Raw genomic sequence first — 144179 nt, 5'->3', positions numbered from 1 at the left:
ATACTGGTATTTTCTCTTTTTCATTCCATAGGAAGCTATGCCATCCTTGGAGAATGTTGTGTCCTTCCAAAGCCAAAAGTCTCTGGTCTTGGAGGGTTATCCATTCTTTTGCCCATAGAAGAACCGATGCTTCGTAGTAGACTTGAAAGTTTGGTAGTCCAAATCCGCCTTGTGTTACTCTGTCTTGTAAAGCTTTAAATCTCACCCTTGGTTTTTTCCCCGCCCAGATGAATTTTAAGATAGTTGTGTTTATTTTGGTGAAAAAGTTTTTGTTCAATTTTATTGGGATAGTCTGGAATAAATATAAAAATTTAGGTAAGATAGACATTTTGATTGTAGCTATCCTCCCTGATAACGAGATGTGAATTTTATTCCACCTAATTAACTGTTGTTCTGTTTTTTTGATAAGTAGATCATAGTTATCAGGCATTTTTAGAGCTCCTTAACTTCTACTCTGTTTTTTTGAAGCAGAAGGCTACCGCAGCTGAGCCATTGCACAGACTACTACACAAGGGAGCAGCCTGGAGGTGGGGAAGCCGTGAACATGCAGCTTTCTGGAAAATAAAAGAACTATTGACATCTCACAGTGTGGTCGTACAATACAACAATACCTTACCAGTACGGCTCACGTGTGACGCCTTCCCTTATGGGGTAGGAGCGGTATTGGCTGACATATTGCCCAATGGGGCTGAGGCTCCTATAGCCTATTTTTCAAGAACCCTCTCTGAAGCTGAGAGGAATTATAGCCAGCTTGATAGAGAAGCCCTGGCCTTAGTATCAGGAGTGAGGAAGTTTCATAACTACCTTTTTGGAAGGAAATTTGAGCTGGTAACTGATCATAAGCCACTACTAGGCTTATTAGCAAATAACAAACCTACTCCACCGTTCATGTCACCAAGGATGACCAGGTGGACTATTTTTTAAGCTGCTTATAATTACACGTTGCAACACAAGGCAGGGGCACAAATAAACCATGCTGATGCTTTAAGTCATTGCCCCATATCACAGCCGGTTGAGGACCCTGCACCAGCCAGTCAGGTACTACTGTTGGAATTATTATTATTTATTAGATTTGTATGCCGCCCCTCTCTGTAGACTCGAGGGGGACCATTAGTAGACCAGCCCATTGTCATGGCTAAAGTTCACGGAGAGGGACGGCATACAAATCTAAATAATAAAAATAATAAAAATAAAAAATAAAGACATAGCAATAGAAACCAGAAGAGACCCAATGTTACATACTGTCTCACAATATATACTGAGGGGCTGGCCTGGAAAGGCCTAGGAGCCTCACATCAGAGATTATGCAGATAAGCAAACAGAATTAACAGTCATGAGTGATTGTATCCTGTGGGAAGACATGGTAATAGTGCCCAAGAGCTTAAGGGGAAAAGTAATTGAAATGCTCCATAGAGGACACCCTGGAATCGTAAGAATGAAGGCCTTAGTTAGGGGGCATCTATGGTGGTCAGGATTAGATAGGGACATCGAGCAGTGGGTGGCAACTTGCTCTCCCTGTCAGGAGTCTAGGCCTAGTCCCCCTCGAACCAAGCCCATGGAGTGGGAACCACCCAGGGGACCCTGGTAACATATTCATGTGGACTTTGTTGGGCCAGTAGAATCCCAATCCTTCTTAGTAATAGTGGATGCATATTCCAAATGGGTGGACATCATCCTCATGATGAGGAAGCTAGCCTGAGATATACATTCATATTTAGTGCTAGCCCAAATTCTGCAGTCCTTAAGCCTTGACCTATGCCCCACATATATAGTTATGCTTGACATTTAGAGTACAAAAGTACATTTTGTGTTTATAATCTATGCCTTGCATCCGGTAGAACATAGCTGTGCTACAGGAAAAGGACACGGCTTTGATGGTGCAGAGATAAATTTGACACCTGCTCTCAAGGCACATAGCTTCATGTATGAACCCACATACTAACCGCAAGTTCCTTTTTGGGGGCGTTTCTCAGTGCCAATTTTGGGAGTTGTTGTGAAGGACTGGATCCTACTGCCCCATCCAGTTTCACGGACGACTGTGCCCGGGCCTGGCCACAGGACAAAAGGACGTATGGCGGAGGCTGGGGCACTTCCTCCGGGCAACTGGACAATATGGGGGGGTTACATTTTCCTATCTCCCTTGAGGGATCGACTGAATCTTTCAACCCCTTTGGCGAGGGAGACGGAACAATGTGCACTTCTTGGGGCCGCCAGGGAGGGGACAAGTCTTCTCTCCCCCCTCCTAGGGGTCCTTCTCCTGAGCGTGGCCCCTGAAGGAATGGGGACCACGGCCAGGACTTTACATTGTTGGGTCCTACATTTGGTGACCCATGGAGGTGGGTTTTGAGCCAATTTCAACCAGACATCAATGTATGGCTCCTGATCAGGGTGGCCCAAGGTAGGATCAAATACAAGTCTATGAACTGACAATATAGTGGGAATATCAAAGGTTCCTATATCGGGCCATCCCAAGTTGAAGGAGGGCCATTCTGATGTACAAAGGTTGGTCAGAATGTGACGGCTCCACTTTAAACCATATTCTCGAGTTCGGTTATTATAAACCTGGTTGAAATGTTTCATTACACACTCAAAGGGGGGGGGGTTGTGCACACTCGGTTTCCCTCCCATCTTCCACCCGGGGCACCAGACAGAAAAGGGGAGGGAGTATACAAGGGAGGTAAGGGGTCCTTCCCTTGAGACACAAAAGGATTTTTTATTCACTTCGCACAATCTCTACTGGCCCAAGGTCCTGGAATTCACAGTTACCTGTGGGAACCGCGGTAGGCAATCACATACACACACACAACTTTTTCTCTCAAAAACACGGGCCTCCCACCTTACGAGCCCTTTAACGAAGAACGAGCCAAAACGAGGGTGATCAGTCCTCGCCTGTCCCTTGACATAGGGAGAGATAGACTCGCACCAGTCTCTAAAAAGTGCCTATAGTTGAAGACTTGCCTTTTATCTTGGAGACATGGTTACTCTTACAGCTGGCGAACAGATGTCCTGGTCTTTGATCTCCCACTCAATGGTTCTTGGAATACAAACCAGTGGTGTCGCCGCCCCGTGTCAGCGGGAAGGTCCTCGGATAAAATGTCCAATGGCGCCTGGACGATTCCTCTCTCACATCACAGGGCAACTGACACCACGGTGGGCATCCAGAGGGCCTCAGGGCCCCTCGATTCCCTGTACTGGCCACCAGAAATGTTGCGGCAAAACTCAGTTGCCAGTCAAGGGAATGGAGACCACAAGGAGATTGCGTAACTAGGTTTATTTGATGCATGCATCAGGTTCAGAACATATAAAAGCAATGTCTGAACGTGGATTGTTTTTCAGGGCTCTTTATACATTTCCAAAGGAGTACAAAAAACACACAATATCAGCCAATCAGATACTAGTTGTCAACATTTCCTTATACAGAAACCAAAAAGGGGTTATACTATATAGAAGGTGCAGAATGTATAACATAAAAGGAACTTGCGGTTAGTATGTGGGTTCATACATGAAGCTATGTGCCTTGAGAGCAGGTGTCAAATCTATCTCTGCACCATCAAAGCCAGAGCGTGAAATACGCAGACCCAGCAGATTGGAAGACTTCGTCACATGGCTATCTGACTGACCTTCTCCTGAACTAAGAGGGGAGGGGTGTTAAATATGCAGAGAGAGTTGCTAAGGTTCAATATTTGAATGTTGTCTCCTGATTGGCTGTTCGTTCTGTGGGAGACTTGTTACCATGTCAAATAAAGGTTGTTACTTTGTGAACCCTATAAATAGCTAAAGACGCGCCACTTTCCCTCAGAGAGAATTTTGTCCATAGTACAGTGATCCCCCGGTTATTGCGTCCCCGACCATTGCGAACAGGGTAATTCGCGATTTTTCAACCCGGAAGTCAAAATACCATCTACGCATGCGTGCCCTTTTTTTTTTTCTATGGGCACGCATGCATAGATGGCAACCGGGAGATCAGCTGCTGGGCGGCTTCCCTGGGTCTTCCCCCTCTTGCTGGCAGGCGGAGGGCGGGCGAGCGGCAGCGAGGAGTTTCCCCACCGCCCACGCAAACTCCTCGCTGCCGCTCGCCCGCCCTCCGCCTGCCCACGCCGTTCGCTCCCCCTCTTGCTGGCGGGAGGGCGAGAAGCCCTCCCCAGCACCCGCTCGCCCGCCCTTCGCCGCTCGCCCGCCCTTCGCCCTGGCCGCTTCTTCCCAGCGGAGAAATTCCAGCCCCCACCTGGTCCCGCCCGATCCTCCTCCCTGAGGCAGCTCGCCCTCCCATGGCCGCTTCCTCCACCCTCCATCGCAAGCCCTCGCCACCGCAGCCAACGTGCGCTGCGATCTTCAAGCCCGGCTCCTTTCGGCCCACCATCCCGGGCCAAGCGGCTGCCTTCCGTGACTGAGCCTGGCTGGCCCGGAAGATCGTAGCGCGCGTTGGCTGCAGCGGCGAGCGAAGCCAAGCCGGCAGCAATGTCGCCGCCGCTGCAGCCAACGCGCGCTACGATCTTCCGGGCCAGCCAGGCTCAGTCACGGAAGGCAGCCGCTTGGCCCGGGATGCTGGGCCGAGAGGAGCCGGGCTTGATCCGCTGAGCCTGGCTGGCCCGGAAGATCGTAGCGCGCGTTGGCTGCAGCGGCGGCGACATTGCTGCCGGCTTGGCTTCGCTCGCCGCTGCAGCCAACGCTGAGTCCCGGAGCGAATTCGCTCCGGGACTCAGCTCAAAAGCGGCGACAGCCAGCGCGGAGAAGCCGTTCGCCGGCGCTGGCTGTCGCCGCTTTGGAGCTGAGTCCCGGAGCGAATTCGCTCCGGGACTCAGCTCGAAAGCGGCGACAGCCAGCGCGGAGAAGCCGTTCGCCGGCGCTGGCTGTCGCCGCTTTGGAGCTGAGTCCCGGAGCGAATTCGCTCCGGGACTCAGCTCGAAAGCGGCGACAGCCAGCGCGGAGAAGCCGTTCGCCGGCGCTGGCTGTCGGCGCTTTTGAGCTGAGTCCCGGAGCGAATTCGCTCCGGGACTCAGCTCGAAAGCGGCGACAGCCAGCGCGGAGAAGCCGTTCGCCGGCGCTGGCTGTCGGCGCTTTTGAGCTGAGTCCCGGAGCGAATTCGCTCCGGGACTCAGCTCGAAAGCGGCGACAGCCAGCGCGGAGAAGCCGTTCGCCGGCGCTGGCTGTCGGCGCTTTTGAGCTGAGTCCCGGAGCGAATTCGCTCCGGGACTCAGCTCGAAAGCGCCGACAGCCAGCGCGGCGCGGCTGTTTTAAAATGTCGCCGCCGGCATGGGGGGCTTGCCAGCACCCCCCGGATCCCCAACCCGGGTTTGGGGGGCTGCTAGGAAGCCCCCCATGCCGGCGGCGACATTTTAAAACAGCCGCGCCGCTCCCAATCTTCGGCTCCTCGCTAGCGCTGCGGGAGTAAAAACACCATCTGCACATGCGCAGATGGTGTTTTTACTTCCGCAGCGCTACTTCGCGAAAACCCGCTCGTTGCGGGGGGTCCTGGAACGGAACCCTCGCAACGAGCGGGGGATCACTGTATAACCAATCTGTTTAACCTGACTGTTCTGACTAAAGGAAAAATAAAGACTGCTAATTCACCAGTTGACTTTCTCTGAGTATTTTTCAAACATCACATGGGAATGAACCATCCACTCAATTTTTCCAGAACTGAACTGAAGAACAGGATCTAAGAAATATCTTGACTATGATTAATACAGCTATTTGGCAAATATTACTTATCATTATTCATCAATTACATCTAATGTAATTGTACATATATTTTTATGTACGTTGAGCGCTTCTATACCGAAGACAAATTTCTTGGCCAATAAAGAATTCTAATCAGCAGAAAGTTAAGCGCCTCAGAATGAAAAGCAATTCCAAAACAGACTCTTTATAGTGCAGGAGGGGTTTTAATCTTTGCTTTACATTATTCATGTTTGAGCCATTTGGGAGGTAATTCTCCTGTATTATTTATTTCATAATTGATTTGGGACATTGTGAACTTTAAAAATTACTCTTACATTTGGAAATTATGTACAGTACTACTTGAAGTCATTAAAAATGGCTCGCACCAATGGCTCATAAATTGATGAGTGCTTTTCCCAAATGCCCCCAGACTGGGAGTGACGCTTGTCCGCTTCATAACTTGTAATTCACTACAGTAAAATTGCTATCTATAAAGGCAGCAAACAGGACAATGGCTTGCTCCTAATGAGAGGATGGGAGGGAAAAGAGAGAACTCATGCATAGTTCACTAATCCATGGTTTAATCAATTAACAAAACTTTCTGGCTTGGTACAACACAACACCGAACCATGATCTAGTTACCATGGCTACATTAGCACCAGACGCTCAAGTCAAATGGGGTTGGCTATGCAATTGTGGGGCCTGAATTCACAAAAATTGTTATATATATGAGGTTAATTTAATGCAATTTCACAATCTGCAAATTTTGCCCATTTCTGCATGGAGAAGGCCTTTTTTGCAAATTCTTGCCTTGGTAGATTCTCTTGCAGATCTTAATATGTATAAGATGTATAGCTAGATACGTATGCTCCCCCAATACTTGACTCCTAAATCATTAATGACCAAAAACAATTTTGAAATTAATTTGGTAAAATGTAAGCAGACAGAGGTGATTGGTTTTTTGTTTTTTTTTTAATATTTATTAAGTTTATACATTAAAAAAGACAGAAGAGAAAAACACACATAGAAAAAAAAGGTACATAATATTTATCTTATCATAATTATATATATCATATTGAGAATAACAGGGAAATAAGAAAATAGGAAATAAAGAAAAAAGAGGGGGGAAGGAGGGGAAAGAAAGGGGGAAGAAAAGGAGGAGGGAGGGGGAATCCAGCTACTTGACTAGTGGCTCAGTATATTACGAACTCAAGTTTAAGTACTTATCGGTGTTTTGAGGTTTGATCTCAGGATATTTCGAGTAATTTCATGTAACGATCAATGTCTTATGTAAGTTGTTTATTGATATTTACAGTATGAATTGGTTCATAGAATATTGTAAGTTAGAATTATTTTGCTGGACAGTCATCTTTTTTTAGAATTTGAAGATATTTTTTTTCCTTTAGCCAGTGATACCACTTGTCCCAGGCTCTGTAAAATTCTGAATCATCACGATTTTGTAATTCCATAGTTAATTTTGACATTTCAGCGGCTTCCATGACTTTAGTTAGGAGATTTAAGGTAGTTGGACTTGTTTTTTGTTTTCAGGATTGTGCATATAAGATTCTGGCAACAGTTAAGACGTGGATTATGATATAGAAGTTTTCTTTTTTGATAGCTTGTTAAGGGATTCCTAATAGGAAAAGCTCTGGTTTTATTTGGATATTTAGGTCTGTAATCTGGTCTAACATATTTTTAACATTTTGCCAGTATTTCTTAGTAATTTCACAGGTCCACCAGACATGGTAGTACATTCTAGGTTTTTTGTCACATTTCCAATAAAGTGGGGAGATGTTCGGATACCTTTTGGCAAGCTTGGCTGGTGGCAAATGCCATCTGTAAAACATTTTATATTGATTCTCCTTATATGGAGTTTCCATTGTTACCATGGAGCTTTTAACTACCTCATCTATTGTTTCGTGTTGCAGAAGAGCATTATATATTTCAGATATTGTTTTTTCAGACGGGCCAAAGAGGATACTGTCAAGTATTTTATTTTTTTAAAAGCAAAATTTATTTTGGTGATCCTTATATTTTTATTGGATTTGTAGGCATTGATACCAATCAAGTTTAATTCCATTTTCTGCTAAGACCTGCTTTGAAATTAAGTCATTGTTTCTGTCGAGCAGTTGGTCATACATTATTATTTTGTTAAGGGGTAGGATAGATGACTGCTTCTACTGCTGATATCAATCTTGGAATGCATGTATAATGGTTTCTTTTTATATGTTGCCAGGTATCAATTAGGGCTTTTCGTATGTAATGTTGCTTGAAGTATGTTGCTATTTTATGTCTATCCGCTGTTAGAAAAGCATGCCAGCCTGTAAAGAGATTATGGCCTGAGTTAATAATCTTTGGTTTTTTAAAGTTATCCATTCCTTCAAAAGATTGAGTATTGCAGCCTGATAATACAGTTCCATATTTGGAAGAGCGAACCCACCTCTCGTTCTGTGGTCTTGTAAGCATTTAATTTTTATCCTCACCTTTTTCTTGGCCCAGATGAATTTACGGAATTTTTTGTGGGAGATTGTTGAAAAAACACTTGTTTAATTTAATCGGGGCAGTTTGGAATAGATACATAAAGCGTGGGAGTATATTTGTTTTGATTGCCACAATTTTCCACATTAGGGAGAGTGGAAGATTTGACCACCTAATAAAGTCTTTATCCATATAATTAATTAGTTTTTCATAATTATCTTTTTTAATCATACTACAATTAGGTGTGATCCAGAAGCCTAGATATTTGATCATTTTTGTAGTTTTAAATTTAGATAGTTCTTCAAGTTTATTAATCTGATTTTGCGTCATATTTTTAGTTATCTTGGTTTTTTTCTCTATTAATTTTTAATCCAGCAACGTTACCAAATCTATCAATTTCTTTGATCAAGTTTGCAGTAGATTTTAAAGGATTTTGTAATATAAAAACCATGTCATCTGCAAATGCTTGAACTTTGTATTGTTCTTTTTTTTTACCTTCAATTCTTGGATTTTGTTGTTAGTTCTTACACTGTTTAATGAGACTTCTAAAGCAAGGATAAAGATCAAAGGGGCTAATGGACAGCCCTGTCTTACACCTTTCCATTTATCTTGTCAGTCGTATCATTATTTACTAACATTCTTGCTGTTTGGGAGGAGTATATTGATCCAATACGTTTAACGATGTTGTTACCAAATTCCATATTAGCCAACTGAGTTATAAAAAACTGCCAATTTAAGCTGTCAAATGCTTTTTGGAGGTCTACAAATATAAAAGCTGCACGTTTATCAAAAAAAAATTATTTTATTTATTTATTTGATTTTTATGCCACCCTTCTCCTTAGACTCAGGGAGGCTTACAACATGTTAGCAATAGCACTTTTTAACAGAGCTAGGCTATTGCCTCCACAATTCGGGTCCTCATTTTACCCACCTCGGAAGGATGGAAGGCTGAGTCAACCTTGAGCTGGTGATGAGATTTGAACCACTGACCTTCAGATCTACAGTCAACTTCAGTGGCCTGCAGTACAGCACTCTACCTGCTGTGCCACCCCGGTGTAGTATTCTAGGGAATTTAAAACAATTCTAGTATTAATTCCAATATTTCTCATTGGCAGAAACCCGTTTTGATCTGCAATGATTGAGGCAAATATTTAATAATCAGAATTTAAGAGGGAAATCGGGCGGTAGTTTTGTATGTAGGCTCTATCCTTGTCTTCTTTGGGGATGCCTCACTCGAGGTAATAGGAAGTTTGGCTTTTTTGAGTGTTTCATTAAAAAGGGTTAAGAATATTGGTTCCAAGATTTCTGAAAATTGTTTATAAAATTCTGCGAGTATGCCATCTGGGCCCAGGGTTTTATTATTTTTTTGTTTTGCAATTGCTTTACTTATTTCTGTTATCATTATTTTATTATTTAGCATGTCCTGATCTTTATTTTTATTAATTCTAAGTCTTGGAATAATTCCAACATTGATTGTTCATTTATCTCTTCTTTATTGTACAATTCCTCAAAAACTGACTTAATTATTTGTTTTGTCTTTATTTTGTCTTTGTATCATAATAATAATGTGTCAATATTTTTATCCGTTTTTTGTTGGGCTAGTTTAAATGCTAGCCATTGTCCATGTTTATTGGCAAATTCGAATTGTTTTTGTTTAGTGTTCCTTAACTTCCGTGTAATTTCCTCTTGTGTTCTTAAGTTTATTTTATGTTTTATTACATTTATTTCTCCTAAAATTTCATAGTTGTTTGGTTTATTTTGTAGAGCTTTCTCTAAGTCATGTAATTTTGCATTTAATATTAATAGCTTATTTTGTAATTGGTTTTTTTTTTGCTTGTATAGGCTATATAAATTCCCCTTGCATAGGCTTTCGTGGTATCCCATAAGTTTGAAATAGATGTATTCCCATCATTATTCACTTGGAGTAAACAACGTAGTTTATGGTTAAATGTCTTTTGAAACTCTTTCTCTTTGAGTACTGTCTGGTTCATACACCATCTTTTGAAGTAATTGTTGGTTTTTAACAATAAGGGGTTATGGTCTGCCCACATATTAGGAAGAATTTGTACATCAGTTATGTCTTGGATCAATTTGGGTGAGGCCCAGGCCATATCAATACGGGACCAAGATTTATGTGGAAAGGAGAAAAAGATATATTGCCTAAGATCAGAAGTAAGATATCACCATAAGTCTTTTAAAGCAAATCCAGTCGATAATTGTTTGAATGTAGCTAGGAGTTGTTTCCTTGTTTTGGTTTTGTTGGAACTTTTATGATCTTTTTTTATCTAAAATTGTGTTGAAATTGCTAATTGTTATTATATTTTCCAAGTTTAAATCAGAAATTTTCTTATGTAAATTTGCGAAAAATGTGGTTTGATTTATCGATGGGGCGTAAATTGCTATTATTTTTATTTTTATTTTTCCCACTAAGATTTGTATAATTAATATTTGGCTGTTACTGTCTGTGTAAACTAAGTGAGGGACAAATTTGGATTTAACAAAAATGGCAATTCCCCTTTTTTGGACTGTAGCAAGAGACAGAAAGATTTCCCCAAGCCTGGGACAAGAAAGTATACCAGCATCCTGTTTTTTAATGTGGGTTTCTTGGAGGCATATTATGTCGAAATCTTGTTTTAGTAATTTATGAAATATTTTCTTCCTTTTAGTAGGTGCGTTGAGGCCATTAATGTTGACAGAGAATAATACTATTTCTTTGCATGGTAATTTAGTTTGATGGGCCTCCTCTCTTCTTGTCTCTGCTTGTGCTCTTGTCATTAGGACGTCTTTTCCATATTCTTGTCTTATACCGATTCTTTATCGGATAGGATGTCTTCCGAACTGAGCTCATTTAGGCTGGGTTTTTCCTTGGAATCTTGATCAATACAGCATTGTTCTTCTATGTTTTTAATGACCTGATCATAAAAATCCTTCACATCTTCTATATTGGTAATTTTGTATTTTTTATCGAACAATAAAATGAACATACCCTCTGGTGTTAACCATCTAAATCAGCGGTCCCCAAACTACAGTCCACGGGCCGCATGCGGCCCACTGAGGCCATTTATCCAGCCCGTGGGTGAGTGATTCTGTGCTGCTGGCCACTGTTCCCTCTAGCCTGTGTGGTTGCGCGCCCGCACAGGCAAAAAACAAATTCTGTGCAGGTTTTTAAAAGCCTGTGCAGTAGAGCCAGCCGTTTCTCCCACCCGACAGCTGATCTGCTGGCAGGCAGCCTTGGGGACATCCTGCCCCCTCCCGTTTCATTCTGCACTACAAAAATGCTTTTCTCTCCATTTAGAACCAGGGCTCTTCTCTCGGGGTGGGGAGAACAGAGGCACTTCCAGCATTCTTTGCCCAGGCAAAAGACACGGCGGCAGCAGAGGACGCCTGAGAACCTCCACCGCCGTGTCTTTTGCCTGGCCGAAGATTGTGGCCAGCAGTGGCGGTAGCGGCTTTCCCATAGTCCGGTGGTGGCAAGCTGCCTCTCTGCAACCCCTTGTTAAAGACCCCTGGACCCCTGGCTCCTCTCCCCAGGGATACAAATAAAAAAGATCTGCGCTGAATTCAGCAAGGAATTCAGCAGCGATTCCTCCCAGCGAGCTGTGGGCTAGTTAGAGCTGCAGATCAGTCTTTCACCACAACCCCCACCATCCCAAAAGATTCACAAACTGGCACTCACCGAGCTGACTTAGGTGCCAACTTGTTCCCATGGTAACGTTTGGTGCACGAGGCTCCCAATCTTACAGCCACCGCTTCCTCGGATCCTGCCTCCTGTGCGAGCGGTGGGGGCCGGCGGCAGTGGCAGCAGCTTTTCTGAGCATGTGAAGCTTCCAATGGGGAGGGCAACTGAGGGCAACTGAGATGGCCACACTGCTCTCTTCGGCAGCCGGGAGGGGGAAGGAAAAGTGGGTGCTCTCAATCTCTACACGTGAGACAAACCTATTAAGGGACAGAGGCGCCCACGCGATGGAGGACAGAAGCTCGGCTTTCCCCCATGCCTGCTTTTACATCTATCCTCCATCGCGTGGGTGCCTCTCTCCCTTGGTAGGGTTGTCTCTCATGTAGAGATCGAGCGCGCCCACCTTTCCTTCCCCCTCCTGGCCGCCAAAGAGAGCAGCGTGGCACTTGCAATGGGAGCCATCTCAGTTGCCCTCCCCACACACTTGCAAGCCATCACCACGGACTTGCAAAGTAGGAAAGCCGCTACCGCCACTGTTGACCACTCAGAAAAGCTGCTGCTGGCCGCCACTGGAAAAAGCCTTTATCTGAGGAGCCGCCATAGCTTCCCCTGCCTGAAGCAAGCTGCCCAACAGGTTTGAAGACCAACTTCCAAGTTAGAACATGCATTTAAGTGCCTTTGTACATGCATTTAAGTGTCTTTTGCCTCAGAACTTGCTTTACTTTTGTCACTATCAGTTTTCGTTAAAAAATATATAATTTGTATTAGGTTATTTACATTTTAAAAGAAGAAAAAAAAATACAAAAAAAGAAAAAAGAAGACATAAACAAAAACAAAAGACAAAAGATTAAACAACACACTAACAACTATACAATATAACCCATAGGATTGTCTCACAGCAATTCATATCGATGATTTATATTAATATGGTTTGTGTAGCTTACAAATTTCTCTACTTTTTTCCACTGGTATTTTTTCTTTACAACTCAGTTGCAATGGTTATAGCCTCATTTTATATGTAAAATGCCACTTCTATTAATAAGTTGAGTATTTACAATTCTGTTTATTTTATTTATTTATATTATTATTTTCATCTTTTCCAACCAATCGTAAAACAAGTTCCAAATTTCATAATATTCCAAGTCCTCCTTATCTTTTAATTTCATTGTTATCATATCCAGTTCTGCACATTCCATAATCTTCTTAATTACTACACTTTCCCTTGGGATATCTTTTTGTTTCCAATATTGCACTATACTTATCCTTCCTGTGGTTAAAATGTGTAGTGCAATATAGTGATGTTTTTCTGCATTATCTGATCAATTATTCCTAGTAAAAATGCTTCAGGTTTTATATTTATGTCCTGATTTGTAATTTCCATCAGGAATTCTGTACCAAATTTTTTTAATAAGTGGACAGGTCCATCACATGTTGTAGTATGATCCAGTTTTATATTAACATCTCCAACAGTTTAGCATAAGATTTGGATACATTTTGGCTGGTCTTGTCAAAGAAAGGTGCCACCTATAGTACATTTTATACAAAATCTCTGTATAAGTTGTTGCTTTAGTCATATTATAATTTCTATTCCAAATTGTATCCCATGTTCTAAGTTGATGGTATAGCCAATATTTTTGGCTAAACTAATCATATTTCCGATTCTAATCAGAATCTAATCTATTCTAATTCCTCATTTTTCCAATTGTTAGATAAGTTTTAATTTTCCTCCTTCCTCTTAAACAGGGGTGTCAAACTCAATTTACCCGGGGGCCGCTGGAGGTAGAGTCTGGGTGAGGCTGGGCCGCATCAGGTTTTCCACAAGAAAAACACTTACAAAAACATTCCAATCTTATCAAGATTGTTGAGAAGGTGGTGGCGCTCCAACTCCAGCGGTCCTTGGAAGAAGCCAATTATCTAGGGCCTCAACAGTCGGGTTTCAGGCCCGGTTACAGCACGGAAACTGCTTTGGTCGCGTTGATGGATGATCTCTGGCGGGCCCGGGACAGGGGCTTGTCCTCTGTCCTGGTGCTTCTTGACCTCTCAGCGGCTTTCGATACCATCGACCATGGTATCCTTCTGGGCCGACTGGAGGGGCTGGGAGTGGGAGGCACTGTTCTCCAGTGGTTCTCATCCTACCTCTCTGGTCGGTCACAGTCGGTGTTAGTGGGGGGTCAGAGGTCGACCTCTAGGTTTTTCCCTTGTGGGGTGCCTCAGGGGTCGGTCCTCTCTCCCCTGCTATTTAATATCTACATGAAACCACTGGGTGAGATCATCCAAGGGCATGCGGTGAGGTATCAATATGCGGATGATACCCAGTTGTACCTCTCCACCCCATGTCCAGTCAACGAAGCAGTGGAAGTGATGTGCCGGTGCCTGGAGGCAGTTGGGGACTGGATGGGTGTCAACAAACTCAAACTCAATCCAGACAAGACGGAGTGGCTGTGGGTATTGCCTCCCAAGGACAATCCCATCTGTCCGTCCATTACCCTGGGCGGGGGAACTATTGACCCCCTCAGAGAGGGTGCACAACTTGGGCGTCCTCCTCGATCCACAGCTGACATTGGAACATCATCTTTCGGCTGTGGCGAGGAGGGCGTTTGCCCAGGTTCACCTGGTGCACCAGTTGCGGCCCTATTTGGACAGGGAGTCATTGCTCACATTCACTCATGCCCTTATCACCTCGAGGTTTGGGGTGGGGAAAAATGGGGGAAACCCATGGAGATCAAGAGGGGAGAATGATGCAGGACAGGGTGGGAAAAAATGGGGGAAACCCATGGAGATCCAGAGGGGAGAATGATGCAGGACAGGGTGGGAAAAAACGGGAGGAACCCATGGAGATCCAGAGGGGAGAATGGTGCAGGACAGGGTGGGGAAAAATGGGGGAAACCCATGGAGATCCAGAGGGGAGAATGGTGCAGGACAGGGTGGGAAAAAACGGGAGGAACCCATGGAGATCCAGAGGGGAGAATGGTGCAGGACAGGGTGGGGAAAAACGGGGGAAACCCATGGAGATCCAGAGGGGAGAATGGTGCAAGACAGGGTGGGGAAAAACGGGGGAAACCCATGGAGATCCAGAGGGGAGAATGGTGCAAGACAGGGTGGGGGAAAATGGGGGAAACCCATGGAGATCCAGAGGGGAGAATGGTGCAGGACAGGGTGGGGAAAAACGGGAGGAACTCAAGTCTGGAGGTGGGGCATCCCAGCGGCCGGCGGCAGGTTCATAAGGTGAAAAAAGTTCGTAAGAAGAGGCTAAAAAATTCCAAACCCTGGGTTCGTATATTGAAAAGTTCGTATCATGAGGGGTTCGTATCATGAGGTACCACTGTATTAGATTTGTGCCAGTACAATATTGTTTTTATTGTTGTTGTGAGCCGCCCCGAGTCTTCGGAGAGGGGCGGCATACAAATCTAATAAATTATTATTATTATTATTATTATTATTATTATTATTATTATTATTATTATTCATCTTATTTTGTGTTTAAAAATAAAAATAAATTAACAAATTAATAATAAAAATAAATAAATTAACCAGTAATAAATAAATATCTCTCTATTTCTCTCTCTCTCCCTCCCCCCTCTTTCTCTGTCCCTTTTTCTTTCTCTCTTTTCCTTCTTTTCTCTTTTTTCTATAAACCAGAGGTCTCCAATCTTGGCCACTTTAAGACTTGTGGACTTCAACTCCCAGAATTCCTCAGCCAGCATAGCTGAGGAATAGCCATAGCATAGCTGACTGGAGAATTCTGGGAGTTGAAGTCCATAAGACTTAAAGTGGCCAAGGTTGAGAGACACACCACCCTCCCCGATCTAAACACCCCACCATGCCTTTCCGTTTACCGGTTGGACCCACCGCCTGTCCCGGAAAAGTTGAAGAAGCGGGCAGGCAGGGAGGAGCGCCTGAGCTGCAGGACTCACCTGCTGCAGCAGCGCTGGCCACAATGAGGCATGTCGGGGTGCCGGTGGTGGCAGCAACCTGCAGGGGGAAAAGAGAAGTGGGCTTCACGACTGAGGAGAAGGAACCACAGTGCGCTTTCCGCCCAAAAAGCCTGCCTTGCGCAAGCGCCCTCGAGTCAGCCACCCTCTAACAGGGAAGAGAGAAGTGGGGTGGGTGGCTTTCCTGAGGCTGCTTGCTTTGCCGATCTGGGGTTGTCCCCACACCCTGGTCACCTTACATTCGGGCCGCACTAACATTACAGTTTGATTTTGAGGTGGGGGCCACAATATTGTCCTGCAGGCTGCAGTTGTCCTGCGGGCCATGAGTTTGAGACCCCAGCTCTAAAATATCCAAATATGTAACACCGTGATGGCAAACCTATGGCATGCATACCACAGGTGGCACACGGAGCCATTTCTCCCGAGTCTTCAGAGAGTCTTCGGAGAGGGGAGGCATACAAATCTAATAAATTGTTATTGTTATTGTTATTGTTATTGTTATTGTTATTGTTATTGTTATTGTTATCGTTATCGTTATCGTTATCGTTACAACCACCACCCCATTGCATGCCTCCACCTCACCCAACCCGTTTCTGAGGACGGGAAAGAAATGAGGGAGAGATCATCTGAAGCTTTAGCTGGGTGACCGGAGCCATGCAGGAGAGGCACGTGGAGCTCCCCTGTACAGCTCCAGTCCATTTTTAAAAAGAAATACTTAAACAGATAAAGAGCAAAGTGGAGAAGGCACTGACTCACTCTCCTGCCTTCTCACAGTGCCCGGCTCTCCTCCTCATCGCCTGTGTCAAAGACCAAGCAAACTTTTCTGCCTCCCTCCATGCGTGTCTTCACACACACACACACAAAGGAATCAGGAGGCTGCCATGCGCGTGGGCCTGTGGGTGTATGTGGAGGCGCAAGTGGAGGGTGGCAGCAGCTGTGGCAAGGGAGACAGAAAAATTTGCTTGGCCTTTGACAGAGGAGGCGAGGAGGAGAACCTGGCGCTATGAGAGGGCAGGCGAGTGAGTCAGTGCCTTTTATACTTTGCTCTTTATCTGTTCAAGTATTTCTTTAAAAAAACAGACCAGAGCCACGCAGGAGAGGCGGCTGGAGGCCAGGACTGGACTGTTTCTAAGGACGAGGAGGGGGAAGTGGGTCAGAGCCCAGCTGAAGCTTTCATTGGCAGACTACAGCTGTTCTCCTGCGCGGCTCCAGTCTGCTTTTTAAAATAATTACAGATAAGGAGCAAAGCAGAGAAGGTGCTTGGTCAATCTCTTGGTCAGTGTTAATGGGAGTCAGAGGTCGACTCTTAGGTCCCTATCTTGTGGGGTTCCTCAGGGGTTGGTCCTCTCCCCTCTGCTGTTTAATATATACATGAAACTGTTGGGTGAGATCATCCAAGGGCATAGGGTGAGTTACCATCAGTACACTGATGACACCCAGCTGTACATCTCCACCCCATGTCCACTCAGTGAAGCAGTGGAAGTAATGTACCGATGTCTGGAGTCTGTCAGGGTCTGGATGGGTGCCAACAGGCTCCGACTCAATCCAGACAAGACTGTGGCTGTGGGTACTGCCTCCCAAGGACACGTCTATCTGTCCGTCCATCACCCAGGAGGGAAATTATTGACTCCCTCAGAGAGGGTTCGCAACTTGGGCATTCTCCTCAATCCACAGCTAACTTTAGAGTACCATCTTTCAGCTGTGGCAAGGGAGGTGTTTGTCCGGGTCCACCTGGTGCACCAGTTGCGGCCCTACTTGGACAGGGAGTCTTTGTTTACGGTCACTCATGCCCTTATCACCTCGAGGTTCGACTTCTACAATATTCTCTACATGGGGCTACCTTTGAAGAGTGTTCGGAAACTTCACTCGTCCAAAATGCAGCTGCGCGAGCAGTTTTGGGCCTTCCAAGACATGCCCATATCTCGTCATCACTCCGGGAACTGCATTGGCAACCGATCTGTTTCTGGACACAGTGTTGGTTATGACTTATAAAGCCCTACATGGCATAGGACCAGACTATCTTCAAGACCGCCTTCTGCCGCACGAATCCCAGCATCTGGTGAGGTCCCACAGAGCTGGTCTCCTTAGGGTCCTGTTGACCAAGCAGTGTCAGCTGGTGGGACCTAGGGGAAGAGCCTTCTCTGAGGGGGGGGTCCCGGCCCTCTGGAATCAGCTCCCCCCGGAGATTTGTACTGCCCCCACCCTCCTTGCCTTCCGAAAGAGTTTAAATCCTCATCTTTGCTGCCAGGCCTGGGGTTCTTTAGATCTTCCCCCCTGACCAATGAATGCTTTAGTTTGGTTGTTTAATGAATGGTATTGATAGTTTTTTAATTAGAGTTTTAAAGATTGTCTTTTTATGTATTATTAATTGGATTGTTATACTGTTTCTTGGTTTTTTTTCTGTACATGCTGTGAGCCGCCCCGAGTCCTCGGAGTGGGATGGCATACAAATCCAATTAAATTTTAAACCTTAAAAATCTCCTGCACTCTCACAGTGCCCAGCTCTCCTTCTCACCTCTTCTGTCAAAGACCAAACAAATGTTTCTGCCTCCCTTACCACAACAGCTGCCTCTCCCCACACACGCCTTCACACACACATACACACATGCAAAGGAATCGGGAGGCTGCCGTGCTCCATGTACGCCTTTACATGCAAAGGAATCGGGAGGCTGCCGTGCTCCATGTACGCCTTTACATGCACAGGAATCGGGAGGCTGCTATACTCCACGCGCACCTTCACACACACAAACATACACACACCAGACGTCACTCTCATGTGGCTCCAGTCTGCCAGCAAAAGCTTCAGATAGGCTCTCCTCTGCTTTCCTCCCGTCCTCATAAATAATCTGGTCCCGTTTTTCTAAAGAAATACTTGAAGAGATAGAGCAATATTTTTCCCAATATTAAAAGTATAAAATTTGAAGCATGGGGTTTCTAATTATAACAGCTTGTGGGGGTTTGCGCATGCGTCAGTGAAGTGAAGACGCTCTGCTGAACGCTCTTCAAATGAGAAAGTAAACATTGGATTTTAAACCCTGTCGGACCACCCTAAGTCTCAAATAAATTGAACTAAGCAATAAAGCCATAAATTTGGAACCCGGAGATACCTTGGGCTGATTGAAGGAGAGAGAAACAACTTGGAAACAGTCTGCTTTCCACTCGGAACTGTGAGTAAACAATAAAGTTAAGAGGAGAGATGGCAGAGTAAGTGGGGGAGGAGCTCACAGAGAGAATGGATGCTTTGGTAAAAACCTTTGTTGTGGTCGGTCAGCATTTAAAAAAATGCAAGATGTAGTTACTAAGACCGCAACTGAGTTACAAACAGTGAAAATAGAACAAAAAGCCCAGGGTAACAGGGTTTTAAAACTGGAAGAAGAAAGAAGAAGAAAGAGAACAAGACCGTCAACGTATAAGTATGTTAGAAGACAGCCTGAGGGGCTTTAAAGCCGATTTTGCTGACAGCAGAAACATGATCCAAAATATCCAGCAATGGCTCAAGGAGAATAAAATTGAAGTGTTGAATCATGAAATAGAGAGAGCACACTGGGTTTTTGGAGCAAGAAGAGATCCAAATCAACGAGACATTGTAATCAAATTCCCCTCAGAAAGAACTGCTGAAAAAGTTTATAAAGAATTAAGAAAAATCACCAACCTTACTTCTAAAGGAGCCCCGATTCGGGTGTTAAAAGATTTGTCAGTGTCAACCCTACAAGCAAGAAGTCAAATGCGCCCGCTAACGGAGGCCCTGTTCAAAGGAAATATGTGTTTCAGTTGGCAGTATCCCACCATTGTCGTCGTGTTTCATGAAGGGAGGATGTATCGAGCAAAAACATTCCAAGAAGGAAAAGAAATGCTGGCGAAACTCGGCTTGAATCTAGATCTACAGCAACAGGCAGGAAGAACAACAGAGGCGCTGGAAGAAGGGGGGCAGTAGGAGGAGGAGGGAGTAAAGATCTTATGGAACTTTTGCAATCAACATTCCTCAGCAAACAAGCTCTTTTGGGGAAGGAAAAAGAAGCACCGGAACCCAAGACGGATGCAAGAATCACGAGGCAAAAAAAGAAATGAAATGTTTGTAAAAATCTCTGTCTTTACTGTTTTAATGGTTTTACCTATTAAGGGGAAAAAGTTAAGGTCTGTTTCAATTTAAATATCTGTTTTAACTCTAACCAAATTAAGGGAGACTTGGGGAGGGGAGGGTGGGGTTTTATTTCCAACTTTAAAAGGGTGTTTGGGGGGGCACTAGCTTTGGTGGAACCATGCTCCTTACGGTGCCTAGCCAAACTAGCGGATTTCCCCCCCGCTCTTCTCTCTTTGTGAGAGAAATTTGGGGGGAGGCACCTGGGTGGGGAGAACTGAAAAAATTAACAGAACTCTGGGTTGCAAGAGGGAAAAAGGTTAAATGGAAATATTATGGGTGATCGAACAATTATGGCCTTGAATATAAATGGTTTAGCATCGCCAGTGAAAAGGTATAGATTATTGAAATTAGCGAAAGAAAACTATGTGGACTTCTTATTTCGTAATGAAACTCATAAGGGAAGGGAAAAAACAGATAAATTGATTGAGATTAAAGAATGGAAATATATTTTTGAGTGCAGAGGAGAAACAAATAGTAAAGGAGTGGCCATATTAATAAATCAAAGAAATGTTTTTCAGGTGATACAAACAAAAGGGGATAAAGAAGGAAGATTATTATTTGTAAAAGGAAAAATGAATCAAAAGATGATAACATTAGCGGTAATATACGCTCCAAATGTAAATGCTAAACAATTTATTATGAATGCAAAACGTAAACTGGATTTATTTTCAGAGGGGTTGGTGATATTTGCTGGGGATTTCAATGTAGAAATAACAGCTAATAACAAAGAAAAGAAGCAATTAAATTTGAATAAGTTAAATATGATAGATTTACACGCTGATAATTCAAATAGAGGAACATATTATTCAGCAAGACACAATAAGTTTAGTTGTATTGATTATATATTCATGAACAAAACAGGAAACATTCAAGTTAAAAAGGCAGAAATTAAAAGTAATTGGATATCTGATCACGCAGCCATAACAGCAGTTATAAAAATAGACCTTACTGGTAGACAAAGAATTTGGAGATATAATACAATTGTCTCAGTAAGTGAATAAAATAAGGAAAAAATTCAGAGAGATATTCAGGAATTATATGAAATAAATCAAAATGATGGAATGAGACAATCAGTTATCTGGAACACGAAGAAGGCAGTTATTAGGGGTAATTTAATTAGTATGGAGTCTTATATCAGAAAAAGTTGGGGGATGAAAGGGGAAAAAAGAATAAGGGAAATAGAATCAATAAGAGAAAACTTGAGAATAACCAGAAATAAAGAATGGAATGACTTGTTAAAACTTAAACAAAGACAATTAAAGGACATAGAGGAAGAAAATTGGAATAATATGAGAATAGCCGTGAAACAGAGAATTGAAATATGGGGGGGGGGGGGAATCAGCATTACAAATGGCGAACTACCTTAAAAAAAGAAAAGAAAAATTAATAATAAATGGCCTGAAGGATAAGGATGGAGTAATGAGATATGGTAACAGAGAATTAGAAAATGTAATAAGAGAATTTTATGCAAAACTATATGAAAAAGAACATGTTATGTTACAAGAAATAGAGGTTAAAGAAAGGCTGAATGAGGAAGAAAGACAAATGTTAAATGCAAATATAACAAGGGATGAAATAATTAAAGTGGTAAAAGGGCTAAAACCCGGTAAAGCACCAGGCCCTGATGGATTTACAGGTGAATATTATAAAACGTATATAGAAATTCTGTTACCGCATCTGGAGAAACTGTATAATAATATCCTCATAACACTAGATGTTCCACAAACATGGAAGGTGTCTGAAATTGTAACAATTCCTAAACCAGGTCAAGACTTAAAAGAACCAGGTTCCTACCGCCCAATTAGTCTGCTAAATCAAGATTATACAATTTTTATGAAAATTTTAGCAAATAGGTTGGAAAATATATTGCCAAGGATGATTGGGAAAGACCAGTATGGTTTTATAAAAGGAAGAAGAATATATGAGCCAATTAGAAATATAGTGAATGTGCTGCACCATGCTACCAAAACTAAAAGGAAAATGGGATTACTAAAGTTAGATGTTTACAAAGCTTTTGGCAAAATAAATCATGAGTATTTGTTCCAATTATGCAATAGTTTGAATATGGGGAAAGGGTTTTGTCAAATAATAAAAGAAATATATAAGGACAATACAGCCTACGTCAGAGTGAACGGAAATAGGACGGAGAAGATAGAAATAAATAATGGGACTAAGCAGGGATGTCCCCTATCCCCGATGCTTTTTGCAATGGCAATTGAAACGTTAGCTAATAAAATTAGAAAAGATATAAAATGGAAGGGATATCAAATAGGAAGTATGGAATTAAAATTAAATTTATTTGCAGACGATGCCATAATAGTTACAGAAACACCAATAGATATGATTAAAAGAATGATTATAATACTTCAGGAATTTAAAAACCAATCAGGGTTAAGAGTGAATATGGAAAAATCAGAAATCATTTGTTTAAATACAGGGCCTAAAGAACAAATTGAAATACGGAAGATATCGGGTTTAAAACTGGGTAGCAAGAAAATGAAATACTTAGGAGTATGGTTTTAAAGAATCCGGAAAAAATGGTAGAATTTAATTATAATTTAATATGGAAAAAAATTCAGAAACAAATTAAGAACTGGAAAAATAAAAATCTGAGAAAAATGGCTAAAATAAGAGCTTTAAAGATGATAATTATCCCAAAAATGTTATATATTTTACAGGTAATGCATGGAACCTTCCCAATAAGAAAGATAAGAGAATGGGACACCAAATTAAATGTGTGGATAGAAGGTAACAAAAGACCAAGAATTTAAAAAAAAATGGCTGATAGCAACGGAGTACGAGGGAGGCTGGGGAAATCCAAGCTTGGAGTATTATAGGGACGCATATCATATTGATAGGCTAATGGAATTACAATTATTAGAGGAAATACCATGGGTAGAATTAGAGAAAGAAATTAATGATATTAAGAATCAGGAACTATTATTTAGGAAATGGAATAAGGTAGAAATAAATAGACAATTAGACCCTACTAAAGCGACAATAGAGAGTTGGATGAAATGGCAAGATAAATTGAAAATGACAAACTCTAAATTAGCAACGCTGCATGTGATAAACACAAAGAAAGAAAGTAACCTCACAAAGATAATATGGGAATTAAGGAGGAAAGGTATACAGAGAATAGAACAGTTATATGAAAGGGACAGAAGAATTAATAGAAATGAAATAGAGAGGTGCCTGGGACAACAAAACTGGTTACAAATCAACGTGATAAGCACATATTTAAGTAAAACTGAAAATAAAGAAATATTCATGAGACAAGAAATAAATTTAGAAAAGATACTTAGGGAAAAGTGTAAGAATATAAAAGCACAAACAGGTAACATATATAGAAAATTATTACAAGCAGAAGAACAAGTAGTAAAAGGACTGACGAGATATTGGCAGGACGAATTAGAAATTGATGAATGGGATATGGAAGGTATAATTGAAAATATTAAAAGAATTAAAAACACAAGAATAAGAGAGATGAGAAGAAAAATATTACATAAATGGTGTTATACACTAGTACAATTTGCACGCTTTCAAACAACGAAGAAAGGAAATTGTTGGCATGGGTGTAAGGAAAAAGGAGTATTTATGCTATGTTTTGGGAATGCAATAAAGTTCAAAAATTTTGGAAACAAATAGAAATGGAAGTGAACAAAATTACGAATGGTAATTGGAAAATAACTAAGGAAGCAGCATTATTGATAAAAAATAGTGAGGTAATAGAATATGAAGAAAACAAAATTGCAGCGATAAAAAGTGCCCAGGCAACTACAGTGCGTGGGTGGAAAGATGACAATAAATTGACAATTAAAAATTGGTGCAAATACATGGCGGATCACATTCACTATGAAATTATGGAAATTAGACTACATAATTATAATGAAGAGAAATTAGCAGCAACAATGAGGCGGTGGGAGAAGGTTAAAAATTATATATTAACAACATCAGTAAGCGATGCAAATGTAAGAAATAAAATTCAATCACTCTATAAAGAATGAACAATGTAACCCAGAGACAAAGCAAATGAAGGATACAAAATTGAATCTTCCCTGGTGAAGGGATTTTTTTTCTGTTTGGTGATGGTACACTTTATGCTTTTTGTTTTGTTTTTTGTAAAATTTTTGTAAAATTTTCAAAAAAATCAATAAAAATTATATTATTAAAAAAAAATTATAACAGCTTGCCATAATTGTGTGGTTTGATATTTTGATAACTAAAGAAGGCAGCAGGGTTAAGGGTAAAAATCTCTTATTTATACAAATGGCTTTTTCTACCACATTTCCCCTGCAGATAGTGTAAATGTAGTAGATGGATGGATGGGAGGAGTTCAGCTCTGGGAAAGGGTCAAGTTCTGCACACCCCTTACACAGATCTCGCATGCTGTGTGTGTGTATTGTGTGTGTGTGTGTGTGTGCATGTTTGTCCACTCTTAACTCTCCCTCCCTGCCTGCCTACTTATCTAGTTCTTTCCCCTCCTCTTGCCCCCTCCCACCTTACACTGGAGTGAGTTGCTGCCTTGCCGTTATCCTTGGCCCCTTGTCTGATCTTTGTCAATGCTTCCCGCTGCGGCCCCAACTGCCAGGGGGGCAAGAGAGGAAATGGGCAGAGGATACAGCAGGGCTGATTTGGATGGGGGAGGGGAGTGTGAGTCCCTTCTCCAGCTCGCCCCAGGATTCCAGCTGCAGTCGTCTTCAGAGCAAGGAAAGGGGCTGGGGAGAGGGGCTGGCTGAGGGAAGAAGTGTTTGCCAACAGAGGAGAAGGAGGAGAAGATGGCACTGCCTAAAACCACCCACCGGCAAGAGAGCGAATGGGGAGGAAAGTAATCACCTTTCCACACCCAAAGCCACTTAGAACTACTGGTCGGACAGCAAAGATTTGGCATGGGCAGGAGGAGGAAAGAAGCTGGTGTTTTCAGGTGCTTGCTTTGTGTCCTTCTCCACCCCCACCCCCATCCACAAGGTTCCTGCCTCAAGCTGCCTGGTGACAAGAGAAAAAAGTGAGAGGTAGCTGTGTGGCAAGAAAAGGAAAGAAGGGCTGTAATCTCCCATTATGTGATGTAAAAACTTTGCTGGCTGAGGGATTCTGGGAGTTGAAGTCCTGCAGGCTTAAAGTTGCCAAGGTTGGGGGCCCAGTGCCCCTTGAATTCCTCTTGAAAATATCCTCCTCCTTTCTCTGCCTCTCTCTCTCAGCCTCCTTACAGAAATTGTCCCAGAAGCCTGTCCTTCTGATTGACTTGGCTGAATCTGGACTGGTCACCTCCGCCGAGGTGGCTAAACATGCAGCTAAAGACCCTTCACTCAAAACTGTGTTAGGGTGTGGAGGGGATGGCCAAAGGACCTAGTCAAGTCTGACCTTAAGCCATACAAACAGAAGCAGCACAAACTGTCTGAGCAAGGGGGTTGTTTCCTTTGGGGTGACCAAGTAGTCATACCAACCAGCCTGTGAGCTGGAATACTCAGGACATTATATGAAGGTCATCTGGGGATTTTCCGGATGAAGGTCTTGGTAAGGGTTACCTTTGGTGGCCGAATATGGATGCAGAAATCCAAAATTGGATTGGGTTATACAAACCCTGTCAAGAGTCGAGGCCTGCCCAGCCCAAGGCAACAGTCCATGATGGGAACAACCAAAAAGCCCCATGTCACAGCTACATGTTAAGTTTGTAGGCCCCTGCCATGACCAAATGTTTAAAATAATTGTCGATGCCTATTTGAAATGGCTCGAAATAGTCCCAATGGGCTCGACCACCATTGAGGTGGTTATCAAAGTACTCAGACACCTTTTTGCTACCCACGACTTTCCGGACATCCTGGTAACAGACAATTGTCCCCAATTCATGGCCACCAATTTTAAACTGATGCACAAGTGGCTGCAACAGAGGTGGGTTCCTTCTGGTCCAGACTGGTTCATGTAAACTAGTAGTGACCCACTGGTGACATCACACAACCGGTTCAGTCGGTGCCAGTCCATGGATGCCATCATCATTTTTTTGAATATTTTATTTTTTTAAAAAAAATTGAATTTTTTTGCTTCTGAGCAGAAGCCAAGTTTCCAACACTGTGCAGGTGGTCGCCATCTTGTTTTTGGCTTTTTTTATTCAACACCACATATGTGCGCATGCAAAGCATATGCGTGTCCATGCAGCATGGTAGGAAGTGCACCAGCAGCGAGGTAAGTAAGAAGTACCCCTGGGATGCAGCTACAGGCATCTGGCCAGCACGTCAATTTTTTATGATGGCAGATGGTGGTTAGCTAACGGCAAGAAGGATGAGACAGTAAGGCAGAGAATAAATGAAAGGATGATAGCTAGGAAACAAAACTGCTTAACTAAGCCACAGAGAAACCCCAGGTTTTGTCATACTTGATGAAGGTGCTGCTGCTGAGTTCTCAAATTGCAAACAACTACTGCAAGGACAGATTGTATGTCCAAGGTATAAAAGCATCCACCCAATGTTTTGCTTCTGACTGTACACAAGTTTTAATTACCCTTTGATTGAAAACGGAACCTTTACATTTTGTAGGAGATTGTTTGGGCCTTACAATATACAAAGGAGGAACTAATGGTGTTAACTTTAAATGGTGATATTCTTGCAGCAAGCATACCCTTGGTAGCTTTTCAGCTCTATCCAAGTCTCATTGTTAAATTAAGCCATCTACAGCAAATATATTCACAGGAAGAACACACAAAAAAATCTTCTAGTGCTCTTCTCTTTATTAATTGTAAAACCTGTCTGATTATGACGGTGCTCTAGTAGAAATGTTCCTTTTGGGCACTCCTGCTCTGCTCAGATGGTATCAATGTGCAGATGTTGACATTTGCATCGGTTTATTCTCTCAGTGATAGAGCTATTCTTTATTTTTAGATATATTATTTATTTATTATTTATTTATTTATTAGTTGGACTTGTATGCCGCCCCTCTCCGAAGACTTGGGGCGGCATATATGTCTTTAGAACTTCAAAACATAATAAATTGAAATATGATTTCTTATATTGCCTTATAAATGAAGTAAAGTCAATGCAATTGGCAGCCAAACTTTTGACTCCATGGACCAGTGATGGTGATTACATCAGCAGCAGAGGGAATGATTTCATGCACACAACCTAAAAAGTTCAGTATGTCTCACCAGTTTGGTCAGATCCTAGAAAATAGTTGTGGTGTATTTTAAAGCGGTACATATTTTAAAATTTTTATTTTATTTATTTTATTAATTAGATTTCTATGCTGCCCTTCTTGAAGTGACTCAGGGCAGCATACATAATAGTGGTATACAACTGGGGTCCCCAACCCCTAGGCTGCAGATCACTACTGAGTCACGGCCCATTGGGTAGCAGGCTGCTGGTGGATAAGCGTGCAAAACTTCATTTGCACATGCATGAAATTTAGGTTGTATGCATGAAATCATTCCCTCTGCTGCTGACGTAATCACCATCACTGGTCCATGGAATCAAAAATTTGGGGACCCCTAGTATACAACAATTACATATCAACTAAAATATCCATGGAAAAGTAACATATAAATTAAGTCAAATAAAGAATAGCAATATAACCACCACCATAGATAGGATCGTGTGGGTATTATTTTTAGAACTCTTCTTAATAGTTCCAAAAAGCCCAACCCTTTTAAAGTCAGGCTCATATACACTCAAGGAATTAAATATTAAACTCAAAAAAATTTCCATCAGCCTCAGGTAGCATTAGAATGAGGTTTTTATTTATTTATTTATTTATTTATTTATTTATTTATTTATTATTTAGATTTGTATGCCGCCCCTCTCCGCGGACCATTGGAACATTCTGCATAACTGAGGTAAAAGATGAACAACCAGTCCTTAATAGCTTACAAAATGGCTCTGAACAGATTTTTTTGCAGCCCCTCCCACTGGACTCCCAGAATCATACACCAAAATTCACTGGTAAATATATTGGAGCCTCAAACAAATGGAACCTCCCAGTTACTAACCAGCCTCCTAACCTGAACATTAACTCTGCTTACTTTGTAACGTCATGAGATCACTGTGCCTCTTCTTTGACTCCCAAGAACTGAAAATAATTCCCTTCCAAAAATGCAGCCACAAGCCACAAAAATTTAGCTCACTTCATAAATAACGTATAGAACAAAATGCAAATTCATAGCAGCTGTTCATTGGTTATTAGATACTGTTGTTCTCCACATCCCTGTGGAAATCTTTTTAAAAGAGTGTGAGCATCCATGGACATTTCCTGCAAACGCAACTTTAGTATTACTTTTTAAAGCCTGGTAAGGAATGGAAAACTGTGGCTGTCCAGACAATTATGAAATGGAAATACAGTACTCTTCCTCTTTAGCCATGCCAGTTGAACTTCAGCAGAGAAAATTAAATACATCCAGAGGATCACAGATTCCCCAGCACTAAAGTGCTTTTGTCTGGTTATTACATCATGCAGCAAAAGTCTTGATAGGATGTCAGGATCCTCCTGACCCACCCACCCTTATAAAGCTTTGCTTATCAGGAACATAGGAACAGTTCCCCACGTACATACTCACTGATGGAGAAACATGCTACTCCTGGAATGATAGCTGCCTTCCATTCTCTTGGCTTGTAGTGAAGTTCATTAATGTGTCTCACTTCAATATGAACTTTAATATAATATGTTGAGAGACGCTACATTTTTGTTCATGTGTTTTAAAAGGTTATATGGGTGGGTCTGATCAAGTTTATTAATTTCTAAAACTAAGCAGTGCATTTGGGCAGACTTTGGTCTCTCTCCTGTTCTTATCTTACCCATTCATTTCAGCTAATTCTTCCAGTAAGAACTTTCAGCTCTGCTTTTCAATCAAACTGCTGCTTTTTATTTGTAGACATTTGCAGTCAGAGCCATATGGCAGCCATTTGGGGGTAATTTGATCCAATGCAGCCAGTTTCTGTGCATGAATAACACAATCGTGTGAATGGGTTGGTTGCACTTCACAAAACATTTTTACAACAGATGCACATTTCAATAACTGTATATTGATATTAAAATTTTATTTATTTTTGTGCAAAACCACAGTAATTGAAGCTGAAGTACAGTGTATTCTATAATGGAAAAAAGGGACAACTAAATTAAGGGAAAAGCCAACATAACATTCTGCTAGTATCCAGGAAGCTATAAAAGTTCCAAAGGTTTTATTCAGGAAATGGAAGGTCTGACATAACCAGAAGAACATAAAGCAATATAAGCTCTGGCAGGGGGGAAAAAACATTCAGGTTTTAAAAGTTTAAGAAATGCAGACAGAGAGAGAGGAAAGAGAGAATATAAATCTGAGGAGCATATGGTAAATCTCATTGAGATAAACAATAAGAATCTTTAAATTCATTAAACGCATAAAACCAGCCAACCAGGAAAGAAGTTAGACTGTTAGATCATGAAGTAGTAAAAGGAATAGTCAAAGAAGATGCAGACTTTTCTGCTGTGCCCCGCACTTTATAGAATATCCTTCCCCCCCCCAAGTGAAATTAGCTTCACTCCTTTTAGCTTTCCAGAGGTTTCCCCAAGATCTTGTTGTATCAGCAGGGGACTGGTGAAATATTGTTGTATCAGCAATCCAAGGGGGCTGGTGAAATATTGCAATGGCCCTGGATAATTAACATTTACTTTTTGCCTAATCTCTTTTTATTCTGTTTTTGTGCATTTATAATTTAACACTTTTAATATTAATATTAATATTAATTTGTATGTTTTGTTTTTAAATTTGTTTATGCCACCCAGAGTCTTTTGATTGTGAGATGGCTTTCTCTCTCTCTCTCTCTCTCTCTGTGAGAGATTTAGTATTAAATAAATATGTAAGTCTGCAAAGAATCTGAAGCAAAAAATCACCAAAATCTTGCACACGCATGCGTCCCCTCATGAGATTTTGCTTTCTATGCATGCCCTGTATGTGAGCAAGGAGGTCATCCGAAGTTGCATGTGCAGCTCAACTTTTACTACTGGTGCTGGGACATGGGAACACGCACAGACGACACCCGAAGCTGCGTGCGCATGCACCAGTAGTGGCAAAAACAGAAATCCACCCCTGCCACCAATCTATGTTTATTCCTATTGATGCCAATTCTTTTCTTGTTCTCAGCAAACGGCAAATATTCTAATCAATGGAGGTATGACAGAGAGAATAAATATCAGGAAAGAATGGGCATGCAGAGGGCACCATCTGCAGGCAGCCAGACCAGCAAATTATGTACCATCTTAGAACAGTGATCTTGACCAGGTTTACACCAAACGGAAAGTAAATAGAATAAGTGCCAGAATATAGCTCCGTTTCAATTGTTTTTGAATGGGAATAAATAAATAGTCTAATTTCTTTTGAACGTGTCACTCATTTTTGCATTTAGGCATTCACAGAAAATAAAAATGAAGACTAAAATATAGTTTATTTATTTATTCATTTGTCCAATACACAAATACATAGGAAGAAAAATAGACATGTAGTAATATATATAAGGGTAAAGTGAACTTAGAGGAGAGGATATATGAAAGAAAGAAAATATATATGATAAGTGAGAGAAAGGAAAGATAATTGGACAGGGGACGAAAGCCACACCAGTGCACTTATGTACGCCCCTTAGTGGCCTCTTAGGAACCTGGAGAGGTCAATCGTTGAGAGTCTAAGGGAGAAATGTTGGGGGTTAGGGGTTGACACAATTGAGTCCGGCAATGAATTCCACGCTTCGATAACTCGATTATTGAAATCATATTTTTAACAGTCAAGTTTGGAGGGGTTCGTATTAAGTTTCAATCTGTTGCATGCTCTTGTGTTGTTGCAGTTGAAGCTGAAGTAGTCATTGACTGGTGGGACGTTGCAGCATATGATCTTGTGGGCAATACTCAAATCGTGTTTTAGGCGCCATAGTTCTAGGCTTTCTAGGCCCAGGATTGTTAAGTCTATTTTCGTAGGATATTCTGTTTCGAGAGGAGGAGTGAAGGGCTCTTCTGATGAAATATCTTTGGACATTTTCAAGGGTGTTGATGTCTGAGATGTGGTATGGGTTCCAGACAGATGAACAGTAGTCTAGGATGGGTCTGGCAAAAGTTTTGTAGGCTCTTGTGAGTAGCGTGAGATTGCCTGAGCAGAAGCTGCGCAGGATCAGGTTAACAACTCTCGAAGCTTTTTTGGCGATATTGTTGCAGTGGGCTTTAGCACTTAGGTCATTCGATATTAGTATTCCAAGGTCTTTTACTGAGTGTGGGTTGGCAGTGAGAGATTGTTTATTCAGTTCGTATGTGCGGTTTGGATTCTTTTTGCCGATGTGCAGGATAGAGCATTTGTTGGTTGACATTTGAAGTTGCCAGGTGTTAGACCAGTCTGAAACAAAGTCCAGGTCTTTTTGGAGAGTGAGTGTGTTGTCACTAGTGTTGAAAAGTTTCACATTGTCGGCAAAAAGAACACAGTTGCTTTCGATATGGTCACAGAGGTAATTGATGTAGAGAATGAAGAGAGTAGGACCTAGTACGCTTCCCTGGGGAACGCCACTTATGACAGGGACAGGGGTGGAGATGGCGCTACCAATTTTGACAATTTGTTGCCTGTTTGACAGGAATGCAGTAATCCAGTTGTGGAGGAGTCCTGAGATGCCATAGGATTTGAGTTTTAGAAGTAGTTTGTCATGGACCACTGAGTCGAAGGCTTTGCAAAAGTCTATATAAATTGCATCAATGGATTTTCCTTGGTCGAGGTGGGTAGTCCAAATGTTTTTGCAATGAAGTAGTTGTAGGTTGCAGGATAATTTCTTTCTGAATCCAAATTGTTTGTTTGAGAGTAGGTTATTAGATTCTAAGTAAAGGGTGATCGATCGATTTCTAATTGATTCCATGATTTTACAAGGGACGCAACAGAGAGATATTGGTCTGTAGTTGTCCACTAGTGAAGGGTCTCCTTTTTTGAAAATGGGGATGACTACTGCTTTTGACCACAGCTTGGGGAGCGTGCTGGTTCTGAAGGATTTTTTGGAAGATAATGCTTAGGGGTTCAGCAAGAGCAGAAGAAAGTTTCGTTAGGAAGTATGCACAGAGACCGTCTGGTCTGGCAGATAGGGAGGGTTTGAGGTCACGGATTGCTTTTTCTACACGGTCCAAAGTGAAGACGATTTTGGTTAGGTTTTTTCGTGGGTTTGAGGTGCGATTTGTGAAGATGGGGGAACAAAAACAGAACCAAAAAAAAAAGTTGAAGAGGTTGGCTTTGGATGGGTCATCATGGTATTCTTTGTTATTGGGTCCTACGAGTGGTGGAATAGGTCTGGAGTCATTGAGTTTGTTGTTGACGAAGTTATAGAACACTCGGTTAGACTTGGTGCAATGGAGGATTTCCTCTTGTTTGCTATGATAGTTGAGGCATTCTGCTTTTATTCATTGGCATAAGCTTTTGTAGCGGACTTTAAAGTTGGTTACTGGGCTTTTTTGTTTCTACGCCAGAGGGATTTTTTTGGGTTTGTAGTTTCTTTATCGAGACAGGTATGTTATTTTTTCGTTTACCTCTGGAAGAAGTGAGTGGCACATGTAGTTCTATAAGCTTTTTGATTTGGAGTAAGAACATATTGTAGAGATCATCAGTGGTGATGCAGTTAGAGAACAAGGATTGCCAGTTAAGGATTGAGAGATTGGCATCTATGAGATCATAGTTGGCTTTCCTAAAATTGTACTTAGGCGCCGCATACTTCTGGTGAGTGTTTAGATGATGTAGGTTGAGGTTGAAGTTAATCGTACTGTGGTCGCTGTTGGAGAAGGGTTCTTTTGTGTACAGTCCATAGATAGCACTTTTGCTGTTGCAGAATATGAGGTCGAGACAGTTGTTGAGTCTGGTGTTGTTTGATACTAATTGTTCCAATCCTAGGCTGCTGACGGCATTATAGATGGCGGTATGTATAGGTTCAGTGGAGCAATCATTTAGTGACCAGTTGATGTGTGGTAGGTCAAGGTCACCAAGGAAGATAATGGGATGGGGGCAGGAGGTTGCCCAAGTTAGGAGGAAGGTTAGTTTAGTTGCATGGGTAATGTCGTAGTTTGGAGCTCTGTAGCACAGTAGGAAACAGAGTGTAGTGTCGAGGGAAATGTCACAAACTAGGCTTTCAGGGAGGATAAGATCATGTGCAACTTGAATGTTTTTTAGATTGAGTGAGCTTTTGTAGAATATGGCTACACCACCCCCTGTGTGGGATTCATGGTCAGACCAGAAGACCAGGTAGTTACTTTGTGTGATGAAGGAGTCAGGATAGGAAGGATTCAGCCATGTTTCACAAACAAAGATTAAGTCAAATAAGTTGGTGTCAAGTAGGATGAGGAATTCAGACAACTTGTTGATAATACTTCTTGCATTGATTAGTTTACATTTGAGATTGAGTTTGTGATCAGGGGTGAGATTGGATTGAGTTGAGTTGAAATTGGATTGGAATGAGGTAGTAAGAGGCGCGCTATCCTATTCGTTGCTTGAAGTGCTGGGGGGGGTCCGTTTGTAGATGAGGGATGGTGGGTGGAGAAGTGTGGGATGGTTGAGGAGGGACAGTGGGTTTGGAGATGAAGGGAGGGTTATGAGTTTTGGTCCTGATGCAATCAGAGCGGTAGTCAATGTAGAGGTTAGTTTCACCTTGGTCACAACATCTCCGTAGTTCGGCCCGTAGTTCCTGAGAATGGATGCGTTGGAGTAGTGTTAGGTCTGGTCTGGATCTGAGTTTGTTGTATTTTGCGTTATTTCTGGTGATGGAGTTCATGGTCTTGATGAACTGTTGTTTGGTAGTTTCATTTTTGCAGACTATTCTGCACAACCGGGGAGCCATTGATCCATCACTGTACTTTATTACAGGGCCGCTTCTAGAAACCTCTAAGATATCGTCAGGGGCGATTGATTAAGGATGATGGTTGTGGATGATGCTATGAATATTTGATAGATCGGTTTCCCCATTTTCCTCTGGGCCAAAAAGTATGGCGTTATGGCATTTTTGTTGCCGTTCCATGGTATCTTGCACCAGGGAGGAGATGTCAGTAGTAGGGTTTGGAGATAGAGGTTTTGGAGGCCTTGACTGGGTGTTGAGAGGTGGTGGCGGGGTGTTGCAAGGCACTTGTTTTGGAGTTTTAGCGTTTATCAGTTCTTGGATGTTTTTTTCAATGGCGGTGATCCGCGGTTCCATGCTTTCAGTGTATGATTGTTGGGATTTAGAGACTGCAGTGAAGATTACATCAGAAAATTGTCAAAGGGGTCTGGTTTGGGAATACAGGATGGACAGAAGTAGTAGAATGAGGGATTGTCTTGGAGAAAAGTGGCGATATGTTTATTGATGCTGAGGCAGGTGTGATGAGCATATTTTTTGCAGGAATGGCATTTTGTGAGTCCTTCTTGTGTATTTATGTTGATGTTGCATATTGCAGATGTTATCAGAAACAGTCATTTGAGTTACTTGGGTTTTTTCCTGCATGGCATGGTCGTGGAGGTGAGGTTTGGAAATCTTTTTGTGAGTGCCGGGTGGATTGGGTTCTGGGCGTCTTGTGCTGTCGCTCGAAACTCCAACGATAGTAGGGCACTGGGAGTGGTGTCGAGGGATAGAGGAGGCTCAGACAGTCTTGGTTGGGCTCTAGGTGTCTTCCTTTGGCATCAGGGGTGCGGGGTGTTGATTGTGGCCCTCAGGTGGGGCTCCTGGCGTCTTCCGCTACCCACGTAGGCTGGGTGCTGGGTGTGAGGGCAGGGATCCAGGCGTCTTTTCTGGGGGGGCGCTCCCATTGGGTGCAGGGTATGAAGCTAGTCCTCGTGGAGGGCTCCATGGATGTCTCAGGGGGTCTACCACTGACTTCAGGGGCTCTGGTGAACCACCTGTGTCTGCTGTGTGCTCTGTGCAATTCTGGGGCACCTAGAGGGCTAGGGCGACTTTCGCTGATGTCGGGGGCTCTGGGGAACCTCTCGCGCCAGCTGGATGCACCTGGTGTCCTTCGCCAAAATCAGGGGCTCAGGGGAACCTCCCTCATCAGCTGGGTACAGAGTAGGCAAGTTTTGCGGCTTGGGTTACTTCCGCTGACGTCAGGGGCTCAGGGGAACCTCCTGTGTCAGCTGTGCGTCAGGAACGAAGCCTTGGCTTACAAGCTTCAGATGGTTCAAGCCTTAGTTGATATCTTGGCTGGTAGCAGGGTATAGATATATCTGAAAATGTGATTGCTAGGATCCCTCCCAACCACTAGGGGGAGCTGGAGCGTTGCTGCCAGATTAAGTGACTTTTCAAATTGATAGAAGCTTTCACTCCCGAGACCACAGGAAGTCTCTTGTTCTTTCTTAAATTGATGGAACACGTGGTAATGGAGGCACCTAATCCTAAATCAACTTTGGGAAGGCTCAGGCATTTGCAGAGTCAATTGGCTCCTAACGCTGTTGAAATGAGCTGCAGGAGCCTGATGGCTCTTCACTGATTACAGAGCTGAAGACTCGTCTGCATTTCTTTGCAAGCTCCCAGGTAACTTTGTTGGGCTTATTGGAGTCAGTTGTGCAGGGCTGGCTAGGGAATAGGGCTCTTGGAGGTTCACCTTTTCCCCAATTTAAATTGCAGGGCTGTGGGGGATCGGCTGTGCCTTGTTTGCCTTGTTTGGTGCTGCTTTGGCAGGCTGGAGGCACTTTAGTTGCAATTGCAGTTAAAACAGTATGGAGATCAGCTAGGAGGCTTCTTTAGCAAAGAAGTAATTTAAATCAGCTGGGGAGTAGCAGAACTAATGGGGTTGCCTCAGCTGGGTAATGGCAGGGTTACATAGGTTGCCTCTCTCTCTCTCTGGTAATGTACTCCCTCTGTTAGGTATTTTTAGGTTTCGCCTCTCTCACACTTTAGTAAACGACAGTGTGATTTTTCTTCTCTCTCTCTCTCTGTTAACGTGCTCCCTCTGTTTTCTCTTCCTCCCTCACTCCCCTCCATTTGCTGCTTTGAGCTGCTTGTTGTGTCTCATCGCTCCTTTTTGTTAAGTTGAATCTGGTTTGCTGGTTTTGCTGATTTTGCTTTATCTATACTTGAGTTATTTTAACTTTTTTTAAACTTTCACTGCCTAGCGATGTGATTAAGTATCTGCACAGATCATCATCTTGAATATAAATCTATATAGTATTTCATTTGAAACTGTTCTGACTAACCTAGAACAAAGACAAACTTTGATAGTAGGCAGTCTGAAGGGATAAACCCGAGATGGAAAGCAGAGTTACACTTTTGTTTTTGTTTGTTTGGGTTCTTTTGCATGTGTATGACTTGCCCCGTGGATGTTGTAGCTGTTCCAAGACAGCATTGCTCTGAACCATGCTCTGAATGTTTGAAATGTTACCAATAGCATTTCTTACGAATGGTTACTCATTTCTAAAGACATGGGAAGAATCATCTTGGATTAGACTAGCATTCCATTCCCTATAGTAGTTCAATAGATGCCTTAGGAAATCCATCTGAAGAATATAAATATAACAGCATCTACCCACTAGATTCTACAACTACTAACATTCAAAGGGAGGTAAGTCCTAATTATAAATAGCCATAAGTAACTTAGTCCTCCATAAATTTATGAAAGTGTTTAAGTTCATGGTCATGTAGCAGGTGGTCATTTTCTCGGTTGTGAATGTCATAAGTTTAATAATATATAAAGTTAACTTGCCGGAATTTATTACTATAAAATTAGTAAAAGTACTTGTAGAGAATCTGACAAGATACAATACCTTTTTGTCAGTCTTCAATATTGCCTGAATCCAAAATAATACTAGTTTCTACTGTTCGTTAAAAAGGAGAAAACTTTCTATTCACTTTTGCATATTGTAAAAAACCTTTTATACCCAAATCACATATAGTCAACACAGTTGTCAACTCTTTGAAATTTTAAAGCACCAAAAGATCATGACCTTTTCTAAGTTGCTCCAATTTTCTTCTGCACCTGTTACAGCACATAACCTTTTTTTAAGAGGTAGGTGTTTAAATATACACAGTACTCCATGTATGACAGTATGATTAAATAGATTTCTATCCATATGTACGACATAAGGATAGGGGCCTCTATCTTAACTTTAAAAAAATCTCTTTTATCTGCTGAATAAATTATTATTCAGTAGATGGATTCAGAGATTTAGAAATGTATTTAAAATTTTCACCACTTACAGATTGAATCTAGGTTTTAACTATATGATTTTAGCTTGAAAAATATTGCTAACAAATCTTTTATATATTGCAGCTGACAGCCCAGAGAGAAATATTTAGCTAGTGGGCAGGAAAAAAACCAGAACAATGTATATCGTGATCTACAGGGAAAGGTAAAAATGCAAAGGAGCTGAGACTGGACTGAGAAAACCAGATTGTTCCAAGAGGTTATCAGCATGGAGAATGAAATGGAGAGAAACAAAATATCTCTAGCAAAACGCCTTAGTGATTCTTACTACTTTTCAAGGCTCATGTAATTGGTGCCTCTTTTGCCCAGCTGGTGCTTGTTAATGCAAAGGCAGCTATCTCTCCCAAGATGCCTGCCCCTTAGCTTGGAGCTCTGATGCTGCTCCAGCCTTTGTTCTTTGATTTGGTGTCACAGGTTATGACTTGGGGTCAGGGAACTGAGCTGCTAGGTTTATGGGATGTGCAAAGCTCAGGACTACATCACCTTCCACTTTCTCTGAACTTGGCAGCTCCATCCAGTCTCAATATTCACCTTTAGACATCTATCCTTCTGAACATCTTCCAGCTGAAATATACCTCATCACAAACTTCCACGAGATATTTTGTTTCATTCAACATGAAGTTTGGTACTTATAGTCTTAACAGTAATGATAATTTTCAACATTTCTCTCATCTCCAAAACAGCTATTTCATCTTTGTGAAATCATTTTAAAGAGAGAATATAAGAGCAGAAGACTGGCTACTCTTCTAATCAAAAGAGATGCCTCTTTGAGGGCTCAGTAGTACCAATTAATACCACAATTATGAGGATGTAAATACTGCAGAGTAGCCCAAAGGAACTTTTTCAAAAAGGCAACTGGACTTTGATTTTTCCCCCCCTTGAAAAACGTTTCCTCATCGAAGAAGCTTCTTCAATTCTAACAGTTAGAACTGAAGGTGTTTCTTGGATGAGATTTTTTTTAAAAAAAATACAAGCACCGTTGGGACAATCACAATCTGGATGATTGAGAATCTCTATAGATTGCAGAGGGTGCCAGAAATGCCAATGTACCATAACCTTATCATCTCAACTGGAATTTCCAGTTCCAAAAAGATAAACTCTAAAGCAAAGCAGCAACACCTTCTTTTACATTTGTAAACCTTTAACTACATTATTATGTAGCCAACAACCAATTTCAATGAAATCCTAAAAAAGTATACTGTTTTTTTATAATTTAACTTTCTAGAAATTATATAAAAATAGGATAAAATTTTGAGAGTTCCACTGAAATTGGTTGCTAGCTAAATCAAAAATATAGTGTAAATTTAGACAATTTGTCCACCCCAGATAAGGAAGACAATGTTATGTCCATCCCAGATAAAGAAGTAAACATTGAAATGAGGACCGAAATTTTTGGGGGGAATATGTTGTCTCTGTAAATCGCTTAGAGGGCTGTAAATCATTATGAAACAATGAAACAGTGCTATTGCTAGTCATTATTTTAGCATTTGAAGTGGAAGTATTGGAATCCTAATTTATTTTCTACCTCCCTACAGTTATAAGTGAATTGTTTAGTGAACAATACATTTGCTGCCCTTTTATGACACAAATCAAAGCATATTCACTTTGCCTAATAATAGATGTAAAGATACTTATTTTTACTTATTATACTATCTTGTCATTCTTTAAAAAGTTTTCCTTGAACAATTTGCAGTCACTTTAAAATAATAAAATGTTAAATAAAAACATTGGGTAAAACTACAGCGTACACAGACATTAAAGAAGATAAATATAATTAGATACAGAATTCTATTGCAGAATATTGCATACATGTTATATATTAATTATTTTAAAGTTTGTCTAGTCCTAGAGAGAAAATATGCCACTGGATGTCCTTTATAAAGGAAAGCATGTGAAAACTGGGAACTAGTTAAGAAGGTGGCATCTTCTGTACAGCTGCTTCCAAACCTCAACCAGAAAAGAAAGCTGGTCCCAGGCCAAGTTCTAGGGTTTGGGTTGGAATTTTCAGGAAGTGGCTTTCTTCAGATACTGGGGCCCCAAGCCACAAAGCATTTTTAGGTTACTGCTAGCAACTTGAATCTGATCTGCAACTGAACTGGGACCAACCAGAATACTGCAGAATTGGCATAAAATGGCCGTAAAATTTCAGTTAACATTATTACTCAGATAATGCTATACTGATTAAAGTATCCAGAGCATCTTTAAAGATATACCCACATATAAGCCATTGGTCAGGGATTAATGAAGCATTTGTTTATTTAGAGAAATATGTCAAGTCATCTATCAAAAGAAAAATATCTCTCTATGGATTATGGATTAAGAAAGATGGATGCCATTTACTTGTGTCAGTTTCAATTTATTTCACAGCAAATTGGGATTCTTTAGGGAAAAGGTACCAATACTGTTGCCTGTGCCTGCAAGTATGGAGAATAATGCACAGCTATTTAGAAATACAGTGGTACCTCGTCTTACAAACTTAATTCATTCCATGACGAGGTTCGTAAGAAGAAAAATTCGTAAGATGAAACTATGTTTTCCATAGGAATCAATGTAAAAACGAATAATGCGTGCAATCCCAAAACTCACCCCTTTTTCCTCATTACTGCTGGCATTCGGAACCTTGTTCGAGGGCAGGTGGACGAGGTGGGGGGAAAGATAGCGGAGGCTGCCCAAAGGGAGCCTTGTGGGTGTGTTTTCGGCGGCGAAAGGGGAATCCTATTTTCATCGCTGCTGAACCTGGAAAAGCTCCAGCGCATTTGAGGGGGAATTCCTCAAAGCCCACACACACAACTTGCTGGCAGTTGCGTGACTTTTGGGAGGCAAGCAGTGAGGCTTTACCACAGCCACACATGCAGAGGCACCGCGCGAAAACTTGCCCAAGTGGAAGCCTTCCACCTCAGCGAATGGGATTCTGGCTTTCGCTGTCTCTGGTGGTCCCCGAAGTGTCCTCACAGGGAGGGTTGAAAGTAGACGAAGGGGGAGGAAGTCCAAGGCCAGGTGGGCCCGGAGGAGAAGAGGATTGGACTCCGGAGCGAGATGCAGAGGCCACGGAGACTATGATGGAAAAAGGGGGGGGATTTCGCTCTTTTTCCCACGCTTGGACTTTCTCCGGGGAGGCTGCAGGTGAAGTAAGTGGCAGGATAGAGACTGACCCAGACTGTGGTGGTAGGCCAGATGGTGCGGGGGCTTCCCAGAGCCCATCGGTCATTTGATTGGCATGTATTGCGCATGACCTGCTCAATGAGTACAGATAGGTCTCCCTTTTTTCCTGAGGGCCATTTCCTCCCTTCCTCCCCCCCTGGGGACATTTTTATAACACTTTATCCGGATTTCTGGTGGGGTATTTTGCGGGGGTGAGGTGGAGTCAAACCAGAGATGATAAAAATAAGAGACCATGCTGGAGCTGAGATGAGCCCCAATTCACTTCGGATCGGCCACAGCTTTGCCTTTTGGGCGATTGTCCCCCCCTCTCGCTCAGACACCTGGCGACCAGAATTGTGGCTAAGGGCAGAGAACAGGGGGCGCCTTTGCTGGCTCCCGAGAGCTCCACTTCTTATACCTGAGAAGGGAGCCCGGTCAGGGACGCTTGGGGGGGATGCTTAAGACCGTCGGTGTTGCAAGGCTGAAGGCTGTTTTCATTGCGAGAGGACAGTCCCGTGGAAGGGTTGCTGTTTCTTCCACGCTAGTTGATCCAGGCACTGGCAAGGAAAAAACAGCGACCTTTCCACAGAACCGTCCTCTAGCAATGAAAACAGCCTTCAGCCTTGCAGCACCGATGGCCTGATTCCCCGTCTCTGGACTCCTAGTGCAAGCAAAAGGAGGTGGGGTATCCCTGCAGGGGCGGCAAACAAATGGGAAATCCCGGCGGTGGCAGTCACAAGGCAGGGGAATTTCTGTGGCAGTAAGGGAGCGCACGCGCAGTAAGAGAGCACACGCACCCAAGCTCGGGTTCGTAAGGTGAAAATGGTTCTTAAGAAGAGGCAAATAAATCTTAAACACCGGGTTCGTATCTTGAAAAGTTCGTATGAAGAGGCATTTGTAAGACGAGGTACCACTGTACTTTTAAAATGAAATTTGTGATCACATTAATTTGTGTCTATATTCTATATCTATCTCTTTAGTGGCACTTTTTTTGCTTTGTGGTTTTTGAGATTCCAATCCAACAAGAGAGTACAACTACATTCTTATGCTACTCTCTTTGTTCAGTGCAGCACAACATTCAGATTATGGGCACTTTTTAGAATACAAGGTTTTCCAAAGTATTTAAATTAAGTATTAAATTAAATAAACATAAATTATTTCTTCTTTGGGATTTTAAATGCCACTTTGAATTTAGTGTATATTTTAATAGTCTGCCCAAATCCAACAGACCTTTTAAGTTGGAAAAACCTTTCAGACTTCTAGAAAATCATGACAAATTTAGCATTGATGATTATACAGTCATAGTTGATGAATTTATTAATAAATGAACATTGCATAGATTTCAAATGTAAAACTATAAATAAGCTATAAATTTGACACTATATGATTGAATTTTAAGAAAGTATTTCAACTATTTGCACACAACCTTGAGAGGTCAATTACTGTAGTTATGAAAACATCTGCCCAGGATGAACAAAGCTTCTTGAAAAACATATGAGGGTTATCCAGAAAGTAAGGTTACAATGCATGTAGCTCTCACAGGGAATGTTCAGAGGGGAAGTTGGTATTACTATTATGTAGTGGGAAGCCAGCGGAAGAGAACGAGCAGTGCCAATGGTCAGTAAATCATCAACTGAATTGTGGTGAAGGTTAGAGATGAGTGTCCTCATTCAGTTTCTCTCCAAGTGTGAAGTGCGCACTGTGATATGCTACCTGAATTCTAAGGGCATGAACGCTGCTGCGATGAGTGCCCAAGATTTTTCTCAACGATTGCTGAGTTTTAATTTTTTTGTCTGAAGGAGAATGGGTATGGTGACACTGCATTAACTGATGTTTGCTCTCTGGAGTATGGTGATAAGCCCAAGTTTCATCTCCTGTCACTATACATTCATTTATTTATTTGTTTTGTCAAATACATATTGGTGGTATACAAAGATATAAGAATGTATATATACATGATACTAGCAAGAGAGAAACATTATGATAGGGAATGGGAGGCACACTGGTGCACCTATGCATGCCCCTTAAAAAGGGAAGGAATTTGTTTTTCTTCCTTTTAATGCATGGGTTGTGAACAATGGCCCTTTAATGCATGGGTGGTGAATGATGGCCTTCTGGGAGTTGAAGTTCACAAGTCAAATTATAATGACTGCTTAATACCAGAGCGCCCCTCCCCCCATGGGACCTAAGATACAGACCATCCTTGAATGAGAAATAATGAGTCAAAAGCATTGAATATAGAGGGAAATATTTATTTATTTATAAATTAAATATATTATATATCTGTGTTCAGCAAACATTAAAAGGCATCTTCACTGAATAAAATCTATGTCTTAAAATCATAAAACTACTTCTGCTGGCAAGTTCCAAATATCTAAAATAATAATTTTTTCTTTCAATATTTGTATAAGCTCTTATATAATATAGATCAGGGCTGTCAAATGCCAGGCCTGCAGACCGGATGCGTCATGTGCTGGTCATGTCCACTCCCAGTTTAGCCAAGGGGAAAAAAAATCCAGATACGTCACGTGATGACACCGTGACAATGTGAGTTTGACACCCCTGGTACAGACTGAAACATGTGCGTTCAGTATTATCAGTCACACAATACAAAATACCCAGGAGATACCAACGGACTCCCCAGTCACATATTGCGTTCAATAATATTCAAGTTATAGGAAAACCATAAAAGTGATATTTTTGGCTCTGCAGTTATGCTCAAATTATTTCTAATACATATTATTAATGGAAAACAATCTACACCCATGGCTTGTTTATTAATGAAGCTATGCTCTGATAGCACACCTACAGTATGTCACAGAAGTGAGTACACCCCCTCACATTTTGTAAACATTGATATCTTTTCATGTGACAACACTGAAGAAATGACATGGCTACAATGTAAAGTAGTGAGTATAAGCATAGAAGCATAATGTCCAAATAGGGCCAAAGTAGTCATTTCCCACCCTAGTGTCATATGACTCATTAGCGATACAAGGTCTCAGGTGTGAAGAGGGAACAGGCATGTTAAATTTGGTGTTATCACTGTCATACTAGTCACAGGAAGTTCAACCTAGCACCTCATGGCAATGAACTATCTGAGGATCTGAAAAAATGAATTGCTGCTCTACACAAAGATGGCATAGGCCCATGATAGTGAATCTATTGCACATGTGCCATAGATGGCACACACAGCCATTTTGTCTGGCATGAACAATGGTGCCAATTCCTCTTCCAGGTTTATGGCGCACGCATTCAAACTGGCCAGCTAGTCTTTTGTTTACTGGTGTGCATGTGCACATGACAATCAGCTGGCCTTTCCACATGTGGCTGTGCCAGAAACTAGAGGATCAGTTAGCCAACGGATTGTTGTACATGCATGCTGTCCAGTGCACATGCATGTGCTGGAAACGGGAAGGTTTTTTCTGGTGCGCGCATGCCTATTGGGCAGCTCCTCTTAGTGGGCATGTGCAGCAACTATACCATTGACACCCACTGTCCAGGATCCACGGTGGAAGCCGTTCGTGTCAGCAAAGCAGCACTGCCTCTTTTCCTGTGTCTGTCAGTCCAAAGCCATCATGTGATTTGGAGACTTTGGCCTGCCACATATTAGAATGTAGAATGTATTAGTGCTGTGGGAATTTGGGAAAGGCTGTTGCATGAGGGTTGTAGAGTTGTAGCCATAACAAATTCCTTCTAGATTCTCAAGGTCATTCTTTGTTTAGCACCTGCCCAGAAGTTGATGGAGACATTAGCAGAACTAGACTGGGCTATGTGATGAACCTGTGGGTGAGAGAACAAGGAAATGAACTTTAAACTGGAGGGAGAAACCCACAGGACTTTAAATTCAGTTTTCTCCGCAATGTGCCAACATAGCTCTGCTAATAAATTGGAACTTTGAATAATGCTATGTCTCAAACTCTAATTTAGTTTTGGATGCTATTTGTAATCCTGCCAGCGCTCTTTGCAGAGGTAGCGGCAGCTCCTCTTCCTGCCAGCCTCACTGTAAACCTCGGGGTTTGCCTTACAGTGGGAGAGAAAGATCCTAGTGTGTGGGGGACTCTCTTTGCAGAAGCAGCAGCAGCTCTTCCTCCAAGTCTCACTGTAAACCTCGGAGTTGTCTTACCAAAGGTGGGGGGGAGAAAGGTCCTGGTGGTGGTGAGAGAACATCCATGGTGCCAGTGACTGCAGCCACACTCCAAAGAAGCCCCATTGGAGCGCTGATCAGCTGTGTGCATGGCAGTGGTCAACGCAAGAGAAGTGGGATTCCAGACTCTCAGCACTGAAGCTCTGGTAAACTTTGCACTGGCAAAGTTATGTAGGCAAGTCCTGCGCCACACCAGTATGCTGGATCACCTGCCCAGCTCTGTGGGGCTGCAGAGCTGAGCACCTGGTATGTATACTCACTACTTTACATTGCAGCCAAGTGTCATTTCTTCAGTTCTGTCACATAAAAAGATATATTTAAATATTTGCAAAATGTGACGGGATGTACTCATTTCTGTATATGTGGCCATACTGATTCAATTCACTGCATTTCATAAACTGTAAATATAAATGAACTTATGAAAATCTTACATTATTGCTTATTAGAGTCTGGAGGGATACATTTCTTTAAGAGGACAGAAATAGGTTGAAATTGAAACATTAGCTGCAAGTTATCTCAAAAATCAATGCTCCATATTTTTGCTGATGTTACAAATCAGAGATTTTATTTCAGAAAATATAATTGGAGAAAACTAACTTCTAATAAAAATACAATCCCTTGGCAAATGGCAGAAATATCCACCCAACAAATGAGAAAGTAATTATGTGCCTTAGAATAATGCTATAACTCTTATGCATATGGATGCATTCCTAAGTCCTATATAAATTTATATTATTTTTGCTGTTAAGAGGCATGAGGCTAATAGATAGCAGTTTTAATAATTTGTGTGCCATGTGCAGGTGATCTGTTTGATACAGATAATGAATTATGGTAAAATTATCATAAATAGTACGGTAATGTTATACTTTGTAAAATGCTGTTATTCTCAAACATGACAGTTAATTTTCACAGCAATCACACCAATTTCCTTGTAACATGAAGTAGAAAGTAAGCATATTCTTGCAAGAGATTTCTGTCATACATATACTAAAATTGAGACTAATTCACAAATTATATGTTCATCATAGCTGAAGGACAAAATGTTGTTTCCTTGCCAGTACAAGTACTGAGATTGACTGTACAGTACTGACCTTTAATTGTTTTTTTAATCAACAGTGAGGATAGTATCATGTTCCCACCCCACCTTGGAAGACCCAGGATAGGTTCCCTGGCAATGCCAATGGTTAAGGTTAGAGCCACACTTCATACTCAGCATTTCCTCTTTAAGGCAAACTCGCTCACTCTTAATAAAACCAGGCATCTCACACTAACACTTTATCATAGGCCACTATCTTTCACTGGGTATGGCTACTCATTACTATGGTTTTTATTGTTTATGAAAAAGTATTGTCTCTTTATTCTAATGCAAGTGGACATGACACTGGGGATAGTGGATCTTCATATAGAAGTTGAAAAGGAATAACAGAATACAGCCTAAGTAATTATTTCCAAAGTTGTAATAAAAAGGCATTGTAGGCACAGCAATTTCATGCTTATAATAGGACTTTCCTATCTACACACTGCCATTTAAACATTATAAGGGAAATTTCAGGAAGATCTCATTTAATGAGATATTATCTTTCCCAGGACAACACTAATTGGTAAGGCAATACTGAGTTTTTATATTCACGTATGATCACAAAATAATAAAAAAATAAAAAATCTCTGTCAAGTCTGCAGATTAGTCTATGATTCCTCTTTTGACCTTTTGAGGATAAAAATGCATTTTGAGGATAGAGGATTTTTAGAACCTTCTTTACAAGTAAATTGTACAAAGTAAATTGTGGCCTCTTAAGCTGTTCCAAGGGAAAGCCACCTGCTACATAAAGGAGTAAATTTACTATCTTTTTTAAGGCAATCCAATATAAATGTGGTCTTATTTAATTTTTTTTAGTATTTATCTAGGCAGGGATGTATGGTTGCCATTTATGTAGTTGTATATTTTTGCAGAAATCCAAAACAAAAGTTGGATTGATTATACTAAATTATACAGCCTCATTTATGGAATGGTGAGTTAGGTGACTAAAGGTAGTCCTCAAGAGAGTTAGGTGACTACAGGTAGTCCTCAAGTTACGAGTATAATGGACCTGCCCATTCCATTTGTAACCCAAGGATTTGTGGGAGTAAATCTCATACCTTGAATGCGCTCACTTCCTCCTTTCGCCCATCCATTCACTAATCGAATGCACAGATTGTTAAGTGCACATGAGGTATTTCAGGGTGGGAAAGGCCATGGGGGGATGGAACAGGCCGCCCGCTTAAGACCTCCCCGGAGGGAGGGTACTGCTGCTCCGACAAACTTCAAAATAAACATCAAAAAAACCATCAAAATAAAGGAAATTTGCTTGGCTCAGCGGTCTGAGGGTGAGTACTGATACCGGCCCAGAGCCCCAGCGCCGATCCGATCCCCGGGGACCCCGACGCCACAAGGATTCCCCCGAGCCCAGCTACCTACAGGGAGCCCTGATGCCCAGCTGACTTCCCCGAGTGCCACAAGGATTCTCCTGAGCCCAGCTACCTACAGGGAGCCCCAACGCCCAGCTGACTTCCCCGAGCGCCAGACACCAGGGTATTCCCCACGAGCCTCGCAAACCTCGTGAGCCCTCGGCGACCCCCCCCCCCAGAGCCCCGACGCCCAGCTGATTCTCCCGGGAGCATCAGAGGCTAGGAGGACTCCCCAGAGCCTCCGGAGCCATCTACGGCGCCCAGCTGACTCCCCCAAGCCCCCAGAGCCATCAGCCAAGCCAGGAGGACTCCCCAGAGCCTCCGGAGCCATCTCTGACCTCCCCTGAGGCCCCGACGCCCAGCTGACTCTGCTGAGAGCGTCAGAAGCAAGGAGGACTCCCCAGAGCCTCCGGAGCCATTTACGACCTCCCCCGAAGCCCCCGATGCCCAGCTGACTCTGCTGAGAGCGTCAGAAGCAAGGAGGACTCCCCAGAGCCTCCGGAGCCATTTACGACCTCCCCCGAAGCCCCCGATGCCCAGCTGACTCTGCCTGAACAACCAGACACTAGGAGGACTGCCCCGAGCCTCCGGAGCCCTCGGTGCCCACAGCAACCTCCCCCGAAACCCCGACATCCAGCTGACTTCACCGGGAGCACCAGAAGCCAGGAAGACTTCCCCGAGCCTCTGGAGCCCTCTGTAACACCCCCCCCCCACGAAGCCCCGAAGCCAGGCAGTCTGCCCTTGGTGACCTCCCCCCAACCTTCACCATTACCTTGTGGCTGAAAGACCAGCTCTGCTCCTCAAATCTCTGTTCTTCATATTCCTAAAATTGCCTAGCTTGCAGTGACGCTCCGACCCCCCCCCCCCAGTGGCTGTATAATAACACAGCAGTCACATCCAAAACCTTTCTCATTCAAAAGCTATAGATCTCTACAGGTCGCTCCAACACCCCTAGTGGCTGCAAAGGAACCTAGCAAATTGCTCTCATTCAACCAGCAGCTATGCCTTTCAAGAAAAAAACCCAAGCAAATCAAGTAAATGATTCTGTTAACATTGCTTCATATGCAACAACACTATTAATATACAAGAAGGATTTATAAAATGTCGCTCTTGCAAAAAATCAGCTCAACATACCTGCCTTAACATAAATAAACATGTCGCCACTTTTCTTCAAGATAATCCTTCTTTCTACTATTTCTGCCCATCCTGTACTCCCAAACCAGACTCCCTTGGCAATCTATCCGATGTAATCCAATCAGCAGTCTCTAAAACTCAACAATCATACACAGAAAGCATGGAATTACGGCTTGCCTCCATAGAAAAAAACATCCAAGATCTGATACACGCTAAAACACCAAAACAAGTACCCTACACCACCCCAGCACCACCACTTTATACTCCACCCAGGCCACCACTACCTCTACCTCCAAACCCTACTACTAACATCTCCACCCTGATGCAAAATGCCATGAAACGTGGACAAAAACACTGTAACGCCGTACTTTTTGGCCTAGAAGAAAATGGGGCAACTATCTATCAAATATCCATAGTATCATCCACAACCATCATCCACAATCAATTGCCCCTGATGATATCTTAGCGGTTTCTAGAAGTGACCCTGTATTAAAGTACAGTGATGGATTAATGGCTCCCCGGCTGTGCAGAATAGTCTGCAAAAATGAAACTACCAAACAACAGTTCATCAAGACCATGAACTCCATCGCCAGAAATAACACAAAATACAACAAACTCCGATCCAGACCAGACCTAACACTACTCCAACGCATCCGCTCTCGGGAACTATGGGCCGAACTCCGGAGACGTTGTGAACAAGGTAAAACTAACCTCTACATTGACTACCGCTCTGATTGCATCAGGACCAAAACTCATAATCCTCCCTTCATCCCCAAACCCACTGTCCCTCCTCAACCATCTTCTCCACCCACCATCCCTCATCTACAAACGGACCCCCCCAGCACTTCAAGCAATGAATAGGACAGCGCGCCTCTTACTACCTCATTCCAATCCAATTTCAACTCAACTCAATCCAATCTCACCCCGATCACAAATAGAATCTCAAATGTAAACTAATCAATGCAAGAAGCATAATTAACAAGTTGTCTGAATTCCTCATCCTACTTGACACAAACATATTTGACTTAATCTTTGTTTGTGAAACATGGCTGAATTCTTCCTATCCTGACTCCATCATCACACAAAGTAACTACCTGGTCTTCTGGTCTGACCGCGAATCCCGCAGAGGGGGTGGTGTAGCCATATTCTACAAAAGCTCACTCAATCTAAAAAACATTCAAGTTGCACAAGATCTTATCCTTCCTGAAAGCCTAGTTTGTGACATTTCCCTCAACACTACACTCCGGTTCCAACTGTGCTACAGAGCTCCAAACTACGACATTACCCATGCAACTAAACTAACCTCCCTCCTAACTTGGGCAACCTCCTGCCCCCATCCCATTATCTTCCTTGGTGACCTTGACCTACCACACATCAACTGGTCACTAAATGATTGCTCCACTGAACCTATACATACCGCCATCTATAACGCCATCACTAGCCTAGGACTAGAACAACTAGTATCAAACAACACCAGACTCAACAACTGTCTCGACCTCATATTCTGCAACAGCAAAAGTGCTATTTATGGACTGCACACAAAAGAACCCTTCTCCAACAGTGACCACAGTACGATCAACTTCAACCTCAACCTACATCATCTAAACACTCACCAGAAGTATGCGGCGCCTAAGTACAATTTCAGGAAAGCCAACTATGATCTCATAGACGCCAATCTCTCAATCCTTAACTGGCAATCCTTGTTCTCTAACTGCATCACCACTGATGATCTCTACAATATGTTTTTACTCCAAATCAAAAGGCTTATAGAACTACATGTGCCACTCACTTCTTCCAGAGGTAAACAAAAAAATAACATACCTGTCTCAATAAAGAAACTACAAACCAAAAAAAAATCCCTCTGGCGTAGAAACAAAAAAAGCCCAGTAACCAACTTTAAAATCCGCTACAAAAGCATATGCCAAAGAATAAGAGCATAATGCCTCAACTATCATAGCAAACAAGAGGAAAGCCTCCTTCGTACCAAGTATAACCATGCTTTCTATAACTTCGTCAACAACAAACTCAATGACTCCAGACCTATCCCACCACTCGTAGGACCCAATAACAAAGAATACCATGATGACCCATCGAAGGCCAACCTCTTCAACTCTTTTTTCGGCTCTGTTTTTGTTAACAGCAATGGTTCTTCCCCCATTTCGCAAATCGCACCTCTAACCCACTAAAAAACCTAACCCAAATCATCTTCACTGTAGACAATGTAGAAAAAACAATCCGTGACCTCAAACCCTCCCTATCTGCCGGACCAGACGGTCTCTGTGCATACTTCCTAAGGAAACTTTCTTCTGCTCTTGCTGAACCCCTTCCAAAACCTCTTCCAAAAATCCTTCAGGACCAACACACTCCCAAGCTGTGGTCAAAAGCAATAGTCATCCCGATTTTCAAAAAAGGAGACCCTTCACTAGTGGACAACTACAGACCAATATCTCTCTGTTGCGTCTCTTGTAAAATCATGGAATCAATTATAAATCAATCAATCACCTTCTACTTAGAATCTAATAATCTACTCTCAAACAAACAATTTGGATTCAGAAAGAAACTATCCTGCAACCCACAACTACTTCACTGCAAAAACATTTGGACTACCCTCCCAGACCAAGGAAAATCCATTGATGCAATTTATATAGACTTTTGCAAAGCCTTCGACTCAGTGGTACACGACAAACTACTCCTAAAACTCAAATCCTATGGAATCTCAGGACTCCTCCACAACTAGATTACTGCATTCCTGTCAAACAGGCAACAAATTGTCAAAATTGATAGCACCATCTCCACCCCCGCCCCTGTCATAAGCGGTGTTCCCCAGGGAAGCGTACTAGGTCCTACTCTCTTCATTCTCTACATCAATGATCTCTGTGACCATAACGAAAGCAACTGTGTTCTTTTTGCCGACGATGTGAAACTTTTCAACATCACTGATAACACACTCACTCTCCAAAAAGACCTGGACTTTGTCTCAGACTGGTCTAACACCTGGCAACTGCAAATATCAACCAACAAATGCTCTACCCTCCACATTGGCAAAAAGAATCCTAACCGCACATACGAACTGAATAAACAATCTCTCACTGCTAACCCACATTCTGTAAAGGACCTTGGAATACTAATATCAAATGACCTAATTGCTAAAGCCCACTAAAACAATATCGCCAAAAAAGCCTCTACGCAGCTTCTGCTCAGGCAATCTCACTCTACTCACAAGAGCCTACAAAACTTTTGCCAGACCCATCCTAGACTACTGCTCATCTGTCTGGAACCCATACCACATCTCAGACATCAACACCTTTGAAAATGTCCAAAGATATTTCATCAGAAGAGCCCTTCACTCCTCCACTCGAAACAGAATATCCTACAAAAATAGACTAACAATCCTGGGCCTAGAAAGCCTAGAACTACGGCGCCTAAAACACGATTTGAGTATTACCCACAAGATCATATGCTGCAATGTCCTACCAGTCAATGACTACTTCAGCTTCAACCGCAATAACACAAGAGCACGCAACAGATTCAAACTTAATACGAACTGCGCCAAACTTGACTGTAAAAAATATGATTTCAACAATCGAGTTATCGAAGCGTGGAACTCATTACCGGACTCAATTGTGTCAACCCCTAACCCCCAACACTTCTCCCTTAGACTCTCCACGATTGAGCTCTCCAGGTTCCTAAGAGGCCAGTAAGGGGCGTACATAAGTGCACTGGTGTGCCTTTCGTCCCCTGTCCAATTGTCTTTCCTTTCTTTCACCTATCTTATATATTCTCTTCCTTTCATATATCCTCTCCTCTAAGTTCACTTTCACCCTCTTTTATATTATTACATGTCTATTTTTCTTCCTATGTATTTGTGTATTGGACAAATGAATAAAATGAATAAATAAATAAATATCTCATGATCCCCACAATTTCCTTCCCTCCCACCCAACCTGTCACTTACTATGCAAAGATCTAGCAAACTGTCTCCTCTCCAGCCTCTCATGCTCCTCAGAAGCACTGTTTTGGCGTGCACAGATCTTGTCCGGCACTTTACAGACCAAAATGGAGCTCCATTTTGGGCTGCAAACTGCTAGACAAGGCCTGCACACACCAAAGGGAGCTGTGGAGCTCTATTTTGATTTGCAAAGGCTTTTTGTAAGGATGGCAACAGTCTTCGCAAACGGAGGGAAAGCTTTGATGTTTCAAGCCTTCCCTCAATTTGCGAAGCTTTTTGCTGCAGATCTTGTCCAAGTCTCCATTTTCAGAGAACAGAGATCTAAAATACTGTGAGACCATGAAAGATCAATAGCATGAGATCTCACGATACTGATTTCATGCCATCTTTCAATACTTTAGCCCTTCAATCTCTGTGTACTCAATGAAACACCAAAACAGACCAAGAAAGCAAAGGGGCTCTACATCTTCACAAGTTGAGTATCCACAGAAGTGCTGGCTTGTAAATATTTTTGCTACTGGTTCACACGTGCACTCATGTATCCTGGGCAAGTGGGCAGAGCCTGCCACTACTAACGCTATCAGGTCTAAGAACCGGTCCAAAATGGGAGCAATCCACTGCTGTTCCACAGGCCTAGTGCCTATGCAGGGGTGAGGGGAATAGGCAGGGTGACTATGGCAGACCGTTCCCAAGGATGCAGCCAGTGCTGCAACATTCATAGTTTGGGGACTTGTTCATAAGCGCTACAGGGTGCTTATCATGTAACTTCTAATGTTTGTCAAGGGTACTCTCATAAACATTTTTTGTGTAAATTAAAAGAAAATCACCTAAGTACCATTAGAAAACTGTTTTCCTAGTATGATTGTGTACTAAACAAAAAGAATGAAAAATATGAAGGAATATAATTCAAACTTATTATAAGAAAAATGCATATCAATACCATAATGTCAAAAAATACTTTGTGAAATAGTTATGTCTGGTTATATAAGAAAAGAAATTAGCCTTTCTCATTTTGACCACAGAAAAAACTGTATACTGTAGAACATCTTTGTATAATTTAAAAATAGTATGTTAGATAGAAAACCATTTAGAAATATTGTTTCCATGTCATCTAGGAAAGCAATCTTAAACAATATATTCCCATTACAACTCTGTCTTATCTGGTTGTGCAGATGTAGGACTAACATTGTCTTCTCCAGCATTATTCTTGTCTGCAGGCTCAAAAGCTAATGAAGCTGAATTTATGCAATATCGTTTTCCAGTTGGACGTGGCCCATCATCAAATATATGGCCAAGGTGAGCACCACACTGAAATAAAAGAACAAATTTGTGTTTATTTTTAAATATAGAAATCTTAGTGTGAAAACTTAAGGTACATGTATTGTTGTTTGAAAGTTAACACACATGGGCTTTATTTTTCTAATCTGGGGATTTAATATGCTAGTCTGTACTACTGTATTAGTATACCCCATTCAAGCTATCTTCTGATTGCTTTGGAATGAAAAGCAGAAAAAAAAATCCCAGAAACAGGAATATATGAAAGTGGTTAATTATCTATATACATACAAGTAATTTAATTTGAGGTCTTAAGTAGAAGAAAAAGATAAATACAATTATGCTTTTACATCAGAGCTCCCCACGTAGACTTTTTCCTACAAAGTGCAGTTCTACTAGCACTGAAACAATGATTTGTTTATGATTTATGATTTGTTTATGATGATTGCAAGTTCAAAAGCTCTGAAAAGAAAAACTGAAGATCACTGTATAATATGTAAGCTCATTTCTTAGCTTGTTCAAATGATTACCTTAATATAAATTTTAAATAATTCTAGCACACCAATATAGAAAATACATAACAAAACTAAGATCAAACTTAAATTTCTATTGAAACTAGTTCAACTGCAGTAAAAAAAAACTGAATTAGAATTTTCTTTTTTCTTTTCTTTTTCTTAATTATAACATTTTCTTTTATTTAAACAAACATTAAACAGACATTAAAAACATTGGACCCATTGTGACCATCCTGTTTGTTAATTTCTTTACATAATATTTACATAACAATAAATATCATTATTGCTCAATATACAGTGCTTTTTTATCTTTCATATGTATCCTTCATCATTATTTATTTACATATCCCAACCTTCTTTAATTTCACCTTTTCCAATTGTTACTCTACTTTTCTGACTGTTTTTTCTTTCTATCCACTGATAAAATTTGTCCCATATTGCATAGTATTCTGTTTCCCCTTTGTCCTTCATTTCCAATGATAGTCTATCCATTTCTGCACATGTTATTTCTTCTTCCGATGGAGTTTTTTCATTTTTCCAATATTGTGCATATATTAATCTTATTATATGTATAATTAAATATATACAGTAATACCTCATGATACGAACTTAATTGGTGCAAGGAGGAGGTTCGTAAGGTGAAAAGTTCGTAAGACGAAACAATATTTCCCATAGGAATCAATGGAAAAGCGATTAATGTGTGCAAGCCCAAAATTCACCCCTTTTGCCTCATTGTTGCCGGCATTCAGATCCTTGTTGGGGGGGGGTGGAGGGGGGAGACAGCAGAGGCTGCCTGGAGGGAGCCTCGTGGGTGCATTGACAGGTGAGGCTTGTCAACCGGCGGTGCTCCCACCCTCCTTGGAAGTTTTCTGTGATGAAGCGCTGGGGGAGGTGTCAATTCTCCAGGTCCGGATGCCCCTCCTGCCCCCCCAAGCTTCGTACAAAGCCAAGCTTCCCAGCCAGCAGAAGCTGCTGTGGTGGCGAGGGGGGTGTCAGGAGTTTCTCCCCACGGTGTCCTTGCTCTCCCGATCGGTGGGGAAAAGCTCGGGGAGAAGCTCCTGATGCCGCGCCCCCCTCACCTCAACAACAGCCGGCTGGGAGGTGAAGAGCTGGGGTGGGGGGGGTCCTGATATCCCCCCCAGTGCTTTACCTCCCCTCCCAGTCAAAAAGGCAAAGCCGGGCAGCTCCCCGCCGCCGAAGGAGGCTTAACCCCGCCTCTCTGTCCCACCCATCGCCCATATCCGGCAAAACTGCCTCCCGAGCAGTAGCTGCTGCGGCGAAGACATTTGGGTTTTTGGCTGGGGGGGGAGGCAAGAGATCCGGCCACCTCACCCCAGCGCTTCACCTTCCCCCCCAGCCAAAAACCCAAAGGTCCCCACTGCAGCAGTCAATGCAGGAGACTTAGCCTCCCGATCCTCTCCGCACCTCACCCGTGGCCTCCTGAGCGCTTTTGCCTGATGGGAGGCGAAGCGGTGGGGTGGGGGGGTATCAGGACACCCCCAACACCCTGAAAGAATAAAAGGCAGCCACCCCTTATTCAAAACGTTCCACGATCCCCTGCCTTTTATTCTTTCAGCCACCCTTATTCAAAACGTTCCAGGATCCCCTGCCTTTTATTCTTTCAGCCACCCCTTATTCAAAACGTTCCAGGATCCCCTGCCTTTTATTCTTTCAGCCACCCCTTATTCAAAACATTCCAGGATCCCCTGCCTTTTATTCTTTCAGCCACCCCTTATTCAAAACGTTCCAGGATCCCCTGCCTTTTATTCTTTCAGCCACCCCTTATTCAAAACGTTCCACGATCCCCTGCCTTTTATTCTTTCAGCCACCCCTTATTCAAAACGTTCCAGGATCCCCTGCCTTTTATTCTTTCAGACACCCCTTATTCAAAACGTTCCAGGATCCCCTGCCTTTTATTCTTTCAGCCACCCCTTATTCAAAACGTTCCACGATCCCCTGCCTTTTATTCTTTCAGCCACCCCTTATTCAAAACGTTCCACGATCCCCTGCCTTTTATTCTTTCAGCCACCCCTTATTCAAAACGTTCCACGATCCCCTGCCTTTTATTCTTTCAGCCACCCCTTATTCAAAACGTTCCAGGATCCCCTGCCTTTTATTCTTTCAGTCACCCTTATTCAAAACGTTCCAGGATCCCCTGCCTTTTATTCTTTCAGCCACCCCTTATTCAAAACGTTCCAGGATCCCCTGCCTTTTATTCTTTCAGCCACCCCTTATTCAAAACGTTCCACGATCCCCTGCCTTTTATTCTTTCAGTCACCCTTATTCAAAACGTTCCAGGATCCCCTGCCTTTTATTCTTTCAGCCACCCCTTATTCAAAACGTTCCAGGATCCCCTGCCTTTTATTCTTTCAGCCACCCCTTATTCAAAACGTTCCAGGATCCCCTGCCTTTTATTCTTTCAGCCACCCCTTATTCAAAACGTTCCAGGATCCCCTGCCTTTTATTCTTTCAGCCACCCCTTATTCAAAACGTTCCAGGATCCCCTGCCTTTTATTCTTTCAGCCACCCCTTATTCAAAACGTTCCAGGATCCCCTGCCTTTTATTCTTTCAGCCACCCCTTATTCAAAACGTTCCACGATCCCCTGCCTTTTATTCTTTCAGCCACCCCTTATTCAAAACGTTCCAGGAGCCCCTGCCTTTTATTCTTTCAGCCACCCCTTATTCAAAACGTTCCACGATCCCCTGCCTTTTATTCTTTCAGCCACCCCTTATTCAAAACGTTCCAGGATCCCCTGCCTTTTATTCTTTCAGTCACCCTTATTCAAAACGTTCCAGGATCCCCTGCCTTTTATTCTTTCAGCCACCCCTTATTCAAAACGTTCCAGGATCCCCTGCCTTTTATTCTTTCAGCCACCCCTTATTCAAAACGTTCCACGATCCCCTGCCTTTTATTCTTTCAGTCACCCTTATTCAAAACGTTCCAGGATCCCCTGCCTTTTATTCTTTCAGCCACCCCTTATTCAAAACGTTCCAGGATCCCCTGCCTTTTATTCTTTCAGCCACCCCTTATTCAAAACGTTCCAGGATCCCCTGCCTTTTATTCTTTCAGCCACCCCTTATTCAAAACGTTCCAGGATCCCCTGCCTTTTATTCTTTCAGCCACCCCTTATTCAAAACGTTCCAGGATCCCCTGCCTTTTATTCTTTCAGCCACCCCTTATTCAAAACGTTCCAGGATCCCCTGCCTTTTATTCTTTCAGCCACCCCTTATTCAAAACGTTCCACGATCCCCTGCCTTTTATTCTTTCAGTCACCCTTATTCAAAACGTTCCAGGATCCCCTGCCTTTTATTCTTTCAGCCACCCCTTATTCAAAACGTTCCAGGATCCCCTGCCTTTTATTCTTTCAGCCACCCCTTATTCAAAACGTTCCAGGATCCCCTGCCTTTTATTCTTTCAGCCACCCCTTATTCAAAACGTTCCACGATCCCCTGCCTTTTATTCTTTCAGTCACCCTTATTCAAAACGTTCCAGGATCCCCTGCCTTTTATTCTTTCAGCCACCCCTTATTCAAAACGTTCCAGGATCCCTTGCCTTTTATTCTTTCAGCCACCCTTATTCAAATGTGCCCGGAGCTTTGACGCTTTGACGTTTTGACGTTCCTGGAGCTTTGAGGCTTTGGCCTCCGGGAAGGACGTCTTCATGACGTCAAAGCTCCGCCCATGGAATTCCCTATTGGGATTCCCCTCCTCTGTTTGAGCCTCCAGACTGGCCTAAAACGCTGCCGCCGATCGCAAAAACGGGCTGCGCCGCCGCCCGGCTGTTTCAGAAGGTTACAGCCAGGTGGCGCCGCAGCCCAGCGGAGCGCCTTTTTTGCGATGGGGGCAGGTTCGTAAAGCGAAAAAAGTTCGTAAGAGGCAAAAATTTCCGAACCCTGGGTTCGTATCTCGAAAAGTTCGTATCACGAGGGGTTCGTATCATGAGGTACCACTGTATGTCCTTTTTAATATTTCTCATGTATAATTCCTAGCAGGAACAATTCTGGTTTTATTTCTACAGTCCTTACTTCGTATCTCTTCTAGCCATATCTTAACCTGATTCCAAAACTCCCTTGCTGTTTTACACAACCACCAGATATGATAATAATAACCTTTCACTATTTTACATTTCCAACATTGTGCTGAAAGTTTATCCGTTTTTTCTAATTTTGTTGGTGAAATGTGCTGCCTGTAGAACATTTTTATATGTTTTCTTTGTAGGCTGTAGTCAAAATCAATTTTCTATACTTATCTAATAATAAAATGACCTCCCCTATCCTGCCAGAGGCTCTCTGGAAGCCAATCCCCCTCCCCCCAATCAGCTGTGTGAGCCCAAAATCAGCTGGCCAGCACACACATGCATATTGGAGCTGAGCTAGGGCAAAGCTCATGTACCAGCAGATAAGGTTCTGAGTGCCACCTGTGGCACCCATAGGTTCACCATCACTGGCCAATAGTTTTGGATTAACATTTGGTTTGTATTTTCTTTCAGGATCAAAGTGGTATTTCCTGGTAAGAAGCTGGTTTCTTTGCTTCTTTCAGTGCCGCGTTGTATACCTTGAGTAGTATTTCTCCTAGAGAATCTTGCAATTCTTTGTACAGTTCCTGTGGTAACCCATCAGGTCCTGGTGTTTTATTATTTTTCTGATTTTTAATTGTATATATCCTCATTCTATCCTCATTTAATGTTTTTTAATCTCCTCCGGGACTTTGGATAGATCTGCTTTTTCAAAATACTATTGTATTTTTTCTTCTACAGTATATTGCAATCATCCTTTTAATATATTTTTTTGTAAAAATCACAGATAATATTTTTCTTTTCTTCAATTTGGTAACATATTTCCCTTCTCATTTTGCAATTTACTAATCAATCTTCTTTCTTTTTATTTTTTCAGTTTATATGCTAGCATTTCTCTAGCTTGTTCACATTTTCAAAAAAGTTTTGTTTGCTCCATAGTATTTGTTGTTCTAGGTCTTCTTTTTCAAACATATTGTTTATATTTGTCAATTCCATTTGTTGTTTTAAATATTTTCATCAAGGATCTACTCAATCCAACTCAAGTTTTCTAAATTACTCCTCTAAATCTTTTTGTTGTGATTTCTTTCTTTTGTGTTCTTTGGCCAGGTATGCTATCACTATACCTCTCATGACTGCTTTTGCCATATCCCATACAGTTTATAGGTTTGTATGCTCTTTTTTATTTTCTTTGAAGAACAAGCATATTTGTTCTTCCATATTCTGTCTGAAATCTTTAAACTTAAATTTCAATAGAAACTGTTTCAACTACAGTAAAAGAAAACTGAGTTAGAATTCACCATTGCATTTTCCTTTATAAATACTTAGGACTTTCAGTCTAAGTTCTTTTGTGTTCTTTTATAATTAACCATATCTTCCTATTTCTGGGATTTGTTATTTTGCTCAATAACTTTTTCTCCCTGATAAGTCTGGACTGAGCCATTAATGCTATGGAAGACAGATGATAGTAACAGTCAAAAAGAATTAAAATGAGACATATAATGGAAAACAGTATTTAATATGATCACTCAAGTATTTTGGCAGAAGGAACTTGAAGATAAGCAGTAAGATACATGAGAATAACTCCTGGATTTCTGTCAGTACTGCTCCTCAACTATTTATAATGATGAAAATAACACCCACTATCCACATTTTGCATTTAGATTTAAGAGTGCACAGGCCAGAGGAAAACCTCAAAAGGATGTTTGCCTGAAGGACAATTCCTAAGCCTTATGATTTAGGTCACTTATGTACACATTGTTAAATAAAGTTTAACTTGGATAACAATATAGATACTTATTAGACTTTAACTTTTTATACCCACCAGCTGTCATGCTTATGACCAGGCAGATAACAATTAATTTTGGGGTAACTAAGTCTTTCTATGTGAATGGATGAACTAGAGCTGCTACAAAAATTATCTTTAGCATTAGAATTGCTTTTTTGTTGTTTTTAAACTGACCTGAGTGCAGCCTGTCTCAATCCTGTGCATCCCAAATGAGAAGTCATCAGTACATGTAATTGTGTCAGAGTTGATTACATCATAGAATGAAGGCCAACCTGAAAAATAAAAAAGGGACAAGATTAATCAGGAATGATTTGAAAATTGAATAAACCTCTGACAGTTTTAAACACAAATGTGATTCCCAGGTATTTGCTATACTCTGGATGAGCACATTGAACAGACAAAGCAAAGCAGTAAGTTTTCACATTGTGACATATTGTGCTATTTATTATTATCTAGAGAAATAATCCTATATAACCTTAAAAAGTGTGAATCCTCTGGAGGATTGTATTCATTTATAACTGTCATTTTAAAATCCTCATTTTTGAAGAATCTAAACAAGAAATTGAAAATTAACAGGTCTCCAAAACATAGACATTCTTATCAAAGTGAGAGAAAAGGGGTTTTCTTAAGCACTCCATTAATTTTCCATCACCACCTACCTTTAAAAACAAGATTTCTGGTGCAGCATATACACATGTATGAGTTCTTATTCATACACATGGGAGTTGACTAGAAATGCATGCCATTCTGGCATGTTTTATATGGGAAAATGTCAAGGACCAACATTTCTCTAACAAAAAGGCTAATGGGGAACAGTAGTTTTTCTCTTCTATCAAAAAATTAAAAAATATTATATTCATTGACTGCAACTTTTGATATGAACTGGGTTTATATAATACAGCCAAAAAGACAGTGTAAATAACATGCTTTATATCTCCCACTCATCTTCACCATTTTTTTCTACAAAGATTCTCATGGGAAAGTTAGTATAGCTCCTATACAAAAACTAATGGAAACACTGCATTCCCAGTCAGTCATGTAAAACTAATGATTTAAGATTACAACCTAAAATACATCCTACAAAGTATATCAGATGAATAGATATAGAATTCTATAAAATCATTGAAGACGAAGACCAATTGTCAGGTTGTGGACAGCTGCACTAGAGATGTCTCCATTCCTGCCAACTCAATGGAAAAGAGGCAGGGAAAAGCAATTCTATATTTCTCAGGAGGAAAAAGGTCCCCATTAATTGCTCCTGAATTGATCCTTTTCTTTATTGCTAAAACAGACAATAGTGTTTGGAAGAAGAATCGCTTTATCATGTAAACAGGTTGAAACGTGTTCAATTTTGAGATTTTTTTCTGAAAAATTTTCATTGTACATAAGTTTCAAACATCAAAAACCAGTATGAATACATTGAGAAAATAATCTTCTTATGAGAAAAATTAAATTGCACAAATGCTTCAGAGGAGTTTCTTTCCAGTTTTGCTATTAATAATCACTGTCTATTACAGATTTTTCCACTAGGATTCTGCCCCAAGCCTTTAAAAAAATTACTATGTTTTATATGCATCATATGCTTTGAAGTCAGCTGAAAACTCATAAAAAAGATAGTCTCCTTTCAGTCAATTTTAGCTCTTGGTAAATATATAAATATTTCTAGGTAGCTTTCTGGTCAATAACGCAGAGGGGATTTGCCTTTTTTATGTATGTTGGTGTACACTGTTCCCTCTAATGTGTGCTGCACGCTGGGCCGCACGCAAAAACCAAACTCAGTGCACTGTTTTCCAAGCCCGCGCAGGTGCCCTTTCTCCCCGCCTGACAGCTGATCTGCCCCTCCCAAGCTGTCGGCAGGGAGAAACCCCTGTGGGCTCAGAGCTCCGCCCGGCTTCTCGCGCTCCACTCTGGGGACCATGCCCCACCCTCCCAATCCTCCAGCCACTCTTTCTCTTTCTCTGCAGCCCCCACGTGGCCCTGGAAAGTGGCTCCTTCAAGTTCTAAACAAGAGGCTAGGGCTGCTCGAGGCTGCTTCCCACAAAGTGGGGCCGCGCTGAGGAGGGATCCCCTTCCCCCCATGCCGTTTTCGCAGCTGCAACAGGGCTGATTCCAGATAGATCCTTGCCAGGGCTCCTAGCCCGCCTGCCCTTCCCCCTGTGTTGGACGCTGAGGGAGCTTCTCTCTTCCAACGTGGTAGAATGCAGCCAGGCTAAAATGCAGACCCCAAACTCCCTGCTTGGCCTGGGAAGGAGGCTATCTTTTTCCTTTCGGGCTCCTCTCAGAGTGTGGCCTAGCAGTGGAGAGAGGAGAAAAAGAACGGGAGGCCTCTGACTTTCCCTGATATACCTTGCCTGGGGAGAAAATGCAATGCAGGCTAAAAAATGCAAGTCCGGTTGGGTAAGTCCTGGAAGCCTCTCATTGAGGGAGACTACGGGGAGTGGGGGGGGGGTAGAAGAGAGAGAATATTGGAACTGGGCTGATCCATGTCTGAGCGAGCTCGATGCTTGCCTTGGTTTGTGCGGTTGAGAGAGCTTGCAAATGGGCGGAGGAAAGAAACGCTGGGGGTTGGGAGGAAAGCTCAATTATCCCGCTCCCCAAGAGAAGAGAAAAGCATTTCTTTTCCACCCATCCCCAGCAGCACCCCTCCTTTCCCTCTGCAAACAAGGCAGGTGTACTTTGGTAGGTTCTGACAACCAAAGAGAAGGAAGTGAAGATTAAGAAATCAATATAAAAGCATTGGTATGAGAAGAGATCCCCAAAAAGGAGATACAAATATTAGATTGAATGGAGGAGCAGAATCATTGTACTCGCAGTACAATCATTGTACTCGCAGTACAGGTTTAATCCAAAGCAATCTGCTTTTTAAATAAAATATTTGTTCAACAAAAAAAAGAAAGATGCTAGGACGACAGACAGACAGAAAGGAAGGAGGGAGGGAGGGAAGGAAGGAAGGAAAGGAAGATTCTAGGAAGGAAGGAAGCAAGCAAGCAGGGAAAGAAGGAAAAAAGAAAGAAAGAAAGAAAGAAAGAAAGATGGATATTAGGAAGGAAGAAAGACAGAAAAAGAAAGATGGTAGGAAGGCAGGCAGGCAGAAAGACAGAAAAAGATGGTAGGAGGGAAGAGAGGCAGACAGAAAGAAAGATGGTAGGTAGGAAGGAAGACAGACAAAAAAGGTAAGGGAGGGAAGAAGGAAAGAAAAAGGAAGGAAGGAAGACAGACAGACAGACAGAAAAAGGGAGGGAAGAAGGAAAGAAGAAAGGAGAGAGACAGTCAGACAGACAGAAAGAAAAAAGATAAAGAAAGAAAGACTTATGAGTTATGACCACAATTGAGCCCAAAAATTTGGTTGCTAAGTAAGAGCATTGTTAAGAGATTCACCACATTTTACTCAATCCATGGCATTTCCTGCCTCTAACAGTGATGTACAAGCTAGGGAAGTACATCTGAAGGCATGTGTAATGTTCTAATTATGGTTAAATGTGTGGCAGAAAGTGGACTCTGGGTGTGTTTTTCCTATTGCAGTAAGTGAAGTTGAATGTGTATAATTTTAGAAGAGCTATCTCTCTCTCGTTTTCTCTCTGTGTGTATTTGTGTGTGTACATACACATATTATTTACGGGTCCATGGGTTCTCTTACTGCGCCTGTGCTCTCTGACTGTCAAAGGGATTCCCCTGCCTTGTGACTGTCACTGCTGGGATTTCCCATTTGCTTGCATGGGAATTCCCCGCCGGAATTCCCCATCCCCTTTTGCTTGCACCTGAGGCGGGGAACGCAGGAGCTGCCCAATTTCCCTGCCACTTTCCCTTCTAGCCCTCCGCTTCCTCTGCTCCCCGCAGCCGCCCCATCCTGCTGCCAAAATCCCCCCTAGCCTGCCGCTTCCTTCACCCCATCTCACTGCTAAAATCACCCCTCCAAAAGCCTCCTATCTTGCACTAATTTCCCCCCAAAATCGCCACTTTAAAAGCTTCCTAACTTGCACTAATATCCTCCCAAAATCGCCACTTTAAAATTGTTAGAGTTGAAAGGGACCATGAAGGCCATCGAGTTCAACCCCCTGCCGAAGCAGGAACCCTATAGTATACTAGTCAAGTGGCAGTTCAATCTTCTTTTAAAAATGTCCAGAGTGTTGGAGTTCACAACATCCGCTGGTAGGTTGTTCCATTGGTTGATCGCTCTGACCTTCAGGAAGTTCCTCCTTATCTCCATGTTGAATCTCTCGGTCAGTTTCCAGACGTTGTTCCTGGTCCGGCCCTCTGGTGCCCTGAAGAATAAAGTGATCTCCTCCTCTCTGTGACATCGTATACTTGTAGACTGCTATCATGTCCGCTCTGGCCCTCCATTTCTCTAGGCTATCCATGCCCAGTTCCCTCAGTCTCTCTTCGTAAGTCTTGGTTTCCAATCCCTTAATCATCTTGGTTGCTCTTTTTTGCACTTTCTCCAGAGTTTCAATGTCTCTTTTGAAGTGTGGTGACCAGAACTGAATACAGTACTCCAGGTGTGGTCAGACCAGGGTGTAGTAGAACCCGGAAGTTTGACAAGGGTTCGGGTTCAGGAGGCTGCCGAGAAGCGCCTCTGCCTGTCTGTTACCTTCCGAAACAGCCGGCGGAGCTTTGACGTCACGAAGACGTCCTTCCTAGAGTCCACGTTTCAGCCGGCCAGGAAAGACGTCTCCGTGACGTCAAAGCTCCTCTCCTGGAATTCCCTATTGGGATTCCCCACCTCCGTTTGAGCCTCCCGACCGGCTGACAGCTCCACGGCTCTTCTGCAAAGGTGACAGCCGGACGGTGGCGCTTCTCGGCGTTCTCCTGAACTCGAACGCCGAACCTGAACTTTTGCCGAACTTCTGCGTTTGGGAGACCGCCGAGAGACCCCCTGGCTATTTTGGAAGTTGACAGCTAAGCGGGGGCACTTCTCGGCGGCCTCCCGAACCCGAACTTTTGCCGAACTTCCGGGTTTGCCGTTCCCAGCGACGGGGTTATAAGGTGAAAAAAGTTCATAAGAAGAGGCAAAAAAATTCCGAACCCCGGGTTCGTATCTGAAAGGTTTGTATGACGAGGGGTTCGTATCACGAGGTACTAGTGTATTTGTTTTTACATTGATTCCTATGGGAAACAATGTTTCGTCTTATGAACTTTTCACTTTACGAACTGGAACCAATTAAGTTCGTAAGACAAGGTATCACTGTACTTAGATTGAAGATTCCTTTTGCCCAAGTGCATTGTTTTACATTTGGAAACATTAAACTGCAATTTCCATTGCTTTGATCACTTATCTAGTAAAGCTAAATTATTTGCCACATTACAGACTCTTCCAGGAATATCAATCCTATTGCACACTTTAGAGCAGAGGTCCCCAACCTTTTTTGCACCAGGGACCGGCTTTAAGCTAGACCAGTTTTCCATGGCCCGGTGGGGGGGGGGGGGAGCTAGCTGTCAGCGGCGCCGAAAAAGGGGCGATCAAGAGAGGAATGGGTGAATGAATGGACGGAGGGTGGGAAGGAAGGAAGGAAAGAGGGAAGGGACAGGAACAAAAGAAGGGTGCAAAGGAAGCAAGGAAAGGTGTGAAAGGGGAGAGTAAGAGAGGAAGGAGTGAAAGAAGGGAATGAGGGAGGAAAGAAGGGAGGAAGGAAAAGGAAAGCAAGAAATGGAGGGAGGAAAGGAAGGAAAGAAAGAAAGAAAGGGGGAAGGGACAGGAACAGAGGAAGGAAGCAAGGAAACTTATGAAAGGGGAGAGTAAGGGAAGAAGGTAGGAAGGAGAAAGAAAAGAAGAAATAGAGGAAGGGAAGGTAAAAGAGAGAAAGAAAAAGAGCAAGAAAGAAAGCAAGAAAGAGAAAGAAAGAAAGGCAACTTCAAAGAAAGGCTCACTGAGCATCTCTCACTCTCTCTCTCTTTCTATCCCTCTTTCTTTCTTTCTCTTCCTTTCTCTCTCTCCTCTTCCTTTATCTCCTCTCTCTCTCCCTCTCTCTTTCTCTCCCCCCTCTCTCCCCCTTTCCCTCTGTCCCTCTCTTGCTATCTCTCCCCCCTCTCCCTCTCTCTTTCTCCCTCTCCCTCTCTTTCTCTCTCTCCCCCCCTCTCTCTTTCTCTCTCTCTCCCCCTCTTTCTCTCTCTTCTTCTCACTTTCTCTCTCTTGTTTTCTTTCTGTCTCTTTTGCTTTCTCTCTCTCACTCTTTCTTGTTTTCTTTCTCACGCTCTTTCTCTCTCTTGTTCTCTCTCTTGCTATCTCTTTCTCTCCCCCCTTTCTCACTCTCTCTTTCTCACTTTCTCTCTATCTTGCTGTCTGTTGCTCTCACTCACTCTCGTTCTCTCTCCGTTCTTCTCAGCGATGACGTGCGCACGCCCTGCCCGCCTCACCTTTGCGAGAGCACTTTCGCCCCGGGCTCTCAGCAAGGGGGTTTGCAGGAGAGGCAGGGCCGGCGAAGGTGATATTGAATGTCGGGGGAGAACGGGCGTTTGCACGCGCTCCCTATCCCCCTGCTAGCCCACTCGGAATATTCAAAATAAGAAAAGCCTTCGCCGGCAAAGGTTTTTCTTATTTTGAATATTCCGAGTGGGCTAGCAGGGAGATAGGGAGCGCGTGCAAACGCCCGTTCTCCCCCGACATTCAATATCAGCTTCGCCGGCCTCCGCTGAGGAAAGCCTTTGCCGGCATTTCCTCCCGGCGTCAAGGAGGCGCAGCGGCGGGCGGAGAGAGGGAAGGGGGGGCAGCGGCGTCCCTCCTGGCCTTGGCGGGCCGCCCGACCCTCCCCACCTCCTGCAAACGCGGCGGGCGGCGAGCGAGGAGCCGGTTCGGGCGGGCGCGGGGCTTGGCTGGCTGGCGGGGGGAGCGCCGCTGGTGGTGCGGAAAGGCCGAGGGGGCCCTGGCGCCACGGACCGGCTGAAAAGCCTCAACGGCCCGGTCCCGGTCCGCGGACCGGCGGTTGGGGACCTCTGCTTTAGAGCCATCAGCAAATTGACAAATCTTCCCTACCAAACCTTCCCCTATGTCACTCACAAACATATTAAAAAGAATAGGACCCAGAACCAACCCTTGTGGCACACCGCTTGTAACCAGTCTCTGCTCAGAATACTCGCCATTAACAATAACCCTCTGATATCTACGCTTCAGCCAGCTGCAAATCCACTGATCCAGGGATTAACTCCAATCTTCACTAATTTATCTGTCAGTTCTTTATGTGGAACTGTATCAAACGCAATATACACAGCACCACCTTCATCCAACACCTATTTGTTATTGTTTGATCCTTTTTACAAGAATAGAACATATTGTTATGCTAACTGTACTATTGTTCATTGTTATAGCACAGAAGGTCAAAATAGGTGGATCTTACTTTGGGAGGTGCTATGAGGGTGCCAGAGGGTGGTGCTATGGCAGAAAAGGCTCCTCTTCTGGCCTCACCAGCCAAAGTTCCTTGGTTGACAGGGACCACAGCATGCCACTTCTGCCAGCATGGGTGGAGAGGGCTAATCCCATTAGGGTGAGACAGGTCATCAGATAACCTGCCTTCTATAGCCATACCATGAAAGGCTTTAAAGATAACCATCCTGAATTGGATGCAGAAGCAAACTGGCAATCTCTACAGGTAAAGGAACAGTGGTTTAACATAGATCACTCCTAGGGCAAGGATGTCAAACCCATGGTGTCATGGCATTGTCACATGACTATTGGGACATTCCCCATTCATTTAACTGGGTGGGGGCATGGCCAGCACATAATGCTTTCAATACCATCGACCATGGTATCCTTCTGGGCCGACTGGAGGGGTTAGGGGTGGGAGGCACTGTTCTCCAGTGGTTCTCCGCCTACCTCTCCAGTTGGTCGCAGTCGGTGTTAGTGGGGGGTCAGTGGTCGACTCCGAGGTCTCTCCCTTGTGGGGTGCCTCAGGGGTCGGTCCTCTCCCCCCTGCTATTCAATATCTACATGAAACCGCTGGGTGAGATCATCCAAGGGCATGGGGTGAGGTATCATCAGTACGCTGATGATACCCAGCTTTACATCTCCACCCCATGTCCAGTCAACGAAGCAGTGGAAGTGATGCGCGGGTGTCTGGAGGCTGTTGGGGCCTGGATGGGTGTCAACAGACTTAAACTCAACCCGGATAAGATGGAGTGGCTGTGGGTTTTGCCTCCCAAGGACAATTCCATCTGTCCTTCCATTACCCTGGGGGGGGAACTATTGACCCCCTCGGAGAGGGTCCGCAACTTGGGCGTCCTTCTCGATCCACAGCTCACATTAGAGAACCATCTTTCAGCTGTGGCGAGGGGGGCGTTTGCCCAGGTTCGCCTGGTGCACCAGTTGCAGCCCTATCTGGACCGGGACTCACTGCTCACAGTCACTCATGCCCTCATCACCTCGAGGTTCGACTACTGTAATGCTCTCTACATGGGGCTACCTTTGAAAAGTGTTCGGAAACTTCAGATCGTGCAGAATGCAGCTGCAAGAGCAGTCATGGGCCTACCTAGGTATGCCCATGTTTCACCAACACTCCGCAGTCTGCATTGGTTGCCGATCAACTTCCGGTCACAATTCAAAGTGTTGGTTATGACCTTTAAAGCCCTTCTTGGCACTGGACCAGAATATCTCCGAGACCGCTTGCTGCCGCACGAATCCCAGCGACCGATTAGGTCCCACAGAGTGGGCCGTCTCCGGGTCCCATCAACTAAACAATGTCGGTTGGCGGGCCCCAGGGGAAGAGCCTTCTCTGTGGCGGCCCCGGCCCTCTGGAACCAACTCCCCCCCCCGGAGATTAGAACTTCCCCTACTCTCCTTGCCTTTCGTAAACCTCTTAAGACCCACCTGTGTCGTCAGGCATGGGGGAACTGAGACATCTCCCCCGGGCATATACAATTTATGAATGGTATGTGTGTATGTATGCATGTTTAGAAAATGGGGTTTTTAAAATGTTTTTAGGAGTAATTTAGATTTGTTATAAACTGTTTTTTCCCACTTTGCTGTGAGCCGCCCCGAGTCTGCGGAGAGGGGCGGCATACAAATCTAAATAAAGATAAAGATAAAGATTATTTGTTTATTTTGCTCATAAAAGCCCCCCCCCCGCTGTGTGCAATTATTTCACTTTATATATAGATTAGGCTGCAAGTTCCAACTTTTTAAAATACCTTTGGCATTGGTATACTAATTTGAACATTCCTGATCATAAACAAATGAAAAATGAAATGAAAAAATTAATGCTTATTTATTTATTTTGCTCAGAAAAGCCCCCACCCCTGGCTGTGTGCAATTATGTTCACTTTATATATAGATTAGGCTGCAAGTTCCAAATTACATCCTTGTTACATCCTTGTTTTTAGTACAATGGATTTATTTCATAAAATTAGTTGTCTGGGTATCATGTACTTACTTTGCAAAAAGTATTCAAAATATTTGGAACTTGCAGCCTAAACAAATAAGCATCAATTTTTTAATTTCATTTTTCATTTGTTTATGATCAGAAATGTTCAAATTAGTAAACCAATGCAAAAGGTATTTAAAAAAACACATTACTATACCAATGCAAAAGATAAAACGTGCAGCCTAATCTATATACAAAGTGAAATAATTGCACACAGCTGGGGGGGCCTTTTCTGAGCAAAATAAACAAATATGCATTAATTTTTTCATTTCAGTTTTCATTTGTTTATGATCAGGAATGTTCAAATTAGTAAACCAATGCAAAAGGTATTAACAAAAACACTTCCAGTCGCTAAAATCAACCTTTTTTTAGTCTGAGTCAAGTAGACCCGGGAACAGAACAAGTATAAATTTTTCGCCCAGAAAAAACGAAGCAACCCAAAAAAAACCCTCATAGAAAGAACCCCTCAAATGACAGATGGTCATGTAATTTCAAATTTCAGATATGCAAGGAAAATTATTTACAGGGTCTCAAACTTCATTTCGCGTCACATATGACCCGAACTGAACAGCAGGGTTAAAACTGGAATTAAGGCTTTTTTTCTTTTTTGGATTAATGGTGCTGCCATTAAGAAGAAGGTTTGTTGGTGGGAGAATTATTTGCTTAATTAACATCTGCTGCCTTGGAAAAAGAAAAAAGAGAATCTAACTGGAGGACATTCTTTAAAAATCTGATAAGTGAGACTTCAGGTGGTTGCGAGCCGCGTCGGGAGGTGGCGACGGAGCTCCATCCCCAGACCTCCGTTTTTTCGCCCTGGTGGTCGTGATTTGCAATACGATCGGACCCGGAGAGTCCGATCAAGAAAAGGGGGCCTCTGAGCACCGGAGGGTGTATTCGCCGCTGCCCCCAGGTGTAGGCTTGCCCCACAGCACCAGCGCAAAGATCCGAGTGTCGGACTCCACCGTCACTCGGCCATAGCGGCACCTCCACGCAACAGGAAGCAGAAAGAAAAATCAGAGAAGTCTTAAAAGTCGAAGACAGAAAGTCGAAGACAGAAAGAGCGAAGATTGAAGGTAAAGTGATTATTGCTCCCACAAATAAATAACTTTAAATACAAAAATATAAAGTTAAAATAAGGCGAAGAAGAATAAGAGAAAAAAAATAAAAGGAATTCCTGCCAGCATGAGCCAATTTTAACAAATTTGAACGGCCTTAGCTCACAAAACTACAGAGATGGCAAATAGTATATTAGCTCGAACGTTTTAATCTTATTCCTGGAAGGTTTTCTACACCGGAACTGAGGGGATAAGACCTGCGTAAATTGAATATTAAACTTCAAATATTCTGTATTCTTGCAACAGTAAACGCAGCCAAATAACATACAAGATGGAGGATTAACATTACATAAGAATCAAGGTTTCGATGCTGGACTTGGACTTGTTAAATTTTTAGATTTTATTGCTTAAACACCCTTTTCAGTTTGGATTATAATTTGGTTTTTTGGAATTGTTTTGTATTTTTTTGGGAATAACTTTGTTTATTAGAATTTATCTGCATTTTTACTTGGAGTTTTATTTGGACTATTTGAACTTTACAACTGAGATACTGGACTGAAACCTGTTATTTTTTCCTTTAATTTTTTTTGGAAATAATAAAGACATTTTAGGGATTCTATCATTGGACTTATAACATTAAATTACACTATTATACCAGTTTTTACCTACAAATACTGTAAAGGTGTCTACTCCAAATCAGTCAACGCTAATAAAATCATGGAAGAAAAATGCTAATCAATCAGCAACACCAGCTCAGCAATGCCCTGCAGAATCCATCCCATTAGACAAAGCAACTCCTGCACAATCTTCCCAAGTGACCCCAATGATAACACTAAACTCCCTCTTTGAAATGATGATTAAAATGCAAGATTCAATAGATAGAAATTTTGAATCCTTAAGAGGAACAATGGGAATAATGAAGGAAGATATCAAGAAAATTCAAGATCATGCGGGTCACCTCGATAAACGTATGGGGAAATTAGATGACCGGATGGAAGGCGTTCAAGGAACCATAGTCCAAAACTCCCAAAGAATAACAAATGTGGAAGAGATCACTGATAGAATGGATACCAGACTCCAATTCTCTGAAGCCAGAGTGGAATACATCAACAAATCTTTAGAAGAATCCCTCATAAATCTCGAATTAGAAAAATCAGCTTTTTTTCTCCATTTTCAGAACATAACTGAATCAGAACAACACGATCTCCCCAGCACAATGGCAGAAATATTAGCAAGTATCACCAGCAAAACCACTGAAGAAATGATTAACCAAATTGATGAAGTGTACCAAATTTCTACTTTGTACACTAGAAGAAACAGGCTCCCTAGAGAAGTACACATTCGGTTTCTTAAAAGAACAACTAGGGATGAAGTTTATAACATGTCTAAAGAGAACCCAGCGATGCACCAAGGTAGAAACATCGTGGTTTTGCGCCAAATTCCGAGACGGGTGAGGGAAAAACGGAAGCCGTACCAAACACTAGCAAGTAAATTAAACAAAAATAGTATACAATTCAGATGGCTCATACCCAAAGGAAGGATGATTTCCCTTATGGATAAGAAATACAAAATCACCTCGCCCGAAGATGCTAAAGAATTTTATACTCATATTCTGAAAACAACTGATCAGACCATACCGAAAGAAACCGATACCAGAGAGATACTTTCAACTGAAGAAATGAGCTCCGATGATAATCTCCCAGATAAAGACAGAGAAGTCAAAAACTTAGATGGCGAATACTCTAGACAAGGACCAATTACCCGGGCAAGGACCAAAGCACGAAGAGAGAAATCCAAGGAATCCATACCCCAACAGTAAACAAAATAAAATTACATTATTTTCCACCAATATAAATGGTTTCAACTTGCATAAAAAGAGATTGAAAGTATTTCACAAATTGTCTGAATATAATTATGATATAATATCTTTACAAGAAACCCATATCAAAAAAGATCAGACAACCTTATTAACCTTTCCTAAATTTGAATTTTTTTGTACCTCTGCTGCTGAAAAAAAAGAGAGGTATAGCTCTATACGTCAAAAAAATTGATTCCCCTAAATTATTATATGCTGATGACAACGGCCAGTTATTGATAGTTCAAGTAAAATTAGAAAATAAAAAAAACTATAATAACAATACTGTATATGCCTCATCTACTAAGCAACCTACTTATTTTAACAATTTACATAAAAAAATATTAGAATTGAATCTGACCAATTTCTTAATAATTGGAGACTTCAATGCAATAGTAGACAAGACTAAAGACCATAAAGGCAATACCAAACACCACTCCCGCAATACTCCACCCTCAATGTTTAATCAAATAATATATGAATTTGCTCTAAAAGATATACGGAGATACTATCACCCAGAAACCATACAATATACCTTCTTTTCTCCCCCTCACAAAACCTGTTCACGCATTGACATGGCTTGGTCTAATCTTGAAATTATAAACGAAATTACAGATATACAAATATTAAATGCAACTTGGGCAGATAATAACCCCTTATTGTTAACATTCAAAGATACCAATCATAAAACCTTTCATAGATGGTCTATGTATCAAACGATTATTAATCAACAAGAATTTCAAGATAAAATACAAAAACAATCTTCCTTCATTTTTAAAAATTAATTTTAATGGTGAGATACCTAATCATATAGCATGGGATGCTACTAAAGCGTACATTCGTGGCATTTATATCCCTTATTCTGCAAACAAAACAAAAGAAAAATATGCTCAATTACAAAAATTAAATACATCTTTACAACTTGCCGAAAAAACATTACACAATGATCCCAAAAATAATACAACTTTACTTGAAATAAAAACAATTAAACATGGAATAAATTTAATAACACAACAACACATTGCACAAAAAATAAAAACTGCGAAACAAAACCACTTTGAATTTGCTAATAAACCAGGCCATTGGTTATCTCTTAAACTGGCACACCAAAAGCTTGACAGGAATATAGATGCCCTAGCAGACACTTCTGGACATCTAAAAACAACTAATTCTGACAAAAAACAAGTAATTCAGGACTTTTATCAACAACTGTATAAAACTTCAAATCTGGATGGTGATCTACTATCGAAATACAGTACTTACAACAAAATGAACAAAAAACATTAATAAATGATGATCAAAGATCTTCCTTGAATAAGTTAATCACCACCACAGAAATTGCAATTGCAATAACAAAGCAAAAAAATAACAAAACTCCAGGTCCTGACGGAATTCCATCTGAATTTTACAAACAACATCTAGAAATAATTACACCTATACTCTTAGATATCTACAACAATGCACTTATCAACGCAAAACTTCCTACTTCATGGTCTGAATCATACATAACGCTTATTCCCAAAGATACCCAAAATAAACACATTTTAGAAAATTATAGACCCATAGCACTACTTAACACAGATTACAAAATATTTACATCAATAATTGCAGACCGATTAAAGAAAATATTAAACAACATTATCCATTCCAATCAAAATGGATTTCTCCCATTAAGAAATATAGCAACAAACACTAGAATGATACTGAATACTATCGAATACTATGATAAACATTATGACAAATCAGTTGCATTAATATTTATGGACTTTAAAATGGCATTCGATAGTCTCCAGTGGCAGTATTTCATAAAACAAATGGAATATATGAACTTTGGCTCTAAATTTTACAATTTAATCAAAGCTATTTATACAAACCAATCAGTCAGAATTCTTTTCAACAATGATATTACAGATAAAATACCCATAACAAAAGGTGTACATCAGGGATGCCCATTAGCTCCACTCATCTTTATTCTAGCAATAGAAACATTTTTGAAAAGTATAAGAAATAATATTCTAATTCAGGGCATTACCGTCAAAAAGGAACAATATAAACTGCAGGCTTTTGCGGATGATATTGTATTCATAGCACAAGACCCAATACAAACCGCACCCATTTTGTTTAGCGAAATAGATAAATTTGGAGAAATATCTGGTCTAAAAATTAATAAGACCAAAACTCAAATTCTAACTAAAAACATGACAACAAAACAGGTACTCTTTTGGGAAAATTTAATTAACATAAAAGTCATTAAAAAAATTAAATACTTAGGCATATGGATGACCTCAAACTATAGTACTATAAAACAAGACAATTACGATCAATTGCTCAAAGAGGTACAAAAAGATCTCTCCAGATGGTCTAAATTGAAACTATCCCTTAGAGGAAAAATATTTGCCATTAAATCCAATATTCTCCCTAGATTTCTATACCTATTTCAAGTAGCCCCAACAAATTTAAACAAATCATTTTTCAATTCATTGCACAAAGAAATAAGGAAATTTATCTGGGCCAAAAAAAAAGGCCAGAATAAAATTGAAAAACCTTCAGGACCATAGAATTAAAGATGGCCTTGGACTTCCTGATTTTCATACATACTACCAGGCTACAATTTTATCAATGATAAGAGATTGGGTCATTGTTAAAAATACAAGACTTCTAACTTTAGAGAGCTGCGATCTTCTTGCTGGGTGGCATGCATTTTAAAAATTAACATAAATGGATTACCATAAAATACCCAAATATTTTAAAAATCATTACCTCCAAAAAACTCTAATAACAATTTGGTATGCGATTAAGAAGAATTATTACACCTCAATGCCTAAATGGCTATCCCCAAATGAATTACTTACCTTTCCTAATCTTTTCTCCCATACCAAAATATTGAGATACGACCAACTACTAGACAAAAGCGATCTTCTCATATCAAAACAACAATTACAAGACAAAGGGATAAATATGGATTGGCTATCATACTTACAAATTAAATCAAAATACAAAGAACATAAAAAACAATTTGGATTCCAAAACAATAACGTAATAGACACAATTTTTTTTGGCCCTCTACCAAAAAAGATTTCTAAATTATATAATTATTTATTAATACAGGAAAATTGCGAAGAGCAAGTTAAAGGATGTATGATAGCCTGGGCTCAAAATTTTGGTTACACGATCAATTTAACTGAATGAGAGAAAACTTGGACAATAAATTATAAGATGACCACAGCAATGTCCTATAAAGAAAACCAACTAAAAATGTTCTATCGATGGCATTTGCCCCCAGCAAGATTATCTAAAATGTTTCCTAATTTCCCCTCTAATTGCTGGAAATGCAAAATAAAACCTGGAACATACTACCATGCATGGTGGACCTGCATACATGCGAAAAAATACTGGATAACCATTAAAAACTTAATAGACCAAGTCATGTCAATCAACCTACCATTTAAACCCGAATTATACCTCCTCAGTATATTTAGGCAAAACCTTACACAAACACAAAAATATCTCATCTTACAAATCTTGACTGCAGCAAGAATTTCATTTGCCCTTTTTTGGAAACAGGAAAAAACACCACCACTACTGGTAGTCATCACCAAAATTATAGAGTGCGCAGAAATGTCCAAAATAGCAATGGAAACTCAAAATAAAAAAGATTCAGAATATTATAAAATATGGGATAATTGGTACAAATGGGTTTCAGCAAAAAAATATCAAACTTTTATATTATGAAAGTAATAACCTTATCTTATTTCTGAACATTCAAAATTGACTCAAATTAATGTACAAAACAATTCCAAAATCAACTAAATTGTAATCAAATTCGAAAAAGATTCTATATCAATCTCTTTTTATCTGTCTTTAAATTAATAGATTATACACTGTATATTACATTAACACAAATACTTACTAATACCTATGTCAACTCTTATATTTTCTTTCCTTACATACAAAAATATACTTACTACATTATACATATACACTTCCTATTATCTCCTTACACAATGTCGTATCACCTAAAAATGTCTGCGCCATACGCAGATTTCTGTTTTCACATTTTCTTTTTCTCTCTTTTTCTTTTTTTTCTTTCTCAACCCTAAATCTTTATATTTGTAAATAAAGTTTAAAATCTTCTTACTCCTTTGCTCTTACTTTCTTTTTTTATAAATCATCCTTATTTATCTATTATTACCCAGTACACACATATATATACATGTATTAGAAATTGATATTTCATTGGAAACGGGACATAACATTTACTACTACAATTTAAGATATAATTGGTAATAATAAGGATACTGTTTATTTACATAGCTTGAGAAATATTATAATGACACTAAGAAATTTACGTACCATGATGTATAATGTTACTATTTTTCCAAATTCCTTGATATTGTATCCCTTTCCCTTACCCCCTTTTTTTCTTCTGTTCATACTTCCCTTCCCTCCCCTTTTTTTCCTGTATTTATAAATAAATTATATTTTAAAAGAAAAAAAAAGAAACAATATTAAATGAAATTTGAATATTGATCTATTTTTAATTTATTTTTAATCTGGACAAGGATCTAACTAAGGAAAAAGTATAGAACTATAAGACTGAATTGCTTTATTTTAAACAAGAGAAGATCAAATCAAGAATTTTTTGGACACCTTTTGGATATTACTGAAAATTGTTTAAGTACCCTTTTAATTTTTTCTTCCTTTTTCAATTCATTTTTATTATATTAAATATAAATGAATTTCTAAATTTTTCTTTCTTCCTCCCCTTTGTCTGGTGAATCTTCTCACCTCTGTATCCCCTTTTTTATATTAATATTGATATTAAGTTGATATTAAGTATTTTTTTAATATTTTAAGATTGTTAGAAATTGTTCTAATATACATTTTTAGTCTCACCCTGTCTTTTTTTTCTTTTCTTCTTTAAGCTTTATAGTATAGATTATAGCAGGTTTATAAATGATCCTGTGAATTTAGTCTTTTCTTTTTCCTTTTTTCCTTTCTTCTTGACTATATATATATATATATATACACATGTTTAAGCTGAATTTGAAAATTAAGGGAGACTAGGATAGATCTATTTCCATATTTACAACAGCACAAAGCTTAAAACTTCAGCCTGATGATGGTGAATGTGATGTCACCTTTTAAAACAGCCGCGCGGCTTCCCAGCAGTCTCCGAACGCCGAACGCGGAAGTTCGGGTTTGGCGTTCGGCTTCAGGAAGCTGCTGGGAAGCCGCACGGCTGTTTTAAAAGGTCACAGCCGGGCTGGGGGGCTTCCCAGCAACCTCCTGAACCCCGAACCCGGAAGTTCGGCAAAAGTTCGGGGTTCGGGAGGTTGCTGGGAAGCCCCCCAGCCCGGCTGTGACCTTTTAAAACAGCCGCGCGGCTTCCCAGCAGCTTCCCAAACCCGAACGCCAAACCCGAACTTCCGCATTCGGCGTTCGGAGACTGCTGGGAAGCCCTGCTGCCCGGCTGTCACCTTTTAAAACAGCCTGGGGGCTTCTCGGCGGCCTCCCAAATGCCGAACCCGGAAGTTCGGGTTTGGCTTCGGCGTTCGGGAGGTCGCTGAGAAGCCCCCAGGCTGTTTCAAAAGGTGACAGCCGGGCGGCAGCATTTTTTTTGCGGGTTTTTTTTTTGGTTGCACGGATTAATTGACTTTACATTGTTTCCTATGGGAAACAATGTTTCGTCTTACGAACCTTTCGTCTTACGAACCTCCCCCTGGAAGCAATTAGGTTCGTAAGACGAGGTATGACTGTAGTCATGGTGAAGATGAGAATAAAAAGAAGAGGGAGTTAGTCAAACACAAGATAAACTTAGTAGAACAAGAACAGCTAGCAGAAAAAATCAAACAAGCCAAACAGAAATATTTTGAATATGCTAATAAACCAGGGCGCTGGTTAGCATTTAAATTAAGAAATCAAAAAGAGGCTAGAACAATAAAAAAAATTAGAAGATAGTAATGGTATATTTATACATAGAATTGAGAAAAAGAAGAATATAGCATTAGAATTTTATAAAAATTTATATCAAAAAGAAGATATAGATGAAGATAAGACTTTTGATTTTTTTAAACTCAATAGATTTACCTATCTTAACAGAAGATCAACAACAGAAACTTAATGCTCCATTCACTATGATTGAACTACAGCAAGCAATTAAAAGTCAAAAAAATAATAAGGCTACTGGCCCAGATGCTATCCTGGCAGAATTTTATAAGTTATATGGTAATATACTTACTACAAATATGTTAGAGATTTTAAATAATATCATCTTAGACGGCAAAATCCCCAAAACTTAGTCAGAAGCCCTAATAACTTTAATATATAAACCTGATACTGAAAAAGAAAAGATCCAAAATTATAGACCAATTTCATTATTGAATGTGGACTACAAAATTTTTGTTTCAATATATGCTTATAGATTAAAAATATTATGATTGGAATAATACATGAAGATCAAAATGGATTTTTACCAGATAGGCAGATTAAAAATAATTTAAGGATAATTATAGACACATTAGAATACAGTGGAACCCCGACATAAGAGCTGCTCTACTTAAGAGCAACTCGAGATAAGAGCTGGGAGGGGAGAGATATTTTTGTTCTACTTACAAGCCCAAATTCGAGATACAAGCGCCAAGGAGCTGTCTCCTGAAGCCAAACGCTAACTTCCGCGTTCGGCTTCAGGAGACAGCTGCGAAGCGGCGCGCGTGTTTTAAAAGGTTGCAGCCGGCCTGGGGGGCTCGGGGGGGTGCTTGCAGCTTTCTTTCTTGCTCTTTTTCTTTCTCTCTTTTACCTTCCCTTCCTCTATTTCTTCTTTTCTTTCTCCTTCCCACCTTCTTCCCTCCCTCCCTCCCTTCACTCATTCCTCTCTTACTCTCCCCTTTCATAAGTTTCCTTGCTTCCTTCCTCTGTTCCTGTCCCTTCCCTCTTTCCTTCCTTCCTTCCCACCCTCCGTCCATTCCTTCACCCATTCCTCTCTTGATCGCTTAAAGCCGGTCCCTGGTGCAAAAAGGGTTGGGGACCTCTGTCCTACAGGATTGGGTGGCAGACAAGTTGAACATGTGTAAATTTAAAAGTTTAAGAAAGTTTACAAGTTAAGTGAAAGAAACTTCATTATTCATTTATATGTACATGTACATTTCTTCATTAAAAACATGTCTTTCTGCATAATTTAGACTAACTTTGTGAGTTTTTTGAGGGCTGGAACCAATTAAAATTATTTACATTAATTCCTATGGGGAAAAGTCGTTCGAGATAAGAGCTGCTCGACTTAAGAGCCCAGGTCCGGAACGAATTAAACTCGTATCTCGAGGTACCACTGTATTATGAACAACACCCAGAAAAGCAAATGGCATTAATATTTTTAGACGCAAAAAAAGCATTTGACAATGTCAACTGGACTTTTATGAAATTACAACTTAATAAAATGAATTTTGGAACCAAAATTTTTAACATAATTGATGCAATATATTCTACTCAAACAGCTAAAATTATTCTTAATAATGATCAAACAGAAGAGTTCAAGATACAAAGAGGAGTTAGACAAGGCTGCCCTATTTCTCCCCTATTATTTATTTTAACATTAGAAACTTTATTGATAAAGGTAAGGCAAGATAAAAATATAAAAGGTTCACAAATTAAAAAAGAAATATACAAATTACAGGCATTTGCGGATGATGTCGTTTTTATATTAGAAGACCCAACAATTTCTATTTTAAAGTTAATAGAGTTATTAGAAGAATATGGAAGAATGGCCGGCCTAAAAATCAATAAAAACAAAACACAAATATTAACTAAAAATATGATAGACTCTCAGATAAAACAACTAGAAATAAAATCAAATATGAAAATAACTAAAAAAGTAAAGTATTTAGGTATTTGGTTATCAGCAAAAGCTATGACATTAAAAGAAGACAATTATATTAAACTTTTAAAGCAAATTAAAAAAGATTTAGCAATTTGGAATAATTTGAAATTATCATTACTAGGTAGGATTTCCACAATTAAAATGAATATCTTACCCAAAGTCTTGTTTTTATTTCAAGTGATCCTGATAAACCCGGGAAAATATTTTTTTAAGGAATTAACATGTATAACAAAAAAATGTATATGGCAAGATAAAAAACCCAGAATAAAACAACGTGCATTAGAAGACATAAAAGAAAGAGGAGGCCTTGCCTACCCAAATTGGAAGTTGTATTACCAAGACACAACCTTAACTTGGACTAAAGAAGGCTTACTTTACAAAATAGGAGATTATTGAACTTAGAAGGACATGACTTAATGTTGGGTTGGTTGGCATGCCTTCATATGGTATGAAAAATATAAAACACATTCTTATTTTAAGAGACATATAATTAGAAAAGCACTTATAGATGTTTGGAATGATGTAAAGAAAGACCATTTTTTAGTTTTGCCCGAATGGATATCTCCAATCGAGGCTATAAGCCTCCCAAATCTAGTACAAGAAGGTAAGATTTGGAAATATAAGGACTTAGTAGATAACCAGTGGAACTTAAAAACAAATCAGGACTTGTTGGATGTGGGTATTATTATAGATTAGTGGCAATATACACAAATTAGGTCTAGGTTTTATAAAGATAAAAAAACATATATAATAATATTTTAGGTCAATTATTAACAACAAACCAAAGAAAATTGATTGGAAAAACATATAAATTTTTAATTAATTGTAAGAATATAGAATGGATACTAAAGGATAACATGATTAGTTGGTGTAGAAACTTAAACAAAGAGATAGATTTGAATACTTGGGAAAAGGTATGGACATATAACTGGAAAATAACAAAGTCAACTTCCTTTAAAGAAAATCAGATCAAAATGTTTTATAGATGGCACTTACCACCAAATAGAATTTCAAAAATGTTCCAAACAAACTCACCTAATTGTTGGAAATGTAAAACAGAAATAGGCATCTATTACCACACTTGGTGGACTTGCCCAAAAGCAAAAGAATATTGGAATTTAATAGAAAAATGGATGAGAGAAATAACACAACAAGAAATTAAGAAAACGCCAGAATTCTTTTTATTGGGTATATCAAACAACAAATATAAAAAAAGACATATTTTATTTAATGGTACACATATTAGTAGCAGCTAGGATAGCTTTTGCGCAAAAATGGAAAGATACTGAGATTCCAAAAGAAACAGATATTCTTAAAAAAAGTTTTAGAATGTGCCGAGCTAGATATGATGACGAGACGATTAAATAACCAAGAAGAATCAGAATTTTATGATATTTGGCAGAAGGTATATATTTGGTGGGAAACAAAGAAAAAGAAATAAATGGGATGTTGTATTATTTTGAATGTTTGAATTTAGTAGTTAAATCGCATTAGTTGGTGATTATCTATAATATAAATGTAACCTTTCTTCTCTTAAAATTTTTTATATAGATTCTTATAAACTTTTATATACGTTGATTTTTACTATTTTAAAATTGATAATTTTACATATTTTATAGAGGTTAAATAACAATTTTTTTCTTTTTTTCTTTTTTTTAATCATAATGATGACTTCCAATTTGAGCTGAGCGACTGTAGCTCCACTAAATGTTCTATGTTATGTTTGTCGTATTTGTTTTTGAAAATTAATAAAATATATTTTTTTAAAAATAAAAAAATAAAAAATTGATAAAAGAAGAAACTTTGATTGTGGTAACTCTGAGTTGGACTTGAACTTTGAATGAACTCTCTGAAAAAAAATCCTTGAAGTGGCATTGCATCTTATGAAACTGGTGGAAATAACACATTAGGCTGCTCAAGAGAATTTTCCCCTTTTTAAACAACTGGAAATATAAAAGTTCTTTCTGCAGATATGGAGAAACCGGAGATCCAGGACATTAGAGAAATCTTTAATGATATTCGAGGAATTATGAATGAATTTAGAGAATCAGTTAGAGACTGTATAGGAATTACTAGAGAAACAAAAGAAGTGAATGACCCAAAGGAGAAAAGAGGAGCAGAGGATCCTGCAGTACAACTAGGAGGATGTAGAAAACAAGATACTGACAAGATGGAGAATGGACTGATTAAAGGAGATGTTATTAAATCGGATGACTCGGTTACTTTAACAAATGATAGTATTAAAAGCATTAAGAATTGTTTGCTCAATGATCGGGCTGTTGATTGCATGTTTTACTATGAGCATATTGAAATTACCACAAAAGAAAAATTGAAAGGACGTGATTGGGAGCCAGGGTTGACCAGACTCAAAAAGAATGTAACATTGAAAGTGACTGGGTGAAAAAATATTAAAAAACTGATATTCGTAAGAATTGAAGGTGTTAAGAGAAGAAATAGAAAGAATAAAATGGAAAAGGTATTACTTAACTGTTTTGTTTAACTTTAATTTTTATTATTATTATTTTAATTAGATGTATGAACTTAGGAATTGATTACTGGTATTAATAGAGTTATTCATATTGATTATAATAAAATCCTGATTTAGATTATTAAAGGCTGATTGAAATTAGGGAATATTTAGAATTTGTTTTCTTTTCTTAAAATGATTGAAATTGATTGATATTTAAGATTAACAATTAAGTAAGAAATGTTGATAGGCATTAATTGGCCAATGGGTTGAAATAATTTTTAAAATTTGGGAAATGAGGGGGGGAAGAAGTTTGAAAGTTTTGTTTTATTGTGCTGTTTTTTAATTTCTTTTTGCTAACATTTGATTGGTTATACAAGGTTTTCTTAGTTTATAGAAAAATGTATAAAGAAAGGAAGGAAATACTATGGCAAAATGGTTAATAAGTTAGAATTATGATTGTTATATTTTTGGAAGGAACATTAAGGAGGGAATTTAATCAAAAGAAAATGCATGTACTGGATGACAAAATTAGGAAAAAAAATCTGCAACTTTTTTGATGATTGATATTAGTTACTAACAAAATACTGCATTTTATTCATGGAAAATTAGATGATATACAGTATTGCTTGAATGTATGTTAAGAGCGAAAATTTTACAAATTAGCTTCTGGTAGGTAATGACAGCCTCTAACATAAAATAAAGTTTCAAAAAGAAATCGTAAACAGTGTTAATTTCTAATTTTTGCTGTGGAATTATTCCTTACAAGTGGAATAATATATGCAGCAGCATCTGGAACCGTATTACATTTCTGAAAATCTAAATTATCATAGTGTGCCTCCATCTGGTGGCAACAATTTAAATTCTAAGTGGAATCCAGCAAATGTTATATCAAAAGGCTAATGTACTGTAATATCTGTACTCCTGTCTCCACCTGATGACAAGATCCTTCCAACTCATGGCTTAAATACTTAAGTCCACCAATAAAAATGTTAACCTTGAAGTCATCTAACTTTGCATATTTCAGACAATTTTTTTAAAATATCCATTTTATAAAGCAATGCATGAGGGTGCAATACTTTTCAATAATTGAAACATCATTTATCTGCCATGGAAAGATTCCCAGAGAATGTGTGAAAAATATAACACTGAGCTGTAATCTTTTCATAGATTTTTAAAATGTACCATTGATTCATTCAGGCAACTTAAAATGAAAGGGTTACTTCTGTTTATTATAGCAATTTAAATTACCTTTGTAAATGTAGTCATATTTGAATGAATAATTATATTTGAATAATTATGAAACATTCCTACTTAAGATAATGAAAAGATTCCTGTAACACAATTCCAACAATACTGATATTATCCTAGACATAAGAGTACAACTGCAGTGGAATTCTTTAATAAAGCTGTATCAAAACTCTCTGCAAATAAACAGGAAGAAAAATTATTCAATCAATGTGCTGCAGCGATCTGATTTAGGGAATTCTTCAGCAAAATGGAGCATAAACTCCGAGAACCACCAAAAATATAATAATGTTAGTGAACATTTGTGCTAATAATGCACAAATGTTGTGTTGTTTATAATTACTATCTAAAATAATTCTGATTTCCACTTCTCCTTTGATCATTCCTTTTTCTCTTATCTCTCGTTCTATGCTTATTTATAATGCACTTCATGAAACAAGTTGCTATCTATTAAAGCTTAGATAGTAATAGATTTATAACTTCAAAGTTTCACAAGGTTCTTTGGTTGTCTGTATGTGTGTGAGAGACAAGAATGACATGGGGAGAGGGGGCAACTATAGCTATATTTGCATCTGAACAATCTGGCACCTCGTTTTGCTGCTTTTGTAGAAAACGACCTCAGTGTCTCAAAATGATCTGAACATGTTTCCCATAACATTATTTAATTCAGATTTCATCAACATAAAGATTCCCACAGAATTCCCATTACTAGCAACCAACATAGGATAGTAGGAGCTGTAGATGAGGTATCTCGAAGTCATTAGATTTAGACAGGCTAAACTCCTTATTCCAATGATTTATATATCAGAAGATGTTCCCTATTATGCTACAATGGCGTGTCACATAGAGTTTTTGTTATTGTTGTTGCAGAAATTACCTATTTTCAGGAGCAGGAAACAATCTCCTATTGGGAAAAAACTCACAGTTCTTAGAGTGAAAGTAAAATAGAAGAGAACAATTTTTTACTCTGATACATCACTAAAGTTTTAATGATGATTCTGTTATTCCCTCTCTTAAAAAAGCACCCCTTCTCTTCCTCTAATGTATTTTCATAAAATACAACAATATTTTGAAACTTCCTAGAGTATTCATAGATTTCTGCTATCAGATGGAGGTAACAAATAAATGGAGTCAACAAAACAGCTCATTAGCACTGAGATTTCCTTTCTGCAGAGGATTAGTTAAGGGGAAAAGAAAATCACTGTTATGGACTAGAATGCGGAAACAGTTTACACACTGTTGTCTATTTAGAAACCATCCAGTAGCTGAGAACTGCAACTGTTTATTGAAGAAGGGAAAACAACCTGCCAAAAACTCTGAGTTAAACGACCTTTTTTATATCCACATACATTTGACAGCTAACCAATAGAACACAGTCTCCAATGCGTTCAACCAATAGCAATAGAAGCTCTAACCCACTCTTTGCTGCCCCAAGGACATTACACACATATTTCATTCAATAAGAAAATTTTCAATTAAAATGATATAGAACTCCAATACTATACCATAAAAATAAAACAACTATAATTTGTATAAAATTCTAGAGTTCTGATGCTATTCTCATCTTAAATGCTTTTGGACAACATACAGTATGATAAAGCTTGATTCTATGCTTTGTAAAAAACCAAAATATACGCATCTAATTAAAAATGGGCCAGATGGAAGGAATCCACTCTGCAATTCTTCTCTCCATCATTAGCAGCTCTCATAGAAACTCGGAAGACCAAATATAACACTGATTTGTCTCATGTGGCTGCTCTAGGGTTTTTTTCCTTTATGCAAACAGTAATAAGCACCTTTTGGTATGTCTTGATAGCTATGATCACTTATAAGACCCTAATATATGATGACCAAAAACAAGTAAATTTGTTGACTCATAGACAGAGTTGCAACCACCCACTTTAAAATGATTTTTAAGAATGCTTTTGTGGGTAATGAGGGGCCATAAGGCAATTTTCTAACTAAATGTTATAATCTTCAGTTTAATAACTGAAGACTAGTTAAATAATAAAGGTGAGATAAAGAATCTAATAAACAAACAAATAAAATGTACATCTTGGGATTACAACAGCAACCAGAACTGCTTACGTTGCTGTTGCTAAGTGATGCAGTCATGTGACATTTATAACTGCATCACTTAGCAATGGCAATCATTGTCCTAATTGCTATAACCTGAAACCTACTCTTTTTGTGTGTGTGTGATCACTTGTCTCAGCCTCACATCACTCAAAAGTTAATAAAGAACTGACATGGTTTCTCCAGAGTCATATAATATAAAAGAATAAAATTAAATAATGATTTGGTTATGCAACTAACAAAAAAAAATCCACTCACATGAAATCTATTGCAGCATCCTGAAACTTGATATTGGTTTAAAATTGGGTACCCCAGATCTATAGTTAAGACTAAACATTAACTGATAAATTAATCCTTTGAAACATGAAAACAGCATGTTCTACACAAAATTTTGAACATACCTGAATTGGAGTCAAACTTTGTTTCAGATCTAAACAAAACAAAACAAAAAACAAAGGCATGAGTTCTACAGCTCTCCCCCCCTCTCTCTCCCTCCTCCCCCGCCCTCTCATATTTCTGAGAATATCATGTTTCAGATAAAGATGAATAACAGTCCTAAATTCAAATGCCTTTGAAGCTGTCAGATCAGCTATGGGAAAATGTAAGTTGGGTAATTACTTTCAAGATGCTCCCAAAATGCTACGAAGCAGAACTAACCCTGTGACAAGACCTATCTGAATAAGCTATAAGAAGCATTGTCTAGATCTAATTCTCAAACCAATTAGTGGGTATACTCCAGCCAGATTTATATCAGAAAATAAAAACCATTGGAGCATGCCTGTACATGGGATAGAAGAAAAAAAATATTGCTTTATAGTTAAAGCTTCTAACTATAAAGAGCATTTTATTTTAAAATGAGTACAGTGGAACCCCGACATACGAGCAGCTCTACTTACGAGCTACTCGAGATACGAGCTGCGAGATTAGAGAAATTTTTGCTCGACTCACGAGCTCACATTCGAGATACGAGCCGAGAAGACCCGGGCTGGCTTGCTTTGCTTCCGAGCGGAAAAGCCGTGCGTGTGTTTTAAAACATCGGAGCCGGCATGGGGAGGCTTTTAATCAGCCCCCGAGCCCCCAACGCGGACTCGGGGGTTGATTGAGAGCCTCCCCATGCCGGCTCCGATGTTTTAAAACACACGCGCGGCTTTTCTGCTGCCTCCTGGCGAACTTCCCCGCTTTAGGAGGCAGCGGAAAAGCCGCGTGTGTGTTTTAAAACATCGGAGCCGGCATGGGGAGGCTTTTAATCAGCCTCCGAGCCCCGAACCCGGACTCGGGGGTTGATTGAGAGCCTCCCCATGCCGGCTCCGATGTTTTAAAAGACACGCGCGGCTTTTCTGCTGCCTCCTGGCGAACTTCCCCGCTTTAGGAGGCAGCGGAAAAGCCACGCGTGTGTTTTAAAACATCGGAGCCGGCATGGGGAGGCTTTTAATCAGCCCCCGAGTCCGGGTTCGGGGCTCGGGGGCTGATTAAAAGCCTCCCCATGCCGGCTCCGATGTTTTAAAACACACGCGCGGCTTTTCCGCTGCCTCCTAAAGCGGGGAAGTTCGCCAGGAGGCAGCAGAAAAGCCGCGCGTGTCTTTTAAAACATCGGAGCCGGCATGGGGAGGCTCTCAATCAACCCCCGAGTCCGGGTTCGGGGCTCGGAGGCTGATTAAAAGCCTCCCCATGCCGGCTCCGATGTTTTAAAACACACGCACGGCTATTCCGCTGCCTCCTAAAGCGGGGAAGTTCGCCAGGAGGCAGCAGAAAAGCCGCGCGTGTGTTTTAAAACATCAGAGCCGGCATGGGGAGGCTCTCAATCAACCCCCGAGTCCGGGTTCGGGGCTCGGGGGCTGATTAAAAGCCTCCCCATGCCGGCTCCGATGTTTTAAAACACACGCGCGGCTTTTCCGCTGCCTCCTAAAGCGGGGAAGTTCGCCAGGAGGCAGCAGAAAAGCCGCGCGTGTCTTTTAAAACATCGGAGCCGGCATGGGGAGGCTCTCAATCAACCCCCGAGTCCGGGTTCGGGGCTCGGAGGCTGATTAAAAGCCTCCCCATGCCGGCTCCGATGTTTTAAAACACACGCGCGGCTTTTCTGCTGCCTCCTGGCGAACTTCCCCGCTTTAGGAGGCAGCGGAAAAGCCGCGCGTGTGTTTTAAAACATCGGAGCCGGCATGGGGAGGCTCTCAATCAACCCCCGAGTCCGGGTTGGGGGCTCGGGGGCTGATTAAAAGCCTCCCCATGCCGGCTCCGATGTTTTAAAACACACGCGGGGCTTCTTTGCTGACTCCTGGCGAACTTCCCCGCTTCAGCCGACGTCTTTTCCCCTCAGCCCTCGGGCTTGCACGCATTAATCGCTTTTACATTGTTTCCTATGGGAAACAATGTTTCGACATACGAGCTGTTCGACGTGCGAGCCTCCTTCCGGAACCAATTAAACTCGTAAGTCGGGGTTCCACTGTATTTTCAAAGGAAATGCCCCCAAAGTCCCCAGGAAATGACAGATTCTTTCAATCTCTCTATATATACAGTGATACTTCGTCTTACGAACCCCTCGTCATACGAACTTTTCGAGATACGAACCCGGGGTTTAAGATTTCTTTGCCTCATCTTAAAAACCCTTTCAGTCTTACAAACCTGAGCCCGGATCCGTGGGCTCTCTTACTGCGCCTGCGCTCTCTGACTGCCAAAGGGATTCCCCTGCATTGTGACTGTCACTGCCGGGATTTCCCATTTGCTTGCATGGGAATTCCCCGCCGGAATTCCCCACACCCTTTTGCTTGCACCTGAGGCGGGGAACGCAAGAGCTGCCCAATTTCCCTGTCACTTTCCCTTCTAGCCCTCCGCTTCCTCTGCTCCCCGCAGCCATCCCATCCTGCTGCCAAAATCCCCCTAGCCAGCTGCTTCCCTCGCCCCATCTCGCTGCTAAAATCGCCACTTTAAAAGCTTCCATCCTTGCATTAATTTCCCCCCAAAATTGCCACTTTAAAAGTTTGCTAACTTGCACTAATTTTCCCCAAAAACCACCACTTTAAAAGCTTCTTATCTTGCACTAATTTCCCCCCAAAATCACCACTTTAAAAGCTTCCTATCTTGCACTAATTTCCCCCCAAAATTACCACTTTAAACGCTTCCTATCTTGCACTAATTTCCCCCAAAAATCGCCCCTCCAGCTGCTTCCTATGCCACCCAAATCGAGGTCCTAACTAAGGCAAATGGAGTGAAGAGAGGCAGCAAGGAGAAATGAGGCATTTTGAAAGGTGAGGTGAGTTTCGAAGACTTTGGAAGTGATTTGGGGTGGCTTGGGAAGCTTTTGGGGGAGTGATTTTTTGGGGGGAAATTAGTGCAAGGTAGGAAGTTTTTAAAGTGGTGATTTGGGGGGAAATTAGTGCAAGATAGGAAGCTTTTAAAGTGGCGATTTTGAGGGGAAATTAGGGTAAGATAGGAAGCTTTTAAAGTGGCGATTTTGAGGGGAAATTAGGGCAAGATAGGAAGCTTTTGGAATGGCGATTTTGGGGGGAAATTAGGGCAAGATAGGAAGCTTTTGGAATGGCGATTTTGGGGGGAATTTGGGGCAGCCTTAGCCTTTGTTAGGACCTCCATTCCTCGCTTCTCCTTGCTGTCTGTCTCCACTCTGTTAGCCTTCACTTTGTCCCCCTGCCGCTTTTTCTTTAAGCCTTAAAGTTTGGATTTTCCTAATGGGTTTGCATGCATTATTTGCTTTTACATTGATTCCTATGGGAAACAATGTTTCCTCTTATGAACTTTTAACCTTACAAACCTCTTCCCGGAACCAATTAAGTTCGTAAGACAAGGTATCACTGTACATATTAAATGTAATTATATAGAAAAACAAAATTTAAAAAAAAACTAAATTAATAATGTAAAAATTTATGTTAATACTTGATAAGATGTTCTGGGCCCTCAACAGTCAGGATTCAGGCCCAGCTGCAGCACGGAAACTGCTTTGGTTGCTCTGATGGATATCTCTGGCAGGCCCGGGATAGGGGTTTATCCTCTATCCTGGTGCTTCTTGACCTCTCAGCAGCTTTCAATACCATCGACCATGCTATCCTTCTGTGCCAGCTAGAAGGTTGGGAGGCACTGTTTTACAGTGCTTTTTCTCCTATCTCTCTGGTCGGCCGCAGTCGGTATTGAAAGGGGGGTCAGAGGTCAACTCCTAGGTCCCTCCCTTGTGGGGTTCCTCAGGGGTCGGTTCTCTCCCCCCTGCTGTTTAATATCTACACGAAACTGCTGGGTGAGATCATCCGAGGGCACAGGGTGAGTTACCATCAGTATGCTGATGACACCCAGCTATACATCTCCACCCCGTGTCCACTCAGTGAAGCAGTGGGAAGTAATGTGCTGGTGTCTGGAGGCTGTTAGGGTTTGGATGGGTGTTATCAGACTCAGACTCAACCCTAACAAGAGGGAGTGGTTGTGGGTTCTGCCTCCCAAGGGCATGTTCATCAGTCCGTCCATCACTCGGGGGGGGGACTTTTGACCCCCTCAGAGAGGGTCTGCAACTTGGGTGTCCTCCTCGATCCACAGCTGACTTTGGAACATCAACTTTCGGCTGTGGTGGTGGGGTGCATTTGCCCAGGTTTACCTGGTGCCCCAGTTGTGGCCCTATTTGGACAGGGTGTCTCTACTCACAGTCACTCATACACTTATCACCTTGAGGTTCGACTTCTGCAATACTCTCTACATGAAGCTACCTTTGAAGACCGTTTGGAAACTACAAATCATGCAAAGTGCAGCCACGCGAGCGGTCATGGGCCTTCCTTGACATGTCCATGTTTCTCCAACACTCCGCGGATTGCATTGGTTGCTGATTGGTTTCCAGCACAATTCAAAGTATTGGTAATGACCTATAAAGCCCTACATGGCATCAGGCCAGATTACTTGTGGGACTGCTTTCTACCGTATGAATCCCAGTGACTGGTTAGGTCCCACAGAGTTGGCCTTCTCCAGGTCCCATCAACTAGACAATGTTGTTTGGGGGGGGCATAAGGGGAGAGCCTTCTCTGTGGGAGCTCCAACCCTTTGGAATCAGCTCCCTCCAGAGATTCGTACTGTACCTACCCTCCTTGCTTTCTGCAAGTGTCTCAAGACTCATTTATGCCACCAGGCTTGGGGCGATTAGACTCTAGCCCCCTGGCCGATTAATGTTATACATGGTTGTTGTTGGAGTGGGTATGATAGGTCTTTTTAAATAATACTGGGTCTTATAAATGAATACATTTAGTTTTTTTAATTAATTGGATTTAGATGATTATATTGTATTGTTCTTTTTATGTGTTGTAAGCTGCTCCGAGTCTTCGGAGAGTGGTGGCATATAAATCCAATAAAATAAAATAAATAAAAAATGTTATGGTATATTTGTTGTATATGTGTGGAGAGTTAAAAAAAAAAGCAATAATATATATATATATATATATATATATATATATATATATATATATATATATATATATTAGGATTTATATGATCCTTTTCTTCTAAGGATGCAATCCTAGCTATCTCCCTTCATTTTTTCATCACAATTGCAACTCTCAATTGTGAGAGCAATAGCAATAGCAGTAGCATTTATACTTATACAGTATTCTGCTTTACAGTGCTAAGCGGTTTACAGAGCCACATATATTGCCCCCAACAATATGGGTCCTCATTTTAACTACCTCAAAAGAATGGAAGGATGAGTCAACCTTGAGCCTGGTGAGATTGAATCTGCCAAAATGCTGGCAGCTGGTGATCAGCAGAAGTAGCTTGCAGTACTGCACTCTAACCACTGTGCCACCATGGCTCTTATAAGATAAATTAGGCTAGAAAAGAATCCCTGCCCACAGCTGATATTGGTGCTCCTTCTCATTCTTTCTCATCTTCCCATATGAAACTGATTAGTAAACACAGAACATAATATACTAGAAATCTGATATGTACAGTGATACCTCTACTTAAGAACTTAATTTGTTCTGTGACCAGGTTCTTAAGTAGAAAGGTTTGTAAATAGAAGGAATTTTTCCCATAGGAATCAATGTAAAAGCAAATAATGCATGCAAACCCATTAGGAAAGAAATAAACGCTCAGAATTTGGGTGGGAGGAGGAGGAGGAAAAAGAAGAACAGGAGGACAGTCACTGCCAAAGGACAAAGATGAGGTGAGGGGAATTAAAAAAAATCCAAAACTTTAAAGCTTAAAATAAAAAAAAGAGGGACTCTGAGGCGGCGAGGAGGAGTACGCGCCTCCTATACAAACGGTACTTGGCTGCCTCCCATACACTGCACCAGAGAGAGAAACACAGGCAGGCAAGAGGGGGGAACCTCCCGCTCCTTTGACCGAAAGGCTGCTGCTGCTACCTGCTTCCTCTTTCTTCCCATGCTGAAGGGCTCCCCTCTCTTCTCGCTCACTCTCTTTGTAGTTGGTGCCTTTCTTTCACTGTGGTAACTCCTCAGTTTGGCTGAAGCCGAGTTGATCTGACCAGGGTGAAGCGCCCCCTTTTGCCGTTCCGTGCCCAGATGCTCCGGGAGGCAGCCTTGCATCGGGTATATGAAAGGCAGCGCAAGTGAGTCACTGCAGCAAAGTGGTTTATTCCCTCTCCAAGTGCCCAGAGAAAGGAAAACGCTCCATTCGCTCTGGGTTGCCCAGAGCAAAGGGAGTGTTTCTTTTCTCTGGGCACTGGCGGAGGTTTATTCCCTCTCCAAGCTTCCAGAGAACTGCCAAAGTCTCCTTATGCGCCACCGAAAGGCTCCTCTGGCAGCCCAGAAAAGCCCAAGATGGCTGGGATTCAAGGGGGAATGGCAGGAAACTGGCTGGGCCTTCGTGCCACTCTCAAATTTCCTGGGAAATTTTTCCGGGCTCGGGTTCTTAAGTTGAAAATGGTTCTTAAGAAGAGACAAAAAAAATCTTGAACACCCGATTCTTATCTAGAAAAGTTCTTAAATAGAGGCGTTCTTGGGTAGAGGTACCACTGTACTGTATATTTTGCATCCTCTCCTCCTACTTTGCATCCCATGTACTTGGCAAAAAGCATAATTTTAGATTCCTGGTAATTTTATGTCCAGACTGTTTAGGATACAGTAATAGACAATGATCCTCACTACAAGTAAGTCTAGGAATTCAATTGTAGAAGTTGAATAAATTGGGGGGCCAAAATACATCTGTCCCACCACATTCTCAATGCACACAGTATTTGAGAACATTTCCTGAGAGTTACACCTCATCTTGAATTAAATGTTTAAAGACAACTGTTGGATTAAGGAAAGTTGCTTGTCAATTTATGTATCTGAAAGATTTCTCCATAACAATATCAGAGAGATGAAGTTGAATGCTGCTTTAAAGGTGAGGAAGGCCAATTCTGAGTATGCCTTTTTCAATCCAAACATTGATTGAAAAAGCAAAAACATTGTCCACCACTGTGTACACAATTTGGACCTTAACTACTTCATCACTGATCAAGCCATCAAATTTGATACAGTTAGTTTTCATTGTAATTACAATTAAAGTCTGTGCTCTGTATACTCAACTCTATAATTAAAGAGTAGGTTGTTACCATTGGTAAAAATTTTCAAGGCATGGATCAGGTTATTTGAAGGACTCCCTATCTCTGATAGTTTCTGCCTTTGACCAAAGCATACAGAATTCTAAGACAACATTGTTTAAAATAACAGATTAGTTCTACCCACTACTGTCTAGTAACTACAATCAAAGAGTAATGTTTTCCCAAACTAATCAGATGTAACAAATTGCACATTTATTTTGTTCAGTCTACTTACTTGAATAAAGGACTTCCACAAACAACACATTTGTATATTCCAATGGCTTTATTATATATATATTCTCCTTCAAAGGCACTACAGCGTAAGATAGAAATAATTATTTAATATGGCACTGAATGTCCACTCATAAATTGTTATAGTAGTTAAAGTGAGGCATTAACAACCATCGACCCAATTAAGTTAAGTAAAATCATCATGGTCATTAAGAAAACCTGTCACCATAAGTGCAAACACATTCTTCTAAATGGGCAATTTTTGCAGAAACCAGCAGAAAATATCACATGGCTGCAGGAGGTTATAAAGATGAAAGAGTTCGCAAACTCTGGAATGCAGTCACATGAATGTAAGAAGTAGCTGTGACCCTACATTTGATGATGACCAGAAGTGCCTTACAATCCATGAAGCATCTATTCCAGGCCATTGCATGGTTGTTAAGTGACCAGTCATAAAGTAAGGACTATCAATAAAGAAATGAATTTTATAATATTTACAGATTCTGGCAAGTTTAACCATAACTATGCAAATCTCATCTCAGAAGTTGCTTCCAATATAGAAATAACTATCACATTTATAGACAGAATAAACTGTATAGATGCTGATCTCAAATAATTTTCCTTTTTTTTAAAAAAAAAAATGCTAATGCAGATTTAGTGCTACTATCCTCTACACCAGCGTTTCCCAACCGGTGTGCTGCGGCACACTAGTGTGCCGCGAGACACGGCCAGGTGTGCCGCGAGACACGGCCAGGTGTGCCGCGACAGCTCCAGCTGGGCGGGGCGCTGCTGGTGCCTCCGACCTCCCGGCTCCTGCCCGATGCCACGGTTTCTGGCGCTCTCCTGCTGCGCCCCAAAGAAGGAAGGCAGGAAGAAGGAGAGCTTCATTCTTCGCGCCTTTTTCCCGCCTTCCCTGGCGTCAGCGGCAAGTGTCCTTTGGGGCCCGGCGGGAGGGCACTGGCAGCAGAAACAGGCTGCCGGCTGCAGCGGCCCCGGGCACCGTTCCCTGTAGGCTGCGCACGCCAATGCACCCCAAAATGCCCCCCGCGCACCCTTTTCCAGGGGCGCGCAGGGAGCTGCGGCCACCCGCCCGCCTGCCCGATTTCCATCTGCGCGGCTGGGGACGCGAATCCACCACCCTCGCCAGCCTGATCTCCCTCCACCCGGGTGGGGAGGTGGATTCGCCGCCCCCGCCAGCCCGATTTCCCTCCAGTGGCTGATCTCCCTCCGTGTGGGGGGGGGTGACGAACCGACGACCGGGGGCTGTCCGTCCGTGTTGGGTGGTGCAGGGCAGGCACAGGCAGCCCCAGGGGAGAACAAGGGAGGGAGAGAAAGGAAAGAGAGAGAAAGGGAGGGAGAGAAAATTGAATGAAGGAGGGAGAGAAAGAAAGAGTAAGAAGTAGAAAGGATAGAGAGAAAGGGAGGGGGAGAAAGGAAAGAGGGAGGAAGGGGGGAGAGAAAGAAGATATGAAGGAGGGAGAAAAAGAAAGAGAGATGGAAAGAGGGAGAGAAAGGAATGAGACAGAAAGAGGGGAAGGAAGGAAGAAAGAGGGATGGAAAGAGAAAGGAAGGGAGAGAAAGAGGGAGGGAGAGAGAAATAGAGCGAAAGGGAGGAAGAGAGATTTTTTTTGTCCAAACTTTTTTTAGCGCCCCCCCCCCCCCCCCAAATGTTCCCCAGGATTTTGAAAATATGAAAAATGTGCCGCGGCTCCAAAAAGGTTGGGAAACACTGCTCTACACCAGGGGTGTCAAACTCATATGCTGGTCCTGCCCCGCCCGGTATAGAGAAGGGGGGAAATGTCCCGTGATGCTTAGAGTTTCACACCCCTGCCCTAGATTGCTATAATTTCTCCTGGATCTCCATTCTTAAAATTTCTGGGAATTAAAATGTCTGCTTTCCTGGCTCCAATTTTTTTACTTGAAAGGGAAAAAAGTATACAGAAGACAGACAAAATGAAATTGCCTCTTTTTAAAAGCTCATCTGAAAGGGGAATCTTCCTATTCCCAATTGACTCTTTAGAACTGAATTTTTCTGAAGCTGGTTATCTCTACTAGATTTATAGATTAGATTTGACAGCTGAGATATACATTTCCCTTTACTGTTTTAACGTTTGACGTTTAACGTTTGAGGATGAGATTTCTTTTCCTTCACTATAGGCTTGTGTTTTAAAGTATAAACATACATGCTTCCTGGATGAAAAAGCTTTTCTTCAACACATTTTCAATTAAGTTTCTAAATTTATTTTTATTTTATTTTATTTATCAAAACATGTACAAAATACCAGGTATTGATATAAACATAACAAAAGCAAAGTAGGTATATGTAATTTTGGACAATAGGACAGTAAGACAGAGACTATAGGCACAATGGTGCGCTTATGCACGCCCCTTAAAATTTCCACTACAAATTTGTTTTTATTAACATTTTAGAAACATACTTTATTTACCTTTTATTAAACCAAAGTAAAAATATTTTATTTTGATCATTTCCACATTTACAAAACATAAAAATAAAAGATAATTTTAAAATGGATTTTTTTTAAAAATGCAAGTGGCTAGCACAGATTAAACTTTATTAGGTCAGGTTTTAGAGCTGTGATGGTGAATTTATGGTATGCATGACACAGATGGCACGTGGGGCCATCTCTGCTGGCACGCGAGCTGAAGTCAGTCCAGGTCAAGTCTACAGCACATGCGCAAGTGCCTTCTGCTGGCCAGCTGATTTTTGGGTTTCAGCCAGAGACGTATGCACATGCATGGGGTAGGGGGTCACACATCACATTTTTAGTTCCAGGCGGCTTCAGAAAACTCTGCTAGCAAAAAAATGGGGTGTGCAAGGGTGCGGCGCTCTTCCTCTGCAGCCCGTTTTTAGTTCTAGGAGACTTCAGGAATCTCTGATAACAAAAACTGGACATGCGGGGATGTGGCGCTCTTTTAATTCTAGGAGTTTTCAAATGAACACTGGGGCATCTCACCCAGCTTGAAAAATTGCTCTTGGTTGTGTGCTGTCCTGTAAAAGAGGAGGGGAATATGGGGAGGTAAAGCTGCTTGGAAGAGGAGCCCTTCCTCTTTTGGAGGGGAAGAGGAGACAAGCTCCAGCCACTCACTTTGACTGGGATGGGGCAGTGTTTGAAGGAGCATCAGGCAGGACTTGCTTCTCAATCAATCCCAAAGGATTGGGAAGCTTTGGAGTCTTCCAGAGCTCTTAATCATGCACGGAGTGGCAGAGAAGAGGAGGGGGAGGGTTTAGTGAAATAGCAGAAAGGCCCCACATTAAACCAGGGATTCCTATCAAATTTATACGTGTCCCCACTCACGCGAGCTTCTTGCATGGCCCCTGGCTTCTGACGGAATGGGAAGGAAGTTTCCTTATTAAAAGAGGAGAGGGTCCTCCAAGCAGCTTAGCCTCCCCCATGTCCCTCTCCTCTTAAGGGACCGCACGCTACCAAGAGCAACTTTCCAAGATGGGGAGATGTTTTTCCAAGCTAGTGGTGACACCCCTGCCTTGGGGGGGGGGGATAATCTAGGGAAAAGTGGCCCCCTCCCAGGCAGGGAGTTGCTGATGCAAATTTGCCTTAGCCACTGGTGCTTTGGTTTCGCCAGGTCCTGCTGGTGAGTGAAGGAGCATGCATGCCTCTGGCCCCATCACCCCATCCAGAAATCTTTCCGGATTTTGGGTATGCTGGAGGACAGAGGGAGGGGTCTGCCTCTGGGGATTTTTCCAAGCCAGGGGAGACATCCCTACCATGGGGGATGATGGGGAGTGTTTCGCGCCCATCCTTGCCACTGACACTTCCTTGCCCCCGGCAATGGTGGTTGCTGTACTGTTGCTTCCCAAGCAATGGCAGGAACAATGGGCCAGGGCTCTTCTCCCTCCCTCCTGGAGAAGCAACAGGCGTGGAGGAGAGCCCAGCTCCTCACAAGGAGAAGCGCCGGCTGGGAAGTGGTAACAGGTGCGTTGGCTTGTGCATAAGGGTTTCAAGGCCCAAAATGAAGCACAGAGGTACATGTGCAGGGGATACACACATGCGCTTTGCGGGGCACATGCAGGGGGGTGAGCGGGGGAGTGCATGTGCAGGTGGGGTGCGCATTGCATTATGGCTACCAGCACATACATACTCTGTTGCAGGCGCATTCACACAATTTTGGCAAACAACGCCAAAAAGATTCACCATCACTGCTTTAGAGAAAAGACCATTATACATCATAATTATAGCTAGAAAAAAAAGAAAGAGAAGAATAAACCATTTATTCTTATAATTACATTTTGTTTCTTTGATATTTACCTGATACCTTATGAAATAATGCAGTAGCATAAGATCCAAATGTAGGACTATACTACCAAAAGAATCAATTTTAATGATGATGATCGGCTGGGAGAGGGAGGAAGCTGAATTCCAAGCTGGGTAAAAGTCAGGAATTTTTAAATTCAAAACCAGTATTACTGCTTTAAGAATATTTTTCTAAGTTAACCATTTAAAGGACTAGGAGGTCATTGTTCTAATAAAAATCATCTGTGCGGAATCTAAGAGTTCTACAGTTTGCTTTTATTATCCTTTAAATTCTTTTTGTAGGTTTCTTTTTCAAGAGTTATTTTTAAGTGACTGAATATCTTACTGTTTGCATGTACTACATCACTCTGCTAATCTTATACACAACAGAAAATGACTTGGTGGGTCATGGAAAGTGCATGATTAATAGTCCATGTCTAGAGGCAAACACCCAGCAAGTCTAATTAACTATAGAATATTACTATAGAATTTATTGTAAATTAAATATTTAAGCATATTATTTAGTTTACTGAATCAAAAGAATTCAAAACCATCTTAGCATCCTGCAATCAAATGGAATAAACTACATTCATTATTTGATCCTTGAAAAAGAACCACCTGTATTTTTTTCTTTCCCCTTCACCTTTTGTCAGAATATAAAAACTGCTTAAGGACATAATATTTTCTACCAGGAAGTTTTAAAGAAAAGAAGCAAAATAACAAAATAGAAAAAAACAAAATTCTACCACATTCTCTTTTCTCTCCGATATTTACAATGACCACTTCAAAAATATTATCTTTCCACCATAATTCAAATCTCCTTCCCCAAAACAAAAATGACCTTTGCACAAATGTTGTAGTAAAGTAAAATAAGTATAGTCACAATAACCAAGTTACATTGATCAAATTGCTGAACTTAGTGCAAATTTTTGGCTTTCTAAAACAAAATTACTTGAAACCATTGGAGAGAAAATTACAACATAATGAAAGAGAAGGAGAAAGCCCATTTTTGATACCCCCTTGCTATACCTTTCAGTTCCTTTCTCCTGTGTAACATGGTACTGCAAGGGTGTTAGCCGCTTTCTCAGTTCTTCGTGAGAAAAAGTCACCTTATAGTTCTTTTCCCCCCTATGTGACCCTGCAGAAAGATATAACATGGAAAAAGGAGTATTTTCAATTTAAAATCCTGAATCACTGTGTGCTAGCCAAATACAGCTTCCATTATACATTCATTTTTCCAATGGCTTGACTGCATCCTAATGCATTAGAGAGGTTCAACGGATTGTTCTATCAACCTAACTTTTAGAAGGCTGTTACACACAAGCAGGTGACTCTATGTGAAAAGAAAGTGAGGCAGCCAAAGCTTTCACTATGCAGAAAAGTCAGCACACGTTTGTGAGATCTGACTGTCACATTATCCTTTGCAAGAAGGTAAAATCTTGAGCCTAAGTGTTCTTCAGGTCTTCTCAATAAATATATTTTAGTATGAAAACCCTATAAGACATCTGTAAATAAGTAAAAGGTAAAGGGCATATTACGTTTAACCAGAGTATCTTTCTAGTGTTCCTTGTAGTTTATTTATATTATTGAATTAGTTTATTTTATTGAATTACTGTAGTATGATTATGGTTTGTTATAAATTTTCTTAATGGCATACAACTGAAATAAATTTGAGGCAAATATTATGATGACTGCAATATAGGTGCAAAACCGGGGCAAAATTCCTAGATATAAGGGCAATGAATATGATAACCATGAATTCAGGAAATTCAGCTAAGAAATTAGGAATTTAAGAGACTAAGAATTCTGGTGTTTAGTAAAATGTATATTGATTTTAAAGAGGAGTTAAAACAAAACAGAATATAGATACTTAATAACATGTGTAATTATTCTTAATAATATAAAAATATTGTTTGTAGAAAAACCCAAGTAAACAATATAAGAAATATTATAGTTATGCAAAGTATTAAAAAATAAGATTTACAAATAAAATATTTTTATCCAATGAAATTGATAAGCATAAAAAAGAATGCCTCTTAGTGCCTACAATTTGATTAAATATGTTTCTTTTAAAAGTTTATTAATTATATATTTACTATATACCAGAACAATATGGAGAGATTTAATGTGAAAGATCTCTCAACACATATTAAGAGAATTTTAAGGAAGCTTATTGAATTGACTCTGATAAGGAATACAAGTTAAATATCATGTATGCAGGGAGTGAGACTAATATGCATTCCTCTGCTCTACTTCCTCTCCAAGGCACAATAATCTCCATTTTTAAAATCCAATTAAAAATCAATCAGCAAATAGTTAAGGCATATTGTACAGAGAAGGATTATACATATCTGCTCCTCAGCAGAATATTTTAGGGATGAGTTCTTTAATTTATCTCCAAACATAATGAAGGGCTAGCAGAATGTGAAATTGACATGCTCTACTTTATGCAACACTCTAGCTGAAATGCTCTTTCATTTTAGACCAGTGATGGTGAACATTTTTTCTGTCTGGTGCCAAAAGCACGTGCGCACACACTATTGCGCCCGTGCGAGTGTTCACACCCATAATTCAATGCCTGGAGAGGGAGAAAATTGCCTCCCCTGTCCCCCAAGAAGCCTTCTGTAGGCCAGAAACAGACAATTTCCCAACTTTTGGTGGGACTGGTAGGCCCGTTTTTCACCCTCCCCAGGCTCCAGAGACTTCCCTGGAGCCTAAGGAGGATAAAGACGCCCTCCCACATCGTCCCAGAGGCTCTCTGGAAGCCAAAAATGCACTCCCAGAGCCTATATTTGAGCCAAAAATCTGGCGTGCACATACATGCTGGAGCTGAGCTAGGGCAGCGGTTCATGTGCCGGCAGATATGGCTCTCCATGCCATATGTGGTGTCCATGTCAGAGGTTCGCCATCATTGTTTTAGACATTTCTCTCTCATTATTTGAATAACTAACAATAAATAATAAATAACAAAATACAGTGATACCTAGTCTTATGAACTTAATTGGTTCCAGGAGGAGGTTCGTAAGGAGAAAAGTTCATAAGACGAAACAATGTTTCCCATAGGAAACAATGGAAAACCGATAAATTCATGCAAGCCCCCCCCCCCCCAAAAAACCGGCTCTCCGCTGGGCGCCGCCGCCTGGCTATTACCTTCTGAAACAGCTGGGCGCTTCTCAGCGTTCTCCTCAACACCGAACCCAAAACATTCAGCAAAAGTTCGGGAGAACACCGAGAAGCACCACTGCCCGTCTGTCACCTTCCGAAACAGCCGGGGGGCTTCTCGGCATTCTCCCGAACGCCGAACCCGGAAGTTCAGCAAAAGTTCGAGTTTGGCATTTGGGAGAATGCAGAGAAGCGCCGCCGCCCGTCTGTCACCTTCTGAAACAGCCGGGGGGCTTCTCGGTATTCTCCCGAACACCGAACCCGGAAGTTCGGCAAAAGTTCGGGTTTGGCGTTCGGGTTCGGGAGAACGCCGAGAAGCACTTTGGCTGTTTCGAAAGGTGACAGCCGGGCAGCAGCGCCCAGCGGACTGCCCGTTTTTGTGATCCTGGTAGGTGGGGTTTCCCATGGAGGGGAGCCTCAGGGGAATCCCAGGATCGCAAAAACAGGCACTTCGCTTGCAACAGAAATCCGGAGGTGGAGCATCCCGATGGCGGCGGTGGTTCGTAAGGCAAAAAAAGTTCATAAGAAGAGGCAAAAAATTTCCGAACTCCGGGTTCGTATCTCGAAAAGTTTGTATGACGAGGGGTTCGTATCACGAGGTACTACTGTATAGGCTAGTCTGGCAAGAAAACAAGAATATAGCTATAGACTTAGATATAAAACACAAGTAAATATTGAACATCCTAGTTTCATCATTTCCAAATGTTTTAGGCTATAAATATGCACAGTGAATTTTTCTTAAAGTATACATGTGTTTAAGAAATTAGGATCCAGCAGTTATAATTTGGCTTGAACAATTAACATTTTCAAAATAATTTTTTCCCAGTTATTTAAGGATATATGCTTGATTACAATTCTGCAAAGGTCTTTTTTAGCAACAGATATATATCTTCATAAAGAAACAATTGTATTCTCAAAGTAGAATGACCAGAGGAATCCATCTGTATGTCATTTAGCACAAAAAAGAAATGGCAGGTTTAAATTACATGGTAGTGAATTGCAATTTCCTAACATTGAGAGCTTTTCTGCTTTTTTATCCTCAATTATTATTTATTTATTTATTTATTATTTATTTATTTAGTCCAATACATAATGAGGGTTTTAGTGGGTATATATCTATATAAACATAGTAAAATACATGATGAACATTATAGAGGAGATACTCATAGTAAAATATATTTAAGAAATAATAGAAAAGAAGATATACTAATAGAACATATCAATGAAAGAATAGAAGGTAGAAGATATAGGAATAGAAGAAAGGAATAGGAGATATAGGAGAGCAATAGGACAGGGGACGGAAGGCACTCTAGTGCACTTGTACTCGCCCCTTACTGACCTCTTAGGAATCTGGATAGGTCCACCGTATATAATCTAAGGGTAAAGTGTTGGGGGTTTGGGGATGACACTATGGAGTCCGGTAATGAGTTCCACGCTTCGGCAACTCGGTTACTGAAGTCGTATTTTTTACAGTCAAGTTTGGAGCGGTCAATATTAAGTTTAAATCTGTTGTGTGCTCGTGTTGTTGTGGTTGAAGCTGAAGTAGTCGCCAACAGGGAGGACATTGCAGCATATGATCTTGTGGGCAATACTTAGATCTTGTTTAAGGCGTCTTAGTTCTAGACTTTCTAGGCCCAGGATTGAAAGTCTAGTCTCGTAGGATATTCTATTTCGAGTGGAGGAGTGAAGGGTTCTTTTGGTGAAGTATCTTTGGACATTTTCAAGGGTGTTAATGTCTGAGATGCGAAATGGGTTCCAAACAGATGAGCTGTATTCGAGGATGGGTTTGGCAAAAGTTTTGTAAGCTCTGATAAGTAGTGTGAGATTGCCAGAGCAGAAACTACGTAGGATTAGGTTTACAACTCTTGAAGCCTTCTTGCCTATATTGCTGCAGTGGGCTTTGGCACTCAAATCTTTTGTTATTAGTATACCAAGGTCTTTAATTGAGTGGGGATTATCTGTAATAATTTGATTATTCAGTTTGTATTTGGAGTTCAGATTCTTCTTCCCAATGTGTAGGACAGAGCATTTGCTAGTTGAGATTTGGAGTTGCCATGTGTTAGACCACTCAGAAACAGCATCAAGGTCTTTTTTGGAAAGTAGTTGTGTTATCGGTGGTGTTGAAGAGTTTTACATCGTCGGCAAAGAGGACACAGTTGCTTGTGATGTAATCACAAAGGTCATTGATGTAGAGAATGAAGAGCGTTGGTCTCAGTACACCACCTTGGGGAACACCGCTTTTAACTGGGATGGGGGTGGATATGGTGCTTCCTAATTTGACCACTTGTTGTCTGTTTGACAGGAATGCAGTAATCCTGCTATGGAGGGATCCTGAGATGCCATAGGATTTGAGTTTTAAGAGTAGTTTGTCATGGACCACTGAATCAAAGGCTTTGCAGAAGTCAATATAAATTGCATCTATAGATTTCCCTTGATCTAGATGAGTTGTCCATATATTTTTGCAGTGCAGGAGCTGCAGGTTGCAGGATAGTTTTTTTCTTAAACCAAATTGTTTGTTAGAGAGCAAATTATTAGTTTCTAGATGGAGAGTAATTGATTTCTTTATAAGTGATTCCATGACTTAGCATGGGACGCATCATAGTGAAATTGGTCTGTAGTTATCGACAAGAGAGGGGTCACCCTTTTTGAAGATGGGGATGACCATTGCTTTTGACCATAGCTTAGGAAGTGTGCTGCTTCTGAAGGATTTTTCAAAAATTATGTTTAGTGGTTCAGCTATGGCAGAAGAGAGCTATTTTAGGAAGTAAGCACATAGATCATCTGGTCCGACTGATAGAGAAGGTTTAAGGTCACGTAATGCTTTTTCAACTCGGTCTTCAGTGAAGTCTACTTGGGTTAAGTCGTTGAGGGAGTTTGAGGTGCGGTTGATGAAATTGGGGGATGAGCCATTTCTGTTAACAAAAACAGAGCCAAAGAAAGAGTTGAGGAGGTTGGCTTTGGATGAATCATCATGGTATTCTTTGTTGTTGGGTCCTTTGAGAGGTGGGATAGGTCTAGAGTCTTTGAGTTTATTGTTGACAAAGTTGTAGAAAGCTCTATTAGATTTGGTGCGTAGGTTTTCCTCTTGCTTGCTGTAGTAGTTAAAGCATTCTGTTTTTATTTGATTGCAAATGTTTTTATATCGGCTTTTGAAGTTGGAAACTTGTCCTTTTTTGTTTTTCCTCCAGAGATATTTTTTTCTTGTTTGTAATTTTCTTATTGAGATGGGGAGGTTATTTTTTTTTGTTTATGGTACATGTTAGAGGTACATGAAGTCTGATGATAATTTTCATTTTGAGTAGGAATGTGTTGTAGAGGTCATCAGTAGTGTAGCATTCAGAGAATAGAGTTTTTCAGTTTAATGTTGAGAGGTGGGCCTCGCCGCGCCGAGTGTCCTTATTTTTTTTTAACCTTTAAGGGGTTAAAACCATCAAGTACTGCATTCCTAGAAAGGGGAGAGAACGGGAGGATCACCGAGTATCTTCTGGGCTCTTCCGAGAGTCACAGCAGCAGCTGGTGGGTGAGTTGAGGACGGGTCGGAGGAGAGGCTGGGAGCAAGAAAGGCTGCTTGATTTCCTCCGCAGCGAGGAAGCAGAGAAGCAACCAGAATATAGAAAAATACATTGGCAGTCCTATAGTCCAACCCCTTCCTCGAGCATGAGAACTTAGAGCCGGCAAAGGTTTTTCTTATTTTAAATGTTCCGGGCAGGCTGGCAGGGGGATGGGGAGCGCGCGCGCCCGACATTGAAAATCACCTTCGCCTGCCTCCGCTGTGAGAAGAACGGAGAGAGAACAAGAGAGAGTGAGAGCAACAGACAGAGCAAGATAGAGAGAAAGTGAGAATAAGAGAGAGAAAGAGGGGGGAAAGAAAGAGAGATAGCAAGAGAGAGAGAACAAGAGAGGGAAAGAGTGAGAGAGAGCAAGAAAGAAAGAGAGAGATGAGAGAGGAAAGAAAAGAGTGAGAGAGGAAGGAAGAAAGAGAGAGAGATGAGAGAGGAAGGAAGAGAGTGAGAGAGAGGAAGAAAGAAAGAAAGAGAGATGAGAGGAAGGAAGAGAGTGAGAGAGAGAGGAAGAAAGAGAGATGAGAGAGGAAGGAAGAGAGTGAGAGAGAGGAAGAAAGCAAGAGAGAGAGAGAGAAATGATAGAAAAAAGGGGAGAAAAAAGAGAAATGAGAAAATGATTGAGGCAGAAAATGACAGGAAAGAGAGAGAAACAGAGAGAGAAGTGACTCTTGATTTAAAGCATATAGTAAAAGCACTTAAATAATAACAGAAAAAACCCCCGTCCTCACCTGTTTTTATTAATAGTTTTGCTGGTAGTTTTAGTTTTAATAGTAATGGATTTTTTTAAAAAATTACTAGGTTCTTTTAATAAAAAGGAAGGGATTTTTTTCCTTATTTATTTATTTATTTTTACTTCTATGCCACCCAGTCCCAAAGGGACTGCTGCTCAGACACTATACTTTTCCGCCCACCCCGAAAAAAAATTAGAGGGAACACTGGTGGTCACTGTTGGAAAATGGTTCTGTTATTTGTAAGCTTACCTGAAATAATTGTACTACACTTCTTGGTGACACACATTTTCTTTTTTTTAAATCTAAAACAAACTTTAAGATAAAAGGACAAATCTAGCCAATTATGAATAGAAACATTTTAGATTATCCTCAACCTCTGAAACAATTTGCTACTTTTAATATTACTTTATGACTTCATGTCAACCAAAAAGCTGCCCCCCAATTTTTAAAAAAAATTATAAACCACATAGGGACCCTTTGGGAAATATGGAAGCATGTTCTTTGCTAAATTCCTGGGAAAGAGGATTTGAAAATTCTTCTTGCCGTATATTTATAATCCTGGTTTTGTATATAGATTTGAGTTCAATTAAATTTAAAAGCTAAGTAAATGAGGTCAAATAAGGTAAAAACTGTTTCCAAAAGGGGTTGAGACTATACTCAAGATTAAAAAACTGTAATTATTGCTAAATATTTATTAGTGAAACCAACACTTTCTTCCTAGTACAGTGGTGTCTCTACTTACGAACTTAATTTGCTCTGTAACCAGCTTCTTAAGTAGAAGCAATTTTTCCCATAGGAATCAATGTAAAAGCAATTTTTTCCCATAGGAATCAATGTAAAAGCAAATAAAGCATGCAAACCCATTAGGAAAATCCAATTCTTTTTTAAAAAAAGCCGCGGGCAAAGGAAGCAGTTGCCAAGAGATTATTTTGGCAGCGAGATGGGGCGAAGGAAGCAGCAGGGGAGGGGGAACTTTGTAGGGCAGATTGGGCGAAGGAAGCGTCAGAAGAGGGGGAACTTTGAATGGGAAATCAGGCGAAGGAAGAGGCAGGGGAGGGGAAATTTTGTATGGCAGATCAGGCGAAGGGAGAAGCAGGGGAGGGGTAACTTTGTATGGCAGATCAGGCAATGGAAATGGCAGGGGAGGGGGAACTTTGAATGGCAGATCGGGTGAAGGAAGAGGTAGGGGAGGGGGAACTTTGAATGGCAGATTGGGTGAAGGAAGAGGCAGGGGAGAGGGAACTGAATGGCAGATCGGGCGAAGGAAGAGGCAAGGGAGGGGGAACTTTGAACGGCAGATCGGGCAAAGGAAGACACAGGGGAGGGGGAACTTTGAATGGCAGATGGGGCAAAGGAAGAGGCAGGGGAGGGGGAACTTTGAATGGCAGATCGGGCAAAGGAAGATGCAGGAGAGAGAAAACTTTGTATGGCAGATTGGGCAAAGGAAGAGGCAGGGGAGGAAGGATTTTGGATGGGAGGCTTCTTGCTTTGCCCCATCTCCCATTCAAAGTCCCCCCTCACCTGCTGCTTCCTTCGTCCCATCTCCCATTCAAAATCCTCTGCTGGCTCGGAAGCTTGGCTTGGCCAGCCTCCAGCCCTCCTGGCGGCTGCTTGCAACGCAGAGGCTTCCGTACAGTGCTGCTTCCCAAGCAGCGGAGGCTACTGTGGTGGCAAGGGAGGCGCAGCGTCAGGAGCGTCTCCCGCGGTGTCCTTGTAGCAGGTGGGAGAGCGAGAGAGATGAGTCTTATCCAGACACGCTTCAGGAGTTCCAGGGGTAGGAGCAGCAGCCGAGCCAGGGAGAGCTGCCCCACTGTGGCACGCACCAGGATTCAGGTCCAGCTCCGCTTCCTTCTTCCTGGCTGTGGGAAGTTGGAGCCCTCCATGCTTGTCTCTGCCTCCTCCTCCTGCTGCAGAAAGAAGCCCAGGGGCACTTTTCCTCTTTGCAGCCATGGGAAGCAGCCTGACTGCGCAGCCACCTCCTTTTTCCCCCTCCTCCGCTGCTTTGGGCTGTCCAGTCGCACGCTTGTCCAGCGGTTAGCTCTTCTTTTTTTTGCCACCGCTGTTGCTGCTTGGCGGTCGTGTCTTGCTCCACAGCCGCCCCGGTTCCTAAGCGCCCCGCTCGGCTGTCCTTTTGAGGTGAGGGGCGTGTCCCATGTTCAAGACCAGCTCCGTTTTGCAAAGAGGATTGGCTGCAGTTTGCCAGCTGAGCAGCATGGGGGGGGAGGGCCGAATGGGCTCATTTGTCCCTTCACCCACTTCCTTCGCTCACCTACAGAGACGGTCCCGACCCAGGAATGGCACCCCATCCTAAACTGGCCCCTCTCCCTGTTCTGCCTGACTGGGCTCAGGCGATTAGTAACAGTCCAGGGAAAAGAAATCAAACACACACGTGCTTTTCTAACTAGCAAAAGGGTTAACGAAAACAGTCCTTATTGTCAGGAATAAACTATAGTGCAAGGCGTACAGTTCACCAAATACACAGTGCAGGAAAAAGACAACCTGCACGGAGCAGAAACGTTTCAGGTGTCCTTTGAATCGTGGAGACTCGAGAGCAACCAGCTAGTCCCAGAGGTTTCACCTCCCACTTGCCTGAAAAGGCTGGGTTGAAATTCAAAGGCACGGAACAGAAACTTCAGAGCAGGAACCACAAAGTCACACAGATAAACAGCCACAGTCTGCCTTTTCCCTGTGTTCCCTTTTATACCTATAGCGCTCATTAGGGGAACCACACCCAGCCCAGGTGCTACTCTGATTATCGGTAATAGTCCTTTAATTGAGCCCTCCTTTGCATGGCTCTCCAGCTACGCATGTCTATGAGCTGTTCTGCATCAGAATCCAACGAGGAGACTGTCCGAGTGGCTGCATGCCAAATCCCCTGGGCTATCTGCTGGGTCCTGTGTGCTGTCTGCCAACTCCTCTGAACCAGTGGCCTCATCCTCAGGACTGTCTGCCACATCTTCCTGGCTGTCAGCCAGGCTTTCGCACTCACTTTGTGCCGCATCTCTCCCATATGTGGGAGCAACAGCTGGCCAAAGCCCAAACACAACACTCCCTATTATGAGCGGTGCTTCCATAATTCCCGGGTGGGCTTCTCCAGGCTCTGGTTCGTCACAGCACCTCCAATGAAGCCTTCATTGCCGAGCCAGGGTCATTGAAATCCGCACATGCACGCCCCTCTTGGCCTCCTCGGCCAAGTCCTGCTGCTTTCCCTGGTGATTTGCCTGCCTCCTGACAACCATCTGCTTCCCCGGCTCGCTGCTCCAATCAGCTTCCCAGGTGCTGGCTTGAGTGAGCCATTCGCAATGTCCCTGCAGCACTCGGGACAGGGAGAGGTGGCCGGGCTGGGCAGTTGTGCCTCTCCCCGCTGGCTTCCGCCCACTCCTCCCAACCTCTTTAAAGCCGTTTGTGAGTAGAGGCAAAAAAATCTTGAATACACAGTACATATCTCAAAAAGTTTGTAAGTAGAGGCGTTCGTAGGTAGAGGTGCTACTGTATATGAGCAGCCTCTGTAATGTAGACTTGTTAACTCGTTGAAGAACTCACAAGCACATAAATCTTACAGCTCAAGAGACCAAAACAATGAACTAATTACTGAATCTGTTTTAGGTTTTTTAAAGTAATTAAAAGTCTCAAATCACACTTGACTCTTGATTTCCATAAAAATATCTGTTGTACATACTTCTGGTCAGTTGGAGGATGATGAAGAAATTGAGGACTCTGATACAGATAGTGTTTATGAATTAGTGGTGGGCCCAGGTTATAAGTAATAGAACAGGTGGGAGGTCAGCCACAGGATGTGGCTATGAGTCCAGAATCTAGCGAGGAACAATCAGATGTTTGATGGGTCAATCCTAAATTCAGAAGGGTCCAAAAACGTAAAGAACAGGTGTTTGAAAGAAGATATTAAAGGGAGGAATGGGTTAAATACTGTAGTGATGTATTTGGTACATCAGGTGGTCAGTGGGGAAGAAGGGTGGAGTTTCAATGTTGTAGGGCTAAAATGAAATTTTTTTTCTGTTCGGCTTCCAAGCAACCAAATGCATTCTGTGCTATTTTACGGTCATTTCTCCTGTTCCTGAATCATGTTGTGAGTAAATAAACCTTGTTAAACTGAGAAGACTGGGAGGAATGCATGAGGAATGTAATTAAGAAAGATAAGGGGGAGGAAGAGGAATGTGGCAGAATGAACTGCAGTGAATACGGAAGGGAAGAGAAATAAAAATGGAGTTTCTTGGTTTATGAAATACTGCATTTAGTAAGAATTATTTGTAATAGATAAAGTTCTACCAGAAACCAAAACAATATCTATGTAGGGTTTTTTGGCAACAAGATAGAAGTAATTATCTTCTGCCTTTTAAAGATTTTTTTTTTTTTCAATTATCACCTTAGTATTTTTTCCCATCCAATGGGGGTTTTTTTAGGGGCAAAGACCAAAATATCAGACACATTATAACAAAGTTCAACACAGCTAAGAGAAGTATATAAAATCAAGATAACTGTATTAATTAATGGTGTTGTAAATTTATGGCTAAATGGTAACCTTGGTTAGCTCAATTAAATGCTGCAACCTGCTAAATTGTTATTCTAAAGTCTGCAAAATGTTTGACCGTTTGTATATTATATACCAACATATTTTTAAGTTATCACACATGATTTCAAATTCAATACTGAAGATTTAAGAAAAGGAAAAGAGCAAAATTACATGCGTGCTACTTTGCAGAATCTGGTATCATTATGTTTGGGAAGGGAACTGGGCAGTGCTATACTGAGGAAAAGTTTAGTAAAGAATAGCAAAGGTTCACATGAGCACAGAATATAGTGACAAACACGTACGAACATAGTGAGTTTTTTGCAGACAATTGTCTTGATTCAGTGATTTCCTGGACACACTACAGCTCTTAGAACATTCTTTACTCTCTTTACTCCTAAAGTCATTCAGACATACTTTAAAACTCATGAAGATTTATTCTTTATGTGCATTGATAAAGAATTTTGGCTTATGACAAACATCAAGAATAAAATGTGTCTTAAAGAAATATACAGTACAAAATATTGTAACAACTATATATAACTAAATCTATATAAATGTATTTCATATAATTTTACAGATTTAGTTTCCATCAAAAAAATAGCCTTAGTTATTTTGAATACATACAAATGTATTTAATATGAAAATCAATTGATGCAATGCAAATGAAAGCCATAAGCTCCTGTAACCACTAGTAACCAAGTGAATGTAGGACATAGAGGACTTTTCAACTAGAGTATAAATCCCAATACAATGGTATTGGGATGTATTGGTACGGAACTGCTTTGAAACTCATCAAATTTGATAATCAACACATTTTGATATGAATATTTTGTTCTGATACTCATTGTGTAAGGCTGACACATTGTTTGTTTGGCATTCAGCACATAAACTAGAACTTGTCGGGGTCGGCTGCCTTATGATTCACTACATTAATCCTTATAGGAAAAATTGTTTGGTAATTGTTTTTTACATTCAACATGCTTCCTAGAACCAATTAAGGATAAGTACCAAAATACCATTGTATGTACATGATCCAGTTCAATAAGCATTATGATAGGCACAAAGATGAGTAAGTTCTGTTGATAAATGAGTAAAAATTTGAAATATCCTAATATAATATGCAGCTATTCTTCATATTAACCATGTCACAATTCTCTGGTAAATTCACTAAAAATGTATTTTGGTTATTATCTATATAACTTCTACTGACAGTTCAGAATTGGGCAAAGATGGTTGTATTCAAGAAGGGCCAATAGGTACTATAAGTACAGTGGAACCCCGACATAAGAGCTGCTCTACTTAAGAGCAACTCGAGATAAGAGCTGGGAGGGGAGAGATATTTTTGTTCTACTTACAAGCCCAAATTCGAGATATAAGCGCCAAGGAGCTGTCTCCTGAAGCCAAACACTAACTTCCGCGTTCGGCTTCAGGAGACAGCTGTGAAGCGGCGCGCGTGTTTTAAAAGGTTGCAGCCGGCCTGGGGGGCTCGGGAGGGTGCTTGCAGCTTTCTTTCTTGCTCTTTTTCTTTCTCTCTTTTACCTTCCCTTCCTCTATTTCTTCTTTTCTTTCTCCTTCCCACCTTCTTCCCTCCCTCCCTCCCTTCACTCATTCCTCTCTTACTCTCCCCTTTCATAAGTTTCCTTGCTTCCTTCCTCTGTTCCTGTCCCTTCCCCCTTTCTTTCTTTCTTTCTTTCTTGCTTGCTTGCTTGCTTGCTCTTTTTCTTTCTCTCTTTTACCTTCCCTTCCTCTATTTCTTCTTTTCTTTCTCCTTCCCACCTTCTTCCCTCCCTCCCTCCCTTCACTCATTCCTCTCTTACTCTCCCCTTTCATAAGTTTCCTTGCTTCCTTCCTCTGTTTCTGTCCCTTCCCTCTTTCCTTCCTTCCTTCCTTCCCACCCTCCGTCCATTCATTCACCCATTCCTCTCTTGATCGCTTAAAGCCGGTCCCTGGTGCAAAAAGGGTTGGGGACCTCTGTCCTACAGGATTGGGTGGCAGAGAAGTTGAACATATGTAAATTTAAAAGTTTAAGAAAGTTTACAAGTTAAGTGAAAGAAACTTCATTATTCATTTATATGTACATGTACATTTCTTCATTAAAAACATGTCTTTCTGCATAATTTAGACTAACTTTGTGAGTTTTTTGAGGGCTGGAACCAATTAAAATTATTTACATTAATTCCTATGGGGAAAAGTCGTTCGAGATAAGAGCTGCTCGACTTAAGAGCCCAGGTCCGGAATGAATTAAACTCGTATCTCGAGGTACCACTGTATGGGGGGTTTTTTTGTTCCTGTTAATTTATTGATTTTACTACATTTATATGGCTGCCCATCTCACTTGCATGTAATTCTAGGGTGGTGTAATAAAACCATAGTTTTCTACTATTAAAAACAATTAAAAATTAAAACCTACATCTAAAACATAACAATAAAAATAATGCACTCTAACTATATACAATATACTGTAACCATTTAATGGGTTCCACACTTCCTTGGGATCAAGTCCAATGTTACATCCAAGTTTTGAGGGTCTTCCAGAAGACCAATCTCACTGGGGAATAAGGGGGGGGGATAATATTCCAGTTATTTTTATTTTATTAATGTTCTATATAATATTGTAACTGTCATGAGGTGTATTAATAAAAGGTGGGACATGAATGCAATTAATAATGATAGATTTAAAAATCAATAAAAGCATATTTTAAAATAATAGATAATGGCACTATATAGATGAAATATAATTAAATGGCATAGGCATAAAATTCAATATTAAATACATATACACTATCAAACTATTAACGTGATATGCCCAGTACCTTCCTATAGGCATACTGCAATTTTAACTGTGTACATCAAGAAATGTTTTAGAAACAGCACATAAATATTCTATCAACTAAATATATAACATTACATTTAAATATTTATTTAGAAATAAAATTAATACTTTTGAGTTAGAAAGCATTTACTGTATGTCTTTCAGAACATATTTAGCATTAATTTAATTAAAATTATCTAACTACTTTTTCCAGGTTTTAAGGATCAGATTAAAAAAAAGCATTCTACTGCATGCAAGAAGTGATGAAAGCTAAGAACAGTGTTAAAGTGGGGAAAAGGTACATTTTAAAAGTTGAATCAGCTCATACAATACAAACTCACAGCAAAGCAAAGTTTTTATCCTATATAAATGTGACACTCTGCTACAGAAAATGTTTGTAGGTTTATCCATAAATTCAAAATAAGTAGATATTTACCGGAAGACAAAATCATATGAGGAAATATTTGATTTTTACCTTCCAAATTACAAAGTTAACAAACATAAGGAGTCAAAACAAATAATTTGCTAGTACTGTATTGTTAAAACTTATTTTAAAGGCACTTCGCTAGTTATTCTACTCATTCATTTGCTGTTTTTCAAGATCTTTAAAACCCACTAAATTACATTCTCTATTTAAAATACAAAAAAACACAGAATTAAATCTTTAGACAAGATTTGGATATAACAGAACACTATTTCGGTAATATGAAAAATAATACATAATTAGTGCCATCTACTGGAATTTGAGAGCTACAGTCTTTTAAACAGTAGCTGCTTAAAGGCTATATAGTCTATATAGTAAAATAATATATTCTTATATGTATGTATTCAATTTCCAGCAATTAAAAAAAATTAAGAATTTCTAAAAATAAGTACACAACATAAAATTTGTTTGCACTTTAAATAACATTTTGAAGAAAACAAAATGTGAACTTGGGACAAGATAAAGGTATTTATTTATATGAAGGTATACTGTATTATATAGATAATTCTAAAGCCATCTAAAAGTATAGTATATTAAATGTATATATAATATTTTTATTGAAATGGTTTAATGTATTCTTAATGTCTTAGTTCAAAAACTGTAAATATATAAATAATATATAGTGTGCTTACCTAAGCCAATTTCATGGCCATGTCATTTATCAGTTTCAGTATTTCTGAATAATTTGTCCTTATGACTATTTATATCATAAAGTGGAGATACAGGGTATCTGAGAAGCCATCTCTCCCCAATGGGACAACCCCATTCCACCTGGATCCTATCTGCTAAGAAATTGAAGCAGGTGGGGTCAAGCGTTTTTCCCTTTATGAATATGTTCAACAGCACTATTATTTATCCTTATACAGTGGTACCTCGGTTCTCAAACGCCTCGGTTTTCATACATTTCGGATTTCAAACAAAATTTTCTGCAAAAGTTTGCTTCGGTATCCAAACAAAAATTCGGATATTGAACATAAAATTTTGTTTGCTATCCGAAATGTAAGATCTGAGGGGACGAGGTCAGAGGGAATGGGAGTCGGAATCCCGACACACCCCTCCTGGCCGCCCTCTTAACAGCCTCCCAGTCTCTACCTTGTAACTGCTCCAAGCTGCAGGAAGGGTAGGGCTGGCTGCAATACCGGCAGCTTCGGGGGGCTCCTTTCCTCAGCGGTTCAGTTCGGTACCTCCAGGCAGATGCACTAACTTTTTCCTTCCCGGTGGCAGCGGCTCCGGCGGCCTCCCTACGAGGAGGAGCAGCGTCAGGAACGTCATGTGATGAAGGTAAGCCGCCGGAGCTGTCGCTGCCGGGAAGGAAAAAGTTGGTGCAGCTGCCTGGAGGTACCGAACTGAACCGCTGAGGAAAGGAGCCCCCCAAAACTGCCAGTATTGTAGCTGTTAAGAGGGCGGCCAGGAGGGGCGTGTCGGGATTCCGACTCCCATTCCCTCTCACCCCGTCCCCTCAGATCCTTATCCCATAGGAAATAGAGGAAATACTGTAGATTTAATTGGTTCCCAGCAAGTCAATGGGCTGGGAACCAATTAAATCCATTTCCATTATTTCCTATGGGATAAATTAATTCGGTTCTCAACCAAATCGGTTCTCAACCACACTTCTGGAACGGATTGTGGTTGAGAACCGAGGTACCACTGTATTTCGCATTTCAAGGTTCGTGTCCAATTTGTAGAACTAGCAGATACAAAGATAAAGTTATGACCAAAAATTGTGGAAATACAGCAAAATAGTGGGCTAAATTAACACATAATTTTATAAGGAAATTTTCATTTGCAACAGCTTGTTAGAACTTTGCGTTCAATTGACTAGTTATTATTATTCTAAAAATGGCACTGAATGTTTCCTGAGATCAAACATACTGCCCCTGACCAGATTATAGTATCCCTTGATAAAAATATAGTGCTAGACTATTTAAGACTATTGTTATATTTTAAAAAACCAAAGTGCCTATTTACTTATGAACTAAAAAAATTTAGCAAAACCTATATAAAAGCTAAAATGCTAACCCTGGTTATCAAGGGGTGAGTTGTCATCAGTATGCTGATGACAACAAATTATACATCTCCACCCCATATCCACACAGTGAAGCAGTGGAAGTGATGTCTGGAGGCTGTTAGGGTCTGTATGGGTGCCAACAGGCTCAAACTTAACCCCGACAAGACGGAGTGGCTGTGGGTATTGCCTCCCAAGGACAATTCCATCTGTCCATCGATCACTCGGTGGGGGGGGACTTTTGACCCCCTCAGAGAGGGTCCACAACTTGGGCGTCCTCCTCGATCCACAGCTTACTTTGGAACATCATCTTTCGGCTGGGGCGAGGGGGGTGTTTGCCCAGGTTTGCCTGGTGCACCAGTTGTGGCCCTACCTAGACAGGGAGTCTCTGCTCATAGTCACTCATGCCCTTATCACCTCGAGGTTCGACTACTGCAATGCTCTCTACATGGGGCTACTTTTGAAAAGCTTTTGGAAACTACAAATTGTGCAAAATGGAGCCGCGCAAGCAATCGTGGGCTTGCCCAGGTATGTGCATATCTCTCCAACATTTCGTGGTTTGCATCGGCTGCCAATTAGTTTCTGGACTCAATTCAAAATGTTGGTTATGACCTATAAAGCCCTACATGGCATGGGACCAGAATACCTCCAAAACCACCTTCTGACGAATGAATCCCAGTGATCAGTCAGGTCCCACAGAGTTGGTCTTCTCCAGCTCCCATCAACTAGACAATGTTGTTTGGGGTGGGCTGAGGAGAGAGCCTTCTCTGTGGGGGACCCGGCCCTCTGGAATCAGCTCCCCCTGGAAATTCATACTGCCCCCACCCTCCTCGCCTTCTGTAAGAATCTGAAGACTTATCTATGCCACCAGGCCTGGGGCCATTAGAATTTGCCCCCTGGCCAATGAATGTGTTGAGAGAATGTGCAGTGAATTGAATGAATGTTTTTTTCAGGTTTTGGGGGTTTTTTAGATTTTTAATTAGTTAATTGGATTCAAGACATTGTATATTGTATATTTTATATGTTGTGAGCTGCCCCAAGTCCTCGGAGAGGGGTGGCATAGAAATCCAATAAATAAATTATTATTTTAAAAAAGCAGTGATGTACAATAAAGTTTGAAAGACTTTCAGCTTAGTTGGCTTTCAAAAGCTGATTCCTTAGCAAACCCCAGTATATTATTTCCTGTAGCAGAGATGCCTCCTCTAGTAGAAAGAATCTCCATACGCATAACCACAAGTAGCACCCAGTCAACCTGAGGGAAGCCCACAGGCTTGCAGGGCCACTGGCTGGCTCTTTGTCACCAAATGGAGTAGGTTGAATGCAGACATCACTGTAATATCGTCACCAACACAACCAGAGGCAAAGAACAGGGGCAAGAGCTGAGTAAGGGAAAAAAAGATGAAAATGAAATTAAAACTTCAGAAAATTAGATATATTTATAGCAAAAATGATGATTATGACGTTTTTCTGAAGGGAAGCATACAAGCTTAATAATACAAATACAAATGTATTAAATAAGTTCCTCTCATTCCTTACACAACAATCTAGCAATTGTTCCCAAGAAATAAAGCAACTTACAAACATATATACAGTGGTACCTCGTCTTACAAACTTAATTCGTTCCCTTCATTTTTGCCGGCACTGCTTTCAATCCCAGCGAGGGGAGCCTCAGAGAAATCCCAGCAGCGCAAGAATGGGCACTTCGGCTGGCAACGGAAATCCGGAGGTGGGGTTTCCCAGAGAGGGGAGCCTCAGGGAAATCCCAGCAGTGCAAGAACGGGCGCTTCGGCTGGCAATGGAAGTCTCGAGGCGGGGCATCCCAGCGGTGACGGCTTGAATTTGTAAGATGAAAATAATTCAGAAGAGGCAAAAAAATCTTAAACACGGTTCATATCTCAAAAAGTTCATTAGAAGAGGTGTTTGTAAAACAAGGTACCACTGTACACATGTCAATTTTAAGAAAATGATTTAAAAGTGATCACATAAAAATTTCAGAAAGAAATATTTGCTCAGTCATTTATTATTTTATAGTTAATTTGCATCTAAGTTCTAAAAATAGGGAACTTACTATTACACAAACAATTACAGTAGTACCTTAAAATAGTTTCATTTTAATAATACCCTCTTCAACTATACATGCAGCAAGACTTTTCTATATAAATGAAAAATAACTCTATGTGCATTAGACTGAACTCCTCAGAAAAATCGATAAAATCAATCTAAGGAAAGATAAATGAGAAGCTAATATTAAAGCTGTTGCTGAGCACTTGCTAAGTAGCATATTTTAAAAACAATTTATAATGAAGGGAACAAAGATGAGAATCCATCAGAAATGACCTTTCTGGGTTCGCGGCACTGAGTGGGTGAGAGAAGAAAGAGAGGATGATTTTTTGGGAGGGGCAAGCACATGGGAGGGGCAAGTGCATGTGTGGGAGGGGCAGGGGCAGTGTCTGCAATATTTCCAGTGACACACACGTGAGTGGAGCTGCAAGCGCCTATCACCGTGATGGCAAACCTATGGCATGGTTGTCACAGGTGGCACACGGAGCCATATCTGCTGGCACGCGAACAGTTGCCCTAGCTCAGCTCCAACGTGCATGTGTGTGCCAGCCAGCTGTTTTTTGGCTTGCACAGAGGTTCTGGGAGAGTATTTTTGGTTTCCAGAGAGCCTCTGGGGGAGATGGGGGAGGGCATTTTTACCATGCTACAGCTCCAGGGAATCTTTTGGAGCCTGGGGAGGGTGAAACACAAGCCTACTGGGTCCACCAGAGGTTGGCAAACAGGCTGTTTTCAGCCTCCAGAGGGCCTCCGGGGGTGGGGGAAGTTGTTTTCGCCCTCCTCAGGCATTGAATTATGGGTGTGGACATTCACACATGTACAATAGTGAGTACGCATGCTCTTTTGGCACCCGAGGAAAAAAAGGTTCGCCATCACTGGCCTATGATGAGGTTTGTAAATAGGGCCACAATGGGGCTTGTGTGAGTGAAACCACAATGAGGCTTGTGCAAGGGGCTGCAAGCACCTGCAATGAGGCTCACGCAAATGGAGCTGTGTGTGCACTTGGAGGCACGTTCATGCAGCCCAGTGGCAATTAGCCTGCGGCACGGTAGTGGGCCATGGCCCAAAAGTTGGGGACTTCTGATCCCAACATTGTGAAAGAATCATACACAATTTTTTGTGCTGTACTAATTTACTTTAATGTTTGCTCAGAATAGAATGCAATGTAATTTTCAAATATATTTATATCAAAAACTGATCATTATTATTTAGAAGTGCTATTGATTTATCTTGCTAAGTTAAATTGGATAATTGACCAAGCCAGATCAGTACAGAAATATGGTTTATAGGCACTGTAAACAGCAAAGCTGCTATAAATCAATAATATATCAAAAGAGTGACCTGAATTTATTTTTAGACAGGATTTTAAAAAGAGGCTTGTTTGAGGAATATTGTGAGAAGGAACAAAGAAGAAATATAAAAGTGGTTTATTTGATCAAGGTTAAGATATGTTATTTCTGGTACATCTTAGTGGACTTCCATTGCATTAAACTATTTGGGAATGAAGAGATACTAACATTGTTTATACTTGTGATGAATTCAGTTGTCTTTATGTTTACTTTGCTTCCTTGCTATATTCTTACTTTTATTATGCTTTTCCTTCAGCACATTAAAAGATATTCCAAAATTCTCCATTCTCAAGCTGTGTTTGATAAGGGATCAGCAGCTGCCTTGTTACCAGCTAAGCAGCTAACTTTTTTTACCTTGCATTTGTACTGTGAGGTGAGCTGAGTATCTTCAGCTTGAACTTGCTATACAACGATCAGCCTTAGACTTAGACCTAAAAATCACTAGAATAACATAAGTAAATGTCAACAATAGTATATCAGATCACATTCCAGCCGTAGTGCATCTGCTCAGAAGTGTCAACATCAAGGCAAGACAGGCTATACCAGGCATGACATCATAGTATAAACCCCGTTCTTTCTGTATTTGCTATACGATCCTGATGAAAGTATTCATAGCGACATCACTGTGTGTGCCCATACACCTTGAAAACACATCTTGTTGGGCCAACCCAACCAGTTTATTTTCTATTGGCAACTGTCCCTGACTGGCTGTCAGCAGTCTAGCTCAAGCTGCTGGAATCTTTTTTTTTTTTTTTTTGCTGGCAAAGAATAATTAAAGCATTATTTTATTTACTTATTTTGCTGCTCTCTAGTTAGACTTTTTAAAAAATTTCTGGAAATCAATATATTGATTATAGTACAGAAGCCTATGCATCTACCACAAGCTGTTTGGAAGTTTACTCAAAAACGGGGAAGATTTCTGGGGAAGAAACATCTGTTGAATAGATGGTCTATTGATAGACCTTTAGGTCCAAATTTCTGTACTGGATGGGTATGTGGAGTGCTATCCCCATCCCTAAATTTGTTTCATGCTACATATTTTTCATTGCATCTTAAATTACTAATTTACTTTAGTGTACCTAAAAAAAAACACTATTTGGATTAAATTACTTCAAAGGGCTGGAGCCAAATGTTTACAGAAACCAAAGTGGAAACAATAATGAGCAAGAAGTGATAAACACCACTACCAATAGCTAAAATAGACTGAAGAAAAGGATTAAAGATGTAATTTGCATGAACAACTGTACAATGATTTTCTGTTTCCTAATCATGCACAGTGACCATTCTGTTTCCTAATCATGCACAGAGACCATTCTCTTGGACCAGACGATCAACTAATAAAAAAAGGCCTACACATTTCAAGCAAGCAAATAAAAATGTATTTTCACTTTGAGAAAGAGAAGTGTGCAGTGAAAATGTAATTACCTAGCAAAACTGTAGTCTTACTGGGCTTCAGCAGCTGATCATAAAAGGTCTTCCTATTCTGTTTCATCAACTGTAGCACCAGGCAGCCTGCAGGTCTAGCAATTGCAGCCATCTGGCTTGTTTCAAAGCCTGTGACTCAAGCAACTACAGTGCAACAGGAAGAAAGACAGTGATATCACTCTTCAGGTCAAGCAAAGAACAAGGATAAATTCTACCTCTAAAAAGCTGGGTGCCCCACAAGGAGAGAGATCTGAATGCTTTTAAGTTAGCAATTTAACCACTACTCCCTAGTAGTTAGCAGGCAAAAAAGTGTAAACAGCAAGCTTGTGTTGCTAAAGCTTTTGCAAGTCAATGCAAAACAAAAAATAAAGTGTTGATTGACTTGCCCATAGGGAAAACAATTAAACCTTTCAAATATAAAATACATCCTGATGATGTAATACTTCATATTGTATATGGATGTTAAATGATTTAAATCCTTCCCCACCTAAAAATAATCCCATACCTAGTTTTTAAACAGATTAGTTGCTCTATGCTGCACTGTTATGTGCAACTACTACTATTACTGCAAGAAGAAAATCAGAAATCTGATAAGCGCCTTTTCCCCTAACAAATTTTGTTAAAACTCATAAGCTTTCATGAGCTGCCTCATTTTATCAAATGCATAAATTGCATAGTCTACAAACTAACTTTTTCTCATGAAAGCTTGTGTCTTTTAGCAAAATTTCTTAGTCTGAAATACCAGACTTAATATTCTGCCATATTGATTAACAGAGATTTCTCTTTTTAAGTGAAAAGATTATACAGTAACTATTCACCAGCATAAAGCTATGCCAATGAAACTTAAAGTAAGATTATGATCTACACTTTTTAATTTCTTAATGTTCTTTTTACAATCTACCTTAATGATTTAATCTGAAGGCAAGATATACATTCTAGTGCATTTTGCCAATCACATGGAACAGAATTATGCATAGAAACAGAAAACTATATATATGTAGGCTGTTGAGATGTGTGAGGAAATTGTCTAGTTTTTCTTTACCATGTGGCCAAATTACAAAGGTATCATCAACATATCTCTATGGCCTTCCAAAAATACACAAAGAAGGAATACCTCTCAGACCAATAGTCAGTTCTATAGGCTCCCCTCTACAAAACCTTGCCAAATTTTTAGCCAAATACCTTCAACCATATACAGAAACTATTGCCTCATATGTTCAAAATTCATTCCACTTTATACAAATAATTAAAAAACAAAACCTACAACCCGATGACCTACTTGTAAGTTTCGATGTCGTGTCCCTGTTCACACAAATACCTATTAAAGAAGCCTTGACAGCTATCCAGGACAAACACAAACCCCCCAAATATATCCTAGACCTTACCAACCACTGCCTGACCAATACATACTTCATCTATAATGAACAAAGATATAAACAAATAGAGGGAGCCCCCATGGGATCACCTCTATCACCTGTCATAGCCAACCTCTATATGGAATATTTCGAAAATAATGCTTTAGAGCAAGCCAAATACAAACCCAAACTTTGGCTGAGATATGTTGATGATACCTTTGTAATTTGGCCACATGGTAAAGAAAAACTAGACAATTTCCTCACACATCTCAACAGCCTACACCCCAAAATACAGTTTACTATGGAAACAGAAATCAATGATCAACTTCCCTTTCTAGATGTACTGGTCTATAAAAAACCCAATGGCAGCCTAGGACATACTATCTACCAAAAGAAAACCCATACCAACCGTTATCTAAATGCACACTCACACCACCACCCCGCACAAATCACCTCAGTGGCCAAAACTCTCATCACCAGAACCAAACGCTTAGCTGACCATGAGCACTTAAAAACTGAATTGAACAAACTCAAAGATGTACTAATTTCTAATGGATTCAAAGAGAAAACAATAACAAACCTAATCAATAAAGAGACACCCCCCAAAAAACAAGATCAAGAACAGGACAATGGCACCACCATCCTTCCTTACATCAAAGGCACCACGGATAAAATTAGTAAAATCCTGCACAAACATAACATCAAAACCTCATTTTGCACTAACCAAAAAATATCTAATATCCTAAGGAGCCCCAAAGATAAAATCCAATTGGAATACCAAGGAATCTATGAAATCCCTTGCAAAACATGTGCAGCCACATACATTGGACAAACTAACCGAAGAGTGAGCCAACGCATAGCAGAACATGTGAATGCAGTCAAAAAACAAGAAAAGACCTCCTCCCTTGTCCAGCACATTAAAAAAACAGGGCACGAAATTGACTTTGAAAAAACTAAATTACTCCACAAAACAGAGAATTTATATAAAAGAATCTCTCTAGAAGCTATCGAAATTGAAAAGAGACCCCTTTGTTTAAATAAAAGAGATGATACCTCCCGCCTGCCAGAGATTTGGAAACCAGCCTTAAACAAAATAAACACTTCATAATAATCAACATGTCAATCCTTCTAATTATTATGATTTTAGAATTTTATATTTGGAAATCAGCCTTAAACAAAAAACTTCATAAAATCTTCATGTCATTCCTTCTAACAACTATGATTACACCAACCAATCAGATCACTGAAGCATAGTCACCCAATCTATTTGCTACATTCAAAGCAAATCTCCACCCCCACACTACATACTAGAAAGAAATGTCAGTTTGCTAATATTCCATTTACAACAACACAAAGATTGGAACTCCAGCCTGAAGATGGTGAATGTGATTTCACCGAAACGTCGCATAGACATGCAAAACATTACACAGGGCAAAACCCGAACTCAGAACAATCTACATACATATACCCGTGAAAATTTACGAAAACAAATATATATATACATATATACATACATACATACATACATACATACATACATACATACATACATACATACCGTGTTTCCCCGATAGTAAGACAGCGTCTTACTTTCTTTTTACCCCCAAAAGCCCCCCTACGTCTTACTTTCGGGGTATGTCTTATATTGGAAAAAAATTGTCGAATTTTTTGTTTTAACCATAAAATTAACATTTATTAACAACCTGAACAGTATTGTATTCACCACTGTCTCTTTCCTTTCTCTCATTCCCTCTTTCTCTCTATCCTTTCAATCTCTCACTCTTTCCTTCTCTCCCTCCCTTTCTCTCTCTTTCCTTTCTCTCATTCCCTCTTTCTCTCTATCCTTTCTATCTCTCACTCTTTCCTTCTCTCCCTCCCTTTCTCTCTCTTTCCTTTCTCTCATTCCCTCTTTCTCTCTATCCTTTCTATCTCTCACTCTTTCTTTCTCTCCCTCCCTTTCTCTCTCTTTCCTTTCTCTCATTCCCTCTTTTTCTCTATCCTTTCTATCTCTCACTCTTTCCTTCTCTCCCTCCCTTTCTCTCTCTTTCCTTTCTCTCATTCCCTCTTTCTCTCTATCCTTTCTATCTCTAACTCTTTCCTTCTCTCCCTCCCTTTCTCTCTCTTTCCTTTCTCTCATTCTCTCTTTGTCTCCTGGGGCTGACTGTGCCTGCCCTGCACCCCCCACTGCGGAGGGAAAGCATTTGGCATCAGCACCCCCCCCCCTCCACGAGCAGCAAAAGCCTAAGTGTCGGAGCCGAAAGGCAAACAGCGCACCCCGCCGCTTAGGCTTTTGCTGCTCCTGGAGCGGGGGGGAGGATTTTCTCCTCCCCGCCCCCCCGGCAGCCAAACGGCGCTGAGGCTTTCGGCATCGGCGCCCACCCCTCCAGAAGCAGCAAAAGCCTAAGCGACTGGGCACGCTGTTTGCCTTTCGGCTCCGTCGTTGAGGCTTTTGCTGCTCGTGGAGGGGAAGGCGCCAATGCCGAAAGGCAAACGGCGCGCCCCGCCGCTTAGGCTTTTGCTGCTCCTGGAGGGGGGGGATCGACGCCCACCCCTCCAGAAGCAGCAAAAGCCTAAGCGGCGGGGCACGCTGTTTGCCTTTCGGTGGAAGAGGAGAGGGAGCGGATCGGGCAGGCGGGGGCAGCACCTTCTACTGCCGGCGCCTCCCCGCCCCCCCCGCAGGCTAGCAGGGAGATGGGGACTGCGCGCCCATGGAAAAGGGCGCGCGGGGGGGTATTTTTGGGTCCGAAGGCAAACAAGACAGGAGTTGCCATGGAGAGGACTTTGGAAGTGACGCCGGCTGCTTTAAAATAATAAATTTACTCAGCGGTAAGTTCCGCGGTGTCTTTCAGCGCTTCCTTACAAAAATGAGGGTGGGGGAGAAGGAAAGAAACTGGTACAGCAGCCGGCGTCACTTCCAAAGTCCTCTCCAAGCAGAGGATGCTACCTCTCCAAGCAGAGGATGAAACCACAGCCGGCTCCAGCGGAGGCAGAAAGTGACTGCAGCAGCGGCCAGCGGACGCTCGTAGACTGCCGGCGGCGGCAAAAGCAAGCGTAACGTAGAGAGGGTCCGGCGGCAATACCCCCCGTGTTTCCCCGAAAGTAAGACATATGTCTTACTTTCGGGGTATGGCTTATATTAGCCGACCCCCCTAAAACCCCCGATATGTCTTACAATCGGGGGTGTCTTACTATCGGGGAAACACGGTGTGTATATATATATATATATGTGTGTGTGTGTGTGTGTGTTCGTAGATTTTCACCAGTCCTCAAACATATCCCAGCCATAGAAACTGAAACCAGACTCAGAACACACATTGCAAAACAATCAAGTAGCCTGCAAGCTCCAAGTACTCAGGATATCACGCCTAATCCACAACCATTAACTAATCAGCATACCTCAGTTACATCAACGACCCCAGGTATTACCCCACTGACTCACCAGGAAGTTTCTACACAGCAGGCAATTGCTGAGCCATCAAACCAAACCCAGCCACCAGTATTTATAGAAGGAAGGCAGCTCAGGTCTCGCTGTGTTCGCCCTAGAACAAGGACAGAAACACCAGCCTGAAGATGACGAGTGGGACCTCGTCGAAACATCGCCAGAAATTTCCAAATCCTACACGGGAAGAAACTCAAATATACCAAGACCGTCATATAAACATAGAAACTTTAATAAAACCACTTAGCTTTCGTTAGCGTGCTGCTAACTTCGTCAGAGTATTAAAATGCCATGGGAGACAATCACCTTTATAAAGCATTATTCAGTCTGCTCATTGCCCGCGTCATAGGGCTACACCCTTCCCTCCCCTCTGCGGCAAGCATAATTGTGGGCTTGCTCATGCTGGCTAAAGGGGGATCTACCGCTTTTACTCGTGTCTGTTGCCTCTTTCCCTCCCCAAGGGAGGAGGTGGAGTTACGAGGCAATACTCCGGCAACCTACTGAAAGCGCAAATGAAACATCAGCGTGGAGGGTACTCCCATACATACAAGGGGTATCCGAAACAGCCGCACGCATACTGGCACCCCACGGGGTCAAAGTAGCGCATAAGCCAGATCAAACTTTGAGAAAATCAATAATGCGCCCGAAGGAAACCTTAGTGAAGGAGGAGTCCTCCTCGGTAATTTACCGTATAAACTGCAATAATTGTGCACACCACTATGTGGGGGAAACGGCAAAAAGATTGAGAACTCGTATACACGAACACAAATTGGCGGTCCGACGTCATGAACAGCGTTCCCAGATTTGGATACACATGGAGGAGCAGGATCATGGCTTTGATTTCCAGGGAACTGAGATTCTGGAGCGAGATGAAACCAAGGGAGGTCGCCTACTAAAGGAAGCCTGGTTCTCCAATGAACATTCTTTAAATAGACATATTGATATGCCATCGGCATACCAGGCTTTAAGGCACCAGCAACGACTTAAAGGGGATAGGTCATTAGGATTGGATAAAGCCCCTAACAGAATTCCCCAGGCCGGGCATAGAAACCAGCTAAATGAGGGTAGAGCAACCCCCAACGGGAAGCAAGGGAACATACTGGAGCAACAGGGAGGTAGAGGGGGAGGGGCACAATGCAGTTCCAACACAGGGGACAAGGGGGGATTAGAACAGTGCAGACCTAAGACGAGGGCATGGGCAAAAAAAATTGCAAGAGCAGACATGTACCACTATAGAAAGTAACAACGATAATGGGGGGGGAAAGTAATACCAAACACCTCCGAAGAATTGCCTCGTAACTCCACCTCCTCCCTTGGGGAGGGAAAGAGGCAACAGACACAAGTAAAAGCGGTAGATCCCCCTTTAGCCAGCATGAGCAAGGCCACAATTAGGCTTGCCGCAGAGGGGAGGGAAGGGTGTGGCCCTATGACGCGGGCAATGAGCAGACTGAATAATGCTTTATAAAGGTGATTGTCTCCCATGGCATTTTAATACTCTGACGAAGTTAGCAGCACGCTAACGAAAGCTAAGTGGTTTTATTAAAGTTTCTATGTTCCGGTGATCGAGATGGCTGCTGCCTCATCATTCACATATATATATATATATATGTATGTATGTATATGTATATGTATATGTATATGTATACGTATACGTATATGTATATGTCACATGGGTTTTTTTGCTGAATTTGAAAATTAAGGGAGACTAGGATAGATCTATTTCAGCCTTATTTTGGCCCCATCAGCTAGACATACCCACTGGGACTTGAACCTGCAACCTATGCCTTGTAAGGCAGAGAATTATCCTCTAGGCTACAGTATCCAATCCCTTCAGCTCTGCACCAGGGAAGAGTTACATAGTTTTGTGTCGAATCACCCTGGTGTACTGAAGGAACATCACAGCTCCTTATTTGCCTCTCGGCCCAACCCAGGGCCATTTCCAAGGCAGTTAATTTTATATAATAGCCGACAATTCTATCTGTATGTGTCACATGTTTTTTTTGCTGAATTTGAAAATTAAGGGAGACTAGAATAGATCTATTTCGGCCTTATTTTGGCCTCATCAGCTAGCCATACCTACTGGGACTTGAACCTGCAACCTTTGCCTTGTAAGGTAGAGAATTATCCTCAAGGATACATATATACAGTGATCCCTCTATTATCGCAAGGGTTCCGTTCCAAGACCCCTCGCGATAATCGATTTTTCGCGATGTAGGGTTGCGGAAGTAAAAACATCATCTGCGCATGCGCGCCCTTTTTTCTATGGCCGCGCATGCGTAGATGGTGGAGTTTGCATTCCACGCCACCCACGCAAAGGGGAAACCCCGATTCGGCTCCTCGCTGCTGCTGTGCTACCGAGCAGATCAGCTGCTGGGCGGCCGAAGGAACCTTCCCTGGGTCTTCCCCCTCTTGCTGGCGGGCGGGCGAGCGGCGGGCATCAGCGAGGAGCCAGGGTTTCCCCTTTGCGTGGGCGGTCGGGAAGACCCAGGTTGGGGGTTCGGGGGGTGCTGGGAAGCCCCCCAGGCCGGAAGTTCGCCTTTGGCATTTGGCTTCAGACTCAGCTGGGAAGCGGCGTGGCTGTTTTAAAAGGTCGCAGCCGGCCTGGGGGGCTTCCCAGCACCCCCCCGAACCCAGGTTGCGGGTTCGGGGGGGGTGCTGGGAAGCCCCCCAGGCCGGCTGCAACCTTTTAAAACAGCCGCGCCGCTTCCCAGCTGACTCCCGAAGCCAAACCCGGAAGTGGTTTTTTTTTTAATTAATATTTTTTTTAAAATTGCGATATAGCGTTTCGCGAAGATCGAGATCGCGAAACTCGAGGGATCACTGTATACGTATCACATATTTTTGCTAAATATTTAAAATTAAGGGAGACTAGGATAGTGCTATTTCGGCCTTGTTCTGGCCTCATCAGCTAGCCATACCCATTTATATATATGTGTGACCTCGTAGAAACGTCGCCAGAAATTTCCAAATCCTACACGGGAAGAAACCCGAATATACCTGGTGCAGAGCTGAAGGGATTGGATACTGTAGCCTAGAGGATAATTCTCTGCCTTACAAGGCAAAGGTTGCAGGTTCAAGTCCCAGTGGGTATGGCTAGCTGATGAGGCCAAAATAAGGCTGAAATAGATCTATACTAGTCTCCCTTAATTTTCAAATTCAGCAAAAAAACATGTGACACATACAGATAGAATTGCCGGCTATCAATAAAATTAACTGCCTTGGAAATGGCCCTGGGTTGGGCCGAGAGGCAAATAAGGAGCTGTGATGTTCCTTCAATACACCAGGGTGATTCGATACAAAAACATGTAACCCTTCCCTGGTGCAGAGCTGAAGGGATTGGATACTGTAGCCTAGAGGATAATTCTCTGCCTTACAAGGCAAAGGTTGCAGGTTCAAGTCCCAGTGGGTATGGCTAGCTGATGAGGCCAAAATAAGGCTGAAATAGATCTATCCTAGTCTCCCTTAATTTTCAAATTCAGCAAAAAAACATGTGACACATACAGATAGAATTGCCGGCTATCAATAAAATTAACTGCCTTGGAAATGGCCCTGGGTTGGGCCGAGAGGCAAATAAGGAGCTGTGATGTTCCTTCAATACACCAGGGTGATTCGATACAAAAACATGTAACCCTTCCCTGGTGCAGAGCTGAAGGGATTGGATACTGTAGCCTAGAGGATAATTCTCTGCCTTACAAGGCAAAGGTTGCAGGTTCAAGTCCCAGTGGGTATGGCTAGCTGATGAGGCCAAAATAAGGCTGAAATAGATCTATCCTAGTCTCCCTTAATTTTCAAATTCAGCAAAAAAACATGTGACATATATATATATATATATATATATATATATATATATATATAGAGAGAGAGAGAGAGAGAGAGAGAGAGAGAGAGAGATTGTTCTGAGTTTGGGTTTTGCCCTGTGTAATATTTTGCATGTCTATGCGACGTTTCGGTGAAATCACATTCACCATCATCAGGCTGAAGTTGTAAGCTTCGTTTTGCTGTAAATATAGTCTGTTTGCAACTGCCATTTGTTCCTTATAAATAGTGGTGGGGATGGAGATTTGGTTTGAATGTAGCAAATAGATTGGGTGACTATGTTTTAATGATTTGATTGGTTGGTGGAATCACATTTAGTTGAAGGATTGACATAGTGATGATTATGATATCTTTTTTTGTTTAAGGCTGGTTTCCAAATCTCTGGTAGGCAGGACGTGTCATCTCATTTGTTCATGCTGAGGGGGTGTTTTTCTATCTCTATGGCCTCCATGATTATTCTTTTATATACGTGTTCTGTTTTGGAAAGTAATTTAGGTTATTCAAAGTCAATTTCATGCCCTGTTTTTTTAATGTGCTGGACAAGGGAGGAAGTTTTTTCTTCTTTTTTGACTGTATTCATATGTGAGTTTCAATGTCATATCCCTTTTCACCCAATCTATTTGCTACATTCAAACCAAATCTCCACCCCCACCACTATTTATAAGGAACAAATGGCAGTTGCAAACAGACTATATTTACAGCAGCACAAAGCTTACAACTTCAGCCTGATGATGGTGAATGTGATTTCACTGAAACGTCGCATAGACACGCAAAATATTACACGGGGCAAAACCCAAACTCAGAACAATCTACATACCTATAGCCGTGAAAATCTACGACAACATACATACATACATACATACATACATACAGTGGTACCTCGGTACTCGACCACAATTCGTTCCAGAAGTGTGGTCGAGAACCGATTTGGTCGAGTACCGAATTTATTTATCCCATAGGAAATAATGGAAATGGATTTAATTGGTTCCCAGCCCCTGTTAACTCTCTGGGAACCAATTACATCTATTTTCTTTATTTCCAATGGGATAAATAAATTCGGTACTCCAAGCTGCAGGAAGGGTGGGGGCTGCTGCAATCCCAGCAGCTTCAGGGGGCTGAGGAGCTCTATAAGAGCTCCAAGCTGCAGGAAGGGTGGGGGCTGCTGCAATCCCGGCAGCTTCGGGGGGCTCCTTTCTTCATTGCTTCCTCTTATTACCTGTAAGCAGCTGCAAAAACTTTCTCCTTCCCGGTGGCTGCTTCCCTTCGAGGAGCAACAGCACCGGGAACGTCATGTAATGAAGGGAAGCTGCTGGAGCGGCGGCAACTGCTGAGATGGCTCCGGCGGCGTCCCTTCATTTATTATTTATTTATTTATTTATTATTTGGATTTGTATGCCGTCCCTCTCCGAAGACTCGGGGCGGCTCACAACAAGTGAAAAGCAATCCAATACATAATCCAATTAATTAAAATATTGAAAAATTTTAAAAAACCCATATACTAAGATACATACAAACAAGCATACCATGTATAAATTCAACGTGCCCAGGGGGAGATGTTTAGTTTCCCCATGCCTGACGGCAAAGGTGGGTTTTGAGGAGTTTGCAGAAGGCAGGAAGAGTAGGGGCGGTTCTGATCTCCGGGGGGGAGTTGGTTCCAGAGAGTCGGTGCCGCCACAGAGAAGGCTCTCCCCCTAGGGCCCGCCAACTGACATTGTTTAGTTGACGGGACCCGGAGGAGGCCCACTCTGTGGGACCTAATCGGTCGCTGGGATTCGTGCGGCAGAAGGCGGTCTCGGAGATATTCTGGTCCGATGCCATGAAGGGCTTTAAAGGTCATAACCAACACTTTGAATTGTGACCGGAAATTGATCGGCAGCCAATGCAGACTGCGGAGTGATGGTGAAACATGGGCATACCTAGGTAAGCCCATGACTGCTCTCGCAGCTGCATTCTGCACGATCTGAAGTTTCATCATGTTGACGTTCCCGGCGCTGTTGCTCCTTGAAGGGAAGCAGCCACCGGGAAGGAGAAAGTTTTTGCAGCTGCTTACAGGTAATAAGAGGAGGCAATGAGGAAAGGAGCCCCCCGAAGCTGCCGGGATTGCAGCAGCCCCCACCCTTCCTGCAGCTTGGAGCTCTTAGAGAGCTCCTCAGCCCACTGAAGCTGCTGGGATTGCAGCAGCCCCCGGCGGTAACATTTCGGATAATGAACAAAATTTTCTCTGGCTGTTCGGTATCCGAATTTTTGTTCAGATACCGAAGCAAATTTTTGCCAAAAATTTTGTTCGTTATCCGAAATGTACAAGAACCAAAGCGTTCGAGTACCGAGGTACCAGTGTGTGTGTGTGTGTGTGTGTATATGTATGTGTGTGTGTGTGTGTGTGTATGTATGTGTGTGTGTGTGTGTGTGTGTGTATATATATATATATATATATATATATATATATATATATATATATATATTTGTTTTCGTAGATTTTCACGGGTATATGTATGTAGATTGTTCTGAGTTCGGGTTTTGGCCTGTGTAATATTTTGCATGTCTATAAGACGTTTCGGTGAAATCACATTCACCATCATCAGGCTGAAGTTTCAAGCTTCGTGCTGTTATACGAAGCTTGAAACTTCAGCCTGATGATGGTGAATGTGATTTCACCGAAACGTTGCATAGACATGCAAAATATTACACAGGGCAAAACCCGAACTCAGAACAATCTACATATATATATATATATATATATATATATATATATATATATATATATATATATATGCTTTGCAGATGCATTAAGAGACTTAATGAAATATAAAATTTAAGATAATTTTGGGAAAGTAGGGAAAAGAAGTGTACATAACCAGAATGTTACTCTATACCAATGTATCAGAACAGAATTTAGAACACGAGTGTCAAACTCGTGGTGTCACATTGTCATCACATGACGTTTTGCAATGTTTTTTCCTCATGGAGCTGGGTGGGGCGGGGCCTGTGCATGATGCATCCAGCCCGTGAGCCACCAGTTTGACACCTCTGATTTAGAATGTGCTGGCTAGGGAATTCTGGGAGTTGAAGCCCATACATCCTAAAGTTGCCATGTTTGAAAAAAGTGTAAATTTACTACATGAATTGTTGTTAGCATTCCCTTCAGTAAAGACTTTATTGGATGGCATAAGGAATATAAAATAAATTATCCCTTGAGACTCGTAAAGCAATTTATGATTAAAAGTTAAAACAGTATAATTCAGCATATAATCACATGAAACAGCTAAAAATAAGACAATTAAAGCAACCCATTGCAATACAATTAAAAAGATCAAAAGTTTAGGCTTAGATGTGAAAAAGTCAACAGAAAGGAAACTAAGCTTCCCAGTTACACAATCTAAGCAGGAGATAAAAATACGATCTGCCTTTAGGTATCAGGCAGCCATTTCCAATAGCAAGAAATTGCTGAGCAAAATCTCAGATAAAATATATAGTAATCATGTAGGCTCCCATAATATAGAATTCCTATCACTAGTGGGAAACAGTCACCCTTAAAAATTGTCTAAATGAGGAGTTGTCTTAAGATAGCCTTTTTCTCAATGGCTGCCAACATACACAAATCAAAGTTTATCAGAATTATCTCAGGCAACAGCTGACAAACTACACCTACAAGTATAAATAGTCCTCAACATATGACTGTATTGAGTGCATAACTTTGGTTGTAAATCGTGACAGTCATAAATTCAATCACTTTGTGACCAAGCCTAAATTTTCCTTTTCTGTGGCAGTCATTAAGCAAAAACCCATTGTTCAGTAGGGAGCAAACCTAGCTGGAAACCAGAAATACCAATTTCTGAAAAAAACATAAGGTTTAGCTTTCCTTACCAAGTGCTCAAAATGGAGATAGCAGACAGTGAAAGGCTACAATTTTTTTTACTACCACACTGTGGGCATGGCTTATTTTGTGGGTGTGGCTTGCCAGCCATGTGACCAAGTGGGAGTGGTCTGACAATCATGTGACCAGGGATGGCTTAAAGGTCATGTGACTGGCTTAAAGGTGGCCAACATGACGTCACTCACATCAAGGGTTCGGGTTCGGGTGCCTTGCCTCTCCTTCCATCAAAGAGATCCAATTTCCCTCTCTATTTACTACTACTGAATATCCAAAATATACTATTTAATTCTATGTATATATGCCATATGTGTACATACATATTACACACAGGCACACAAAAATATACATTATCTACGATATAAACTGTATGTGTATGTACATTCTAAAATTATACACATTCAACCTCAAGCATGAACATGTGAAAACAAAACATTTCTTAAATGCATTCCAGCAGCAAAAAAGAGATCACTTCTGAAATGAGGTAATCTATCACACTGACAATTAAAACAGGACAACACACTTGGCTCTGTTATTATATTCAAGTACAAAAACCTAATAACTAATAGGGAAAACCTAATGGCAGTATTTTTCTGAGCTACCTACAGAGGATTTAATATAGAAACATAGAAACATAGAAGACTGACGGCAGAAAAAGACCCCATGGTCCATCTAGTCTGCCCTTTTACTATTTCCTGTATTTTATCTTACAATGGATATATGTTTATCCCAGGCATGTTTAAATTCGGTTACTGTGGATTTACCAACCACGTCTGCTGGAAGTTTGTTCCAAGGATCTACTACTCTTTCAGTAAAATAATACTTTCTCATGTTGCCTTTGATCTTTCCCCCAACTAACTTCAGATTATGTCCCCTTGTTCTTGTGTTCACTTTCCTGTTAAAAACACTTCCCTCCTGAACCCTATTTAACCCTTTAACATATTTAAATGTTTCGATCATGTCCCCCCTTTTCCTTCTGTCTTCCAGACTATACAGATTGAGTTCATTAAGTCTTTCCTGATACGTTTTATACTTCAGACCTTCCACCATTCTTGTAGCCTGTCTTTGGACCCGTTCAATTTTGTCAATATCTTTTTGTAGGTGAGGTCTCCAGAACTGAACACAGTACTCCAAATGTGGTCTCACCAGCGCTCTATATAAGGGGATCACAATCTCCCTCTTCCTGCTTGTTATACCTCTAGCTATGCAGCCAAGCATCCTACTTGCCTTTCCTACCGCCCGACAACACTGCTCACCCATTTTGAGACTGTATACTGTATATCTAATCATTCTGCAAGGAAATATAGTAATTTTCTTTGAAACTTTTAAAACTGTGCTGTGTGTTCCATCCTGCATTTACTTTCAAACATTCACTTATTCCATCAAAGGATAAGAGCTAACAAACTGCCTGTTCTGGCAGTTATGAAAGCCTAATCTCAGCCAGCAGCTGGAATGAGAATTGGTAGTATAACATAAGAATAATAAATACCATAAAAGATCAAGCAGTGCTTTAAAAACTTACAAAATGATTTATTTATAACTTATTACCTGTATTTCATATGGCCAATAAAGTACTTTTCTTCCTTCTATAAAAGGGTAGTAAAGGCAGAAAGCACATAGGCAACTAGATGATTTTTTAAAAAAAACTTTGATTTAGAGTAAGATTTAATGCAGGAGATACCAAAAAATTAACTTCTTTGGCATTTCCTGCTGGACATCTGCATTACATCTTACTTTAAAGACCCAAAACAGTAACAGGTCAAATGTATTTTCTTAAGCACCATAGTGGATACTTAACATCATTGGCATCTTCTCCTGCATTAAACCTATTCTAAATCAGAGATTTTTTAAATCAACTATATAGCAAACCACCTGCAAGAATTGTTTATTCTTGCCATACAACTGTGCCAGTTGGAAATAACCATCAACAAGAAAACCAAAAATATATTAACTATAAATAAATCAACATCAAAACTCACAAATAACCATAAAAAACAAAGATTATACCCCCAGATAGGCACCAGTAGTCCAAAAGACATAAAAAAATTTCAACATGTTTATGGAACTATAGCAAGATAGGGATTACATGTACTTCTGGGAGGTAGAGTATTCCATAGTGGGGACTATTACAGAGAAGGGCTAATTCTCTTAAAGATTAATTCTAACGTAAATCTGTGTTGGGAGAAGTTTTCAAACTTTAATTGATTTGTGATACTGTAAACTGCACAGAGTTGCTCAATAGTAGATTGGTGGCATATAAATTTAATAAATAATAAATTACCCAATTATCAAAAACCTTTATATTTTTATTGGATGGGAAATATAATTCAATGAAGAACAACTAGAATTTTAAAATAACATGAAAATGTTTTGCTTAAACTATCAATCATCAAAGAGCATTTTGGAACTGCTTTCTCCCAAATACATTTGAAGCAACATGACATAATTATAGAAAACATTTTTCAAAAGCAAACTCAGTTTGCATAAGAGTCTTAAATAAAAAGATAAGCAAAATGTTTATCATAGATATTAATGTGGATTCAGAAAGCTGTCTTTGTAACCACTTGGCTTTCTTCCTCTCCAACTGGGATTTCTTTAATAAAATTAAACTTTAAAAAATCGAAAGTTGGCATGTTGCAAGAATGAATGTTGTCTTCACAAAGATCCATCCACAGAAAACAATGGAATTCTAGAAATTGATTGCTTTGAAATTGATCATGCCCACCATCACATTCACATGGTAAATATAATTTGTATGGCTATTTGAATATTTATACAATATCAAATAAGATCCTGGTGTAATAAGATTAGATTAGATTAGATTTATTGGATTTATATGCCGCCCCTCTCCGCAAACTCGGGGCGGCTCACAACAACAATAAAACAGTACATAATAACAAATCCAATGCCCACCAATCTAATTACAGTTTAAAATTAATAAATTTATAAAACAATCCCAATGTATATAAAAACAGACACACAGTCAATCAATCAATGGCAAAACAACATGGGCAAGGGGGAGATGTTTAGTTCCCCCATGCCTGACGGCAGAGGTGGGTCTTAAGGAGTTTACGAAAGGCAGGGAGGGTGGGGGCAATCCTAATAAGACATCATGTGGCTTGTTTTGTTTCACCATACCAAATTAAATGAATCTATTACTATTTATAAATCATGGTTTATTTGTGTTGAACAAACCCAGTCAAATGGTTTATCCAGCAAAACCTAGCTATAAACAATCTGCTAGTTATAAGCTATTATGTCTGGTAAACCTAAGGTATCAGAAGAAAACAGATGGAAACAATAGCATCCTAGTTGAAACACACCCTCATCTTACCTCCAAGCCTGCCAAATTGTCAGTAGCCTTGTTTCTCTCTGTGTCAAATGCTAATACTTTATATGAACCTATAAGGAGATTATTTGCTTTAAAAGTGACGACATCTCCAATCCCATCCAGAAGTGGTTTATTTTTTGAAAAATTAAAACGAGGGATGGCTTGCAAAGCAAACTAATTTAGAAAAAAATATTAAAGAAATCCACCCACCCACCCCATTCCCAAAATGAATATAAAAAGCAGCCAAGACTCCAACTTTGGTTACCTATTGAATACCATAGCAAAATACCTGAATTTAGTTGCAGCCACCACCCAAACAGATTCAGCCTAACCCTGAACAGGTACTCTTGGTTTTATTATATACTTTCAAAATACAGATGGGAGGCTTGTATCATCCCGATCCTATCCTTGTCTAATTAGAAGTACCGCATGTCCTGCGGATATTGACAGTGTTCCCCGAAGCAAGTGGGGTCAGAGTAATAAGGAAGAAATATGTCCTTAAATTAAACTACGTTTATAATAGTTTATTGTGGATTATTCGACTGCTCTGGACCCAAATGACAAAGTTCCTCATGGCGACTATGGAACTATCTGGATTGTCAACCTTACTTAATTCTACCAGAGGTTAGCTATCGGTGCTGGACTGCTGCTGTCAGTGTGTCACGACAGTAGAAGGACTCCACAACCATTTTTATTCCTTGCTCATTCCTGCCACAAAACGCCTCCACCCTTTAATTTTCAACTCACCGCAGGCCGGATCGAACAATCTAGAAATCCGAATAGAGAGACGGGGAGGGTAACTGCCTTTTGCGAAGGACTACGGCTCCCCTACCTGATATTTGCGTAAGAGTCGCCGCCGCGCAGAATAAATTCAGCAGCAAAGGAAGCTCGGTGCGCATGGAGAGGCGAGGCCGAAAAATAAAGCAGTAGAGCCTTGGCAGAAAAAAAGGTAGCTACTGTTCCCGTAGCCGCCTCGGGACAAAGGCGCCCTCCAGCCCCACGGTCCAGTAAAAAGACAGGCCAAGCAGCCTCTCCAAAAGGCATGACGGGAAATTCCTTGGACGACAGCTGCTCAATCATCTCCAAATATGAGCATAGAGCTGGAAGAGACCGCCACCGTCCCAGGACGGGGCGGAAAGAAAGGGCTTTGTAAGTCCATGTCGGCCAGCAAAACTTTACTTTCACCTTTCTCTTTGTCTTCAGTTACGGCAAATGAGAGTCCATAGTATCAATCTAGAAATTTATAGAGAATTTTAGTAAAATCAATTGGTTTTTCTCTAAGTGTGATCCATGTACGATTCTATCTAAATACTTTGCCAATATCTGTCCAAAGTCTATTTAATTCAGAAATGTTTCCAATTCAGTGGCATGACATAGGACAGGAAGCAATACAGGTAGTTCTCAACTTACAGCAGTTCCTTTAGTGAAAGTTGTTACAATGACACTGAAAAAGGTGACAGGACCATTTTTCAGTTTACAACCCTTGCAACATTCTCATGATCATGGCAACTGGTTTGTATTTATGACCATTGTGGTATTCCAAGGTCATGTGATCATCTTATACAGTCTTCTGACAAGCAGTCAATGAAAAAGTTACATGTACTTATTTATGATTGTTTATTTGTTTTGTCAAGTATGTATTAGTAGTTTACAAAGATATAATAATATTTATATACATGATACTAATAAAAGAGAACAGGGGACGGAAGGCACTCTGATGCACTTATTATTCACGCCCCTTACTGACCTCTTAGGAATTGGGAGAGGTCAACAGTGGATGGTCTAAGGGTAAGGTTTTGGGGGTTAGGAGATGATACTACAGAGTCTGGTAGTGAGTTCCATGCATCAACTACTTGGTTACTAAAGTTGTATTCCCTGCAGTCGAATTTAGAGCGGTTTACTTTAAGTTTGTATCTGTTGTGTGCTCGTATGTTGTGGTTGAAGCTGAAGTAGTCATTGACAGAAAGGACGTTGTAGCAGATGATTTTATGGGCTATGCTTAGGTCATGTTTAAGGCGATGTAGTTCTAAGCTTTCTAAACCTAGGATTGTAAGTCTAGTTGTGTAGTGGAGGAGTGGAGGGCTGTTCTAATAAAGTATCTCTGGACATTTTCTAGAGTGTTTATGTCCGAAACGCGGTGTGGGTTCCAGACAGATGAGCTGTATTCAAGGATTGGTCTGGTGAAAGTTTTGTATGCTCTGGTTAGTAGTATCAGATTACCAGAGCAGAAGCTATGTGGGATTAGGTTAACAACTCTTGAAGCCTTTTTGGCGATGTTGTTGCCGTAGGCTTTGGCATTTAGGTCATTTGATATGAGTATTCCAAGGTCTTTTACAGAGTAAAGGTTGTCTGTAAGGTCTTGTTTATTCAGCTTGTATTTGGTGTTCTGATTCTTTTTGCCAATGTGTAGGACAGAAATTTTTTGGTTGAGATTTGGAGTTGCCAGATGTTTGACCATTCAGACACAAAATCAAGCTTCTGGAGAGTAGCTGTATTATCAGTGGTGTTGAAAAGTTTTACATCATCAGCGAAGAGAATGCAGTTGCTTGTAATATGATTGCAAAGGTCATTTATACAGAGTATGAAGTGTGTTGGTCCAAGTATGCTGCCTTGGGGTATGCCTCTCTTAACTGGAACAGGATTAGATATGGAGCTCCCTATTTTGACAACTTCTTGTCTGTTTGATAGGAATGCAGTTATCCAACCATGGAGGGATCCTAAGATGCTGTACAATTTGCGTTTTAGAAGTAGTTTGTCATGAACCAGAGTTGAAGGGTTTACAGAAGTCAGTTTAAATTGCATGTATTGATTTGCCCTGATCGAGATGTGTAGTCCATATGTTTTTGCAGTAAAGGAGTTGCAAGTTGCAAGATAATTATTTTCTGGAACTAAATTGTTTGTTAGAGAGTAAGTTGTTAGTTTCTAGGTGGAGGGTAATTGATTGATTCCATGACTTTGCATGTGACACAGCATAGTGAGATTGGTCTGTAGTTTTCAACTAGACTGGGATCTCCTTTTTTGAAGATGGGGATGAACCATAGCTTTGGTAGTAAGCTGGTCCTGAATGTTTTTTCAGCTTGGCTGTGGAGAACTTTTTAGGAAGTATGCATATAGAACTCCAGGCCCAATTGATAGAGAAGATTTAAGGTCATGTAGTGCGTTTCCAACTTTGTCTTCTGTGAAGTCTATTTGGGTTAAGTCATTGTGAGTGTTTGAGATGCGATTAGTGAATTTTGGGGATGAGCCATTGCTGTTTACAAAGACTGAGCCAAATAATATGTTGAAGAGGTTAGCTTTGGTTGATTCATCGTAGCATTCTTTGTTGTTGGGACCTTTTAGTGGTGGGATGGGTCTTGAGTCCTTGAGTTTGTTATTTACCAAGTTGTAGAAGACATGGTTGGATTTGGTGCACAGGAGGTTCCCCTTTTGTTTGCTGTGGTAGTTGAAGCATTCTGTTTTTTAAAAAAATATTTTTTTATTATAATACAAGGATTAAAAAGAGCATGCATATAGTGTTGTACATATTGTATCATTTTACAGTATAATTATTATTTCTGTAGTTGTTGTACTTAACTTCTAAAATACCTTATACAGAGCTGCCCCTAATTTCCCCTCCCTCCCCGTTGAACTGTTAGCCTCACAGTTCTTTTTTCTTTTGATATCAATATACAGCTTATGGCATCCGCGGTTGTCAAACATTTGTTCTATCATACAATTAATCTAAAGTCAGATTGATTTGATCTTAATTTTATGTCTCGGATTGATTTTAAGAACGTCTAGTTTATTTACTACCATTATTATTTTTTTTTTCTTGTCTCGACCCAGTCATAATTTTTTTTTCCAAATTTCATAATATTTTGATTCTTCTTTATTTTTAAGTTTTTGGGTTAATCTGTCCATTTCTGCAGAGTCGAGGGTTTTTTTTAATCATTTCTCTTTCTGATGGTGTTTCTTCTTTTTTCCAATTTTGCGTTATTGTAAATCTAATTGCAGTAATCATGTGTTGTATTAAATAATAATAGTCTTTTTAAAGTTTTTGATTTATTATGCCTAGAAGAAAGGTGTCTGGTTTTAATATCAGTTTAATTGTGGTAATTTCGAAGATCCATCTTTGGAGTTTTTTCCATGTCTTTTTTATTTGGGGACATGTCCGCCATAAATGAAAGAAGGTCCCATTTTTATTTTTACACCTCCAACAATTTGGTTTCAGGTTTGGATATATTTTGGCTAGTCTAGCTGGTGCTAGATGCCATCTGTAGAACATTTTGTGTATATTTTCTTTATATAGAACAGATTTTGTTATTTTATAATTTTTCCACATTAATTCCCATTGTTCTAAATATATGTTATGTCCTACATTTTTAGCCCAACTAATCATATTTCTTTTAACTATTTCTGTTTCCATTTTATACTCAATTAAAATGTTATATAGCTTATAAAAAAATTTTCTTGACCTAATATTAATTTATCTAATACACTATCCTTTTCCTGAATTCCATTATTTTTTATCTTTATGCCATTTTACCTGAATTTGTGTGTATGGCCACCAATCAATAATAATATTTTGTTTTTCTAATTGTTGTCTTGTTTTAATATTACCTTTCTCATCTAATATATGATTATAATTCACCAGTTTTTGGATTTGGAAAGTATTTGGATGTGTAAATGCTTCCATGCTAGAATACCACCTTGGAATTTTAACATAGTGTTCTCTTTTAATCTTTATCCATGTTGTCATTAAGGAGTCTCTAATTATATGATTTTTAAAATGTGTTGGGACTTTGTTTTTTTCATTCCAAAGGAATCCATGCCACCCTTGTAAAATATCATGTCCCTCTAAAGCTAATAATCTTTGGTTTTTGAGTTCTATCCAATCTTTTATCCAAAGTAATGTTTATGTTTGATAATAACTTTCAAAATCTGGAAGTCCGAATCCACCTTGTTTGACTTTATCTTGTAAATATTTAAATCTTACTCTCGGTTTTTTCCCTTCCCATACGAATTTGGAGATTGTGCTGTTTAATTTTATTTTAAATTTTTTTTAAATTTTACTGGGATCGTTTGAAATAAATAAAGGAATTTGGTAGAGTCGTCATTTTGATTGTGGAAATTCTCCCTGTAAATGAAATGTGCAGTTTATTCCATCTGATTAATTGTTCTTTGGGTTTTTTTATTAATGTGTCATAATTGTCTTTTTTAATTGTACTACATCTTTTGGTTAGTGTTATGCCTAAATTCTTTACAGTTTGAATTCCTAAATTTCTCTCTAGTTCTTGGTCTTGTTCTGGTTTCATGTTTTTGGTTATGATTTTAGTTTTTTGTTTATTAATTTTTAAACCTGCCACCTCTCCATATTGTTTCATTTCTCTCATTAGATGTTCGCCTGCTTCTATTGGATCATCTATTATAAATACTAAATCGTCCACATAGGCCTGTACTTTAAATTCTTGTTTTCTAACCTTCAAACCTGTAATCTTTGAGTTTGTTCTTATTTGGTTTAACATTGTTTTGACTGATAATATATATAAAAGTGGAGATAGCAGACAACCTTGACGTACCCCTCTCCAAATTTGGAATGGTTCTGTTAGTTCACCATTAACTAAAATTTTTGCAGATTGGTTATGGTATATTGTTTGTATCATTTGGATAAATTTGGGGCCAAATTTCATTTTTTGTATTAATTCAAATATGAATTCCCATCTCAAATTATCGAATGCTTTCTGGGCGTCTAAGAACATAAGGGCTAGTTGTCTTTTGGAATGTAACTCATAGAATTTTAACACATCCAATATCATTCTTATATTGTTTCTTATATATCTTCCTGGCAGAAATCCATTTTGATCAATATTTATCCATTTATTCATAATTGGTTTCATTCTATCTACCATAATTGACATAAAAATCTTATCGGCTACATTAAGGAGCGATATTGGTCTGTAGTTTTGTATGTTTTGTTTTTTAGAGATATCCTTTGGTATTATACTTACTAACGCCTGTGTCCATGTTGTCGGTATTATTCCCTGTTCTAGGACTTCATTAAATATAATTAATAATATTTCCCCTATTGTTTCTTTTAGTTCTTTATAGAATCCCCCTGGTATCCCATCTGGGCCTGGTGTTTTATTGTTTTTTTTTCTTTCAATATTGCATTTTCCAATTCTATTAACGTTATTTTCTTTAGTATTGTTCTATCTACTTCTGATATCTCTTCTAATTTTACATTTCCTAAGTATGTGTTTAGTTGTTCTTATTTTATCTCTTCTTTTTGGTATAATTCTGTATAATATTTAACTGCAATTTTCTTTTTCTTTTCCATTGTATATTGGTTATCTCCATTTTCATCTTCTAATCTTTGTATATATCGTTCTTCTTCTTCTTCTTTTAATTTGTATGCAAGCCATCTACCTCTTTTATTTGCATTTTCAAATTCATGTTATTTGGCTATCTTAAGTTTTACAGCCATTTCATCTTGTATTAGTAAACTGATATTGTGTTTTACTTTATCCCTTTCTTCTCTTAATTTCTCATTTTGTAGGTCTTTTTGCATTTCTATTTCTAGGTATTTTAATCTATTTTTATATTCATTCAGTTTTTTATCCTTAGATTTTTTGGTTTTGGCTGAATATGCTATTGTTAGCCCTCTTATATATGCTTTCGTGGTATCCCAGATATTCTGAATTGTAGTGTCATTGTTCCAATTGTCCTGAAAAAATAATTTAAGTTCTTGTTTAATGTAATTTTGTTCTTTTATCAATACTTGGTTTATGGACCATCTGTGGTATTCTTTCCTTGGTTCTTTTATTTTTATTGATATTGGATTATGGTCCGCCCAAAAATTTGGTCCTATTTCAATTTCTTCAATAAGTTTCCCAGTTTCTTTGTCTGCCCAAATCATATCTATCCTTGACCAGGACTTCTGAGGTGGTGAGTAAAAGGTGTATTCTAAATCCTGAGGGTGTCTCTCCCTCCATATATCTGAGAGTCTATATTCTCTCACCATCTCAAGAAATTCAACTGGTAAGGTTTTCCTCTCTTTAGATTTTTTAAAAATTGTTTTGTAATCTTTTTGGATATTATGTACCGCATTATAATATCCAATAATACATATATTTTTCCCTTCCATCTGTCTTACATGTTCTTCTAATTTTTTATAAAATTCTTTCTGATTTGAGTTTGTAGCATAAATTACTATTAGGACTATTTCTTTGGTTCCTATTCTGATCTTTACACTTAACATTCTTTCCTCCTTATCTGCGTAGATTTTTTCAGTTTGAAGTTTTTCACTACTATATACAGCTATGCCCCTTCTTTTTGAATCTGTTAATGCTGTAAATAATTTACCTAGTTTTTTATTTTCTAACAATTTACGGTCTTGATTTCTTATATGAACTTCTTGTAGGCATAATATATCTATGCTTTGTTTTAATAGTTTGGTCATTGTCTGTTTTCTTTTTATGGGTGAGTTCAATCCGTTGATATTTACTGAAAATAGATTAAGTGTTTTTGCCATATTTTTCTTTCTCTTCCCTGCTTACCTCCCCACTCCCCTTCTCCCCCCTCCTCTACTGTCGCTTTGCTGCCGCTCTTGTTATAATTCTTTCCTCCTTTTGTGTTTCCCCCTTTTCCTGTTCTCTTTCTGTCCTTTTTTCCTCTATTCCTTCTGGCCGGATTTGGTATTCTGTGTCTGAATTGTTGTCTCCTTCTTTTTCTAGGTGTTGTCTGATAAAATAATCGGCTTTTTCAACTGAATCGATTTTGATTTTCCTCCCGTTCCAAGTTATTAAAAGTCCTTCCGGGATTAACCATCGAAATGGTATTTCCCTTCTCATAAGCTTCGCCGTTAGATAATGATAGTCTCTCCTTTTTTCTCTTATCCTTTTGGGTATCTGTTTGAGAACAATTATTTCTTTCTCTTGGTATATTATTTTCTCATTTCTTGTTGTTTTGTATATTTCATGTCTATTGATTTTTTTGTAAACCGTACATGAACTTCTCTCGGCAGTCTGTGGTTTTTAGCATAGCTTGTCTGAATCCTGTATGTCTCATCAATATGATTTTTCACCTCCTCAATTTCAATTTGTGTATTTTCACTTATTAGTTCTGCTATTTTATTAAATAAATCTTCATCTGTGTTCTCCGGAATGTTTTGGAAGTGCAGGAATTGTGCAGATTTCTCAATTTCCAGTGTTGCAATCGAGACCTCCAGCTCTTTATTGGCAGCTCTTAATCTTCCCTCTGCTTCTCCTATGTTGTCTTCTGTTTTTATTGTGTCTGTCTCTAATTTTTTGATTCTTTGTTCATGGTTAATAATAATTTCTTGTATATTCTCCATTCGGGTCTCTAGACCTTCAATTTTGTCTGACATTTTTTCAAAGTTCTTATTTGTTTCTTCCTGGTTCTTTTTTATTGTTTCTTGAGTTGTTGAAGCAGATTCCTGGCTCGTACCATGAATTCCTGGATTAGATTTAATGATGCCTATATTGATTGGAGAGATGTTTTTTCCACTGTCGCCATTTCTATACTTGATTTTGTATTAACTATAGGAGCGGTTCCAGGTTTAGATTTCTTCTGGTATTTGGAAAAGTTCATTGACATACTCAAAGTTCTCTCTAGAAGTTCTCAAATTTTCCCTATATTTATCTTAAAATTAGTCTTTAAATGATATAATCAGCGATTTTAACTAATTAGCGGAAGGAGTAATTGTCACGCTGAATATTGCCAGCCTCAGAGACATTTAGTAATTAAAGAGTTAACTTGTGTGCCTTTATTAATCTCCTCCTATTTTTGATGTAACATCCTGCCTCATCATTTCCGCCTTTATGCTCCTTTGTTCTCTTCTCTGCCTTAGACTCCATTATGTAAGGTACTCTGTTATTTTGTCT

The 144179-nt window shown here is 40.8% G+C and overlaps 1 protein-coding gene across 10 annotated transcripts; it reads right to left on the bottom strand.

Annotated features, from left to right (window-relative positions):
* Positions 1–42401: 42401 nt before the first annotated feature.
* MSRB3 (methionine sulfoxide reductase B3) lies at positions 42402–136327 on the bottom strand. 10 transcript variants are annotated; one of them, XR_011559483.1, is made up of 10 exons: positions 136130–136206; positions 119486–119629; positions 98395–98503; positions 93099–93176; positions 85743–85771; positions 84143–84169; positions 59595–59692; positions 53014–53136; positions 44280–44596; positions 42402–43936 (listed from the first exon to the last, which is right to left on the bottom strand). XR_011559483.1 is itself a non-coding variant. In XM_070755637.1 (9 exons), the coding sequence occupies exons 2-9, from the start codon at positions 119595–119597 to the stop codon at positions 44591–44593; spliced, it is 582 nt and encodes a 193-aa protein (XP_070611738.1). In that variant the 5' UTR covers positions 119598–119629; positions 136130–136206; the 3' UTR covers positions 42402–44590. The 10 variants fall into 10 exon arrangements, 9 of the variants coding, with proteins under 9 accessions (XP_070611738.1, XP_070611740.1, XP_070611735.1 ...); XM_070755637.1 differs by having other exon boundaries at positions 42402–44596; XM_070755639.1 differs by lacking the exons at positions 42402–43936; positions 44280–44596; positions 136130–136206 and adding exons at positions 115906–116032; positions 118415–118501 and having other exon boundaries at positions 52680–53136.
* Between the last annotated feature and the right edge of the window lie 7852 nt (positions 136328–144179).

This window comes from Erythrolamprus reginae, chromosome 6 (assembly GCF_031021105.1).
Source record: "Erythrolamprus reginae isolate rEryReg1 chromosome 6, rEryReg1.hap1, whole genome shotgun sequence".
NCBI classification, from domain to species: domain Eukaryota; kingdom Metazoa; phylum Chordata; class Lepidosauria; order Squamata; family Dipsadidae; genus Erythrolamprus; species Erythrolamprus reginae.
This window is presented reverse-complemented; position numbering and strand designations above follow the sequence as displayed.

Bases quoted from the DNA above. Each gene is read 5' to 3' on its own strand.
- MSRB3 (XM_070755634.1), bottom strand. From the start codon at position 119,597: ATGGCTGCAATTGCTAGACCTGCAGGCTGCCTGGTGCTACAGTTGATG. The intron at 85,772-93,098 runs GTAAGTAGACTG...TGTTTTGTTTAG, and splicing joins TGTGGAAGTCCTTTATTCAA to ATCTGAAACAAAGTTTGACT. The intron at 84,170-85,742 runs GTATGTTCAAAA...TTTTCCCAATAG, and splicing joins AAAGTTTGACTCCAATTCAG to GAGATTGTTTCCTGCTCCTG.